We start from the raw sequence: 130,898 nt of genomic DNA, 5'->3' as shown, positions 1-130,898 counted from the left end.
ATAAAAGAGATCTGACATAACATAATCTGATACACCATATCCATATGCAAAGTTATTATGTGAGTGCCGCACTGTGAGAGGGTCAGTGCTGAGTGAGCTCCGCACTGTGGAGGGTCAGTGCTGAGGGACGCGCCGCACTGTGGGAGGGTCAGTGCTGAGGGAGCGCCGCACTGTGGAGGGTCAGTGCTGAGGGAGCGCCGCACTGTGGGAGGGTCGGTGCTGAGGGAGCGCCGCACTGTGGGAGGGTCAGTGCTGAGGGAGCGCCGCACTGTGGGAGGGTCAGTGCTGAGGGAACGCCGCACTGTGGGGGGGTCAGTGCTGAGGGAGCGCTGCACTGTGGAGGGTCAGTGCTGAGGGAGCGCCGCACTATGGGAGGGTCAGTGCTGAGGAACTCCGTACTGTGGGAGGGTCAGTGCTGAGGGAGCACCGCACTGTGGGAGGGTCAGTGCTGAGGGAGCTCCGCACTGTTTGAGGGTCATTGCTGAGGGAGCGCTGCCCTGTGGGAGGGTCAGTGCTGAGGGAGCTCCGCACTGTGGGAGGGTCAGTGCTGAGGGAGCTCCGCACTGTGGGAGGGTCAGTGCTGAGGGAGCTCCGCACTGTGGGAGGGTCAGTGCTGAGGGAGCGCCGCACTGTGGGAGGGTCAGTGCTGAGGGAGCTCCGCACTGTGGGAGGGTCAGCGCTGAGGGAGCTCCGCACTGTGGGAGGGTCAGTGCTGAGGGAGCGCCGCACTGTGGGAGGGTCAGTGCTGAGGGAGCGCCGCACTGTGGGAGGGTCAGTGCTGAGGAAGCGCCGCACTGTGGGAGGGTCAGTGCTGAGGGAGCTCCGCACTGTGGGAGGGTCGGTGCTGAGGGAGCTCCGCACTGTGGGAGGGTCGGTGCTGAGGGAGCTCCGCACTGTGGGGGGGGTCAGTGCTGAGGAAGCGCCGCACTGTGGGAGGGTCGGTGCTGAGGGAGCTCCGCACTGTGGGAGGGTCGGTGCTGAGGGAGCTCCGCACTGTGGGGGGGTCAGTGCTGAGGGAGCTCCGCACTGTGGGAGGGTCAGTGCTGAGGGAACTCCGCACTGTGGGAGGGTCAGTGCTGAGGTAGCGCCGCACTGTGGGAGGGCCAGTGCTGAGGGAGCTCCGCCCTGTGGGAGGGTCAGTGCTGAGGAGCTCCGCACTGTGGGAGGGTCAGTGCTGAGGAGCGCCGCACTGTGGGAGGGTCAGTGCTGAGTGAGCTCCGCACTGTGGGAGGGTCAGTGCTGAGGGAGCGCCGCACTGTGGGAGGGTTCAGTGCTGAGGGAGCGCCGCACTGTGGAGGGTCAGTGCTGAGGGAGCGCCGCACTGTGGGAGGGTCAGTGCTGAGGGAGCGCCGCACTGTGGGAGGGTCAGTGCTGAGGGAGCGCCGCACTGTGGGAGGGTCAGTGCTGAGGGAGCGCCGCACTGTGGGAGAGTCAGTGCTGAGGGAGCTCCGCACTGTGGGAGGGTCAGTGCTGGGGGAGCGCCGCACTGTGGAGGGGTCAGTGCTGAGGGAGCTCCGCACTGTGGGAGGGTCAGTGCTGAGGGAGCGCCGCACTGTGGGAGGGTCAGTGCTGAGGGAGCGCCGCACTGTGGGAGGGTCAGTGCTGAGGGTGCGCTGCACTATGGGAGGGTCTCAGTTCCTCTCTCTCTCTCTCTCCTTCTCTGTCTCTCTCTCTTCCCCGTTTTCTCTCGACGACCTTGTTCTGCTCAATTGTGCAACAGGTTCCAGGATCTAGCTACTGTGCGATGTCGAAACTCAAACCTGAAATGGCAGAGGAAGTGAGGGAGAGGGAGCGATGCAAATGCAAAGATATTTACGCAACTCATGTCAAAAGTAAAGCTGGACACTGGTTGTAATGTCCAAAATCAGAGAGTGAGAGCGAGGGGGGAGTGGGATTAGACTGGGTGGGATATTAAAGGGTGTGGGGAGTGAGGGGGGGAGTGGGATAAGACTGGGTGGGATATTAAAGGGTGTGGGGAGTGAGGGGGATTAGACTGGGTGGGATATTAAAGGGTGTGGGGAGTGAGTGGGAGAGTGGGATAATACTGGGTGGGATATTAAAGGGTGTGGGGAGTGAGGGGAGAGTGGGATAAGACTGGGTGGGATATTAAAGGGTGTGGAGAGTGAGGGGGAGAGTGGGATTAGACTGGGTGGGATATTAAAGGGTGCGGAGATTGAGGGGGAGAGTGGGATTAGACTGGGTGGGATATTAAAGGGTGCGGGGAGTGAGGGGGATTAGACTGGGTGGGATATTAAAGGGTGTGGGGAGTGAGGGGGATTAGACTGGGTGGGATATTAAAGGGTGTGGGGAGTGAGTGGGAGAGTGGGATTAGACTGGGTGGGATATTAAAGGGTGCGGGGAGTGAGGGGGCGATAGCGATGCGGATAGCGATGAGGACTGTCTGAGGATCCAGCAGGATTTAGATTGTCTGGAGACTTGGGCGGAGAGATGGCAGATGGAGTTTAACCTGGACAAATGTGAGGTAATGCATTTTGGAAGGGCTAATGCAGGTAGGGAATATACAGTGAATGGTAGAACCCTCAAGAGTATTGAAAGTCAAAGAGATCTAGGAGTACAGGTCCACAGATCACTGAAAGGGGCTACACAGGTGGAGAAGGTAGTCAAGAAGGCATACGGCATGCTTGCCTTCATTGGCCGGGGCATTGAGTATAAGAATTGGCAAGTCATGTTGCAGCTGTATAGAACCTTAGTTAGGCCACACTTGGAGTATAGTGTTCAATTCTGGTCGCCACACTACCAGAAGGATGTGGAGGCTTTAGAGAGGGTGCAGAAGAGATTTACCAGAATGTTGCCTGGTATGGAGGGCATAAGCTATGAGGAGCGATTGAATAAACTAGGTTTGTTCTCACTGGAACGAAGGAGGTTGAGGGGCGACCTGATAGAGGTATACAAAATTATGAGGGGCATAGACAGAGTGGATAGTCAGAGGCTTTTCCCCAGGGTAGAGGGGTCAATTACTAGGGGGCATAGGTTTAAGGTGAGAGGGGCAAAGTTTAGAGTAGATGTACGAGGCAAGTTTTTTACGCAGAGGGTAGTGGGTGCATGGAACGCACTACCGGAGGAGGTAGTGGAGGCAGGGACGATAGGGACATTTAAGGGGCATCTTGACAAATATATGAATAGGATGGGAATAGAAGGATACGGACCCAGGAAGTGTAGAAGATTGTAGTTTAGTCGGGCAGTATGGTCGGCACGGGCTTGGAGGGCCGAAGGGCCTGTTCCTGTGCTGTACATTTCTTTGTTCTTTGTTCTTTGTTCTTTGGGTGCGGGGAGTGAGGGGAGAGTGGGATTAGACTGGGTGGGATATTAAAGGGTGCGGGGAGTGAGGGGGTGAGTGGGATTAGACTGGGTGGGATATTAAAGGGTGCGGGGAGTGAGGGGGATTAGACTGGGTGGGATATTAAAGGGTGCGGGGAGTGAGGGGGATTAGACTGGGTGGGATATTAAAGGGTGCGGGGAGTGAGGGGGTGAGTGGGATTAGACTGGGTGGGATATTAAACGGTGCGGGGAGTGAGGGGGATTAGACTGGGTGGGATATTAAAGGGTGCGGGGAGTGAGGGAGAGAGTGGGATTAGACTGGGTGGGATATTAAAGGGTGCGGGGAGTGAGGGGAGAGTGGGATTAGACTGGGTGGGATATTAAAGGGTGCGGGGAGTGAGGGGGATTAGACTGGGTGGGATATTAAAGGGTGCGGGGAGTGAGGGGGTGAGTGGGATTAGACTGGGTGGGATATTAAACGGTGCGGGGAGTGAGGGGGATTAGACTGGGTGGGATATTAAAGGGTGCGGGGAGTGAGGGAGAGAGTGGGATTAGACTGGGTGGGATATTAAAGGGTGCGGGGAGTGAGGGGAGAGTGGGATTAGACTGGGTGGGATATTAAAGGCTGTGGGGAGTGAGGGGGAGAGTGGGATTAGACTGGGTGGGATATTAAAGGGTGTGGGGAGTGAGGGGGATTAGACTGGGTGGGATATTAAAGGGTGAGGGGAGTGAGGGGGAAGAGCGGGATTAGACTGGGTGGGATATTAAAGGGTGTGGGGAGTGAGGGGGAGAGTGGGATTAGACTGGGTGGGATATTAAAGGGTGTGGGGAGTGAGGGGGATTAGACTGGGTGGGATATTAAAGGGTGCGGGGAGTGAGGGGGCGAGTGGGATTAGACTGGGAGGGATATTAAAGGGTGCAGGGAGTGAGGGGAGAGTGGGATAAGACTGGGTGGGATATTAAAGGGTGTGGAGAGTGAGGGGGAGAGTGTGATTAGACTGGGTGGGATATTAAATGGTGAGGGGGAGAGTGGGATTAGACTGGGTGGGATATTAAAGGGTGCGGGGAGTGAGGGGGAGAGTGAGATTAGACTGGGTGGGATATTAGATGGTGAGGGGAGTGAGTGGGATTAGACTGGGTGGGATATTAAAGGGTGAGGGGAGTGAGGGGGAGACTGGGATTAGACTGGGTGGGATATTAAAGGGTGTGGGGAGTGAGGGGGATTAGACTGGGTGGGATATTAAAGGGTGTGGGGAGTGAGGGGGATTAGACTGGGTGGGATATTAAAGGGTGTGGGGAGTGAGGGGGAGAGTGGGATTAGACTGGGTGGGATATTAAAGGGTGTGGGGAGTGAGGGGGATTAGACTGGGTGGGATATTAAAGGGTGCGGGAGTGAGGGTGGGTTACAGGGTGGGATATTAAAGGGTGCGGGTGGGTTAGAGGGTGGGATATTAAAGCGTGTGGGGAGTGAGGGTGGGTTACAGGGTGGGATATTAAAGGCTGCGGGAGTGAGGGTGGGTTACAGGGTGGGATATTAAAGGGTGAGGGTGGGATATTAAAGGGTGCGGGGAGTAAGGGTGGGTTAGAGGGTGGGATATTAAAGGGTGCGGGGAGTGAGGGTGGGGTAGAGGGTGGGATATTATAGGGTGCGGGGAGTGAGGGTGGGATATTATAGGGTGCGGTGAGTGAGGGTGGGTTAGAGGGTGGGATATTAAAGGGTGCAGGGAGTGAGGGTGGGTTAGAGGGTGGGATATTATAGGGTGCGGGGCGTGAGGGTGGGTTAGAGGGTGGGATATTAAATGGTGCGGGGAGTGAGGGTGGGATATTAAAGGGTGCGGGGAGTGAGGGTGGGTTAGAGGGTGGGATATTATAGGGTGCGGGGCGTGAGGGTGGGTTAGAGGGTGGGATATTAAAGGGAGCGGGGAGTGAGGGTGGGTTAGAGGGTGGGATATTAAAGGGTGCGGGGAGTGAGGGTGGGTTAGAGGGTGGGGTATTAAAGGGTGCGGGGAGTGAGGGTGGGTTAGAGGGTGGGATATTAAAGGGTGCGGGGAGTGAGGGTGGGTTAGAGGGTGGGATATTAAATGGTGCGGGGAGTGAGGGTGGGATATTAAAGGGTGCGGGGAGTGAGGGTGGGTTAGAGGGTGGGATATTATAGGGTGCGGGGAGTGAGGGTGGGATATTAAAGGGTGCGCGGAGTGAGGGTGAGATATTAAAGGGTGAGGGTGGGATATTAAAGGGTGCGGGGAGTGTGGGTGGGATATTAAAGGGTGCGGGGAGTGAGGGTGGGATATTAAAGGGAGCGGGGAGTGAGGGTGGGTTAGAGGGTGGGATATTAAAGGGTGCGGGGAGTGAGGGTGGGTTAGAGGGTGGGGTATTAAAGGGTGCGGGGAGTGAGGGTGGGTTAGAGGGTGGGATATTAAAGGGTGCGGGGAGTGAGGGAGGGTTAGAGGGTGGGATATTAAAGGGTGCGGGGAGTGAGGGTGGGGTAGAGGGTGGGATATTAAAGGGTGCGGGGAGTGAGGGTGGGTTAGAGGGTGGGATATTAAAGGGTGCAGGGAGTGAGGGTTGGTTAGAGGGTGGGGTATTAAAGGGTGCGGGGAGTGAGGGTGGGGTATTAAAGGGAGCGGGGAGTGAGGGTGGGTTAGAGGGTGGGGTATTAAAGGGTGCGGGGAGTGAGGGTGGGGTATTAAAGGGAGCGGGGAGTGAGGGTGGGTTAGAGGGTGGGATATTAAAGGGTGTGTGGAGTGAGGGTGGGATATTAAAGGGTGCGGGGAGTGAGGGTGGGATATTAAAGGGTAAGGGTGGGTTAGAGGGTGGGATATTATAGGGTGCGGGGAGTGAGGGTGGGATATTAAAGGGAGCGGGGAGTGAGGGTGGGGTATTAAAGGGAGCGGGGAGTGAGGGTGGGATATTAAAGGGTGCGGGGAGTGAGGGTGGGTTAGAGGGTGGGATATTAAAGGGAGCGGGGAGTGAGGGTGGGATATTAAAGGGAGCGGGGAGTGAGGGTGGGGTAGAGGGTGGGATATTAAAGGGTGCGGGGAGTGAGGGTGGGGTATTAAAGGGAGCGGGGAGTGAGGGTGGGATATTAAAGGGTGCGGGGAGTGAGGGTGGGTTAGAGGGTGGGTTATTAAAGGGTGCGGGGAGTGAGGGTGGGATATTAAAGGGAGCGGGGAGTGAGGGTGGGTTAGAGGGTGGGATATTAAAGGGTGCGGGGAGTGAGGGTGGGTTAGAGGGTGGGGTATTAAAGGGAGCGGGGAGTGAGGGTGGGATATTAAAGGGAGCGGGGAGTGAGGGTGGGTTAGAGGGTGGGGTATTAAAGGGAGCGGGGAGTGAGGGTGGGATATTAAAGGGTGCGGGGAGTGAGGGTGGGATATTAAAGGGTGCGGGGAGTGAGGGTGGGTTAGAGGGTGGGATATTAAAGGGTGCGGGGAGTGAGGGTGGGTTAGAGGGTGGGATATTAAAGGGTGCGGGGAGTGAGGGTGGGTTAGAGGGTGGGATATTATAGGGTGCGGGGAGTGAGGGTGGGATATTAAAGGGTGCGGGGAGTGAGGGTGGGATATTAAAGGGTGCGGGGAGTGAGGGTGGGATATTAAAGGGTGCGGGGAGTGAGGGTGGGATATTAAAGGGTGCGGGGAGTGAGGGTGGGTTAGAGGGTGGGGTATTAAAGGGAGCGGGGAGTGAGGGTGGGATATTAAAGGGAGCGGGGAGTGAGGGTGGGTTAGAGGGTGGGGTATTAAAGGGAGCGGGGAGTGAGGGTGGGATATTAAAGGGAGCGGGGAGTGAGGGTGGGTTAGAGGGTGGGTTATTAAAGGGTGCGGGGAGTGAGGGTGGGTTAGAGGGTGGGGTATTAAAGGGTGCGGGGAGTGAGGGTGGGATATTAAAGGGAGCGGGGAGTGAGGGTGGGATATTAAAGGGTGCGGGGAGTGAGGGTGGGTTAGAGGGTGGGATATTAAAGGGTGCGGGGAGTGAGGGTGGGTTAGAGGGTGGGATATTAAAGGGTGCGGGGAGTGAGGGTGGGTTAGAGGGTGGGATATTAAAGGGTGCGGGGAGTGAGGGTGGGTTAGAGGGTGGGATATTATAGGGTGCGGGGAGTGAGGGTGGGATATTAAAGGGAGCGGGGAGTGAGGGTGGGATATTAAAGGGTGCGGGGAGTGAGGGTGGGATATTAAAGGGAGCGGGGAGTGAGGGTGGGTTAGAGGGTGGGGTATTAAAGGGAGCGGGGAGTGAGGGTGGGATATTAAAGGGTGCGGGGAGTGAGGGTGGGTTAGAGGGTGGGGTATTAAAGGGAGCGGGGAGTGAGGGTGGGTCAGAGGGTGGGATATTAAAGGGTGCGGGGAGTGAGGGTGGGTTAGAGGGTGGGATATTATAGGGTGCGGGGAGTGAGGGTGGGTTAGAGGGTGGGATATTAAAGGGTGCGGGGAGTGAGGGTGGGTTAGAGGGTGGGATATTATAGGGTGCAGGGAGTGAGGGTGGGTTAGAGGGTGGGATATTAAAGGGTGCGGGGAGTGAGGGTGGGATATTAAAGGGTGCGGGGAGTGAGGGTGGGATATTAAAGGGTGCGGGGAGTGAGGGTGGGATATTAAAGGGTGCGGGGAGTGAGGGTGGGATATTAAAGGGAGCGGGGAGTGAGGGTGGGTTAGAGGGTGGGATATTATAGGGTGCAGGGAGTGAGGGTGGGTTAGAGGGTGGGATATTAAAGGGTGCGGGGAGTGAGGGTGGGTTAGAGGGTGGGATATTATAGGGTGCGGGGAGTGAGGGTGGGTTAGAGGGTGGGATATTATAGGGTGCGGGGAGTGAGGGTGGGATATTAAAGGGTGCGGGGAGTGAGGGTGGGATATTAAACGGTGCGGGGTGTGAGGGTGGGATATTAAAGGGTGCGGGGAGTGAGGGTGGGTTAGAGGGTGGGATATTATAGGGTGCGGGGAGTGAGGGTGGGTTAGAGGGTGGGATATTATAGGGTGGGATATTAAAGGGTGCGGGGAGTGAGGGTGGGTTAGAGGGTGGGATATTATTGGGTGCGGGGAGTGAGGGTGGGTTAGAGAGTGGGATATTAAAGGGTGCGGGGAGTGAGGGTGGGTTAGAGGGTGGGATATTAAAGGGTGCGGGGAGTGAGGGTGGGGTAAAGGGTGGGATATTAAAGGGTGCGGGGAGTGAGGGTGGGATATTAAAGGGTGCGGGGAGTGAGGGTGGGATATTAAAGGGTGCGGGGAGTGAGGGTGGGATATTAAAGGGTGCGGGGAGTGAGGGTGGGATATTAAAGGGTGCGGGGAGTGAGGGTGGGGTAGAGGGTGGGATATTAAAGGGTGCGGGGAGTGAGGGTGGGATATTAAAGGGTGCGGGGAGTGAGGGTGGGTTAGAGGGTGGAATATTAAAGGGTGCGGGGAGTGAGGGTGGGTTAGAGTGTGGGATATTAAAGGGTGCGGGGAGTGAGGGTTGGTTAGAGGGTGGGATATTAAAGGGCGCGGGGAGTGAGGGTGGGTTAGAGGGTGGGATATTAAAGGGTGCGGGGAGTGAGGGTGGGTTAGAGGGTGGGATACTATAGGGTGCGGGGCGTGAGGGTGGGTTAGAGGGTGGGATATTAAAGGGTGCGGGGAGTGAGGGTGGGTTAGAGGGTGGGATACTATAGGGTGCGGGGCGTGAGGGTGGGTTAGAGGGTGGGATATTAAAGGGTGCGGGGAGTGAGGGTGGGATATTAAAGGGTGCGGGGAGTGAGGGTGGGTTAGAGTGTGGGATATTAAAGGGTGCGGGGAGTGAGGGTTGGTTAGAGGGTGGGATATTAAAGGGCGCGGGGAGTGAGGGTGGGTTAGAGGGTGGGATACTCTAGGGTGCGGGGCGTGAGGGTGGGTTAGAGGGTGGGATATTAAAGGGTGCGGGGAGTGAGGGTGGGGTAGAGGGTGGGATATTAAAGGGTGCGGGGAGTGAGGGTGGGGTAGAGGGTGGGGTATTAAAGGGTGCGGGGTGTGAGGGTGGGGTAGAGGGTGGGATATTAAAGGGAGCGGGGAGTGAGGGTGGGTTAGAGGGTGGGATATTAAAGGGAGCGGGGAGTGAGGGTGGGTTAGAGGGTGGGGTATTAAAGGGAGCGGGGAGTGAGGGTGGGATATTAAAGGGTGCGGGGAGTGAGGGTGGGTTAGAGGGTGGGGTATTAAAGGGAGCGGGGAGTGAGGGTGGGATATTAAAGGGTGCGGGGAGTGAGGGTGGGTTAGAGGGTGGGATATTAAAGGGTGCGGGGAGTGAGGGTGGGTTAGAGGGTGGGATATTAAAGGGAGCGGGGAGTGAGGGTGGGTTAGAGGGTGGGGTATTAAAGGGAGCGGGGAGTGAGGGTGGGATATTAAAGGGTGCGGGGAGTGAGGGTGGGTTAGAGGGTGGGGTATTAAAGGGAGCGGGGAGTGAGGGTGGGATATTAAAGGGTGCGGGGAGTGAGGGTGTGGTAGAGGGTGGGATATTAAAGGGTGCGGGGAGTGAGGGTGGGATATTAAAGGGTGCGGGGAGTGAGGGTGGGTTAGAGGGTGGGGTATTAAAGGGAGCGGGGAGTGAGGGTGGGTTAGAGTGTGGGATATTAAAAGGAGCGGGGAGTGAGGGTGGGTTAGAGAGTGGGATATTAAAGGGTGCGGGGCGTGAGGGTGGGTTAGAGGGTGGGATATTATAGGGTGCGGGGAGTGAGGGTGGGTTAGAGGGTGGGATATTAAAGGGTGCGGGGAGTGAGGGTGGGATATTAAAGGGTGCGGGGAGTGAGGGTGGGATATTAAAGGGTGCGGGGAGTGAGGGTGGGTTAGAGGGTGGGATATTAAAGGGTGCGGGGAGTGAGGGTGGGGTAAAGGGTGGGATATTAAAGGGTGCGGGGAGTGAGGGTGGGATATTAAAGGGTGCGGGGAGTGAGGGTGGGATATTAAAGGGTGCGGGGAGTGAGGGTGGGATATTAAAGGGTGCGGGGAGTGAGGGTGGGATATTAAAGGGTGCGGGGAGTGAGGGTGGGATATTAAAGGGTGCGGGGAGTGAGGGTGGGATATTAAAGGGTGCGGGGAGTGTGGGTGGGATATTAAAGGGTGCGGGGAGTGAGGGTGGGATATTAAAGGGTGCGGGGAGTGAGGGTGGGTTAGAGGGTGGGGTATTAAAGGGTGCGGGGAGTGAGGGTGGGTTAGAGGGTGGAATATTAAAGGGTGCGGGGAGTGAGGGTGGGTTAGAGGGTGGGATATTAAAGGGTGCGGGGAGTGAGGGTGGGGTAGAGGGTGGGATATTAAAGGGTGCGGGGAGTGAGGGTGGGTTAGAGTGTGGGATATTAAAGGGTGCGGGGAGTGAGGGTGGGTTAGAGGGTGGGATATTAAAGGGTGCGGGGAGTGAGGGTGGGGTAGAGGGTGGGATATTAAAGGGCGCGGGGAGTGAGGGTGGGTTAGAGGGTGGGATACTATAGGGTGCGGGGCGTGAGGGTGGGTTAGAGGGTGGGATATTAAAGGGTGCGGGGAGTGAGGGTGGGGTAGAGGGTGGGGTATTAAAGGGTGCGGGGAGTGAGGGTGGGTTAGAGGGTGGGATATTAAAGGGTGCGGGGCGTGAGGGTGGGTTAGAGGGTGGGATATTAAAGGGTGCGGGGAGTGAGGGTGGGGTAGAGGGTGGGGTATTAAAGGGTGCGGGGAGTGAGGGTGGGTTAGAGGGTGGGGTATTAAAGGGAGCGGGGAGTGAGGGTGGGATATTAAAGGGTGCGGGGAGTGAGGGTGGGATACTATAGGGTGCGGGGAGTGAGGGTGGGTTAAAGGGTGGGATATTAAAGGGTGCGGGGAGTGAGGGTGGGATATTAAAGGGTGCGGGGAGTGAGGGTGGGTTTGAGGGTGGGATATTAATGGATGCGGGGAGTGAGGGTGGGTTAGAGGGTGGGATATTAAAGGGTGCGGGGAGTGAGGGTGGGATATTAAAGGGTGCGGGGAGTGAGGGTGGGAAATTAAAGGGTGCGGGGAGTGAGGGTGGGTTAGAGGGTGCGGGGAGTGAGGGTGGGGTAGAGGGTGGGATTTTAAAGGGTGCGGGGAGTGAGCGTGGGATATTAAAGGGAGCGGGGATTGAGGGTGGGATATTAAAGGGGATATTAAAGGGTGCGGGGAGTGAGGGTGGGGTAGAGGGTGCGGGGAGTGAGGGTGGGGTAGAGGGTGGGGTATTAAAGGGAGCGGGGAGTGAGGGTGGGATATTAAAGGGTGCGGGGAGTGAGGGTGTGATATTAAAGGGTGCGGGGAGTGAGGGTGGGGTAGAGGGTGCGGGGAGTGAGGGTGGGGTAGAGGGTGCGGGGAGTGAGGGTGGGGTAGAGGGTGCGGGGAGTGAGGGTGGGGTAGAGGGTGCGGGGAGTGAGGGTGGGGTAGAGGGTGCGGGGAGTGAGGGTGGGATATTAGAGGGTGCGGGGAGTGAGGGTGGGGTAGAGGGTGCGGGGAGTGAGGGTGGGGTAGAGGGTGCGGGGAGTGAGGGTGGGGTAGAGGGTGCGGGGAGTGAGGGTGGGGTAGAGGGTGCGGGGAGTGAGGGTGGGGTAGAGGGTGCGGGGAGTGAGGGTGGGGTAGAGGGTGCGGGGAGTGAGGGTGGGGTAGAGGGTGCGGGGAGTGTGGGTGGGGTAGAGGGTGCGGGGAGTGAGGGTGGGGTAGAGGGTGCGGGGAGTGAGGGTGGGGTAGAGGGTGCGGGGAGTGAGGGTGGGGTATTAAGGCGAACCTCCAATCAGTTGAAAGCAGGGCCAGTGGTGATGTTCCGCTTCCTGAGCTGTGTCTCAAGACCAGGGACTTCCTTCCTGTCCCCAGACGGTTGCGATCCTGGCCGCCCCGAGTGTGGACGATGAGCTTCTTCCACGCCATGTGCGCAGGGGAGGAGGGGGCGCCGAACCGCACCGCCGGCCCGGAGGGCAACATGAGCTGCGACCCCTCGCTGAGCGGGTACCGTTACTTCGGGGCCCTGCTGGGGCTGTTGGTGACGGCGGGCGGCGGGGCAGGGAACCTGCTGACGGTGCTCGCCTTCGCGGCGGACGCCCGGCTCCGGACCAGGTTCAACCTCCTCATCCTCAACCTGACGCTGGCCGACCTGGTGTACTGCGCCGGCCTCCAGCCGCTGACCGTCCAGACGTACCTGCGCATGGGCTGGGCGCACGGGCCGCGTGGCTGCCGCCTGTTCGGGCTGCTGCTCTTCGCCTCCAACCTGATCTCCATCCTCAACCTGGTCAACATCGCCGTGGCCCGGTACGTGCTGGTCAGCGACCCCCGCCGCTTCGACCGGACGTACGGAGGGCGGGCCCTGCCCCTCTTCCTGCTGGGACCCTGGCTCCTCTCGCTGGCCGTCCTGGCCCCCTTCTGGTGCGTCTTCCGGTTCCTGCCGCCCGTCTGCACCTGCAGCTTCCACCGCACGGCCGGGCGGCCCTACACCACCGTCCTGCACGCGGCCAGCTTCGGCCTGGGCCTGGGCTCCATCGGCGTCTGCTACCTGCTGATCCACCGCAAGATGCGGGCGGCGGCCCGGGCCGTCCGCCGCCACGCCGCCCGGGGGGGGGGCCCCGCCGCCCCCGTCCTCGTCGGAGGGGGCCGGGTCCGCGGAGCTTTCGGCCGGCGGCCCCGAGGCGGAGAGCGGCGCCACGGCGTCGGAGGGGGGCACCGGCGGGGGGCGGCTCAGGCGGGCCGCCACGAGGTGGCGGGGGCGCCGGGGGAGGAGGGGGAGCGGGTCGGGGGAGGCCGAGTTCCGCCGCGTCACCGCCATGTGCTTCGCCATGTTCCTGGTCTACCTGGGCAGCTACCTGCCCTTCTGCCTGGCGCACCTGGCCGGCCGCCGGGTCCCCAGCGTGCTCCAGACCCTGGCCGGCAACCTCACCTGGTTGAACAGCTGCCTCAACCCCCTGCTCTACGCCGCCATGAACCGCCAGTTCCGTGCCGCCTACGGGGCCCTGCTGAGGTGGCCCGGGGGCACTCCCCGCGCCAGGAGCGTCGTCCGGAGGTAGGCCCCCCCCGATGGCGAGGCCCCCCCCCCCCTCTATGGCGGCTAGGGGCGTTTCAAACTAACCACACAATGCGGTGTTAATGTGACTCCCCTTGTGACGATAATAAAGATGATTATTATTATATATGTCGGAGTGTCACAGTGAGGTGTGTGCGGTATATCAGTGTTACAGTGAGGGGTGTGGGGTATATCAGTGTTACAGTGAGGGGTGTGGGTTATATCAGTGTTACAGTGAGGGGTGTGGGGTATATCAGTGTTACAGTGAGGGGTGTGGGGTATATCAGTGTTACAGTGAGGGGTGTGGGGTATATCAGTGTTACAGTGAGGGGTGAGGGATATATCAGTGTTACAGTGAGGGGTGAGGGGTATATCAGTGTTACAGTGAGGGGTGTGGGGTATATCAGTGTTACAGTGAGGGGTGTGGGATATATCAGAGTGTTACAGTGAGGGGTGTGGGGTATATCAGTGTTACAGTGAGGGGTGTGGGGTATATCAGTGTTACAGTGAGGGGTGTGGGGTATATCAGTGTTACAGTGAGGGGTGTGGGATATATCACTGTTACAGTGAGGGGTGTGGGGTATATCAGAGTGTTACAGTGAGGGGTGTGGGGTATATCAGAGTGTTACAGTGAGGGGTGTGGGGTATATCAGAGTGTTACAGTGAGGGGTGTGGGGTATATCAGAGTGTTACAGTGAGGGGTGTGGGGTATATCAGTGTTACAGTGAGGGGTGTGGGGTATATCAGAGTGTTACAGTGAGGGGTGTGGGATATATCAGTGTTACAGTGAGGGGTGTGGGGTATATCAGTGTTACAGTGAGGGGTGTGGGGTATATCAGTGTTACAGTGAGGGGTGTGGGATATATCACTGTTACAGTGAGGGGTGTGGGGTATATCAGTGTTACAGTGAGGGGTGTGGGGTATATCAGTGTTACAGTGAGGGGTGTGGGTTATATCAGTGTTACAGTGAGGGGTGTGGGGTATATCAGTGTTACAGTGAGGGGTGTGGGGTATATCAGTGTTACAGTGAGGGGTGTGGGGTATATCAGTGTTACAGTGAGGGGTGAGGGATATATCAGTGTTACAGTGAGGGGTGAGGGGTATATCAGTGTTACAGTGAGGGGTGTGGGGTATATCAGTGTTACAGTGAGGGGTGTGGGATATATCAGAGTGTTACAGTGAGGGGTGTGGGGTATATCAGTGTTACAGTGAGGGGTGTGGGGTATATCAGTGTTACAGTGAGGGGTGTGGGGTATATCAGTGTTACAGTGAGGGGTGTTGGGTATATCAGTGTTACAGTGAGGGGTGAGGGATATATCAGTGTTACAGTGAGGGGTGTTGGGTATATCAGAGTGTTACAGTGAGGGGTGAGGGATATATCAGTGTTACAGTGAGGGGTGTTGGGTATATCAGTGTTACAGTGAGGGGTGTGGGGTATATCAGTGTTACAGTGAGGGGTGGGGGGTATATCAGTGTTACAGTGAGGGGTGTGGGGTATATCAGAGTGTTACAGTGAGGGGTGTGGGGTATATCAGTGTTACAGTGAGGGGTGTGGGATATATCAGTGTTACAGTTAGGGGTGTGGGATATATCAGTGTTACAGTGAGGGGTGTGGGATATATCAGTGTTACAGTGAGGGGTGTGGGATATATCAGAGTGTTACAGTGAGGGGTGTGGGGTATATCAGTGTTACAGTGAGGGGTGTGGGGTATATCAGTGTTACAGTGAGGGGTGTGGGATATATCAGTGTTACAGTGAGGGGTGTGGGGTATATCAGAGTGTTACAGTGAGGGGTGTGGGGTATATCAGAGTGTTACTGTGAGGGGTGTGGGGTATATCAGTGTTACAGTGAGGGGTGTGGGGTATATCAATGTTACAGTGAGGGGTGTGGGGTATATCAGTGTTACAGTGAGGGGTGTGGGATATATCAGTGTTACAGTGAGGGGTGCGGGGTATATCAGAGTGTTACAGTGAGGGGTGTAGGGAATATCAGTGTTACAGTGAGGGGTGTGGGGTATATCAGTGTTACAGTGAGGGGTGTGGGGTATATCAGTGTTACAGTGAGGGGTGTGGGGTATATCAGTGTTACAGTGAGGGGTGTGGGGTATATCAGTGTTACAGTGAGGGGTGTGGGGTATATCAGAGTGTTACAGTGAGGGGTGTGGGGTATATCAGTGTTACAGTGAGGGGTGTGGGATATATCAGTGTTACAGTGAGGGGTGTGGGGTATATCAGTGTTACAGTGAGGGGTGTGGGGTATATCAGTGTTACAGTGAGGGGTGTGGGGTATATCAGTGTTACAGTGAGGGGTGTGGGGTATATCAGTGTTACAGTGAGGGGCGTGGGGGTATGTCAGTGTTACAGTGAGGGGTGCGGGATATATCAGTGTTACGGTGAGGGGTGTGGTTATATCAGAGTGTTACAGTGAGGGGTGTGGGGTATATCAGTGTTACAGTGAGGGGTGTGGGGTGTATCAGTGTTACAGTGAGGGGTGTGGGGTATATCAGTGTTACAGTGAGGGGTGTGGGGTATATCAGTGTTACAGTGAGGGGTGTGGGATATATCTGAGTGTTACAGTGAGGGGTGTGGGGTATATCAGTGTTACAGTGAGGGGTGTGGGGTATATCAGTGTTACAGTGAGGGGTGTGGGGTATATCAGTGTTACAGTGAGGTGTGGGGGGTATATCAGAGTGTTACAGTAAGGGGTGTGGGGTATATCAGTGTTACAGTGAGCGGTGTGGGGTATATCAGAGTTACAGTGAGGGGTGTGGGGTATATCAGTGTTACAGTGAGGGGTGTGGGATATATCAGTGTTACAGTTAGGGGTGTGGGATATATCAGTGTTACAGTGAGGGGTGTGGGATATATCAGTGTTACAGTGAGGGGTGTGGGATATATCAGAGTGTTACAGTGAGGGGTGTGGGGTATATCAGTGTTACAGTGAGGGGTGTGGGGTATATCAGTGTTACACTGAGGGGTGTGGGATATATCAGTGTTACAGTGAGGGGTGTGGGGTATATCAGAGTGTTACAGTGAGGGGTGTGGGGTATATCAGAGTGTTACTGTGAGGGGTGTGGGGTATATCAGTGTTACAGTGAGGGGTGTGGGGTATATCAATGTTACAGTGAGGGGTGTGGGGTATATCAGTGTTACAGTGAGGAGTGTGGGATATATCAGTGTTACAGTGAGGGGTGCGGGGTATATCAGAGTGTTACAGTGAGGGGTGTAGGGAATATCAGTGTTACAGTGAGGGGTGTGGGGTATATCAGTGTTACAGTGAGGGGTGTGGGGTATATCAGTGTTACAGTGAGGGGTGTGGGGTATATCAGTGTTACAGTGAGGGGTGTGGGGTATATCAGTGTTACAGTGAGGGGTGTGGGGTATATCAGAGTGTTACAGTGAGGGGTGTGGGGTATATCAGTGTTACAGTGAGGGGTGTGGGATATATCAGTGTTACAGTGAGGGGTGTGGGGTATATCAGTGTTACAGTGAGGGGTGTGGGGTATATCAGTGTTACAGTGAGGGGTGTGGGGTATATCAGTGTTACAGTGAGGGGTGTGGGGTATATCAGTGTTACAGTGAGGGGCGTGGGGGTATGTCAGTGTTACAGTGAGGGGTGCGGGATATATCAGTGTTACGGTGAGGGGTGTGGGGTATATCAGAGTGTTACAGTGAGGGGTGTGGGGTATATCAGTGTTACAGTGAGGGGTGTGGGGTGTATCAGTGTTACAGTGAGGGGTGTGGGGTATATCAGTGTTACAGTGAGGGGTGTGGGGTATATCAGTGTTACAGTGAGGGGTGTGGGATATATCTGAGTGTTACAGTGAGGGGTGTGGGGTATATCAGTGTTACAGTGAGGGGTGTGGGGTATATCAGTGTTACAGTGAGGGGTGTGGGGTATATCAGTGTTACAGTGAGGTGTGGGGGGTATATCAGAGTGTTACAGTAAGGGGTGTGGGGTATATCAGTGTTACAGTGAGCGGTGTGGGGTATATCAGAGTTACAGTGAGGGGTGTGGGGTATATCAGTGTTACAGTGAGGGGTGTGGGGTATATCAGTGTTACAGTGAGGGGTGTGGGATATATCAGTGTTACAGTGAGGGGTGTGGGGTATATCAGTGTTACAGTGAGCAGTGTGGGGTATATCAGAGTTACAGTGAGGGGTGTGGGGTATATCTGTGTTACAGTGAGGGGTGTGGGGTATATCAGTGTTACAGTGAGGGGTGTGGGGTATATCAGTGTTACAGTGAGGGGTGTGGGATATATCAGTGTTACAGTGAGGGGTGTGGGATATATCAGTGTTACAGTGTGGGGTGTGGGGTATGTCAGTGTGTTACAGTGAGGGGTGTGGGGTATATCAGTGTTACAGTGAGGGGTGTGGGGTATATCAGTGTTACAGTGAGGGCTGTGGGATATATCAGTGTTACAGTGAGGGGTGTGGGGTATATCAGAGTGTTACAGTGAGGGGTGTGGGATATATCAGTGTTACAGTGAGGGGTGTGGGGTATATCAGTGTTACAGTGAGGGGTGTGGGGTATATCAGTGTTACAGTGAGGGGTGTGGGGTATATCAGTGTTACAGTGATCGGTGTTGGGTATATCAGTGTTACAGTGAGGGGTGAGGGATATATCAGTGTTACAGTGAGGGGTGTTGGGTATATCAGAGTGTTACAGTGAGGGGTGAGGGATATATCAGTGTTACAGTGAGGGGTGTTGGGTATATCAGTGTTACAGTGAGGGGTGTGGGGTATATCAGTGTTACAGTGAGGGGTGGGGGGTATATCAGTGTTACAGTGAGGGGTGTGGGGTATATCAGAGTGTTACAGTGAGGGGTGTGGGGTATATCAGTGTTACAGTGAGGGGTGTGGGATATATCAGTGTTACAGTGAGGGGTGTGGGATATATCAGAGTGTTACAGTGAGGGGTGTGGGGTATATCAGTGTTACAGTGAGGGGTGTGGGGTATATCAGTGTTACAGTGAGGGGTGTGGGATATATCAGTGTTACAGTGAGGGGTGTGGGATATATCAGTGTTACAGTGAGGGGTGTGGGGTATATCAGAGTGTTACAGTGAGGGGTGTGGGGTATATCAGAGTGTTACTGTGAGGGGTGTGGGGTATATCAGTGTTACAGTGAGGGGTGTGGGGTATATCAATGTTACAGTGAGGGGTGTGGGGTATATCAGTGTTACAGTGAGGGGTGTGGGATATATCAGTGTTACAGTGAGGGGTGTGGGGTATATCAGTGTTACAGTGAGGGGTGTGGGATATATCAGTGTTACAGTGAGGGGTGCGGGGTATATCAGAGTGTTACAGTGAGGGGTGTGGGGAATATCAGTGTTACAGTGAGGGGTGTGGGGTATATCAGTGTTACAGTGAGGGGTGTGGGGTATATCAGTGTTACAGTGAGGGGTGTGGGGTATATCAGTGTTACAGTGAGGGGTGTGGGGTATATCAGTGTTACAGTGAGGGGTGTGGGGTATATCAGAGTGTTACAGTGAGGGGTGTGGGGTATATCAGTGTTACAGTGAGGGGTGTGGGATATATCAGTGTTACAGTGAGGGGTGTGGGGTATATCAGTGTTACAGTGAGGGGTGTGGGGTATATCAGTGTTACAGTGAGGGGTGTGGGGTATATCAGTGTTACAGTGAGGGTGTGGGGTATATCAGTGTTACAGTGAGGGGTGTGGGGGTATGTCAGTGTTACAGTGAGGGGTGCGGGATATATCAGTGTTACGGTGAGGGGTGTGGGGTATATCAGAGTGTTACAGTGAGGGGTGTGGGGTATATCAGTGTTACAGTGAGGGGTGTGGGGTGTATCAGTGTTACAGTGAGGGGTGTGGGGTATATCAGTGTTACAGTGAGGGGTGTGGGGTATATCAGTGTTACAGTGAGGGGTGTGGGATATATCTGAGTGTTACAGTGAGGGGTGTGGGGTATATCAGTGTTACAGTGAGGGGTGTGGGATATATCTGAGTGTTACAGTGAGGGGTGTGGGGTATATCAGTGTTACAGTGAGGGGTGTGGGGTATATCAGTGTTACAGTGAGGGGTGTGGGGTATATCAGTGTTACAGTGAGGGGTGTGGGGGTATATCAGTGTTACAGTGAGGGGTGTGGGGTATATCAGTGTTACAGTGAGGGGTGTGGGGTATATCAGAGTGTTACAGTGAGGGGTGTGGGGTTTATCAGTGTTACAGTGAGGGGTGTGGGGTTTATCAGTGTTACAGTGAGGGGTGTGGGGTTTATCAGTGTTACAGTGAGGGGTGTGGGATATATCAGTGTTACAGTGAGGGGTGTGGGGTATATCAGTGTTACAGTGAGGGGTGTGGGGTATATCAGTGTTACAGTGAGGGGTGTGGGATATGTCAGTGTTACAGTGAGGGGTGTGGGGTATATCAGTGTGTTACAGTGAGGGGTGTGGGGTATATCCGAGTGTTACAGTGAGGGGTGTGGGATATATCAGTGTTATAGTGAGGGGTGTGCGATATATCAGTGTTACAGTGAGGGGTGTGGAGTATATCAGAGTTACAGTGAGGGGTGTGGGGTATATCAGTGTTACAGTGAGGGGTGTGGGGTATATCAGTGTTACAGTGAGGGGTGTGGGATATATCAGTGTTACAGTGAGGGGTGTGGGGTATATCAGTGTTACAGTGAGGGGTGTGGGATATATCAGTGTTACAGTAAGGGGTGTGGGGTATATCAGTGTTACAGTGAGCGGTGTGGGGTATATCAGAGTTACAGTGAGGGGTGTGGGGTATATCAGTGTTACAGTGAGGGGTGTGGGGTATATCAGTGTTACAGTGAGGGGTGTGGGATATATCAGTGTTACAGTGAGGGGTGTGGGGTATATCAGTGTTACAGTGAGCGGTGTGGGGTATATCAGAGTTACAGTGAGGGGTGTGGGGTATATCTGTGTTACAGTGAGGGGTGTGGGGTATATCAGTGTTACAGTGAGGGGTGTGGGATACATCAGTGTTACAGTGAGGGGTGTGGGATATATCAGTGTTACAGTGAGGGGTGTGGGATATATCAGTGTTACAGTGTGGGGTGTGGGGTATATCAGTGTGTTACAGTGAGGGGTGTGGGGTATATCAGTGTTACAGTGAGGGGTGTGGGGTATATCAGTGTTATAGTGAGGGCTGTGGGATATATCAGTGTTACAGTGAGGGGTGTGGGGTATATCAGAGTGTTACAGTGAGGGGTGTGGGATATATCAGTGTTACAGTGAGGGGTGTGGGGTATATCAGTGTTACAGTGAGGGGTGTGGGGTATATCAGAGTGTTACAGTGAGGGGTGTGGGATATATCAGTGTTACAGTGAGGGGTGTGGGGTATATCAGTGTTACAGTGAGGGGTGTGGGGTATATCAGTGTTACAGTGAGGGGTGTGGGGTATATTAGAGTTACAGTGAGGGGTGTGGGATATATCAGAGTGTTACAGTGAGGAGTGTGGGATATATCAGAGTGTTACAGTGAGGGGTGTGGGATATATCAGTGTTACAGTGAGGGGTGTGGGGTTTATCAGTGTTACAGTGAGGGGTGTGGGGTTTATCAGTGTTACAGTGAGGGGTGTGGGGTATATCAGTGTTACAGTGAGGGGTGTGGGGGTATATCAGTGTTACAGTGAGGGGTGTGGGGTATATCAGTGTTACAGTGAGGGGTGTGGGGTATATCAGAGTGTTACAGTGAGGGGTGTGGGGTTTATCAGTGTTACAGTGAGGGGTGTGGGGTTTATCAGTGTTACAGTGAGGGGTGTGGGATATATCAGTGTTACAGTGAGGGGTGTGGGGTATATCAGTGTTACAGTGCGGGGTGTGGGGTATATCAGAGTGTTACAGTGAGGGGTGTGGGGTATATCAGAGTGTTACAGTGAGGGGTGTGGGGTATATCAGTGTTACAGTGAGGGGTGTGGGGTATATCAGAGTGTTACAGTGAGGGGTGTGGGATATATCAGTGTTACAGTGAGGGGTGTGGGGTATATCAGTGTTACAGTGAGGGGTGTGGGATATATCAGTGTCACAGTGAGGGGTGTGGGGTATATCAGTGTTACAGTGAGGGGTGTGGGGTATATCAGAGTGTTACAGTGAGGGGTGTGGGGTATATCAGTGTTACAGTGAGGGGTGTGGGATATATCAGTGTCACAGTGAGGGGTGTGGGGTATATCAGTGTTACAGTGAGGGGTGTGGGGTATATCAGAGTGTTACAGTGAGGGGTGTGGGGTATATCAGTGTTACAGTGAGGGGTGTGGGGTATATCAGAGTGTTACAGTGAGGGGTGTGGGATATATCAGTGTCACAGTGAGGGGTGTGGGGTATATCAGTGTTACAGTGAGGGGTGTGGGGTATATCAGTGTTACAGTGAGGGGTGTGGGGTATATCAGTGTTACAGTGAGGGGTGTGGGATATATCAGTGTTACAGTGAGGGGTGTGGGGTATATCAGTTTTACAGTGAGGGGTGTGGGGTATATCAGTGTGTTACAGTGAGGGGTGTGGGGTATATCCGAGTGTTACAGTGAGGGGTGTGGGATATATCAGTGTTATAGTGAGGGGTGTGGGATATATCAGTGTTACAGTGAGGGGTGTGGGGTATATCAGAGTTACAGTCAGGGGTGTGGGGTATATCAGTGTTACAGTGAGGGGTGTGGGGTATATCAGTGTTACAGTGAGGGGTGTGGAACATATCAGAGTGTTACAGTGAGGGGTGTGGGGTATATCAGTGTTACAGTGAGGGGCGTGGGGTATATCAGTGTTACAGTGAGGGGTGTGGGGTATATCAGTGTTACAGTGAGGGGTGTGGGGTATATCAGTGTGTTACAGTGAGGGGTGTGGGGTATATCAGAGTGTTACAGTGAGGGGTGTGGGGTATATCAGTGTTACAGTGAGGGGTGTGGGGTATATCAGTGTGTTACAGTGAGGTGTGTGGGGTATATCAGAGTGTTACAGTGAGGGGTGTGGGGTATATCAGAGTGTTACAGTGAGGGGTGTGGGGTATATCAGAGTGTTACAGTGAGGGGTGTGGGATATATCAGTGTTACAGTGAGGGGTGTGGGGTATATCAGAGTGTTACAGTGAGGGGCGTGGGGTATATCAGTGTTACAGTGAGGGGTGTGGGGTATATCAGTGTTACAGTGAGGGGTGTGGGGTATATCAGTGTGTTACAGTGAGGGGTGTGGGGTATATCAGAGTGTTACAGTGAGGGGTGTGGGGTATATCAGTGTTACAGTGAGGGGTGTGGGGTATATCAGTGTGTTACAGTGAGGTGTGTGGGGTATATCAGAGTGTTACAGTGAGGGGTGTGGGGTATATCAGAGTGTTACAGTGAGGGGTGTGGGGTATATCAGAGTGTTACAGTGAGGGGTGTGGGATATATCAGTGTTACAGTGAGAGGTGTGGGGTATATCAGTGTTACAGTGAGGGGTGCGGGATTTATCGGAGTGTTACAGTGAGGGGTGTGGGATATATCAGAGTGTTACAGTGAGAGGTGTGGGGTATATCAGTGTTATAGTGAGGTGTGTGGGGTATATCAGTGTTACAGTGAGGGGTGTGGGGTATATCAGTGTTTCAGTGAGGGGTGTGGGGTATATCAGTGTTACAGTGAGGGGTGTGGGGTATATCAGTGTTACAGTGAGGGGTGTGGGGTATATCAGAGTGTTACAGTGAGGTGTGGGGTATATCAGTGTTACAGTGAGGAGTGGGGGGTATATCAGTGTTACAGTGAGGGGTGTGATGTATATCAGTGTTACAGTGAGGGGTGTGGGGTATATCAGTGTTACACTGAGGGGTGTGGGGTATATCAGTGTTACAGTGAGGGGTGTGGGGTATATCAGAGTGTTACAGTGAGGGGTGTGGGGTATATCAGTGTTACAGTGAGGGGTGTGGGGTATATCAGAGTGTTACAGTGAGGGGTGTGGGGTATATCAGAGTGTTACAGTGAGGGGTGTGGGGTATATCAGTGTTACAGTGAGGGGTGTTGGGATATAACAGAGTGTTACAGTGAGGGGTGTGGGGTATATCAGTGTTACAGTGAGGGGTGTGGGGTATATCAGTGTTACAGTGAGGGGTGTGGGGTATATCAGTGTTACAGTGAGGGGTGTGGGGTATATCAGTGTTACAGTGAGGGGTGGGGGGTATATCAGAGTGTTACAGTGACGGGTGTGGGGTATATCAGTGTTACAGTGAGGGGTGTGGGGTATATCAGTGTTACAGTGAGGGGTGTGGGGTATATCAGTGTTACAGTGAGGGGTGTGGGGTATATCAGTGTTACAGTGAGGGGTGTGGGGTATATCAGAGTGTTACAGTGAGGGGTGTGGGGTATATCAGTGTTACAGTGAGGGGTGTGGGGTATATCAGTGTTACAGTGAGGGGTGTGGGGTATATCAGTGTTACAGTGAGGGGTGTGGGGTATATCAGTGTTACAGTGAGGGGTGTGGGGTATATCAGAGTGTTACAGTGAGGGGTGTGGGGTATATCAGTGTTACAGTGAGGGGTGTGGGGTATATCAGTGTTACACTGAGGGGTGTGGGGTATATCAGTGTTACAGTGAGGGGTGTGGGGTATATCAGTGTTACAGTGAGGGGTGTGGGGTATATCAGTGTTACAGTGAGGGGTGTGGGATATATCAGTGTTACAGTGAGGGGTGTGGGGTATATCAGTGTTACAGTGAGGGGTGTGGTGTATATCAGAGTGTTACAGTGAGGGGTGTGGGGTATATCAGTGTTACAGTGAGGGGTGTGGGGTATATCAGTGTTACAGTGAGGGGTGTGGGGTATATCAGTGTTACAGTGAGGGGTGTGGGATATATCAGTGTTACAGTGAGGGGTGTGGGGTATATCAGTGTTACAGTGCGGGGTGTGGGGTATATCAGAGTGTTACAGTGAGGGGTGTGGGGTATATCAGTGTTACAGTGAGGGGTGTGGGGTATATCAGTGTTACAGTGAGGGGTGTGGGATATATCAGTGTTACAGTGAGGGATGTGGGGTATATCAGTGTTACAGTGAGGGGTGTGGTGTATATCAGAGTGTTACAGTGAGGGGTGTGGGGTATATCAGTGTTACAGTGAGGGGTGTGGGGTATATCAGTGTTACAGTGAGGGGTGTGGGGTATATCAGAGTGTTACAGTGAGGGGTGTGGGGTATATCAGAGAGTGTTACAGTGAGGGGTGTGGGGTATATCAGTGTTACAGTGAGGGGTGTGGGGTATATCAGTGTTACAGTGAGGGGTGTGGGGTATATCAGTGTTACAGTGAGGGGTGTGGGGTATATCAGAGTGTTACAGTGAGGGGTGTGGGGTATATCAGTGTTACAGTGAGGGGTGTGGGGTATATCAGAGTGTTACAGTGAGGGGTGTGGGGTATATCAGAGTGTTACAGTGAGGGGTGTGGGGTATATCAGTGTTACAGTGAGGGGTGTTGGGATATAACAGAGTGTTACAGTGAGGGGTGTGGGGTATATCAGTGTTACAGTGAGGGGTGTGGGGTATATCAGTGTTACAGTGAGGGGTGTGGGGTATATCAGTGTTACAGTGAGGGGTGTGGGGTATATCAGTGTTACAGTGAGGGGTGGGGGGTATATCAGAGTGTTACAGTGACGGGTGTGGGGTATATCAGTGTTACAGTGAGGGGTGTGGGGTATATCAGTGTTACAGTGAGGGGTGTGGGGTATATCAGTGTTACAGTGAGGGGTGTGGGGTATATCAGTGTTACAGTGAGGGGTGTGGGGTATATCAGAGTGTTACAGTGAGGGGTGTGGGGTATATCAGTGTTACAGTGAGGGGTGTGGGGTATATCAGTGTTACAGTGAGGGGTGTGGGGTATATCAGTGTTACAGTGAGGGGTGTGGGGTATATCAGTGTTACAGTGAGGGGTGTGGGGTATATCAGAGTGTTACAGTGAGGGGTGTGGGGTATATCAGTGTTACAGTGAGGGGTGTGGGGTATATCAGTGTTACACTGAGGGGTGTGGGGTATATCAGTGTTACAGTGAGGGGTGTGGGGTATATCAGTGTTACAGTGAGGGGTGTGGGGTATATCAGTGTTACAGTGAGGGGTGTGGGATATATCAGTGTTACAGTGAGGGGTGTGGGGTATATCAGTGTTACAGTGAGGGGTGTGGTGTATATCAGAGTGTTACAGTGAGGGGTGTGGGGTATATCAGTGTTACAGTGAGGGGTGTGGGGTATATCAGTGTTACAGTGAGGGGTGTGGGGTATATCAGTGTTACAGTGAGGGGTGTGGGATATATCAGTGTTACAGTGAGGGGTGTGGGGTATATCAGTGTTACAGTGCGGGGTGTGGGGTATATCAGAGTGTTACAGTGAGGGGTGTGGGGTATATCAGTGTTACAGTGAGGGGTGTGGGGTATATCAGTGTTACAGTGAGGGGTGTGGGATATATCAGTGTTACAGTGAGGGATGTGGGGTATATCAGTGTTACAGTGAGGGGTGTGGTGTATATCAGAGTGTTACAGTGAGGGGTGTGGGGTATATCAGTGTTACAGTGAGGGGTGTGGGGTATATCAGTGTTACAGTGAGGGGTGTGGGGTATATCAGAGTGTTACAGTGAGGGGTGTGGGGTATATCAGAGAGTGTTACAGTGAGGGGTGTGGGGTATATCAGTGTTACAGTGAGGGGTGTGGGGTATATCAGTGTTACAGTGAGGGGTGTGGGGTATATCAGTGTTACAGTGAGGGGTGTGGGGTATATCAGTGTTACAGTGAGGGGTGTGGGGTATATCAGAGTGTTACAGTGAGGGGTGTGGGGTATATCAGAGTGTTACAGTGAGGGGTGTGGGGTATATCAGTGTTACAGTGAGGGGTGTGGGATATATCAGTGTTACAGTGAGGGGTGTGGGGTATATCAGAGTGTTACAGTGAGGGGTGTGGGGTATATCAGTGTTACAGTGAGGGGTGTGGGGTATATCAGTGTTACAGTGAGGGGTGTGGGGTATATCAGTGTTACAGTGAGGGGTGTGGGGTATATCAGTGTTACAGTGAGGGGTGTGGGGTATATCAGTGTTACAGTGAGGGGTGTGGGGTATATCAGTGTTACAGTGAGGGGTGTGGGGTATATCAGTGTTACAGTGAGGGGTGTGGGGTATATCAGTGTTACAGTGAGGGATGTGGGGTATATCAGTGTTACAGTGAGGGGTGTGGGGTATATCAGTGTTACAGTGAGGGGTGTGGGATATATCAGTGTTACAGTGAGGGGTGTGGGGTATATCAGAGTTACAGTGAGTGGTGTGGGGTATATCAGTGTCACAGTGAGGGGTGTGGGGTATATCAGAGTGTTACTGTGAGGGGTGTGGGGTATATCAGTGTTACAGAGAGGGGTGTGGGGTATATCAGTGTTACAGTGAGGGGTGTGGGGTATATCAGTGTTACAGTGAGGGGTGTGGGATATATCAGTGTTACAGTGAGGGGTGTGGGGTATATCAGAGTTACAGTGAGGGGTGTGGGATATATCAGTGTTACAGTGAGGGGTGTGAGGTATATCAGTGTTACAGTGAGGGGTGGGGTATATCAGTGTTACAGTGAGGGGTGTGGGGTATATCAGTGTTACAGTGAGGGGTGTGGGGTATATCAGTGTTACAGTGAGGGGTGTGGGGTATATCAGTGTTACAGTGAGGGGTGTGGGATATATCAGTGTTACAGTGAGGGGTGTGGGGTATATCAGTGTTACAGTGATGGGTGTGGGTATATCAGAGTTACAGTTAGGGGTGTGGGGTATATCAGTGTTACAGTGAGCGGTGTGGGATATATCAGTGTTACAGTGAGGGGTGTGGGGTATATCAGTGTTACAGTGAGGGGTGTGGGGTATATCAGAGTGTTACAGTGAGGGGTGTGGGATATATCAGTGTTACAGTGAGCGGTGTGGGATATATCAGTGTTACAGTGAGGGGTGTGGGGTATATCAGTGTTACAGTGAGGGGTGTGGGGTATATCAGTGTTACAGTGAGGGGTGTGGGGTATATCAGAGTGTTACAGTGAGGGGTGGGGGGTATATCAGAGTGTTACAGTGAGGGGTGTGGGGTATATCAGTGTTACAGTGAGGGGTGTGGGATATATCAGAGTGTTACAGTGAGGGGAGGGGTATATCAGTGTTACAGTGAGGGGTGTGGGATATATCAGTGTTACAGTGAGGGGTGTGGGGTATATCAGTGTTACAGTGAGGGGTGTGGGGTATATCAGAGTTACAGTGAGGGGTGTGGGGTATATCAGAGTGTTACAGTGAGGGGTGTGGGATATATCAGTGTTACAGTGAGGGGTGTGGGGTATATCAGTGTTACAGTGAGGGGTGTGGGGTATATCAGTGTTACAGTGAGGGGTGTGGGGTATATCAGTGTTACAGTGAGGGGTGTCGGGTATATCAGTGTTACAGTGAGGGGTGTGGGGTATATCAGTGTTACAGGGAGGGGTGTGGGGTATATCAGTGTTACAGTAAGGGGTGTGGGATATATCAGTGTTACAGTGAGGGGTGTGGGGTATATCAGAGTGTTACAGTGAGGGGTGTGGGATATATCAGTGTTACAGTGAGGGGTGTGGGATATATCAGTGTTACAGTGAGGGGTGTGGGGTATATCAGTGTTACAGTGAGGGGTGTGGGGTATATCAGAGTGTTACTGTGAGGGGTATGGGGTATATCAGTGTTACAGTGAGGGGTGTGGGGTATATCAGTGTTACAGTGAGGGGTGTGGGGTATATCAGTGTTACAGTGAGGGGTGTGGGGTATATCAGTGTTACAGTGAGGGGTGTGGGGTATATCAGAGTGTTACAGTGAGGGGTGTGGGGTATATCCGAGTGTTACAGTGAGGGGTGTGGGATATATCAGTGTTGCAGTGAGGGGTGTGGGGTATATCAGAGTGTTACAGTGAGGGGTGTTGGGTATTTCAGAGTTTTACAGTGAGGGGTGTGGGGTATATCAGAGTATTACAGTGAGGGGTGTGGGATATATCAGAGTGTTACAGTGAGGGGTGTGGGATATATCAGTGTTACAGTGAGGGGTGTGGGGTATATCAGAGTGTTACAGTGAGGGGTGTTGGGTATTTCAGAGTGTTACAGTGAGGGGTGTGGGGTATATCAGTGTTACAGTGAGGGGTGTGGGGTATATCAGAGTGTTACAGTGAGGGGTGTGGGTATATCAGTCTTACAGTGAGGGGTGTGAGGTATATCAGTGTTACAGTGAGGCGTGTGGGGTATATCAGAGTGTTACAGTGAGGGGTGTGGGGTATATCAGAGTGTTACAGTGAGGGGTGAGGGGTATATCAGAGTGTTACAGTGAGGGGTGTGGGGTATGTCAGTGTTACAGTGAAGGGTGTGGGGTATATCAGTTACAGTGAGGGGTGTGGGGTATATCAGTGTTGCAGTGAGGGGTGTGGGATATATCAGTGTTACTGTGAGGGGTGTGGGGTATATCAGTGTTACAGTGAGGGGTGTGGGATATATCAGTGTTACAGTGAGGGGTGTGGGATATATCAGAGTGTTACGGTGAGGGGTGTGGGGTATATCAGAGTGTTACCGTGAGGGGTGTGGGATATATCAGAGTGTTACGGTGAGGGGTGTGGGGTATATCAGAGTGTTACAGTGAGGGGTGTGGGATATATCAGTGTTACAGTGAGGGGTGTGGGATATATCAGTGTTACTGTGAGGGGTGTGGGGTATATCAGTGTTACAGTGAGGGGTGTGGGATATATCAGTGTTACAGTGAGGGGTGTGGGATATATCAGTGTTACTGTGAGGGGTGTGGGGTATATCAGTGTTACAGTGAGGGGTGTGGGGTATGTCAGTGTCACAGTGAGGGGTGTGGGATATATCAGTGTTACAGTGAGGGGTGTGGGTATATCAGAGTGTTACAGTGAGGGGTGTGGGGTATATCAGAGTGTTACAGTGAGGGGTGTGGGATATATCAGAGTGTTACAGTGAGGGTTGTAGGGTATATCAGTGTTACAGTGAGGGGTGTGGGATATATCAGTGTTCCAGTGAGGGGTGTGGGATATATCAGTGTTACAGTGAGGGGTGTGGGGTATATCAGAGTGTTACAGTGAGGGGTGTGGGGTATATCAGTGTTACAGTGAGGGGTGTGGGATATATCAGTGTTACAGAGAGGGGTGTGGGGTATATCAGAGTTACAGTGAGGGGTGTGACGTAAATCAGTGTTACAGTGAGGGGTGTGGGATATATCAGAGTGTTACAGTGAGGGGTGTGGGGTATATCAGTGTTACAGTGAGGGGTGTGGGGTATATCAGAGTGTTACAGTGAGGGTGTGGGGTATATCAGAGTGTAACAGTGAGGGGTGTGGGGTATATCAGTGTTACAGTGAGGGGTGTGGGGTATATCAGTGTTACAGTGAGGGGTGTGGGATATATCAGTGTTGCAGTGAGGGTGTGGGGTATATCAGAGTGTTACAGTGAGGGGTGTGGGGTATATCAGTGTTACAGTGCGGGGTGTGGGGTATATCAGTGTTACAGTGAGGGGTGTGGGGTATATCAGAGTGTTACAGTGAGGGGTGTGGGGTATATCAGTGTTACAGTGAGAGGTGTGGGGTATATCAGTGTTACAGTGAGGGGTGTGGGATATATCAGTGTTACAGTGAGGGGTGGGGTATATCAGTGTTACAGTGAGGGGTGTGGGGTATATCAGTGTTACAGTGAGGGGTGTGGGGTATATCAGTGTTACAGTGAGGGGTGTGGGATATATCAGTGTTACAGTGAGGGGTGTGGGGTATATCAGTGTTACAGTGAGGGGTGTGGGGTATATCAGTGTTACAGTGAGGGGTGTGGGGTATATCAGTGTTACAGTGAGGGGTGTGGGGAATATCAGTGTTACAGTGAGGGGTGTGGGATATATCAGTGTTACAGTGAGGGTTGTGGGGTATATCAGAGTGTTACAGTGAGGGGTGTGGGGTATATCAGTGTTACAGTGAGGGGTGTGGGATATATCAGTGTTACAGTGAGGGGTGTGGGGTATATCAGAGTGTTACAGTGAGGGGTGTGGGGTATATCAGTGTTACAGTGAGGGGTGTGGGGTATATCAGTGTTACAGTGAGGGGTGTGGGATATATCAGTGTTACAGTGAGGGGTGTGGGGTATATCAGAGTGTTACAGTGAGGGGTGTGGGGTATATCAGTGTTACAGTGAGGGGTGTGGGATATATCAGTGTTACAGTGAGGGGTGTGGGATATATCAGTGTTACAGTGAGGGGTGTGGGGTATATCAGAGTGTTACAGTGAGGGGTGTGGGATATATCAGTGTTACAGTGAGGGGTGTGGGGTATATCAGTGTTACAGTGAGGGGTGTGGGGTATATCAGAGTGTTACAGTGAGGGGTGTGGGGTATATCAGTGTTACAGTGAGGGGTGTGGGGTATATCAGAGTGTTACAGTGAGGGGTGTGGGATATATCAGTGTTACAGTGAGGGGTGTGGGGTATATCAGAGTGTTACAGTGAGGGGTGTGGGGTATATCAGAGTGTTACAGTGAGGGGTGTGGGGTATATCAGAGTGTTACAGTGAGGGGTGTGGGGTATATCAGAGTGTTACAGTGAGGGGTGTGGGGTATATCAGTGTTACAGTGAGGGGTGTGGGGTATATCAGAGTGTTACAGTGAGGGGTGTGGGATATATCAGAGTGTTACAGTGAGGGGTGTGGGGTATATCAGTGTTACAGTGAGGGGTGTGGGGTATATCAGTGTTACAGTGAGGGGTGTGGGGTATATCAGTGTTACAGTGAGGGGTGTGGGGTATATCAGGCCCCCCGAAGGGCCTGTTCCTGTGCTGTATGTTTATTTGTTATTTGTTTTGTTCTTTTGAGAGCAAGAGAGAGAGAGCGAGCGCAAGAGAGAGAGAGAGCGCAAGAGAGAGAGCGCAAGAGAGAGAGAGCGCAAGAGAGAGAGAGCGCAAGAGAGAGAGAGCACAAGAGAGAGAGAGCGCAAGAGAGAGAGAGTGCAAGAGAGAGAGAGCGCAAGAGAGAGAGAGAGAGAGCGCAAGAAAGAGAGAGTGCAAGAGAGAGAGAGTGCAAGAGAGAGAGAGTGCAAGCGAGAGAGAGTGCAAGAGAGGGAGAGTGCAAGAGAGAGAGTGCAAGAGAGAGAGAGAGTGCAAGAGAGAGAGAGAGTGCAAGAGAGAGAGAGCGGAAGAGAGAGAGCGCGCAAGAGAGAGAGAACGCAAGTGAGAGAGAGCGCAAGAGAGAGAGTGCAAGAGAGAGAGTGCAAGAGAGAGAGAGAGTGCAAGAGAGAGAGAGAGTGCAAGAGAGAGAGAGCGGAAGAGAGAGAGCGCGCAAGAGAGAGAGAACGCAAGTGAGAGAGAGCGCAAGAGAGAGAGATCGCAAGAGAGAGAACGCAAGAGAGAGCGCAAGAGAGAGAGGACGCAAGAGAGAGAGGACGCAAGAGAGAGAGAGCGCAAGAGAGAGAGCGCGCAAGAGAGAGAGCGCGCAAGAGAGAGAGCGCGCAAGAGAGAGAGCGCGCAAGAGAGAGAGAGCGCAAGAGAGAGAGAGAGAGAGTGCAAGAGAGAGAGAGTGCAAGAGAGAGAGAGTGCAAGAGAGAGAACGCAAGAGAGAGCGCAAGAGAGAGAGAGCGCAAGAGAGAGAGAACGCAAGAGAGAGAGCGCGCAAGAGAGTGAGCGCGCAAGAGAGAAAGCGCGCAAGAGAGAGAGAGCGCAAGAGAGAGAGAGAGAGAGCACAAGAGAGAGCGCAAGAGTGAGAGAGCGCACAAGAGAGAGAGAGCGCACAAGAGCTAGAGAGCGCAAGAGAGAGAGAGAGAGAGAGCGCAAGAGAGAGAGAGTGCAAGAGAGAGAGAGCGAAAGAGAGAGAGAGCGCAAGAGAGAGAGAGCGCACAAGAGAGAGAGAGAGAGCGCACAAGAGGGAGAGAGCGCGAGCGCAAGAAAGAGAGAGTGCAAGAGAGAGAGCATGCGCAAGAGAGAGAGCGCAAGAGAGAGAGAGCGCAAGAGAGAGAGAGCGCAAGAGAGAGAGAGCGCAAGAGAGAGAGAGCGCAAGAGAGAGAGAGCGCAAGAGAGAGAGAGCGCAAGAGAGGGAGCGCAAGAGAGAGAGAGCGCAAGAGAGAGAGAGTGCAAGAGAGAGAGAGCGCAAGAGAGAGAGCGCAAGAGAAAGAGCGCAAGAGAGAGAGCGCAAGAGAGAGAGCGCAAGAGAGAGAGAGCGCAAGCGAGAGAGAGCACAAGCGAGAGAGAGCACAAGCGAGAGAGAGCGCAAGAGAGAGAGAGAGCGCAAGAGAGAGAAAGCGCAAGAGAGAGAGAGAGCGCAAGAGAGAGAGAGCGCAAGAGAGAGAGAGCGCAAGAGAGAGAGAGCGCAAGCGAGAGAGAGAGCGCAAGAGAGAGAGAGAGCGCAAGAGAGAGAGAGAGCGCAAGAGAGAGAGAGAGCGCAAGAGAGAGAGAGAGCGCAAGAGAGAGAGAGCGCAAGAGAGAGGAGAGCACAAGAGAGAGCGCAAGAGTGAAAGAGCACACGAGAGAGAGAGAGCGCAATAGAGAGAGAGAGCGCAAGAGAGAGAGAGCGCACAAGAGAGAGCGCAAGAGAGAGAGAGCGCAAGAGAGAGAGTGCGCAAGAGAGAGAGAGCGCAAGAGAGAGAGTGCGCAAAAGAGAGAGAGCGCAAGAGAGAGAGAGCGCAAGAGAGAGAGAGCACAAGAGAGAGAGAGAGAGCGCAAGAGAGAGAGAGCGCAAAAGAGAGAGAGAGCGCAAGAGAGAGAGAGCGCAAGAGAGAGAGAGCACAAGAGAGAGAGAGAGAGCGCAAGAAAGAGAGAGTGCAAGAGAGAGAGCATGCGCAAGAGAGGTAGAGCGCAAGAGAGAGAGAGCGCAAGAGAGAGTGCAAGAGAGAGAGAGTGCAAGAGAGAGAGCGCAAGAGAGAGAGAGAGAGCGCAAGAAAGAGAGAGCGCAAGAGAGAGTGCAAGAGAGAGAGAGTGCAAGAGAGAGAGACAGTGCAAGAGAGAGAGACAGTGCAAGAGAGAGAGAGCGCAAGAGAGAGAGAGCGCAAGAGAGAGAGAGCGCAAGAGAGAGAGAGAGCGCAAGAGAGAGCGCAAGAGAGAGAGGACGCAAGAGAGAGAGAGCGCAAGAGAGAGAGCGCAAGAGAGAGAGAGCGCAAGAGAGAGAGAGCGCAAGAGAGAGAGAGCGCAAGAGAGAGAGAGCGCAAGAGAGAGAGAGCGCAAGAGAGAGAGAGCCCAAGAGAGAGAGAGCGCAAGAGAGAGAGAGCGCAAGAGAGAGAGAGCGCAAGAGAGAGAGAGCGCAAGAGAGAGAGAGCGCACGAGAGAGAGAGCGCAAGAGAGAGAGAGCGCAAGAGAGAGAGAGCGCAAGAGAGAGAGAGCGCAAGAGAGAGAGAGGGCAATAGAGAGAGCGCAAGAGAGAGAGCGCAAGAGAGAGAGAACGCAAGAGAGAGAGAACGCAAGAGAGAGAGAGCGCAAGAGAGAGAGAGCGCAAGAGAGAGAGAGCGCAAGAGAGAGAGAGCGCAAGAGACAGAGAGCGCAAGAGAGAGCGCAAGAGAGAGAGAGCGCAAGGGAGAGAGAGCGTAAGAGAGAGAGTGCGCAAGAGAGAGAGTGCGCAAGAGAGAGAGTGCGCAAGAGAGAGAGTGCGCAAGAGAGAGAGTGCGCAAGAGAGAGAGTGCGCAAGAGAGAGCGCACAAGAGTGAGAGAGCGCACAAGAGTGAGAGAGCGCACAAGAGAGAGAGAGCGCAAGAGAGAGAGAGCGCAAGAGAGAGCGAGAGAGCGCAAGAGCGAGAGAGCGCAAGAGAGAGAGAGCGCAAGAGAGAGAGAGCGCAAGAGAGAGAGAGCGAAAGAGAGAGAGAGCGTAAGAGAGAGAGAGCGTAAGAGAGAGAGAGAGCGCAAGAGAGAGAGCGCAAGAAAGAGAGAGTGCAAGAGAGAGAGCATGCGCAAGAGAGGGAGAGCGCAAGAGAGAGAGAGCGCAAGAGAGAGAGAGCGCAAGAGAGAGAGAGCGCAAGAGAGAGAGAGCGCAAGAGAGAGAGAGAGCAAGAGAGAGAGAGAGAGCGCAAGAGAGAGAGAGCGCAAGAGAGAGAGCGCAAGAGAGAGAGAGCGCAAGAGAGAGAGAGCGCAAGAGAGAGAGAGCGCAAGAGAGAGAGAGCGCAAGAGAGAGAGAGCGCAAGAGAGAGAGAGCGCGAGAGGGAGAGCGCAAGAGAGAGAGAGCGCAAGAGAGAGAGAGCGCAAGAGAGAGAGAGCGCAAGAGAGAGAGAGCGCAAGAGAGAGAGAGAGAGCGCAAGAGAGAGCGCAAGAGTGAGAGCGCACAAGAGAGAGAGCGCAAGAGAGAGAGAGCGCAAGAGAGAGAGAGCGCAAGAGAGAGAGAGCGCAAGAGAGAGAGAGCGCAAGAGAGAGAGAGCGCAAGAGAGAGAGAGCGCGCAAGAGAGAGAGAGAGCGCTCAAGAGAGACTGAGCGCTCAAGAGAGAGAGAGAGAGCGCAAGAAAGTGAGAGTGCAAGAGAGAGCGCAAGAGAGAGAGAGTTCAAGAGAGAGAGAGTGCAAGAGAGAGAGAGTGCAAGAGAGAGAGAGTGCAAGAGAGAGAGAGTGCATGAGAGAGAGAGTGCATGAGAGAGAGAGTGCATGAGAGAGAGAGTACAAGAGAGAGAGAGTGCAAGAGAGAGAGTGCAATAGAGAGAGAGTGCAAGAGAGAGAGAGTGCAAGAGAGAGAGAGTGCGAGAGAGAGAGAGAGCGCAAGAAAGAGAGAATGCAAGAGAGAGAGAGTGCAAGAGAGAGAGAGTTCAAGCGAGAGAGAGTGCAAGAGAGGGAGAGTGCAAGAGAGGGAGAGCCCAAGAGAGAGAGAGCGCAAGAGAGAGCGCAAGAGATAGAGAGTTCAAGAGAGAGAGAGTGCAAGAGAGAGAGAGTGCATGAGAGAGAGAGTGCATGAGAGAGAGAGTGCATGAGAGAGAGAGTGCAAGAGAGAGAGACAGTGCAAGAGAGAGAGAGCGCAAGAGAGAGAGAGCGCTAGAGAGAGAGAGCGCAAGAGAGAGAGAGAGCGCAAGAGAGAGCGCAAGAGAGAGAGGACGCAAGAGAGAGAGAGCGCAAGAGAGAGAGCGCAAGAGAGAGAGAGCGCAAGAGAGAGAGAGCGCAAGAGAGAGAGAGCGCAAGAGAGAGAGAGCGCAAGAGAGAGAGAGCGCAAGAGAGAGAGAGCGCAAGAGAGAGAGAGCCCAAGAGAGAGAGAGCGCAAGAGAGAGAGAGCGCAAGAGAGAGAGAGCGCAAGAGAGAGAGAGCGCAAGAGAGAGAGAGCGCAAGAGAGAGAGAGCGCAAGAGAGAGAGCGCGCAAGAGAGAGAGAGAGCGCAAGAGAGAGAGAGGGCAATAGAGAGAGTGCAAGAGAGAGAGCGCAAGAGAGAGAGAACGCAAGAGAGAGAGAACGCAAGAGAGAGAGAGCGCAAGAGAGAGAGAGCGCAAGAGAGAGAGAGCGCAAGAGAGAGAGAGCGCAAGAGACAGAGAGCGCAAGAGAGAGCGCAAGAGAGAGAGAGCGCAAGGGAGAGAGTGCGCAAGAGAGAGAGTGCGCAAGAGAGAGAGTGCGCAAGAGAGAGAGTGCGCAAGAGAGAGAGTGCGCAAGAGAGAGAGTGCGCAAGAGAGAGAGTGCGCAAGAGAGAGCGCACAAGAGTGAGAGAGCGCACAAGAGAGAGAGAGCGCACAAGAGAGAGAGAGCGCAAGAGAGAGAGAGCGCAAGAGGGAGCGAGAGAGCGCAAGAGCGAGAGAGCGCAAGAGAAAGAGAGCGCAAGAGAGAGAGAGCGCAAGAGAGAGAGAGCGAAAGAGAGAGAGAGCGTAAGAGAGAGAGAGCGTAAGAGAGAGAGAGAGCGCAAGAGAGAGAGCGCAAGAAAGAGAGAGTGCAAGAGAGAGAGCATGCGCAAGAGAGGGAGAGCGCAAGAGAGAGAGAGCGCAAGAGAGAGAGCGCAAGAGAGAGAGAGCGCAAGAGAGAGAGAGCGCAAGAGAGAGAGAGCGCAAGAGAGAGAGAGCGCAAGAGAGAGAGAGAGCAAGAGAGAGAGAGAGAGCGCAAGAGAGAGAGAGCGCAAGAGAGAGAGCGCAAGAGAGAGAGAGCGCAAGAGAGAGAGAGCGCAAGAGAGAGAGAGCGCAAGAGAGAGAGAGCGCAAGAGAGAGAGAGCGCAAGAGAGAGAGAGCGCAAGAGAGAGAGAGCGCAAGAGAGAGTGAGCGCAAGAGAGAGAGAGCGCGAGAGGGAGAGCGCAAGAGAGAGAGAGCGCAAGAGAGAGAGAGCGCAAGAGAGAGAGAGCGCAAAAGAGAGAGAGCGCAAGAGAGAGAGAGAGAGCGCAAGAGAGAGCGCAAGAGTGAGAGCGCACAAGAGAGAGAGCGCAAGAGAGAGAGAGCGCAAGAGAGAGAGAGCGCAAGAGAGAGAGAGCGCAAGAGAGAGAGAGCGCAAAAGAGAGAGAGCGCAAGAGAGAGAGAGAGAGCGCAAGAGAGAGCGCAAGAGTGAGAGCGCACAAGAGAGAGAGCGCAAGAGAGAGAGAGCGCAAGAGAGAGAGAGCGCAAGAGAGACAGAGCGCAAGAGAGAGAGAGCGCAAGAGAGAGAGAGCACGCAAGAGAGAGAGAGAGCGCTCAAGAGAGACTGAGCGCTCAAGAGAGAGAGAGAGAGCGCAAGAAAGAGAGAGTGCAAGAGAGAGCGCAAGAGAGAGAGAGTTCAAGAGAGAGAGAGTGCAAGAGAGAGAGAGTGCAAGAGAGAGAGAGTGCAAGAGAGAGAGAGTGCATGAGAGAGAGAGTGCATGAGAGAGAGAGTGCATGAGAGAGAGAGTACAAGAGAGAGAGAGTGCAAGAGAGAGAGTGCAAGAGAGAGAGAGTGCAAGAGAGAGAGAGTGCAAGAGAGAGAGAGTGCAAGAGAGAGAGAGTGCGAGAGAGAGAGAGAGCGCAAGAAAGAGAGAATGCAAGAGAGAGAGAGTGCAAGAGAGAGAGAGTTCAAGCGAGAGAGAGTGCAAGAGAGAGAGAGTGCAAGAGAGAGAGAGTGCGAGAGAGAGAGAGAGCGCAAGAAAGAGAGAATGCAAGAGAGAGAGAGTGCAAGAGAGAGAGAGTTCAAGCGAGAGAGAGTGCAAGAGAGGGAGAGTGCAAGAGAGGGAGAGCCCAAGAGAGAGAGAGCGCAAGAGAGAGCGCAAGAGATAGAGAGTTCAAGAGAGAGAGAGTGCAAGAGAGAGAGAGTGCATGAGAGAGAGAGTGCATGAGAGAGAGAGTGCATGAGAGAGAGAGTGCAAGAGAGAGAGACAGTGCAAGAGAGAGAGAGCGCAAGAGAGAGAGAGCGCTAGAGAGAGAGAGCGCAAGAGAGAGAGAGAGCGCAAGAGAGAGCGCAAGAGAGAGAGGACGCAAGAGAGAGAGAGCGCAAGAGAGAGAGCGCAAGAGAGAGAGAGCGCAAGAGAGAGAGAGCGCAAGAGAGAGAGAGCGCAAGAGAGAGAGAGCGCAAGAGAGAGAGAGCGCAAGAGAGAGAGAGCGCAAGAGAGAGAGAGCCCAAGAGAGAGAGAGCGCAAGAGAGAGAGAGCGCAAGAGAGAGAGAGCGCAAGAGAGAGAGAGCGCAAGAGAGAGAGAGCGCAAGAGAGAGAGAGCGCAAGAGAGAGAGCGCGCAAGAGAGAGAGAGAGCGCAAGAGAGAGAGAGGGCAATAGAGAGAGCGCAAGAGAGAGAGCGCAAGAGAGAGAGAACGCAAGAGAGAGAGAACGCAAGAGAGAGAGAGCGCAAGAGAGAGAGAGCGCAAGAGAGAGAGAGCGCAAGAGAGAGAGAGCGCAAGAGACAGAGAGCGCAAGAGAGAGCGCAAGAGAGAGAGAGCGCAAGGGAGAGAGTGCGCAAGAGAGAGAGTGCGCAAGAGAGAGAGTGCGCAAGAGAGAGAGTGCGCAAGAGAGAGAGTGCGCAAGAGAGAGAGTGCGCAAGAGAGAGAGTGCGCAAGAGAGAGCGCACAAGAGTGAGAGAGCGCACAAGAGAGAGAGAGCGCACAAGAGAGAGAGAGCGCAAGAGAGAGAGAGCGCAAGAGGGAGCGAGAGAGCGCAAGAGCGAGAGAGCGCAAGAGAAAGAGAGCGCAAGAGAGAGAGAGCGCAAGAGAGAGAGAGCGAAAGAGAGAGAGAGCGTAAGAGAGAGAGAGCGTAAGAGAGAGAGAGAGCGCAAGAGAGAGAGCGCAAGAAAGAGAGAGTGCAAGAGAGAGAGCATGCGCAAGAGAGGGAGAGCGCAAGAGAGAGAGAGCGCAAGAGAGAGAGCGCAAGAGAGAGAGAGCGCAAGAGAGAGAGAGCGCAAGAGAGAGAGAGCGCAAGAGAGAGAGAGCGCAAGAGAGAGAGAGAGCAAGAGAGAGAGAGAGAGCGCAAGAGAGAGAGAGCGCAAGAGAGAGAGCGCAAGAGAGAGAGAGCGCAAGAGAGAGAGAGCGCAAGAGAGAGAGAGCGCAAGAGAGAGAGAGCGCAAGAGAGAGAGAGCGCAAGAGAGAGAGAGCGCAAGAGAGAGAGAGCGCAAGAGAGAGTGAGCGCAAGAGAGAGAGAGCGCGAGAGGGAGAGCGCAAGAGAGAGAGAGCGCAAGAGAGAGAGAGCGCAAGAGAGAGAGAGCGCAAAAGAGAGAGAGCGCAAGAGAGAGAGAGAGAGCGCAAGAGAGAGCGCAAGAGTGAGAGCGCACAAGAGAGAGAGCGCAAGAGAGAGAGAGCGCAAGAGAGAGAGAGCGCAAGAGAGAGAGAGCGCAAGAGAGAGAGAGCGCAAAAGAGAGAGAGCGCAAGAGAGAGAGAGAGAGCGCAAGAGAGAGCGCAAGAGTGAGAGCGCACAAGAGAGAGAGCGCAAGAGAGAGAGAGCGCAAGAGAGAGAGAGCGCAAGAGAGACAGAGCGCAAGAGAGAGAGAGCGCAAGAGAGAGAGAGCACGCAAGAGAGAGAGAGAGCGCTCAAGAGAGACTGAGCGCTCAAGAGAGAGAGAGAGAGCGCAAGAAAGAGAGAGTGCAAGAGAGAGCGCAAGAGAGAGAGAGTTCAAGAGAGAGAGAGTGCAAGAGAGAGAGAGTGCAAGAGAGAGAGAGTGCAAGAGAGAGAGAGTGCATGAGAGAGAGAGTGCATGAGAGAGAGAGTGCATGAGAGAGAGAGTACAAGAGAGAGAGAGTGCAAGAGAGAGAGTGCAAGAGAGAGAGAGTGCAAGAGAGAGAGAGTGCAAGAGAGAGAGAGTGCAAGAGAGAGAGAGTGCGAGAGAGAGAGAGAGCGCAAGAAAGAGAGAATGCAAGAGAGAGAGAGTGCAAGAGAGAGAGAGTTCAAGCGAGAGAGAGTGCAAGAGAGGGAGAGTGCAAGAGAGGGAGAGCCCAAGAGAGAGAGAGCGCAAGAGAGAGCGCAAGAGAGAGAGAGTTCAAGAGAGAGAGAGTGCAAGAGAGAGAGAGTGCATGAGAGAGAGAGTGCATGAGAGAGAGAGTGCAAGAGAGAGAGAGTGCAAGAGAGAGAGAGCGCAAGAGAGAGAGAGCGCAAGAGAGAGAGAGCGCAAGAGAGACAGAGAGCGCAAGAGAGAGCGCAAGAGAGAGAGGACGCAAGAGAGAGAGAGCGCAAGAGAGAGAGCGCAAGAGAGAGAGAGCGCAAGAGAGAGAGAGCGCAAGAGAGAGAGAGCGCAAGAGAGAGAGAGCGCAAGAGAGAGAGAGCGCAAGAGAGAGAGAGCGCAAGAGAGAGAGAGCGCAAGAGATAGAGAGCGCAAGAGAGAGAGAGCCCAAGAGAGAGAGAGCGCAAGAGAGAGAGAGCGCAAGAGAGAGAGAGCGCAAGAGAGAGAGAGCGCAAGAGAGAGAGAGCGCAAGAGAGAGAGAGCGCAAGATAGAGAGAGCGCAAGAGAGAGAGAGCGCAAGAGACAGAGAGCGCAAGAGAGAGCGCAAGAGAGAGAGAGCGCAAGGGAGAGAGAGCGTAAGAGAGAGAGTGCGCAAGAGAGAGAGTGCGCAAGAGAGAGAGTGCGCAAGAGAGAGAGTGCGCAAGAGAGAGAGAGTGCGCAAGAGAGAGAGTGCGCAAGAGAGAGCGCACAAGAGTGAGAGAGCGCACAAGAGAGAGAGAGCGCACAAGAGAGAGAGAGCGCAAGAGAGAGAGAGCGCAAGAGAGAGCGAGAGAGCGCAAGAGCAAGAGAGCGCAAGAGAGAGAGAGCGCAAGAGAGAGAGAGCGCAAGAGAGAGAGAGCGAAAGAGAGAGAGAGCGTAAGAGAGAGAGAGCGTAAGAGAGAGAGAGAGCGCAAGAGAGAGAGCGCAAGAAAGAGAGAGTGCAAGAGAGAGAGCATGCGCAAGAGAGGGAGAGCGCAAGAGAGAGAGAGCGCAAGAGAGAGAGAGCGCAAGAGAGAGAGAGCGCAAGAGAGAGAGAGCGCAAGAGAGAGAGAGCGCAAGAGAGAGAGAGAGAGCAAGAGAGAGAGAGAGAGCGCAAGAGAGAGAGAGCGCAAGAGAGAGAGCGCAAGAGAGAGAGAGCGCAAGGGAGAGAGAGCGCAAGAGAGAGAGAGCGCAAGAGAGAGAGAGCGCAAGAGAGAGAGAGCGCAAGAGAGAGAGAGCGCAAGAGAGAGAGAGCGCAAGAGAGAGAGAGCGCGAGAGGGAGAGCGCAAGAGAGAGAGAGCGCAAGAGAGAGAGAGCGCAAGAGAGAGAGAGCGCAAGAGCGAGAGAGCGCAAGAGAGAGAGAGCGCAAGAGAGAGAGAGCGCAAGAGAGAGAGAGCGAAAGAGAGAGAGAGCGTAAGAGAGAGAGAGCGTAAGAGAGAGAGAGAGCGCAAGAGAGAGAGCGCAAGAAAGAGAGAGTGCAAGAGAGAGAGCATGCGCAAGAGAGGGAGAGCGCAAGAGAGAGAGAGCGCAAGAGAGAGAGAGCGCAAGAGAGAGAGAGCGCAAGAGAGAGAGAGCGCAAGAGAGAAAGAGCGCAAGAGAGAGAGAGAGCAAGAGAGAGAGAGAGAGCGCAAGAGAGAGAGAGCGCAAGAGAGAGAGCGCAAGAGAGAGAGAGCGCAAGAGAGAGAGAGCGCAAGAGAGACAGAGCGCAAGAGAGAGAGAGCGCAAGAGAGAGAGAGCGCAAGAGAGAGATAGCGCAAGAGAGAGAGTGCGCAAGAGAGAGAGAGCGCGAGAGGGAGAGCGCAAGAGAGAGAGAGCGCAAGAGAGAGAGAGCGCAAGAGAGAGAGAGCGCAAGAGAGAGAGAGCGCAAGAGAGAGAGAGCGCAAGAGAGAGAGAGAGAGCGCAAGAGAGAGCGCAAGAGTGAGAGCGCACAAGAGAGAGAGCGCAAGAGAGAGAGAGCGCAAGAGAGAGAGAGCGCAAGAGAGAGAGAGCGCAAGAGAGAGAGAGCGCAAGAGAGAGAGAGCGCAAGAGAGAGAGAGCGCGCAAGAGAGAGAGAGAGCGCTCAAGAGAGACTGAGCGCTCAAGAGAGAGAGAGAGAGCGCAAGAAAGAGAGAGTGCAAGAGAGAGCGCAAGAGAGAGAGAGTTCAAGAGAGAGAGAGTGCAAGAGAGAGAGAGTGCAAGAGAGAGAGAGTGCAAGAGAGAGAGAGTGCATGAGAGAGAGAGTGCATGAGAGAGAGAGTGCATGAGAGAGAGAGTACAAGAGAGAGAGAGTGCAAGAGAGAGAGTGCAAGAGAGAGAGAGTGCAAGAGAGAGAGAGTGCAAGAGAGAGAGAGTGCGAGAGAGAGAGAGAGCGCAAGAAAGAGAGAATGCAAGAGAGAGAGAGTGCAAGAGAGAGAGAGTTCAAGCGAGAGAGAGTGCAAGAGAGGGAGAGTGCAAGAGAGGGAGAGCCCAAGAGAGAGAGAGCGCAAGAGAGAGCGCAAGAGAGAGAGAGTTCAAGAGAGAGAGAGTGCAAGAGAGAGAGAGTGCATGAGAGAGAGAGTGCATGAGAGAGAGAGTGCATGAGAGAGAGAGTGCAAGAGAGAGAGACAGTGCAAGAGAGAGAGAGCGCAAGAGAGAGAGAGCGCAAGAGAGAGAGAGCGCAAGAGAGAGAGAGAGCGCAAGAGAGAGCGCAAGAGAGAGAGGACGCAAGAGAGAGAGAGCGCAAGAGAGAGAGCGCAAGAGAGAGAGAGCGCAAGAGAGAGAGAGCGCAAGAGAGAGAGAGCGCAAGAGAGAGAGAGCGCAAGAGAGAGAGAGCGCAAGAGATAGAGAGCGCAAGAGAGAGAGAGCCCAAGAGAGAGAGAGCGCAAGAGAGAGAGAGCGCAAGAGAGGGAGAGCGCAAGAGAGAGAGAGCGCAAGAGAGAGAGAGCGCAAGAGAGAGAGAGCGCAAGAGAGAGAGAGCGCAAGAGAGAGAGAGCGCAAGAGAGAGAGAGCGCAAGAGAGAGAGAGCGCAATAGAGAGAGCGCGCAAGAGAGAGAGAGAGCGCAAGAGAGAGAGAGGGCAATAGAGAGAGCGCAAGAGAGAGAGCGCAAGAGAGAGAGAACGCAAGAGAGAGAGAACGCAAGAGAGAGAGAGCGCAAGAGAGAGAGAGCGCAAGAGAGAGAGAGCGCAAGAGAGAGAGAGCGCAAGAGACAGAGAGCGCAAGAGAGAGCGCAAGAGAGAGAGAGCGCAAGGGAGAGAGTGCGCAAGAGAGAGAGTGCGCAAGAGAGAGAGTGCGCAAGAGAGAGAGTGCGCAAGAGAGAGAGTGCGCAAGAGAGAGAGTGCGCAAGAGAGAGAGTGCGCAAGAGAGAGAGTGCGCAAGAGAGAGCGCACAAGAGTGAGAGAGCGCACAAGAGAGAGAGAGCGCACAAGAGAGAGAGAGCGCAAGAGAGAGAGAGCGCAAGAGGGAGCGAGAGAGCGCAAGAGCGAGAGAGCGCAAGAGAGAGAGAGCGCAAGAGAGAGAGAGCGCAAGAGAGAGAGAGCGAAAGAGAGAGAGAGCGTAAGAGAGAGAGAGCGTAAGAGAGAGAGAGAGCGCAAGAGAGAGAGCGCAAGAAAGAGAGAGTGCAAGAGAGAGAGCATGCGCAAGAGAGGGAGAGCGCAAGAGAGAGAGAGCGCAAGAGAGAGAGCGCAAGAGAGAGAGAGCGCAAGAGAGAGAGAGCGCAAGAGAGAGAGAGCGCAAGAGAGAGAGAGCGCAAGAGAGAGAGAGCGCAAGAGAGAGAGAGAGCAAGAGAGAGAGAGAGAGCGCAAGAGAGAGAGAGCGCAAGAGAGAGAGCGCAAGAGAGAGAGAGCGCAAGAGAGAGAGAGCGCAAGAGAGAGAGAGCGCAAGAGAGAGAGAGCGCAAGAGAGAGAGCGCGCAAGAGAGAGAGAGCGCAAGAGAGAGAGAGCGCAAGAGAGAGAGAGCGCGAGAGGGAGAGCGCAAGAGAGAGAGAGCGCAAGAGAGAGAGAGCGCAAGAGAGAGAGAGCGCAAAAGAGAGAGAGCGCAAGAGAGAGAGAGAGAGCGCAAGAGAGAGCGCAAGAGTGAGAGCGCACAAGAGAGAGAGCGCAAGAGAGAGAGAGCGCAAGAGAGAGAGAGCGCAAGAGAGAGAGAGCGCAAGAGAGAGAGAGCGCAAGAGAGGGAGAGCACGCAAGAGAGAGAGAGAGCGCTCAAGAGAGACTGAGCGCTCAAGAGAGAGAGAGAGAGCGCAAGAAAGAGAGAGTGCAAGAGAGAGCGCAAGAGAGAGAGAGTTCAAGAGAGAGAGAGTGCAAGAGAGAGAGAGTGCAAGAGAGAGAGAGTGCAAGAGAGAGAGAGTGCATGAGAGAGAGAGTGCATGAGAGAGAGAGTGCATGAGAGAGAGAGTACAAGAGAGAGAGAGTGCAAGAGAGAGAGTGCAAGAGAGAGAGAGTGCAAGAGAGAGAGAGTGCAAGAGAGAGAGAGTGCAAGAGAGAGAGAGTGCGAGAGAGAGAGAGAGCGCAAGAAAGAGAGAATGCAAGAGAGAGAGAGTGCAAGAGAGAGAGAGTTCAAGCGAGAGAGAGTGCAAGAGAGGGAGAGTGCAAGAGAGGGAGAGCCCAAGAGAGAGAGAGCGCAAGAGAGAGCGCAAGAGAGAGAGAGTTCAAGAGAGAGAGAGTGCAAGAGAGAGAGAGTGCATGAGAGAGAGAGTGCATGAGAGAGAGAGTGCATGAGAGAGAGAGTGCAAGAGAGAGAGAGTGCAAGAGAGAGAGAGCGCAAGAGAGAGAGAGCGCAAGAGAGAGAGAGCGCAAGAGAGAGAGAGAGCGCAAGAGAGAGCGCAAGAGAGAGAGGACGCAAGAGAGAGAGAGCGCAAGAGAGAGAGCGCAAGAGAGAGAGAGAGCGCAAGAGAGAGAGAGCGCAAGAGAGAGAGAGCGCAAGAGAGAGAGAGCGCAAGAGAGAGAGAGCGCAAGAGAGAGAGAGCGCAAGAGAGAGAGAGCGCAAGAGATAGAGAGCGCAAGAGAGAGAGAGCCCAAGAGAGAGAGAGCGCAAGAGAGAGAGAGCGCAAGAGAGAGAGAGCGCAAGAGAGAGAGAGCGCAAGAGAGAGAGAGCGCAAGAGAGAGAGAGCGCAAGAGAGAGAGAGCGCAAGAGAGAGAGAGCGCAAGAGACAGAGAGCGCAAGAGAGAGCGCAAGAGAGAGAGAGCGCAAGGGAGAGAGAGCGTAAGAGAGAGAGTGCGCAAGAGAGAGAGTGCGCAAGAGAGACAGTGCGCAAGAGAGAGAGTGCGCAAGAGAGAGAGTGCGCAAGAGAGAGAGTGCGCAAGAGAGAGCGCACAAGAGTGAGAGAGCGCACAAGAGAGAGAGAGCGCACAAGAGAGAGAGAGCGCAAGAGAGAGAGAGCGCAAGAGAGAGCGAGAGAGCGCAAGAGCAAGAGAGCGCAAGAGAGAGAGAGCGCAAGAGAGAGAGAGCGCAAGAGAGAGAGAGCGAAAGAGAGAGAGAGCGTAAGAGAGAGAGAGCGTAAGAGAGAGAGAGAGCGCAAGAGAGAGAGCGCAAGAAAGAGAGAGTGCAAGAGAGAGAGCATGCGCAAGAGAGGGAGAGCGCAAGAGAGAGAGAGCGCAAGAGAGAGAGAGCGCAAGAGAGAGAGAGCGCAAGAGAGAGAGAGCGCAAGAGAGAGAGAGCGCAAGAGAGAGAGAGCGCAAGAGAGAGAGAGAGAGCAAGAGAGAGAGAGAGAGCGCAAGAGAGAGAGAGCGCAAGAGAGAGAGCGCAAGAGAGAGAGAGCGCAAGGGAGAGAGAGCGCAAGAGAGAGAGAGCGCAAGAGAGAGAGAGCGCAAGAGAGAGAGAGCGCAAGAGAGAGAGAGAGCGCAAGAGAGAGAGAGCGCAAGAGAGAGAGAGCGCGAGAGGGAGAGCGCAAGAGAGAGAGAGCGCAAGAGAGAGAGAGCGCAAGAGAGAGAGAGCGCAAGAGAGAGAGAGCGCAAGAGAGAGAGAGCGCAAGAGAGAGAGAGAGTGCGCAAGAGAGAGCGCAAGAGTGAGAGCGCACAAGAGAGAGAGCGCAAGAGAGAGAGAGCGCAAGAGAGAGAGAGCGCAAGAGAGAGAGAGCGCAAGAGAGAGAGAGCGCAAGAGAGAGAGAGCGCAAGAGAGAGAGAGCGCAAGAGAGAGAGAGCGCAAGAGAGAGAGAGGGCAATAGAGAGAGCGCAAGAGAGAGAGAGCAAGAGAGATAGAACGCAAGAGAGAGAGAACGCAAGAGAGAGAGAGCGCAAGAGAGAGAGAGCGCAAGAGAGAGAGAGCGCAAGAGAGAGAGAGCGCAAGAGACAGAGAGCGCAAGAGAGAGCGCAAGAGAGAGAGAGCGCAAGGGAGAGAGAGCGTAAGAGAGAGAGTGCGCAAGAGAGAGAGTGCGCAAGAGAGAGAGTGCGCAAGAGAGAGAGTGCGCAAGAGAGAGCGCACAAGAGTGAGAGAGCGCACAACAGAGAGAGAGCGCACAAGAGAGAGAGAGCGCAAGAGAGAGAGAGCGCAAGAGAGAGCGAGAGAGCGCAAGAGCGAGAGAGCGCAAGAGAGAGAGAACGCAAGAGAGAGAGAGCGCAAGAGAGAGAGAGCGAAAGAGAGAGAGAGCGTAAGAGAGAGAGAGCGTAAGAGAGAGAGAGAGCGCAAGAGAGAGAGCGCAAGAAAGAGAGAGTGCAAGAGAGAGAGCATGCGCAAGAGAGGGAGAGCGCAAGAGAGAGAGAGCGCAAGAGAGAGAGAGCGCAAGAGAGAGAGAGCGCAAGAGAGAGAGAGCGCAAGAGAGAGAGAGCGCAAGAGAGAGAGAGAGCAAGAGAGAGAGAGAGCGCAAGAGAGAGAGAGCGCAAGAGAGAGAGCGCAAGAGAGAGAGAGCGCAAGAGAGAGAGAGCGCAAGAGAGAGAGAGCGCAAGAGAGAGAGAGCGCAAGAGAGAGAGCGCAAGAGAGAGAGAGCGCAAGAGAGAGAGAGCGCGAGAGGGAGAGCGCAAGAGAGAGAGAGCGCAAGAGAGAGAGAGTGCAAGAGAGAGCGCAAGAGAGAGAGAGTTCAAGAGAGAGAGAGTGCAAGAGAGAGAGTGCAAGAGAGAGAGAGTGCAAGAGAGAGAGAGTGCAAGAGAGAGAGAGTGCATGAGAGAGAGAGTGCATGAGAGAGAGAGTGCATGAGAGAGAGAGTACAAGAGAGAGAGAGTGCAAGAGAGAGAGCGCAAGAGAGAGAGAGTGCAAGAGAGAGAGAGTGCAAGAGAGAGAGAGTGCAAGAGAGAGAGAGTGCAAGAGAGAGAGAGTGCGAGAGAGAGAGAGAGCGCAAGAAAGAGAGAATGCAAGAGAGAGAGAGTGCAAGAGAGAGAGAGTTCAAGCGAGAGAGAGTGCAAGAGAGGGAGAGTGCAAGAGAGGGAGAGCCCAAGAGAGAGAGAGCGCAAGAGAGAGCGCAAGAGAGAGAGAGTTCAAGAGAGAGAGAGTGCAAGAGAGAGAGAGTGCATGAGAGAGAGAGTGCATGAGAGAGAGAGTGCAAGAGAGAGAGAGTACAAGAGAGAGAGAGTGCAAGAGAGAGAGAGTGCAAGAGAGAGAGAGTGCAAGAGAGAGAGTGCAAGAGAGAGAGAGTGCAAGAGAGAGAGAGTGCAAGAGAGAGAGAGTGCAAGAGAGAGAGAGTGCAAGAGAGAGAGAGTGCAAGAGAGAGAGAGTGCAAGAGAGAGAGAGTGCAAGAGAGAGAGAGTGCAAGAGCGAGAGAGCGCAAGAGAGAGAGAGAGAGCGCAAGAAAGAGAGAGTGCACGAGAGAGAGAGTTCAAGCGAGAGAGAGTGCAAGAGAGGGAGAGTGCAAGAGAGAGAGTGCAAGAGAGAGAGAGAGTGCAAGAGAGAGAGCGGAAGAGAGAGAGCGCGCAAGAGAGAGAGAACGCAAGTGAGAGAGAGCGCAAGAGAGAGAGAGCGCAAGAGAGAGAGAGCACAAGAGAGAGAGAGCGCAAGAGAGAGAGCGCGCAAGAGAGAGAGAGCGCAAGAGAGAGAGAGCGCAAGAGAGAGAGAGCGCAAGAGAGAGAGAGCGCAAGAGAGAGAGAGCGCAAGAGAGAGAGAGCGCAAGAGAGAGAGAGCGCAAGAGAGAGAGAGCGCAAGAGAGAGAGAGCGCAAGAGAGAGAGAGAGAGCGCAAGAGAGAACGCAAGAGTGAGAGCGCACAAGAGAGAGAGCGCAAGAGAGAGAGAGCGCAAGAGAGAGAGAGCGCAAGAGAGAGAGAGCGCAAGAGAGAGAGAGCGCAAGAGAGAGAGAGCGCAAGCGAGAGAGAGAGCGCAAGAGAGAGAGAGAGCGCAAGAGAGAGAGAGAGCGCAAGAGAGAGAGAGAGCGCTAGAGAGAGGAGAGCACAAGAGAGAGCGCAAGAGTGAGAGAGCGCACAAGAGAGAGAGAGAGCGCAATAGAGAGAGAGAGCGCAAGAGAGAGAGAGCGCACAAGAGAGAGCGCAAGAGAGAGAGAGCGCAAGAGAGAGAGTGCGCAAGAGAGAGAGAGCGCAAGAGAGAGAGAGCGCAAAAGAGAGAGAAAGCGCAAGAGAGAGAGAGCGCAAGAGAGAGAGAGCACAAGAGAGAGAGAGAGATCGCAAGAAAGAGAGAGTGCAAGAGAGAGAGCATGCGCAAGAGAGGTAGAGCGCAAGAGAGAGAGAGCGCAAGAGAGAGTGCAAGAGAGAGAGAGTGCAAGAGAGAGAGCGCAAGAGAGAGAGAGAGAGCGCAAGAAAGAGAGAGCGCAAGAGAGAGTGCAAGAGAGAGAGAGTGCAAGAGAGAGTGCTAGAGAGAGAGACAGTGCAAGAGAGAGAGACAGTGCAAGAGAGAGAGACAGTGCAAGAGAGAGAGAGCGCAAGAGAGAGAGAGCGCAAGAGAGAGAGAGCGCAAGAGAGAGAGAGCGCAAGAGAGAGAGAGCGCAAGAGACAGAGAGCGCAAGAGACAGAGAGCGCAAGAGAGAGAGAGCGCAAGGGAGAGAGTGCGCAAGAGAGAGAGTGCGCAAGAGAGAGAGTGCGCAAGAGAGAGAGTGCGCAAGAGAGAGAGTGCGCAAGAGAGAGAGTGCGCAAGAGAGAGAGTGCGCAAGAGAGAGAGTGCGCAAGAGAGAGCGCACAAGAGTGAGAGAGCGCACAAGAGAGAGAGAGCGCACAAGAGAGAGAGAGCGCAAGAGAGAGAGAGCGCAAGAGGGAGCGAGAGAGCGCAAGAGCGAGAGAGCGCAAGAGAGAGAGAGCGCAAGAGAGAGAGAGCGCAAGAGAGAGAGAGCGAAAGAGAGAGAGAGCGTAAGAGAGAGAGAGCGTAAGAGAGAGAGAGAGCGCAAGAGAGAGAGCGCAAGAAAGAGAGAGTGCAAGAGAGAGAGCATGCGCAAGAGAGGGAGAGCGCAAGAGAGAGAGAGCGCAAGAGAGAGAGCGCAAGAGAGAGAGAGCGCAAGAGAGAGAGAGCGCAAGAGAGAGAGAGCGCAAGAGAGAGAGAGCGCAAGAGAGAGAGAGCGCAAGAGAGAGAGAGAGCAAGAGAGAGAGAGAGAGCGCAAGAGAGAGAGAGCGCAAGAGAGAGAGCGCAAGAGAGAGAGAGCGCAAGAGAGAGAGAGCGCAAGAGAGAGAGAGCGCAAGAGAGAGAGAGCGCAAGAGAGAGAGCGCGCAAGAGAGAGAGAGCGCAAGAGAGAGAGAGCGCAAGAGAGAGAGAGCGCGAGAGGGAGAGCGCAAGAGAGAGAGAGCGCAAGAGAGAGAGAGCGCAAGAGAGAGAGAGCGCAAAAGAGAGAGAGCGCAAGAGAGAGAGAGAGAGCGCAAGAGAGAGCGCAAGAGTGAGAGCGCACAAGAGAGAGAGCGCAAGAGAGAGAGAGCGCAAGAGAGAGAGAGCGCAAGAGAGAGAGAGCGCAAGAGAGAGAGAGCGCAAGAGAGGGAGAGCACGCAAGAGAGAGAGAGAGCGCTCAAGAGAGACTGAGCGCTCAAGAGAGAGAGAGAGAGCGCAAGAAAGAGAGAGTGCAAGAGAGAGCGCAAGAGAGAGAGAGTTCAAGAGAGAGAGAGTGCAAGAGAGAGAGAGTGCAAGAGAGAGAGAGTGCAAGAGAGAGAGAGTGCATGAGAGAGAGAGTGCATGAGAGAGAGAGTGCATGAGAGAGAGAGTACAAGAGAGAGAGAGTGCAAGAGAGAGAGTGCAAGAGAGAGAGAGTGCAAGAGAGAGAGAGTGCAAGAGAGAGAGAGTGCAAGAGAGAGAGAGTGCGAGAGAGAGAGAGAGCGCAAGAAAGAGAGAATGCAAGAGAGAGAGAGTGCAAGAGAGAGAGAGTTCAAGCGAGAGAGAGTGCAAGAGAGGGAGAGTGCAAGAGAGGGAGAGCCCAAGAGAGAGAGAGCGCAAGAGAGAGCGCAAGAGAGAGAGAGTTCAAGAGAGAGAGAGTGCAAGAGAGAGAGAGTGCATGAGAGAGAGAGTGCATGAGAGAGAGAGTGCATGAGAGAGAGAGTGCAAGAGAGAGAGAGTGCAAGAGAGAGAGAGCGCAAGAGAGAGAGAGCGCAAGAGAGAGAGAGCGCAAGAGAGAGAGAGAGCGCAAGAGAGAGCGCAAGAGAGAGAGGACGCAAGAGAGAGAGAGCGCAAGAGAGAGAGCGCAAGAGAGAGAGAGCGCAAGAGAGAGAGAGCGCAAGAGAGAGAGAGCGCAAGAGAGAGAGAGCGCAAGAGAGAGAGAGCGCAAGAGAGAGAGAGCGCAAGAGAGAGAGAGCGCAAGAGATAGAGAGCGCAAGAGAGAGAGAGCCCAAGAGAGAGAGAGCGCAAGAGAGAGAGAGCGCAAGAGAGAGAGAGCGCAAGAGAGAGAGAGCGCAAGAGAGAGAGAGCGCAAGAGAGAGAGAGCGCAAGAGAGAGAGAGCGCAAGAGAGAGAGAGCGCAAGAGACAGAGAGCGCAAGAGAGAGCGCAAGAGAGAGAGAGCGCAAGGGAGAGAGAGCGTAAGAGAGAGAGTGCGCAAGAGAGAGAGTGCGCAAGAGAGACAGTGCGCAAGAGAGAGAGTGCGCAAGAGAGAGAGTGCGCAAGAGAGAGAGTGCGCAAGAGAGAGCGCACAAGAGTGAGAGAGCGCACAAGAGAGAGAGAGCGCACAAGAGAGAGAGAGCGCAAGAGAGAGAGAGCGCAAGAGAGAGCGAGAGAGCGCAAGAGCAAGAGAGCGCAAGAGAGAGAGAGCGCAAGAGAGAGAGAGCGCAAGAGAGAGAGAGCGAAAGAGAGAGAGAGCGTAAGAGAGAGAGAGCGTAAGAGAGAGAGAGAGCGCAAGAGAGATAGCGCAAGAAAGAGAGAGTGCAAGAGAGAGAGCATGCGCAAGAGAGGGAGAGCGCAAGAGAGAGAGAGCGCAAGAGAGAGAGAGCGCAAGAGAGAGAGAGCGCAAGAGAGAGAGAGCGCAAGAGAGAGAGAGCGCAAGAGAGAGAGAGCGCAAGAGAGAGAGAGAGAGCAAGAGAGAGAGAGAGAGCGCAAGAGAGAGAGAGCGCAAGAGAGAGAGCGCAAGAGAGAGAGAGCGCAAGGGAGAGAGAGCGCAAGAGAGAGAGAGCGCAAGAGAGAGAGAGCGCAAGAGAGAGAGAGCGCAAGAGAGAGAGAGAGCGCAAGAGAGAGAGAGCGCAAGAGAGAGAGAGCGCGAGAGGGAGAGCGCAAGAGAGAGAGAGCGCAAGAGAGAGAGAGCGCAAGAGAGAGAGAGCGCAAGAGAGAGAGAGCGCAAGAGAGAGAGAGCGCAAGAGAGAGAGAGAGTGCGCAAGAGAGAGCGCAAGAGTGAGAGCGCACAAGAGAGAGAGCGCAAGAGAGAGAGAGCGCAAGAGAGAGAGAGCGCAAGAGAGAGAGAGCGCAAGAGAGAGAGAGCGCAAGAGAGAGAGAGCGCAAGAGAGAGAGAGCGCAAGAGAGAGAGAGTGCAAGAGAGGGAGAGCCCAAGAGAGAGAGAGCGCAAGAGAGAGCGCAAGAGAGAGAGAGTGCAAGAGAGAGAGAGTGCAAGAGAGAGAGAGTGCATGAGAGAGAGAGTGCATGAGAGAGAGAGTGCAAGAGAGAGAGAGTACAAGAGAGAGAGAGTGCAAGAGAGAGAGAGTGCAAGAGAGAGAGAGTGCAAGAGAGAGAGTGCAAGAGAGAGAGAGTGCAAGAGAGAGAGAGTGCAAGAGAGAGAGAGTGCAAGAGAGAGAGAGTGCAAGAGAGAGAGAGTGCAAGAGAGAGAGAGTGCAAGAGAGAGAGAGTGCAAGAGAGAGAGAGTGCAAGAGAGAGAGAGTGCAAGAGCGAGAGAGCGCAAGAGAGAGAGAGAGAGCGCAAGAAAGAGAGAGTGCACGAGAGAGAGAGTTCAAGCGAGAGAGAGTGCAAGAGAGGGAGAGTGCAAGAGAGAGAGTGCAAGAGAGAGAGAGAGTGCAAGAGAGAGAGCGGAAGAGAGAGAGCGCGCAAGAGAGAGAGAACGCAAGTGAGAGAGAGCGCAAGAGAGAGAGAGCGCAAGAGAGAGAGAGCACAAGAGAGAGAGAGCGCAAGAGAGAGAGCGCGCAAGAGAGAGAGAGCGCAAGAGAGAGAGAGCGCAAGAGAGAGAGAGCGCAAGAGAGAGAGAGCGCAAGAGAGAGAGAGCGCAAGAGAGAGAGAGCGCAAGAGAGAGAGAGCGCAAGAGAGAGAGAGCGCAAGAGAGAGAGAGCGCAAGAGAGAGAGAGAGAGCGCAAGAGAGAGCGCAAGAGTGAGAGCGCACAAGAGAGAGAGCGCAAGAGAGAGAGAGCGCAAGAGAGAGAGAGCGCAAGAGAGAGAGAGCGCAAGAGAGAGAGAGCGCAAGAGAGAGAGAGCGCAAGAGAGAGAGAGCGCAAGAGAGAGAGAGCGCAAGAGAGAGAGAGGGCAATAGAGAGAGCGCAAGAGAGAGAGAGCAAGAGAGATAGAACGCAAGAGAGAGAGAACGCAAGAGAGAGAGAGCGCAAGAGAGAGAGAGCGCAAGAGAGAGAGAGCGCAAGAGAGAGAGAGCGCAAGAGACAGAGAGCGCAAGAGAGAGCGCAAGAGAGAGAGAGCGCAAGGGAGAGAGAGCGTAAGAGAGAGAGTGCGCAAGAGAGAGAGTGCGCAAGAGAGAGAGTGCGCAAGAGAGAGAGTGCGCAAGAGAGAGCGCACAAGAGTGAGAGAGCGCACAACAGAGAGAGAGCGCACAAGAGAGAGAGAGCGCAAGAGAGAGAGAGCGCAAGAGAGAGCGAGAGAGCGCAAGAGCGAGAGAGCGCAAGAGAGAGAGAACGCAAGAGAGAGAGAGCGCAAGAGAGAGAGAGCGAAAGAGAGAGAGAGCGTAAGAGAGAGAGAGCGTAAGAGAGAGAGAGAGCGCAAGAGAGAGAGCGCAAGAAAGAGAGAGTGCAAGAGAGAGAGCATGCGCAAGAGAGGGAGAGCGCAAGAGAGAGAGAGCGCAAGAGAGAGAGAGCGCAAGAGAGAGAGAGCGCAAGAGAGAGAGAGCGCAAGAGAGAGAGAGCGCAAGAGAGAGAGAGAGCAAGAGAGAGAGAGAGCGCAAGAGAGAGAGAGCGCAAGAGAGAGAGCGCAAGAGAGAGAGAGCGCAAGAGAGAGAGAGCGCAAGAGAGAGAGAGCGCAAGAGAGAGAGAGCGCAAGAGAGAGAGCGCAAGAGAGAGAGAGCGCAAGAGAGAGAGAGCGCGAGAGGGAGAGCGCAAGAGAGAGAGAGCGCAAGAGAGAGAGAGTGCAAGAGAGAGCGCAAGAGAGAGAGAGTTCAAGAGAGAGAGAGTGCAAGAGAGAGAGTGCAAGAGAGAGAGAGTGCAAGAGAGAGAGAGTGCAAGAGAGAGAGAGTGCATGAGAGAGAGAGTGCATGAGAGAGAGAGTGCATGAGAGAGAGAGTACAAGAGAGAGAGAGTGCAAGAGAGAGAGCGCAAGAGAGAGAGAGTGCAAGAGAGAGAGAGTGCAAGAGAGAGAGAGTGCAAGAGAGAGAGAGTGCAAGAGAGAGAGAGTGCGAGAGAGAGAGAGAGCGCAAGAAAGAGAGAATGCAAGAGAGAGAGAGTGCAAGAGAGAGAGAGTTCAAGCGAGAGAGAGTGCAAGAGAGGGAGAGTGCAAGAGAGGGAGAGCCCAAGAGAGAGAGAGCGCAAGAGAGAGCGCAAGAGAGAGAGAGTTCAAGAGAGAGAGAGTGCAAGAGAGAGAGAGTGCATGAGAGAGAGAGTGCATGAGAGAGAGAGTGCAAGAGAGAGAGAGTACAAGAGAGAGAGAGTGCAAGAGAGAGAGAGTGCAAGAGAGAGAGAGTGCAAGAGAGAGAGTGCAAGAGAGAGAGAGTGCAAGAGAGAGAGAGTGCAAGAGAGAGAGAGTGCAAGAGAGAGAGAGTGCAAGAGAGAGAGAGTGCAAGAGAGAGAGAGTGCAAGAGAGAGAGAGTGCAAGAGAGAGAGAGTGCAAGAGCGAGAGAGCGCAAGAGAGAGAGAGAGAGCGCAAGAAAGAGAGAGTGCACGAGAGAGAGAGTTCAAGCGAGAGAGAGTGCAAGAGAGGGAGAGTGCAAGAGAGAGAGTGCAAGAGAGAGAGAGAGTGCAAGAGAGAGAGCGGAAGAGAGAGAGCGCGCAAGAGAGAGAGAACGCAAGTGAGAGAGAGCGCAAGAGAGAGAGAGCGCAAGAGAGAGAGAGCACAAGAGAGAGAGAGCGCAAGAGAGAGAGCGCGCAAGAGAGAGAGAGCGCAAGAGAGAGAGAGCGCAAGAGAGAGAGAGCGCAAGAGAGAGAGAGCGCAAGAGAGAGAGAGCGCAAGAGAGAGAGAGCGCAAGAGAGAGAGAGCGCAAGAGAGAGAGAGCGCAAGAGAGAGAGAGCGCAAGAGAGAGAGAGAGAGCGCAAGAGAGAACGCAAGAGTGAGAGCGCACAAGAGAGAGAGCGCAAGAGAGAGAGAGCGCAAGAGAGAGAGAGCGCAAGAGAGAGAGAGCGCAAGAGAGAGAGAGCGCAAGAGAGAGAGAGCGCAAGCGAGAGAGAGAGCGCAAGAGAGAGAGAGAGCGCAAGAGAGAGAGAGAGCGCAAGAGAGAGAGAGAGCGCAAGAGAGAGGAGAGCACAAGAGAGAGCGCAAGAGTGAGAGAGCGCACAAGAGAGAGAGAGAGCGCAATAGAGAGAGAGAGCGCAAGAGAGAGAGAGCGCACAAGAGAGAGCGCAAGAGAGAGAGAGCGCAAGAGAGAGAGTGCGCAAGAGAGAGAGAGCGCAAGAGAGAGAGAGCGCAAAAGAGAGAGAAAGCGCAAGAGAGAGAGAGCGCAAGAGAGAGAGAGCACAAGAGAGAGAGAGAGATCGCAAGAAAGAGAGAGTGCAAGAGAGAGAGCATGCGCAAGAGAGGTAGAGCGCAAGAGAGAGAGAGCGCAAGAGAGAGTGCAAGAGAGAGAGAGTGCAAGAGAGAGAGCGCAAGAGAGAGAGAGAGAGCGCAAGAAAGAGAGAGCGCAAGAGAGAGTGCAAGAGAGAGAGAGTGCAAGAGAGAGTGCTAGAGAGAGAGACAGTGCAAGAGAGAGAGACAGTGCAAGAGAGAGAGACAGTGCAAGAGAGAGAGAGCGCAAGAGAGAGAGAGCGCAAGAGAGAGAGAGCGCAAGAGAGAGAGAGCGCAAGAGAGAGAGAGCGCAAGAGACAGAGAGCGCAAGAGACAGAGAGCGCAAGAGAGAGAGAGCGCAAGGGAGAGAGTGCGCAAGAGAGAGAGTGCGCAAGAGAGAGAGTGCGCAAGAGAGAGAGTGCGCAAGAGAGAGAGTGCGCAAGAGAGAGAGTGCGCAAGAGAGAGAGTGCGCAAGAGAGAGAGTGCGCAAGAGAGAGCGCACAAGAGTGAGAGAGCGCACAAGAGAGAGAGAGCGCACAAGAGAGAGAGAGCGCAAGAGAGAGAGAGCGCAAGAGGGAGCGAGAGAGCGCAAGAGCGAGAGAGCGCAAGAGAGAGAGAGCGCAAGAGAGAGAGAGCGCAAGAGAGAGAGAGCGAAAGAGAGAGAGAGCGTAAGAGAGAGAGAGCGTAAGAGAGAGAGAGAGCGCAAGAGAGAGAGCGCAAGAAAGAGAGAGTGCAAGAGAGAGAGCATGCGCAAGAGAGGGAGAGCGCAAGAGAGAGAGAGCGCAAGAGAGAGAGCGCAAGAGAGAGAGAGCGCAAGAGAGAGAGAGCGCAAGAGAGAGAGAGCGCAAGAGAGAGAGAGCGCAAGAGAGAGAGAGCGCAAGAGAGAGAGAGAGCAAGAGAGAGAGAGAGAGCGCAAGAGAGAGAGAGCGCAAGAGAGAGAGCGCAAGAGAGAGAGAGCGCAAGAGAGAGAGAGCGCAAGAGAGAGAGAGCGCAAGAGAGAGAGAGCGCAAGAGAGAGAGCGCGCAAGAGAGAGAGAGCGCAAGAGAGAGAGAGCGCAAGAGAGAGAGAGCGCGAGAGGGAGAGCGCAAGAGAGAGAGAGCGCAAGAGAGAGAGAGCGCAAGAGAGAGAGAGCGCAAAAGAGAGAGAGCGCAAGAGAGAGAGAGAGAGCGCAAGAGAGAGCGCAAGAGTGAGAGCGCACAAGAGAGAGAGCGCAAGAGAGAGAGAGCGCAAGAGAGAGAGAGCGCAAGAGAGAGAGAGCGCAAGAGAGAGAGAGCGCAAGAGAGGGAGAGCACGCAAGAGAGAGAGAGAGCGCTCAAGAGAGACTGAGCGCTCAAGAGAGAGAGAGAGAGCGCAAGAAAGAGAGAGTGCAAGAGAGAGCGCAAGAGAGAGAGAGTTCAAGAGAGAGAGAGTGCAAGAGAGAGAGAGTGCAAGAGAGAGAGAGTGCAAGAGAGAGAGAGTGCATGAGAGAGAGAGTGCATGAGAGAGAGAGTGCATGAGAGAGAGAGTACAAGAGAGAGAGAGTGCAAGAGAGAGAGTGCAAGAGAGAGAGAGTGCAAGAGAGAGAGAGTGCAAGAGAGAGAGAGTGCAAGAGAGAGAGAGTGCGAGAGAGAGAGAGAGCGCAAGAAAGAGAGAATGCAAGAGAGAGAGAGTGCAAGAGAGAGAGAGTTCAAGCGAGAGAGAGTGCAAGAGAGGGAGAGTGCAAGAGAGGGAGAGCCCAAGAGAGAGAGAGCGCAAGAGAGAGCGCAAGAGAGAGAGAGTTCAAGAGAGAGAGAGTGCAAGAGAGAGAGAGTGCATGAGAGAGAGAGTGCATGAGAGAGAGAGTGCATGAGAGAGAGAGTGCAAGAGAGAGAGAGTGCAAGAGAGAGAGAGCGCAAGAGAGAGAGAGCGCAAGAGAGAGAGAGCGCAAGAGAGAGAGAGAGCGCAAGAGAGAGAGAGAGAGCGCAAGAAAGAGAGAGTGCAAGAGAGAGAGAGTGCAAGAGAGAGAGAGTGCAAGAGAGAGAGTGCAAGAGAGAGAGAGTGCAAGAGAGAGAGAGTGCAAGAGAGAGAGAGTGCAAGAGAGAGAGAGTGCAAGAGAGAGAGAGTGCAAGAGAGAGAGAGTGCAAGAGAGAGAGAGTGCAAGAGAGAGAGAGTGCAAGAGCGAGAGAGCGCAAGAGAGAGAGAGAGAGCGCAAGAAAGAGAGAGTGCACGAGAGAGAGAGTTCAAGCGAGAGAGAGTGCAAGAGAGGGAGAGTGCAAGAGAGAGAGTGCAAGAGAGAGAGAGAGTGCAAGAGAGAGAGCGGAAGAGAGAGAGCGCGCAAGAGAGAGAGAACGCAAGTGAGAGAGAGCGCAAGAGAGAGAGAGCGCAAGAGAGAGAGAGCACAAGAGAGAGAGAGCGCAAGAGAGAGAGCGCGCAAGAGAGAGAGAGCGCAAGAGAGAGAGAGCGCAAGAGAGAGAGAGCGCAAGAGAGAGAGAGCGCAAGAGAGAGAGAGCGCAAGAGAGAGAGCGCAAGAGAGAGAGAGCGCAAGAGAGAGAGAGCGCAAGAGAGAGAGAGCGCAAGAGAGAGAGAGCGCAAGAGAGAGAGAGCGCAAGAGAGAGAGAGAGCAAGAGAGAGAGAGAGAGCGCAAGAGAGAGAGAGCGCAAGAGAGAGAGCGCAAGAGAGAGAGAGCGCAAGAGAGAGAGAGCGCAAGAGAGAGAGAGCGCAAGAGAGAGAGAGCGCAAGAGAGAGAGCGCGCAAGAGAGAGAGAGCGCAAGAGAGAGAGAGCGCAAGAGAGAGAGAGCGCGAGAGGGAGAGCGCAAGAGAGAGAGAGCGCAAGAGAGAGAGAGCGCAAGAGAGAGAGAGCGCAAAAGAGAGAGAGCGCAAGAGAGAGAGAGAGAGCGCAAGAGAGAGCGCAAGAGTGAGAGCGCACAAGAGAGAGAGCGCAAGAGAGAGAGAGCGCAAGAGAGAGAGAGCGCAAGAGAGAGAGAGCGCAAGAGAGAGAGAGCGCAAGAGAGGGAGAGCACGCAAGAGAGAGAGAGAGCGCTCAAGAGAGACTGAGCGCTCAAGAGAGAGAGAGAGAGCGCAAGAAAGAGAGAGTGCAAGAGAGAGCGCAAGAGAGAGAGAGTTCAAGAGAGAGAGAGTGCAAGAGAGAGAGAGTGCAAGAGAGAGAGAGTGCAAGAGAGAGAGAGTGCATGAGAGAGAGAGTGCATGAGAGAGAGAGTGCATGAGAGAGAGAGTACAAGAGAGAGAGAGTGCAAGAGAGAGAGTGCAAGAGAGAGAGAGTGCAAGAGAGAGAGAGTGCAAGAGAGAGAGAGTGCAAGAGAGAGAGAGTGCGAGAGAGAGAGAGAGCGCAAGAAAGAGAGAATGCAAGAGAGAGAGAGTGCAAGAGAGAGAGAGTTCAAGCGAGAGAGAGTGCAAGAGAGGGAGAGTGCAAGAGAGGGAGAGCCCAAGAGAGAGAGAGCGCAAGAGAGAGCGCAAGAGAGAGAGAGTTCAAGAGAGAGAGAGTGCAAGAGAGAGAGAGTGCATGAGAGAGAGAGTGCATGAGAGAGAGAGTGCATGAGAGAGAGAGTGCAAGAGAGAGAGAGTGCAAGAGAGAGAGAGCGCAAGAGAGAGAGAGCGCAAGAGAGAGAGAGCGCAAGAGAGAGAGAGAGCGCAAGAGAGAGCGCAAGAGAGAGAGGACGCAAGAGAGAGAGAGCGCAAGAGAGAGAGCGCAAGAGAGAGAGAGCGCAAGAGAGAGAGAGCGCAAGAGAGAGAGAGCGCAAGAGAGAGAGAGCGCAAGAGAGAGAGAGCGCAAGAGAGAGAGAGCGCAAGAGAGAGAGAGCGCAAGAGATAGAGAGCGCAAGAGAGAGAGAGCCCAAGAGAGAGAGAGCGCAAGAGAGAGAGAGCGCAAGAGAGAGAGAGCGCAAGAGAGAGAGAGCGCAAGAGAGAGAGAGCGCAAGAGAGAGAGAGCGCAAGAGAGAGAGAGCGCAAGAGAGAGAGAGCGCAAGAGACAGAGAGCGCAAGAGAGAGCGCAAGAGAGAGAGAGCGCAAGGGAGAGAGAGCGTAAGAGAGAGAGTGCGCAAGAGAGAGAGTGCGCAAGAGAGACAGTGCGCAAGAGAGAGAGTGCGCAAGAGAGAGAGTGCGCAAGAGAGAGAGTGCGCAAGAGAGAGCGCACAAGAGTGAGAGAGCGCACAAGAGAGAGAGAGCGCACAAGAGAGAGAGAGCGCAAGAGAGAGAGAGCGCAAGAGAGAGCGAGAGAGCGCAAGAGCAAGAGAGCGCAAGAGAGAGAGAGCGCAAGAGAGAGAGAGCGCAAGAGAGAGAGAGCGAAAGAGAGAGAGAGCGTAAGAGAGAGAGAGCGTAAGAGAGAGAGAGAGCGCAAGAGAGATAGCGCAAGAAAGAGAGAGTGCAAGAGAGAGAGCATGCGCAAGAGAGGGAGAGCGCAAGAGAGAGAGAGCGCAAGAGAGAGAGAGCGCAAGAGAGAGAGAGCGCAAGAGAGAGAGAGCGCAAGAGAGAGAGAGCGCAAGAGAGAGAGAGCGCAAGAGAGAGAGAGAGAGCGCAAGAGAGAGAGAGCGCAAGAGAGAGAGCGCAAGAGAGAGAGAGCGCAAGGGAGAGAGAGCGCAAGAGAGAGAGAGCGCAAGAGAGAGAGAGCGCAAGAGAGAGAGAGCGCAAGAGAGAGAGAGAGCGCAAGAGAGAGAGAGCGCAAGAGAGAGAGAGCGCGAGAGGGAGAGCGCAAGAGAGAGAGAGCGCAAGAGAGAGAGAGCGCAAGAGAGAGAGAGCGCAAGAGAGAGAGAGCGCAAGAGAGAGAGAGCGCAAGAGAGAGAGAGAGTGCGCAAGAGAGAGCGCAAGAGTGAGAGCGCACAAGAGAGAGAGCGCAAGAGAGAGAGAGCGCAAGAGAGAGAGAGCGCAAGAGAGAGAGAGCGCAAGAGAGAGAGAGCGCAAGAGAGAGAGAGCGCAAGAGAGAGAGAGCGCAAGAGAGAGAGAGTGCAAGAGAGGGAGAGCCCAAGAGAGAGAGAGCGCAAGAGAGAGCGCAAGAGAGAGAGAGTGCAAGAGAGAGAGAGTGCAAGAGAGAGAGAGTGCATGAGAGAGAGAGTGCATGAGAGAGAGAGTGCAAGAGAGAGAGAGTACAAGAGAGAGAGAGTGCAAGAGAGAGAGAGTGCAAGAGAGAGAGAGTGCAAGAGAGAGAGTGCAAGAGAGAGAGAGTGCAAGAGAGAGAGAGTGCAAGAGAGAGAGAGTGCAAGAGAGAGAGAGTGCAAGAGAGAGAGAGTGCAAGAGAGAGAGAGTGCAAGAGAGAGAGAGTGCAAGAGAGAGAGAGTGCAAGAGAGAGAGAGTGCAAGAGCGAGAGAGCGCAAGAGAGAGAGAGAGAGCGCAAGAAAGAGAGAGTGCACGAGAGAGAGAGTTCAAGCGAGAGAGAGTGCAAGAGAGGGAGAGTGCAAGAGAGAGAGTGCAAGAGAGAGAGAGAGTGCAAGAGAGAGAGCGGAAGAGAGAGAGCGCGCAAGAGAGAGAGAACGCAAGTGAGAGAGAGCGCAAGAGAGAGAGAGCGCAAGAGAGAGAGAGCACAAGAGAGAGAGAGCGCAAGAGAGAGAGCGCGCAAGAGAGAGAGAGCGCAAGAGAGAGAGAGCGCAAGAGAAAGAGAGCGCAAGAGAGAGAGAGCGCAAGAGAGAGAGAGCGCAAGAGAGAGAGAGCGCAAGAGAGAGAGAGCGCAAGAGAGAGAGAGCGCAAGAGAGAGAGAGCGCAAGAGAGAGAGAGAGAGCGCAAGAGAGAGCGCAAGAGTGAGAGCGCACAAGAGAGAGAGCGCAAGAGAGAGAGAGCGCAAGAGAGAGAGAGCGCAAGAGAGAGAGAGCGCAAGAGAGAGAGAGCGCAAGAGAGAGAGAGCGCAAGCGAGAGAGAGAGCGCAAGAGAGAGAGAGAGCGCAAGAGAGAGAGAGAGCGCAAGAGAGAGAGAGAGCGCAAGAGAGAGGAGAGCACAAGAGAGAGCGCAAGAGTGAGAGAGCGCACAAGAGAGAGAGAGAGCGCAATAGAGAGAGAGAGCGCAAGAGAGAGAGAGCGCACAAGAGAGAGCGCAAGAGAGAGAGAGCGCAAGAGAGAGAGTGCGCAAGAGAGAGAGAGCGCAAGAGAGAGAGAGCGCAAAAGAGAGAGAAAGCGCAAGAGAGAGAGAGCGCAAGAGAGAGAGAGCACAAGAGAGAGAGAGAGATCGCAAGAAAGAGAGAGTGCAAGAGAGAGAGCATGCGCAAGAGAGGTAGAGCGCAAGAGAGAGAGAGCGCAAGAGAGAGTGCAAGAGAGAGAGAGTGCAAGAGAGAGAGCGCAAGAGAGAGAGAGAGAGCGCAAGAAAGAGAGAGCGCAAGAGAGAGTGCAAGAGAGAGAGAGTGCAAGAGAGAGTGCTAGAGAGAGAGACAGTGCAAGAGAGAGAGACAGTGCAAGAGAGAGAGACAGTGCAAGAGAGAGAGAGCGCAAGAGAGAGAGAGCGCAAGAGAGAGAGAGCGCAAGAGAGAGAGAGCGCAAGAGAGAGAGAGCGCAAGAGACAGAGAGCGCAAGAGACAGAGAGCGCAAGAGAGAGAGAGCGCAAGGGAGAGAGTGCGCAAGAGAGAGAGTGCGCAAGAGAGAGAGTGCGCAAGAGAGAGAGTGCGCAAGAGAGAGAGTGCGCAAGAGAGAGAGTGCGCAAGAGAGAGAGTGCGCAAGAGAGAGAGTGCGCAAGAGAGAGCGCACAAGAGTGAGAGAGCGCACAAGAGAGAGAGAGCGCACAAGAGAGAGAGAGCGCAAGAGAGAGAGAGCGCAAGAGGGAGCGAGAGAGCGCAAGAGCGAGAGAGCGCAAGAGAGAGAGAGCGCAAGAGAGAGAGAGCGCAAGAGAGAGAGAGCGAAAGAGAGAGAGAGCGTAAGAGAGAGAGAGCGTAAGAGAGAGAGAGAGCGCAAGAGAGAGAGCGCAAGAAAGAGAGAGTGCAAGAGAGAGAGCATGCGCAAGAGAGGGAGAGCGCAAGAGAGAGAGAGCGCAAGAGAGAGAGCGCAAGAGAGAGAGAGCGCAAGAGAGAGAGAGCGCAAGAGAGAGAGAGCGCAAGAGAGAGAGAGCGCAAGAGAGAGAGAGCGCAAGAGAGAGAGAGAGCAAGAGAGAGAGAGAGAGCGCAAGAGAGAGAGAGCGCAAGAGAGAGAGCGCAAGAGAGAGAGAGCGCAAGAGAGAGAGAGCGCAAGAGAGAGAGAGCGCAAGAGAGAGAGAGCGCAAGAGAGAGAGCGCGCAAGAGAGAGAGAGCGCAAGAGAGAGAGAGCGCAAGAGAGAGAGAGCGCGAGAGGGAGAGCGCAAGAGAGAGAGAGCGCAAGAGAGAGAGAGCGCAAGAGAGAGAGAGCGCAAAAGAGAGAGAGCGCAAGAGAGAGAGAGAGAGCGCAAGAGAGAGCGCAAGAGTGAGAGCGCACAAGAGAGAGAGCGCAAGAGAGAGAGAGCGCAAGAGAGAGAGAGCGCAAGAGAGAGAGAGCGCAAGAGAGAGAGAGCGCAAGAGAGGGAGAGCACGCAAGAGAGAGAGAGAGCGCTCAAGAGAGACTGAGCGCTCAAGAGAGAGAGAGAGAGCGCAAGAAAGAGAGAGTGCAAGAGAGAGCGCAAGAGAGAGAGAGTTCAAGAGAGAGAGAGTGCAAGAGAGAGAGAGTGCAAGAGAGAGAGAGTGCAAGAGAGAGAGAGTGCATGAGAGAGAGAGTGCATGAGAGAGAGAGTGCATGAGAGAGAGAGTACAAGAGAGAGAGAGTGCAAGAGAGAGAGTGCAAGAGAGAGAGAGTGCAAGAGAGAGAGAGTGCAAGAGAGAGAGAGTGCAAGAGAGAGAGAGTGCGAGAGAGAGAGAGAGCGCAAGAAAGAGAGAATGCAAGAGAGAGAGAGTGCAAGAGAGAGAGAGTTCAAGCGAGAGAGAGTGCAAGAGAGGGAGAGTGCAAGAGAGGGAGAGCCCAAGAGAGAGAGAGCGCAAGAGAGAGCGCAAGAGAGAGAGAGTTCAAGAGAGAGAGAGTGCAAGAGAGAGAGAGTGCATGAGAGAGAGAGTGCATGAGAGAGAGAGTGCATGAGAGAGAGAGTGCAAGAGAGAGAGAGTGCAAGAGAGAGAGAGCGCAAGAGAGAGAGAGCGCAAGAGAGAGAGAGCGCAAGAGAGAGAGAGAGCGCAAGAGAGAGCGCAAGAGAGAGAGGACGCAAGAGAGAGAGAGCGCAAGAGAGAGAGCGCAAGAGAGAGAGAGCGCAAGAGAGAGAGAGCGCAAGAGAGAGAGCACGCAAGAGAGAGAGAGCGCAAGAGAGAGAGAGCGCAAGAGAGAGAGAGCGCAAGAGAGAGAGAGCGCAAGAGATAGAGAGCGCAAGAGAGAGAGAGCCCAAGAGAGAGAGAGCGCAAGAGAGAGAGAGCGCAAGAGAGAGAGAGCGCAAGAGAGAGAGAGCGCAAGAGAGAGAGAGCGCAAGAGAGAGAGAGCGCAAGAGAGAGAGAGCGCAAGAGAGAGAGAGCGCAAGAGACAGAGAGCGCAAGAGAGAGCGCAAGAGAGAGAGAGCGCAAGGGAGAGAGAGCGTAAGAGAGAGAGTGCGCAAGAGAGAGAGTGCGCAAGAGAGACAGTGCGCAAGAGAGAGAGTGCGCAAGAGAGAGAGTGCGCAAGAGAGAGAGTGCGCAAGAGAGAGCGCACAAGAGTGAGAGAGCGCACAAGAGAGAGAGAGCGCACAAGAGAGAGAGAGCGCAAGAGAGAGAGAGCGCAAGAGAGAGCGAGAGAGCGCAAGAGCAAGAGAGCGCAAGAGAGAGAGAGCGCAAGAGAGAGAGAGCGCAAGAGAGAGAGAGCGAAAGAGAGAGAGAGCGTAAGAGAGAGAGAGCGTAAGAGAGAGAGAGAGCGCAAGAGAGATAGCGCAAGAAAGAGAGAGTGCAAGAGAGAGAGCATGCGCAAGAGAGGGAGAGCGCAAGAGAGAGAGAGCGCAAGAGAGAGAGAGCGCAAGAGAGAGAGAGCGCAAGAGAGAGAGAGCGCAAGAGAGAGAGAGCGCAAGAGAGAGAGAGCGCAAGAGAGAGAGAGAGAGCAAGAGAGAGAGAGAGAGCGCAAGAGAGAGAGAGCGCAAGAGAGAGAGCGCAAGAGAGAGAGAGCGCAAGGGAGAGAGAGCGCAAGAGAGAGAGAGCGCAAGAGAGAGAGAGCGCAAGAGAGAGAGAGCGCAAGAGAGAGAGAGAGCGCAAGAGAGAGAGAGCGCAAGAGAGAGAGAGCGCGAGAGGGAGAGCGCAAGAGAGAGAGAGCGCAAGAGAGAGAGAGCGCAAGAGAGAGAGAGCGCAAGAGAGAGAGAGCGCAAGAGAGAGAGAGCGCAAGAGAGAGAGAGAGTGCGCAAGAGAGAGCGCAAGAGTGAGAGCGCACAAGAGAGAGAGCGCAAGAGAGAGAGAGCGCAAGAGAGAGAGAGCGCAAGAGAGAGAGAGCGCAAGAGAGAGAGAGCGCAAGAGAGAGAGAGCGCAAGAGAGAGAGAGCGCAAGAGAGAGAGAGCGCAAGAGAGAGAGAGGGCAATAGAGAGAGCGCAAGAGAGAGAGAGCAAGAGAGATAGAACGCAAGAGAGAGAGAATGCAAGAGAGAGAGAGCGCAAGAGAGAGAGAGCGCAAGAGAGAGAGAGCGCAAGAGAGAGAGAGCGCAAGAGACAGAGAGCGCAAGAGAGAGCGCAAGAGAGAGAGAGCGCAAGGGAGAGAGAGCGTAAGAGAGAGAGTGCGCAAGAGAGAGAGTGCGCAAGAGAGAGAGTGCGCCAAAGAGAGAGTGCGCAAGAGAGAGCGCACAAGAGTGAGAGAGCGCACAACAGAGAGAGAGCGCACAAGAGAGAGAGAGCGCAAGAGAGAGAGAGCGCAAGAGAGAGCGAGAGAGCGCAAGAGCGAGAGAGCGCAAGAGAGAGAGAACGCAAGAGAGAGAGAGCGCAAGAGAGAGAGAGCGAAAGAGAGAGAGAGCGTAAGAGAGAGAGAGCGTAAGAGAGAGAGAGAGCGCAAGAGAGAGAGCGCAAGAAAGAGAGAGTGCAAGAGAGAGAGCATGCGCAAGAGAGGGAGAGCGCAAGAGAGAGAGAGCGCAAGAGAGAGAGAGCGCAAGAGAGAGAGAGCGCAAGAGAGAGAGAGCGCAAGAGAGAGAGAGCGCAAGAGAGAGAGAGAGCAAGAGAGAGAGAGAGCGCAAGAGAGAGAGAGCGCAAGAGAGAGAGCGCAAGAGAGAGAGAGCGCAAGAGAGAGAGAGCGCAAGAGAGAGAGAGCGCAAGAGAGAGAGAGCGCAAGAGAGAGAGCGCAAGAGAGAGAGAGCGCAAGAGAGAGAGAGCGCGAGAGGGAGAGCGCAAGAGAGAGAGAGCGCAAGAGAGAGAGAGTGCAAGAGAGAGCGCAAGAGAGAGAGAGTTCAAGAGAGAGAGAGTGCAAGAGAGAGAGTGCAAGAGAGAGAGAGTGCAAGAGAGAGAGAGTGCAAGAGAGAGAGAGTGCATGAGAGAGAGAGTGCATGAGAGAGAGAGTGCATGAGAGAGAGAGTACAAGAGAGAGAGAGTGCAAGAGAGAGAGCGCAAGAGAGAGAGAGTGCAAGAGAGAGAGAGTGCAAGAGAGAGAGAGTGCAAGAGAGAGAGAGTGCAAGAGAGAGAGAGTGCGAGAGAGAGAGAGAGCGCAAGAAAGAGAGAATGCAAGAGAGAGAGAGTGCAAGAGAGAGAGAGTTCAAGCGAGAGAGAGTGCAAGAGAGGGAGAGTGCAAGAGAGGGAGAGCCCAAGAGAGAGAGAGCGCAAGAGAGAGCGCAAGAGAGAGAGAGTTCAAGAGAGAGAGAGTGCAAGAGAGAGAGAGTGCATGAGAGAGAGAGTGCATGAGAGAGAGAGTGCAAGAGAGAGAGAGTACAAGAGAGAGAGAGTGCAAGAGAGAGAGAGTGCAAGAGAGAGAGAGTGCAAGAGAGATAGTGCAAGAGAGAGAGAGTGCAAGAGAGAGAGAGTGCAAGAGAGAGAGAGTGCAAGAGAGAGAGAGTGCAAGAGAGAGAGAGTGCAAGAGAGAGAGAGTGCAAGAGAGAGAGAGTGCAAGAGAGAGAGAGTGCAAGAGAGAGAGAGTGCAAGAGCGAGAGAGCGCAAGAGAGAGAGAGAGAGCGCAAGAAAGAGAGAGTGCACGAGAGAGAGAGTTCAAGCGAGAGAGAGTGCAAGAGAGGGAGAGTGCAAGAGAGAGAGTGCAAGAGAGAGAGAGAGTGCAAGAGAGAGAGCGGAAGAGAGAGAGCGCGCAAGAGAGAGAGAACGCAAGTGAGAGAGAGCGCAAGAGAGAGAGAGCGCAAGAGAGAGAGAGCACAAGAGAGAGAGAGCGCAAGAGAGAGAGCGCGCAAGAGAGAGAGAGCGCAAGAGAGAGAGAGCGCAAGAGAGAGAGAGCGCAAGAGAGAGAGAGCGCAAGAGAGAGAGAGCGCAAGAGAGAGAGAGCGCAAGAGAGAGAGAGCGCAAGAGAGAGAGAGCGCAAGAGAGAGAGAGCGCAAGAGAGAGAGAGCGCAAGAGAGAGAGAGAGAGCGCAAGAGAGAGCGCAAGAGTGAGAGCGCACAAGAGAGAGAGCGCAAGAGAGCGAGAGCGCAAGAGAGAGAGAGCGCAAGAGAGAGAGAGCGCAAGAGAGAGAGAGCGCAAGAGAGAGAGAGCGCAAGAGAGAGAGAGCGCAAGAGAGAGAGAGCGCAAGCGAGAGAGAGAGCGCAAGAGAGAGAGAGAGCGCAAGAGAGAGAGAGAGCGCAAGAGAGAGAGAGAGCGCAAGAGAGAGGAGAGCACAAGAGAGAGCGCAAGAGTGAGAGAGCGCACAAGAGAGAGAGAGAGCGCAATAGAGAGAGAGAGCGCAAGAGAGAGAGAGCGCACAAGAGAGAGCGCAAGAGAGAGAGAGCGCAAGAGAGAGAGTGCGCAAGAGAGAGAGAGCGCAAGAGAGAGAGAGCGCAAAAGAGAGAGAAAGCGCAAGAGAGAGAGAGCGCAAGAGAGAGAGAGCACAAGAGAGAGAGAGAGATCGCAAGAAAGAGAGAGTGCAAGAGAGAGAGCATGCGCAAGAGAGGTAGAGCGCAAGAGAGAGAGAGCGCAAGAGAGAGTGCAAGAGAGAGAGAGTGCAAGAGAGAGAGCGCAAGAGAGAGAGAGAGAGCGCAAGAAAGAGAGAGCGCAAGAGAGAGTGCAAGAGAGAGAGAGTGCAAGAGAGAGTGCTAGAGAGAGAGACAGTGCAAGAGAGAGAGACAGTGCAAGAGAGAGAGACAGTGCAAGAGAGAGAGAGCGCAAGAGAGAGAGAGCGCAAGAGAGAGAGAGCGCAAGAGAGAGAGAGAGCGCAAGAGAGAGCGCAAGAGAGAGAGGACGCAAGAGAGAGAGCGCAAGAGAGAGAGCGCAAGAGAGAGAGAGCGCAAGAGAGAGAGAGCGCAAGAGAGAGAGAGCGCAAGAGAGAGAGAGCGCAAGAGAGAGAGCGCAAGAGATAGAGAGCGCAAGAGAGAGAGAGCCCAAGAGAGAGAGAGCGCAAGAGAGAGAGAGCGCAAGAGAGAGAGAGCGCAAGAGAGAGAGAGCGCAAGAGAGAGAGAGCGCAAGAGAGAGAGAGCGCAAGAGAGAGAGAGCGCAAGAGAGAGAGAGCGCAAGAGAGAGAGAGCGCAAGAGAGAGAGAGGGCAATAGAGAGAGCGCAAGAGAGAGAGCGCAAGAGAGAGAGAGCGCAAGAGAGAGAGAACGCAAGAGAGAGAGAACGCAAGAGAGAGAGAGAGAGAGCGCAAGAGAGAGAGAGCGCAAGAGAGAGAGAGCGCAAGAGACAGAGAGCGCAAGAGAGAGCGCAAGAGAGAGAGAGCGCAAGGGAGAGAGAGCGTAAGAGAGAGAGTGCGCAAGAGAGAGAGTGCGCAAGAGAGAGAGTGCGCAAGAGAGAGAGTGCGCAAGAGAGAGAGTGCGCAAGAGAGAGAGTGCGCAAGAGAGAGAGTGCGCAAGAGAGAGAGTGCGCAAGAGAGAGAGTGCGCAAGAGAGAGCGCACAAGAGTGAGAGAGCGCACAAGAGAGAGAGCGCACAAGAGAGAGAGCGCAAGAGAGAGCGAGAGAGCGCAAGAGCGAGAGAGCGCAAGAGAGAGAGAGCGCAAGAGAGAGAGAGCGCAAGAGAGAGAGAGCGCAAGAGAGAGAGAGCGTAAGAGAGAGAGAGCGTAAGAGAGAGAGAGAGCGCAAGAGAGAGCGCAAGAAAGAGAGAGCACAAGAGAGAGAGAGAGAGCGCAAGAAAGAGAGAGTGCAAGAGAGAGAGCATGCGCAAGAGAGGTAGAGCGCAAGAGAGAGAGAGCGCAAGAGAGAGAGAGAGAGCGCAAGAAAGAGAGAGCGCAAGAGAGAGTGCAAGACAGAGAGAGTGCAAGAGAGAGAGCGCAAGAGAGAGAGAGAGAGCGCAAGAAAGAGAGAGCGCAAGAGAGAGTGCAAGAGAGAGAGAGTGCAAGAGAGAGTGCTAGAGAGAGAGACAGTGCAAGAGAGAGAGACAGTGCAAGAGAGAGAGACAGTGCAAGAGAGAGAGAGCGCAAGAGAGAGAGAGCGCAAGAGAGAGAGAGCGCAAGAGTGAGAGAGAGCGCAAGAGAGAGCGCAAGAGAGAGAGGACGCAAGAGAGAGAGCGCAAGAGAGAGAGCGCAAGAGAGAGAGAGCGCAAGAGAGAGAGAGCGCAAGGGAGAGAGAGCGCAAGAGAGAGAGCGCAAGAGATAGAGAGCGCAAGAGAGAGAGAGCCCAAGAGAGAGAGAGCGCAAGAGAGAGAGAGCGCAAGAGAGAGAGAGCGCAAGAGAGAGAGAGCGCAAGAGAGAGAGAGAGCGCAAGAGAGAGAGAGCGCAAGAGAGAGAGAGCGCAAGAGAGAGAGAGCGCAAGAGAGAGAGAGCGCAAGAGAGAGAGAGCGCAAGAGAGAGAGAGCGCAAGAGAGAGAGAGGGCAATAGAGAGAGCGCAAGAGAGAGAGCGCAAGAGAGAGAGAACGCAAGAGAGAGAGAACGCAAGAGAGAGAGAGCGCAAGAGAGAGAGAACGCAAGTGAGAGAGAGCGCAAGAGAGAGAGAGCGCAAGAGAGAGAGAGCACAAGAGAGAGAGAGTGCAAGAGAGAGAGAGTGCAAGAGAGAGAGAGTGCAAGAGAGAGAGTGCAAGAGAGAGAGAGTGCAAGAGAGAGAGAGTGCAAGAGAGAGAGAGTGCAAGAGAGAGAGAGTGCAAGAGAGAGAGAGTGCAAGAGAGAGAGAGCGCAAGAGAGAGAGAGAGAGCGCAAGAAAGAGAGAGTGCACGAGAGAGAGAGTTCAAGCGAGAGAGAGTGCAAGAGAGGGAGAGTGCAAGAGAGAGAGTGCAAGAGAGAGAGAGAGTGCAAGAGAGAGAGCGGAAGAGAGAGAGCGCGCAAGAGAGAGAGAACGCAAGTGAGAGAGAGCGCAAGAGAGAGAGAGCGCAAGAGAGAGAGAGCACAAGAGAGAGAGAGCGCAAGAGAGAGAGCGCGCAAGAGAGAGAGAGCGCAAGAGAGAGAGAGCGCAAGAGAGAGAGAGCGCAAGAGAGAGAGAGCGCAAGAGAGAGAGAGCGCAAGAGAGAGAGAGCGCAAGAGAGAGAGAGCGCAAGAGAGAGAGAGCGCAAGAGAGAGAGAGCGCAAGAGAGAGAGAGCGCAAGAGAGAGAGAGAGAGCGCAAGAGAGAGCGCAAGAGTGAGAGCGCACAAGAGAGAGAGCGCAAGAGAGAGAGAGCGCAAGAGAGAGAGAGCGCAAGAGAGAGAGAGCGCACGAGAGAGAGAGCGCACGAGAGAGAGAGCGCAAGAGAGAGAGAGCGCAAGGGAGAGCGAGAGAGCGCAAGAGCGAGAGAGCGCAAGAGAGAGAGAGCGCAAGAGAGAGAGAGCGCAAGAGAGAGAGAGCGTAAGAGAGAGAGAGCGTAAGAGAGAGAGTGCGCAAGAGAGAGAGTGCGCAAGAGAGAGAGTGCGCAAGAGAGAGAGTGCGCAAGAGAGAGCGCACAAGAGTGAGAGAGCGCACGAGAGAGAGAGCGCACGAGAGAGAGAGCGCAAGAGAGAGAGAGCGCAAGGGAGAGCGAGAGAGCGCAAGAGCGAGAGAGCGCAAGAGAGAGAGAGCGCAAGAGAGAGAGAGCGCAAGAGAGAGAGAGCGTAAGAGAGAGAGAGCGTAAGAGAGAGAGAGAGCGCAAGAGAGAGAGCGCAAGAAAGAGAGAGTGCAAGAGAGAGAGCATGCGCAAGAGAGGGAGAGCGCAAGAGAGAGAGAGCGCAAGAGAGAGAGAGCGCAAGAGAGAGAGAGCGCAAGAGAGAGAGAGCGCAAGAGAGAGAGAGCGCAAGAGAGAGAGAGAGCAAGAGAGAGAGAGAGAGCGCAAGAGAGAGAGAGCGCAAGAGAGAGAGCGCTAGAGAGAGAGAGCGCAAGAGAGAGAGAGCGCAAGAGAGAGAGAGCGCAAGAGAGAGAGAGCGCAAGAGAGAGAGAGCGCAAGAGAGAGAGAGCGCAAGAGAGAGAGCGCAAGAGAGAGAGAGCGCAAGAGAGAGAGAGCGCGAGAGGGAGAGCGCAAGAGAGAGAGAGCGCAAGAGAGAGAGAATGCAAGAGAGAGAGAGCGCAAGAGAGAGAGAGCGCAAGAGAGAGAGAGAGAGCGCAAGAGAGAGCGCAAGAGTGAGAGCGCACAAGAGAGAGAGCGCGAGAGAGAGAGAGCGCAAGAGAGAGAGAGCGCAAGAGAGAGAGAGCGCAAGAGAGAGAGAGCGCAAGAGAGAGAGAGCGCGCAAGAGAGAGAGAGAGCGCTCAAGAGAGACTGAGCGCTCAAGAGAGAGAGAGCGCAAGAAAGAGAGAGTGCAAGAGAGAGCGCAAGAGAGAGAGAGTTCAAGAGAGAGAGAGTGCAAGAGAGAGAGAGTGCAAGAGAGAGAGAGTGCAAGAGAGAGAGAGTGCATGAGAGAGAGAGTGCATGAGAGAGAGAGTGCATGAGAGAGAGAGTACAAGAGAGAGAGAGTGCAAGAGAGAGAGAGTGCAAGAGAGAGAGAGTGCAAGAGAGAGTGAGTGCAAGAGAGAGAGAGTGCGAGAGAGAGAGAGAGCGCAAGAAAGAGAGAATGCAAGAGAGAGAGAGTGCAAGAGAGAGAGAGTTCAAGCGAGAGAGAGTGCAAGAGAGGAAGAGTGCAAGAGAGGGAGAGCCCAAGAGAGAGAGAGCGCAAGAGAGAGCGCAAGAGAGAGAGAGTTCAAGAGAGAGAGAGTGCAAGAGAGAGAGAGTGCATGAGAGAGAGAGTGCATGAGAGAGAGAGTGCAAGAGAGAGAGAGTACAAGAGAGACAGAGTGCAAGAGAGAGAGAGTGCAAGAGAGATAGAGTGCAAGAGAGAGAGTGCAAGAGAGAGAGAGTGCAAGAGAGAGAGAGTGCAAGAGAGAGAGAGTGCAAGAGAGAGAGAGTGCAAGAGAGAGAGAGTGCAAGAGAGAGAGAGTGCAAGAGAGAGAGAGTGCAAGAGAGAGAGAGCGCAAGAGAGAGAGAGAGAGCGCAAGAAAGAGAGAGTGCACGAGAGAGAGAGTTCAAGCGAGAGAGAGTGCAAGAGAGGGAGAGTGCAAGAGAGAGAGAGTACAAGAGAGAGAGAGTGCAAGAGAGAGAGAGAGTGCAAGAGAGAGAGCGGAAGAGAGAGAGCGCGCAAGAGAGAGAGAACGCAAGTGAGAGAGAGCGCAAGAGAGAGAGAGCGCAAGAGAGAGAGAGCACAAGAGAGAGAGAGCGCAAGAGAGAGAGCACGCAAGAGAGAGAGAGCGCAAGAGAGAGAGAGCGCAAGAGAGAGAGAGCGCAAGAGAGAGAGAGCGCAAGAGAGAGAGAGCGCAAGAGAGAGAGAGCGCAAGAGAGAGAGAGCGCAAGAGAGAGAGAGCGCAAGAGAGAGAGAGCGCAAGAGAGAGAGAGAGAGCGCAAGAGAGAGCGCAAGAGTGAGAGCGCACAAGAGAGAGAGCGCAAGAGAGAGAGAGCGCAAGAGAGAGAGAGCGCAAGAGAGAGAGAGCGCACGAGAGAGAGAGCGCACGAGAGAGAGAGCGCAAGAGAGAGAGAGCGCAAGGGAGAGCGAGAGAGCGCAAGAGCGAGAGAGCGCAAGAGAGAGAGAGCGCAAGAGAGAGAGAGCGCAAGAGAGAGAGAGCGTAAGAGAGAGAGAGCGTAAGAGAGAGAGAGAGCGCAAGAGAGAGAGCGCAAGAAAGAGAGAGCGCAAGAGAGAGAGAGCGCAAGAGAGAGAGAGCGCAAGAGAGAGAGAGCGCAAGAGAGAGAGAGCGCAAGAGAGAGAGCGCAAGAGAGAGAGAGCGCAAGAGAGAGAGAGCGCGAGAGGGAGAGCGCAAGAGAGAGAGAGCGCAAGAGAGAGAGAATGCAAGAGAGAGAGAGCGCAAGAGAGAGAGAGCGCAAGAGAGAGAGAGAGAGCGCAAGAGAGAGCGCAAGAGTGAGAGCGCACAAGAGAGAGAGCGCGAGAGAGAGAGAGCGCAAGAGAGAGAGAGCGCAAGAGAGAGAGAGCGCAAGAGAGAGAGAGCGCAAGAGAGAGAGAGCGCGCAAGAGAGAGAGAGAGCGCTCAAGAGAGACTGAGCGCTCAAGAGAGAGAGAGAGAGCGCAAGAAAGAGAGAGTGCAAGAGAGAGCGCAAGAGAGAGAGAGTTCAAGAGAGAGAGAGTGCAAGAGAGAGAGAGTGCAAGAGAGAGAGAGTGCATGAGAGAGAGAGTGCATGAGAGAGAGAGTGCATGAGAGAGAGAGTACAAGAGAGAGAGAGTGCAAGAGAGAGAGTGCAAGAGAGAGAGAGTGCAAGAGAGAGTGAGTGCAAGAGAGAGAGAGTGCGAGAGAGAGAGAGAGCGCAAGAAAGAGAGAATGCAAGAGAGAGAGAGTGCAAGAGAGAGAGAGTTCAAGCGAGAGAGTGCAAGAGAGGAAGAGTGCAAGAGAGGGAGAGCCCAAGAGAGAGAGAGCGCAAGAGAGAGCGCAAGAGAGAGAGAGTTCAAGAGAGAGAGAGTGCAAGAGAGAGAGAGTGCATGAGAGAGAGAGTGCATGAGAGAGAGAGTGCAAGAGAGAGAGAGTACAAGAGAGAGAGAGTGCAAGAGAGAGAGAGTGCAAGAGAGAGAGAGTGCAAGAGAGAGAGTGCAAGAGAGAGAGAGTGCAAGAGAGAGAGAGTGCAAGAGAGAGAGAGAGAGCGCAAGAGAGAGCGCAAGAGTGAGAGCGCACAAGAGAGAGAGCGCAAGAGAGAGAGAGCGCAAGAGAGAGAGAGCGCAAGAGAGAGAGAGCGCAAGAGAGAGAGAGCGCAAGAGAGAGAGAGCGCAAGAGAGAGAGAGCGCAAGAGAGAGAGAGCGCAAGCGAGAGAGAGAGCGCAAGAGAGAGAGAGAGCGCAAGAGAGAGAGAGAGCGCAAGAGAGAGAGAGAGCGCAAGAGAGAGGAGAGCACAAGAGAGAGCGCAAGAGTGAGAGAGCGCACAAGAGAGAGAGAGAGCGCAATAGAGAGAGAGAGCGCATGAGAGAGAGAGCGCACAAGAGAGAGCGCAAGAGAGAGAGAGCGCAAGAGAGAGAGTGCGCAAGAGAGAGAGAGCGCAAGAGAGAGAGAGCGCATAAGAGAGAGAAAGCGCAAGAGAGAGAGAGCGCAAGAGAGAGAGAGCACAAGAGAGAGAGAGAGATCGCAAGAAAGAGAGAGTGCAAGAGAGAGAGCATGCGCAAGAGAGGTAGAGCGCAAGAGAGAGAGAGCGCAAGAGAGAGTGCAAGAGAGAGAGAGTGCAAGAGAGAGAGCGCAAGAGAGAGAGAGAGAGCGCAAGAAAGAGAGAGTGCAAGAGAGAGTGCAAGAGAGAGAGAGTGCAAGAGAGAGTGCTAGAGAGAGAGACAGTGCAAGAGAGAGAGACAGTGCAAGAGAGAGAGACAGTGCAAGAGAGAGAGAGCGCAAGAGAGAGAGAGCGCAAGAGAGAGAGAGCGCAAGAGAGAGAGAGAGCGCAAGAGAGAGCGCAAGAGAGAGAGGACGCAAGAGAGAGAGCGCAAGAGAGAGAGCGCAAGAGAGAGAGAGCGCAAGAGAGAGAGAGCGCAAGAGAGAGAGAGCGCAAGAGAGAGAGAGCGCAAGAGAGAGAGCGCAAGAGATAGAGAGCGCAAGAGAGAGAGAGCCCAAGAGAGAGAGAGCGCAAGAGAGAGAGAGCGCAAGAGAGAGAGAGCGCAAGAGAGAGAGAGCGCAAGAGAGAGAGAGCGCAAGAGAGAGAGAGCGCAAGAGAGAGAGAGCGCAATAGAGAGAGAGCGCAAGAGAGAGAGAGGGCAATAGAGAGAGCGCAAGAGAGAGAGCGCAAGAGAGAGAGAGCGCAAGAGAGAGAGAACGCAAGAGAGAGAGAACGCAAGAGAGAGAGAGCGCAAGAGAGAGAGAGCGCAAGAGAGAGAGAGCGCAAGAGAGAGAGAGCGCAAGAGACAGAGAGCGCAAGAGAGAGCGCAAGAGAGAGAGAGCGCAAGGGAGAGAGAGCGTAAGAGAGAGAGTGCGCAAGAGAGAGAGTGCGCAAGAGAGAGAGTGCGCAAGAGAGAGAGTGCGCAAGAGAGAGAGTGCGCAAGAGAGAGAGTGCGCAAGAGAGAGAGTGCGCAAGAGAGAGCGCACAAGAGTGAGAGAGCGCACAAGAGAGAGAGCGCACAAGAGAGAGAGCGCAAGAGAGAGCGAGAGAGCGCAAGAGCGAGAGAGCGCAAGAGAGAGAGAGCGCAAGAGAGAGAGAGCGCAAGAGAGAGAGAGCGCAAGAGAGAGAGAGCGTAAGAGAGAGAGAGCGTAAGAGAGAGAGAGAGCGCAAGAGAGAGCGCAAGAAAGAGAGAGCACAAGAGAGAGAGAGAGAGCGCAAGAAAGAGAGAGTGCAAGAGAGAGAGCATGCGCAAGAGAGGTAGAGCGCAAGAGAGAGAGAGCGCAAGAGAGAGAGAGAGAGCGCAAGAAAGAGAGAGCGCAAGAGAGAGTGCAAGAGAGAGAGAGTGCAAGAGAGAGAGCGCAAGAGAGAGAGAGAGAGCGCAAGAAAGAGAGAGCGCAAGAGAGAGTGCAAGAGAGAGAGAGTGCAAGAGAGAGTGCTAGAGAGAGAGACAGTGCTAGAGAGAGAGACAGTGCAAGAGAGAGAGACAGTGCAAGAGAGAGAGAGCGCAAGAGAGAGAGAGCGCAAGAGAGAGAGAGCGCAAGAGAGAGAGAGAGCGCAAGAGAGAGCGCAAGAGAGAGAGGACGCAAGAGAGAGAGCGCAAGAGAGAGAGCGCAAGAGAGAGAGAGCGCAAGAGAGAGAGAGCGCAAGAGAGAGAGAGCGCAAGAGAGAGAGCGCAAGAGATAGAGAGCGCAAGAGAGAGAGAGCCCAAGAGAGAGAGAGCGCAAGAGAGAGAGAGCGCAAGAGAGAGAGAGCGCAAGAGAGAGAGAGCGCAAGAGAGAGAGAGAGCGCAAGAGAGAGAGAGCGCAAGAGAGAGAGAGCGCAAGAGAGAGAGAGCGCAAGAGAGAGAGAGCGCAAGAGAGAGAGAGCGCAAGAGAGAGAGAGCGCAAGAGAGAGAGAGCGCAAGAGAGAGAGAGGGCAATAGAGAGAGCGCAAGAGAGAGAGCGCAAGAGAGAGAGAACGCAAGAGAGAGAGAACGCAAGTGAGAGAGAGCGCAAGAGAGAGAGAGCGCAAGAGAGAGAGAGCGCAAGAGAGAGAGAGAGCGCAAGAGACAGAGAGCGCAAGAGAGAGCGCAAGAGAGAGAGAGCGCAAGGGAGAGAGAGCGTAAGAGAGAGAGTGCGCAAGAGAGAGAGTGCGCAAGAGAGAGAGTGCGCAAGAGAGAGAGTGCGCAAGAGAGAGCGCACAAGAGTGAGAGAGCGCACGAGAGAGAGAGCGCACGAGAGAGAGAGCGCAAGGGAGAGAGAGCGCAAGGGAGAGCGAGAGAGCGCAAGAGCGAGAGAGCGCAAGAGCGAGAGAGCGCAAGAGAGAGAGAGCGCAAGAGAGAGAGAGCGTAAGAGAGAGAGAGCGTAAGAGAGAGAGAGAGCGCAAGAGAGAGAGCGCAAGAAAGAGAGAGCGCAAGAGAGAGAGAGCGCAAGAGAGAGAGAGCGCAAGAGAGAGAGAGCGCAAGAGAGAGAGAGAGCAAGAGAGAGAGAGAGAGCGCAAGAGAGAGAGAGCGCAAGAGAGAGAGCGCTAGAGAGAGAGAGCGCAAGAGAGAGAGAGCGCAAGAGAGAGAGAGCGCAAGAGAGAGAGAGCGCAAGAGAGAGAGAGCGCAAGAGAGAGAGAGCGCAAGAGAGAGAGCGTAAGAGAGAGAGAGCGCAAGAGAGAGAGAGCGCGAGAGGGAGAGCGCAAGAGAGAGAGAGCGCAAGAGAGAGAGAATGCAAGAGAGAGCGCAAGAGAGAGAGAGCGCAAGAGAGAGAGAGAGAGCGCAAGAGAGAGCGCAAGAGTGAGAGCGCACAAGAGAGAGAGCGCGAGAGAGAGAGAGCGCAAGAGAGAGAGAGCGCAAGAGAGAGAGAGCGCAAGAGAGAGAGAGCGCGCAAGAGAGAGAGAGCGCGCAAGAGAGAGAGAGAGCGCTCAAGAGAGACTGAGCGCTCAAGAGAGAGAGAGAGAGCGCAAGAAAGAGAGAGTGCAAGAGAGAGCGCAAGAGAGAGAGAGTTCAAGAGAGAGAGAGTGCAAGAGAGAGAGAGTGCAAGAGAGAGAGAGTGCAAGAGAGAGAGAGTGCATGAGAGAGAGAGTGCATGAGAGAGAGAGTGCATGAGAGAGAGAGTACAAGAGAGAGAGAGTGCAAGAGAGAGAGAGTGCAAGAGAGAGAGAGTGCAAGAGAGAGTGAGTGCAAGAGAGAGAGAGTGCGAGAGAGAGAGAGCGCGCAAGAAAGAGAGAATGCAAGAGAGAGAGAGTGCAAGAGAGAGAGAGTTCAAGCGAGAGAGAGTGCAAGAGAGGAAGAGTGCAAGAGAGGGAGAGCCCAAGAGAGAGAGAGCGCAAGAGAGAATGCAAGAGAGAGAGAGTGCAAGAGAGAGAGAGTTCAAGCGAGAGAGAGTGCAAGAGAGGAAGAGTGCAAGAGAGGGAGAGCCCAAGAGAGAGAGAGCGCAAGAGAGAGCGCAAGAGAGAGAGAGTTCAAGAGAGAGAGAGTGCAAGAGAGAGAGAGTGCATGAGAGAGAGAGTGCATGAGAGAGAGAGTGCAAGAGAGAGAGAGTACAAGAGAGAGAGAGTGCAAGAGAGGGAGAGCCCAAGAGAGAGAGAGCGCAAGAGAGAGCGCAAGAGAGAGAGAGTTCAAGAGAGAGAGAGTGCAAGAGAGAGAGAGTGCATGAGAGAGAGAGTGCATGAGAGAGAGAGTGCAAGAGAGAGAGAGTACAAGAGAGAGAGAGTGCAAGAGAGAGAGAGTGCAAGAGAGAGAGAGTGCAAGAGAGAGAGAGTGCAAGAGAGAGAGAGTGCAAGAGAGAGAGAGTGCAAGAGAGAGAGAGTGCAAGAGAGAGAGAGTGCAAGAGAGACAGAGTGCAAGAGAGAGAGTGCAAGAGAGAGAGTGCAAGAGAGAGAGAGTGCAAGAGAGAGATAGTGCAAGAGAGAGAGAGTGCAAGAGAGAGAGAGTGCAAGAGAGAGAGAGTGCGAGAGAGAGAGAGAGCGCAAGAAAGAGAGAATGCAAGAGAGAGAGAGTGCAAGAGAGAGAGAGTTCAAGCGAGAGAGAGTGCAAGAGAGGGAGAGTGCAAGAGAGGGAGAGCCCAAGAGAGAGAGAGCGCAAGAGAGATCGCAAGAGAGAGAGAGTTCAAGAGAGAGAGAGTGCAAGAGAGAGAGAGCGCAAGAGAGAGAGAGCGCAAGAGAGAGAGAGCGCAAGAGAGAGAGAGCGCAAGAGAGAGAGAGCGCAAGAGAGAGAGAGCGCAAGAGAGAGAGAGAGAGCGCAAGAGAGAGAGAGCGCAAGAGAGAGAGCGCAAGAGAGAGAGAGCGCAAGAGAGAGAGAGCGCAAGAGAGAGAGCGCAAGAGAGAGAGAGCGCAAGAGAGAGAGAGCGCAAGAGAGAGAGAGCGCAAGAGAGAGAGCGCAAGAGAGAGAGAGCGCGAGAGGGAGAGCGCAAGAGAGAGAGAGCGCAAGAGAGAGAGAGTGCAAGAGAGAGAGAGCGCAAGAGAGAGAGAGCGCAAGAGAGAGAGAGAGAGCGCAAGAGAGAGCGCAAGAGTGAGAGCGCACAAGAGAGAGAGCGCAAGAGAGAGAGAGCGCAAGAGAGAGAGAGCGCAAGAGAGAGAGAGCGCAAGAGAGAGAGAGCGCAAGAGAGAGAGAGCGCGCAAGAGAGAGAGAGAGCGCTCAAGAGAGACTGAGCGCTCAAGAGAGAGAGAGAGAGCGCAAGAAAGAGAGAGTGCAAGAGAGAGCGCAAGAGAGAGAGAGTTCAAGAGAGAGAGAGTGCAAGAGAGAGAGAGTGCAAGAGAGAGAGAGTGCAAGAGAGAGAGAGTGCATGAGAGAGAGAGTGCATGAGAGAGAGAGTGTATGAGAGAGAGAGTACAAGAGAGAGAGAGTGCAAGAGAGAGAGTGCAAGAGAGAGAGAGTGCAAGAGAGAGAGAGTGCAAGAGAGAGAGAGTGCGAGAGAGAGCGCAAGAAAGAGAGAATGCAAGAGAGAGAGAGTGCAAGAGAGAGAGAGTTCAAGCGAGAGAGAGTGCAAGAGAGGGAGAGTGCAAGAGAGGGAGAGCCCAAGAGAGAGAGAGCGCAAGAGAGAGCGCAAGAGAGAGAGAGTTCAGGAGAGAGAGAGTGCAAGAGAGAGAGAGTGCATGAGAGAGAGAGTGCATGAGAGAGAGAGTGCATGAGAGAGAGAGTGCAAGAGAGAGAGAGTACAAGAGAGAGAGAGTGCAAGAGAGAGAGAGTGCAAGAGAGAGAGAGTGCAAGAGAGAGAGAGTGCAAGAGAGAGAGAGTGCAAGAGAGAGAGAGCGCAAGAGAGAGAGAGAGAGCGCAAGAAAGAGAGAGTGCACGAGAGAGAGAGTTCAAGCGAGAGAGAGTGCAAGAGAGGGAGAGTGCAAGAGAGAGAGTGCAAGAGAGTGAGAGAGTGCAAGAGAGAGAGCGGAAGAGAGAGAGCGCGCAAGAGAGAGAGAACGCAAGTGAGAGAGAGCGCAAGAGAGAGAGAGCGCAAGAGAGAGAGAGCGCAAGAGAGAGAGAGCGCAAGAGAGAGAGCGCGCAAGAGAGAGAGAGCGCAAGAGAGAGAGAGCGCAAGAGAGAGAGAGCGCAAGAGAGAGAGAGCGCAAGAGAGAGAGAGCGCAAGAGAGAGAGAGCGCGAGAGGGAGAGCGCAAGAGAGAGAGAGCGCAAAAGAGAGAGAGCGCAAGAGAGAGAGAGCGCAAGAGAGAGAGAGCGCAAGAGAGAGAGAGCGCAAGAGAGAGAGAGAGAGCGCAAGAGAGAGCGCAAGAGAGAGCGCAAGAGTGAGAGCGCACAAGAGAGAGAGCGCAAGAGAGAGAGAGCGTAAGAGAGAGAGAGCGCAAGAGAGAGAGAGCGCAAGAGAGAGAGAGCGCGCAAGAGAGAGAGAGAGCGCTCAAGAGAGACTGAGCGCTCAAGAGAGAGAGAGAGAGCGCAAGAAAGAGAGAGTGCAAGAGAGAGCGCAAGAGAGAGAGAGTTCAAGAGAGAGAGAGTGCAAGAGAGAGAGAGTGCAAGAGAGAGAGAGTGCAAGAGAGAGAGAGTGCAAGAGAGAGAGAGTGCATGAGAGAGAGAGTGCATGAGAGAGAGAGTGCATGAGAGAGAGAGTGCAAGAGAGAGAGAGTGCGAGAGAGAGAGAGAGCGCAAGAAAGAGAGGATGCAAGAGAGAGAGAGTGCAAGAGAGAGAGAGTTCAAGCGAGAGAGAGTGCAAGAGAGGGAGAGTGCAAGAGAGGGAGAGCCCAAGAGAGAGAGAGCGCAAGAGAGAGCGCAAGAGAGAGAGAGTTCAAGAGAGAGAGAGTGCAAGAGAGAGAGAGTGCATGAGAGAGAGAGTGCATGAGAGAGAGAGTGCAAGAGAGAGAGAGTGCAAGAGAGAGAGAGTGCAAGAGAGAGAGAGTGCAAGAGAGAGAGAGTGCAAGAGAGAGAGAGTGCAAGAGAGAGAGAGTGCAAGAGAGAGAGAGTGCAAGAGAGAGAGAGGGCAATAGAGAGAGAGCGCAAGAGAGGGAGAGCCCAAGAGAGAGAGAGCGCAAGAGAGAGAGAGTTCAAGAGAGAGAGAGTGCAAGAGAGAGAGAGTGCATGAGAGAGAGAGTGCATGAGAGAGAGAGTGCATGAGAGAGAGTACAAGAGAGAGAGAGTGCAAGAGAGAGAGTGCAAGAGAGAGAGAGTACAAGAGAGAGAGAGTGCAAGAGAGAGAGAGTGCAAGAGAGAGAGAGTGCAAGAGAGAGAGAGTGCGAGAGAGAGAGAGTGCGAGAGAGAGAGAGAGCGCAAGAAAGAGAGAATGCAAGAGAGAGAGAGTGCAAGAGAGAGTTCAAGCGAGAGAGAGTGCAAGAGAGGGAGAGTGCAAGAGAGGGAGAGCGCAAGAGAGAGAGAGCGCAAGAGAGAGAGAGCGTAAGAGAGAGAGAGCACACAAGAGAGAGAGAGCGCAAGAAAGAGAGAGTGCAAGAGAGAGAGCATGCGCAAGAGAGGGAGAGCGCAAGAGAGAGAGAGCGCAAGAGAGAGAGAGCGCAAGAGAGAGAGAGAGCAAGAGAGAGAGAGCGCAAGAGAGAGAGCGCAAGAGAGAGAGAGCGCAAGAGAGAGAGAGCGCAAGAGAGAGAGAGCGCAAGAGAGAGAGCGCAAGAGAGAGAGCGCAAGAGAGAGAGCGCAAGAGAGAGAGAGCGCAAGAGAGAGAGAGCGCAAGAGAGAGAGAGCGCAAGAGAGAGAGAGCGCAAGAGAGAGAGAGCGCGAGAGGGAGAGTGCAAGAGAGAGAGAGCGCAAGAGAGAGAGAGCGCAAGAGAGAGAGAGCGCAAGAGAGAGAGAGCGCAAGAGAGAGAGAGAGCGCAAGAGAGAGCGCAAGAGTTAGAGCGCACAAGAGAGAGAGCGCAAGAGAGAGAGCGCGCAAGAGAGAGAGAGCGCAAGAGAGAGAGAGCGCAAGAGAGAGAGAGCGCAAGAGAGAGAGAGCGCAAGAGAGAGAGAGCGCAAGAGAGAGAGAGCGCGAGAGGGAGAGCGCAAGAGAGAGAGAGCGCAAAAGAGAGAGAGCGCAAGAGAGAGAGAGCGCAAGAGAGAGAGAGCGCAAGAGAGAGAGAGCGCAAGAGAGAGAGAGAGAGCGCAAGAGAGAGCGCAAGAGAGAGCGCAAGAGTGAGAGCGCACAAGAGAGAGAGCGCAAGAGAGAGAGAGCGTAAGAGAGAGAGAGCGCAAGAGAGAGAGAGCGCAAGAGAGAGAGAGCGCGCAAGAGAGAGAGAGAGCGCTCAAGAGAGACTGAGCGCTCAAGAGAGAGAGAGAGAGCGCAAGAAAGAGAGAGTGCAAGAGAGAGCGCAAGAGAGAGAGAGTTCAAGAGAGAGAGAGTGCAAGAGAGAGAGAGTGCAAGAGAGAGAGAGTGCAAGAGAGAGAGAGTGCAAGAGAGAGAGAGTGCATGAGAGAGAGAGTGCATGAGAGAGAGAGTGCATGAGAGAGAGAGTGCAAGAGAGAGAGAGTGCGAGAGAGAGAGAGAGCGCAAGAAAGAGAGGATGCAAGAGAGAGAGAGTGCAAGAGAGAGAGAGTTCAAGCGAGAGAGAGTGCAAGAGAGGGAGAGTGCAAGAGAGGGAGAGCCCAAGAGAGAGAGAGCGCAAGAGAGAGCGCAAGAGAGAGAGAGTTCAAGAGAGAGAGAGTGCAAGAGAGAGAGAGTGCATGAGAGAGAGAGTGCATGAGAGAGAGAGTGCAAGAGAGAGAGAGTGCAAGAGAGAGAGAGTGCAAGAGAGAGAGAGTGCAAGAGAGAGAGAGTGCAAGAGAGAGAGAGTGCAAGAGAGAGAGAGTGCAAGAGAGAGAGAGTGCAAGAGAGAGAGAGGGCAATAGAGAGAGAGCGCAAGAGAGGGAGAGCCCAAGAGAGAGAGAGCGCAAGAGAGAGAGAGTTCAAGAGAGAGAGAGTGCAAGAGAGAGAGAGTGCATGAGAGAGAGAGTGCATGAGAGAGAGAGTGCATGAGAGAGAGTACAAGAGAGAGAGAGTGCAAGAGAGAGAGTGCAAGAGAGAGAGAGTACAAGAGAGAGAGAGTGCAAGAGAGAGAGAGTGCAAGAGAGAGAGAGTGCAAGAGAGAGAGAGTGCGAGAGAGAGAGAGTGCGAGAGAGAGAGAGAGCGCAAGAAAGAGAGAATGCAAGAGAGAGAGAGTGCAAGAGAGAGTTCAAGCGAGAGAGAGTGCAAGAGAGGGAGAGTGCAAGAGAGGGAGAGCGCAAGAGAGAGAGAGCGCAAGAGAGAGAGAGCGTAAGAGAGAGAGAGCACACAAGAGAGAGAGAGCGCAAGAAAGAGAGAGTGCAAGAGAGAGAGCATGCGCAAGAGAGGGAGAGCGCAAGAGAGAGAGAGCGCAAGAGAGAGAGAGCGCAAGAGAGAGAGAGAGCAAGAGAGAGAGAGCGCAAGAGAGAGAGCGCAAGAGAGAGAGAGCGCAAGAGAGAGAGAGCGCAAGAGAGAGAGAGCGCAAGAGAGAGAGCGCAAGAGAGAGAGCGCAAGAGAGAGAGCGCAAGAGAGAGAGAGCGCAAGAGAGAGAGAGCGCAAGAGAGAGAGAGCGCAAGAGAGAGAGAGCGCAAGAGAGAGAGAGCGCGAGAGGGAGAGTGCAAGAGAGAGAGAGCGCAAGAGAGAGAGAGCGCAAGAGAGAGAGAGCGCAAGAGAGAGAGAGCGCAAGAGAGAGAGAGAGCGCAAGAGAGAGCGCAAGAGTTAGAGCGCACAAGAGAGAGAGCGCAAGAGAGAGAGAGCGCAAGAGAGAGAGAGCACAAGAGAGAGAGAGAGAGCGAGAGAGAGAGAGCGCGAGAGAGAGAGCGCAAGAGAGAGAGAGAGAGCGCGAGAGAGAGAGCGCGAGAGAGAGAGCACGAGAGAGAGAGCGCAAGAGAGAGAGAGCGACAGAGAGAGAGAGCGACAGAGAGAGAGAGCGCAAGAGAGAGAGAGCGCAAGAGAGAGAGAGCGCAAGAGAGGGAGCGCAAGAGAGAGAGCGTGCAAGAGAGAGAGAGCGCAAGAGAGAGAGAGCGCAAGAGAGAGAGAGCGCAAGAGAGAGAGCGCAAGAGAGAGCGCAAGAGAGAGAGCGCAAGAGAGAGAGCGCAAGAGAGAGAGAGCGCAAGCGAGAGAGAGCGCAAGCGAGAGAGAGCGCAAGCGAGAGAGAGCGCAAGAGAGAGAGAGCGCAAGAGAGAGAGAGAGCGCAAGAGAGAGAGAGCGCAAGAGAGAGAGAGAGCGCAAGACAGAGAGAGCGCAAGAGAGAGAGAGCGCAAGAGAGAGAGAGCGCAAGCGAGAGAGAGAGCGCAAGCGAGAGAGAGAGCGCAAGAGAGAGAGAGAGCGCAAGAGAGAGAGAGAGCGCAAGAGAGAGAGAGAGCGCAAGAGAGAGAGAGCGCAAGAGAGAGGAGAGCACAAGAGAGAGCGCAAGAGTGAGAGAGCGCACAAGAGAGAGAGAGCGCAAGAGAGAGAGAGCGCACAAGAGAGAGCGCAAGAGGGAGAGAGCGCAAGAGAGAGAGTGCGCAAGAGATAGAGAGCGCAAGAGAGAGAGAGCGCAAAAGAGGGAGAGAGCGCAAGAGAGAGAGCGCAAGAGAGAGAGAGCACAAGAGAGAGAGAGAGAGCGCAAGAAAGAGAGAGTGCAAGAGAGAGAGCATGCGCAAGAGAGGTAGAGCGCAAGAGAGAGAGAGCGCAAGAGAGAGTGCGAGAGAGAGAGAGTGCAAGAGAGAGAGCGCAAGAGAGAGAGAGAGAGCGCAAGAAAGAGAGAGCGCAAGAGAGAGTGCAAGAGAGAGAGAGTGCAAGAGAGAGTGCAAGAGAGAGAGACAGTGCAAGAGAGAGAGACAGTGCAAGAGAGAGAGAGCGCAAGAGAGAGAGAGCGCAAGAGAGAGAGAGCGCAAGAGAGAGAGAGAGCGCAAGAGAGAGCGCAAGAGAGAGAGGACGCAAGAGAGAGAGAGCGCAAGAGAGAGAGCGCAAGAGAGAGAGCGCAAGAGAGAGAGAGCGCAAGAGAGAGAGAGCGCAAGAGAGAGAGAGCGCAAGAGAGAGAGAGCGCAAGAGATAGATAGCGCAAGAGAGAGAGAGCCCAAGAGAGAGAGAGCGCAAGAGAGAGAGAGCGCAAGATGAGAGAGCGCAAGAGAGAGAGAGCGCAAGAGAGAGAGAGGGCAATAGAGAGAGAGCGCAAGAGAGAGAGCGCAAGAGAGAGAGCGCAAGAGAGAGAGCGCAAGAGAGAGAGAACGCAAGAGAGAGAGAACGCAAGAGAGAGAGAGCGCAAGAGAGAGAGAGCGCAAGAGAGAGAGAGCGCAAGAGACAGAGAGCGCAAGAGAGAGCGCAAGAGAGAGAGAGCGCAAGGGAGAGAGAGCGTAAGAGAGAGAGTGCGCAAGCGAGAGAGTGCGCAAGAGAGAGAGTGCGCAAGAGAGAGAGTGCGCAAGAGAGAGAGTGCGCAAGAGAGAGCGCACAAGAGTGAGAGAGCGCACAAGAGAGAGAGAGCGCACAAGAGAGAGAGAGCGCAAGAGAGAGAGAGAGAGCGCAAGAGAGAGCGAGAGAGCGCAAGAGCGAGAGAGCGCAAGAGAGAGAGAGCGCAAGAGAGAGAGAGAGCAAGAGAGAGAGAGAGCGCAAGAGAGAGAGAGCGCAAGAGAGAGAGAGCGCAAGAGAGAGAGAGCGCAAGAGAGAGAGAGCGCAAGAGAGAGAGAGCGCAAGAGAGAGAGAGCGCAAGAGAGACAGAGCGCAAGAGAGAGAGAGCGCGAGAGGGAGAGCGCAAGAGAGAGAGCGCAAGAGAGAGAGAGCGCAAGAGAGAGAGAGCGCAAGAGAGAGAGAGCGCAAGAGAGAGAGAGCGCAAGAGAGAGAGAGAGAGCGCAAGAGAGAGCGCAAGAGTGAGAGCGCACAAGAGAGAGAGCGCAAGAGAGAGAGAGCGCAAGAGAGAGAGAGCGCAAGAGAGAGAGAGCGCAAGAGAGAGAGAGCGCAAGAGAGAGAGAGCGCGCAAGAGAGAGAGAGAGCGCTCAAGAGAGACTGAGCGCTCAAGAGAGAGAGAGAGAGCGCAAGAAAGAGAGAGTGCAAGAGAGAGCGCAAGAGAGAGAGAGTTCAAGAGAGAGAGAGTGCAAGAGAGAGAGAGCGCAAGAGAGAGAGAGTGCATGAGAGAGAGAGTGCATGAGAGAGAGAGTGCATGAGAGAGAGAGTGCATGAGAGAGAGAGTGCATGAGAGAGAGAGTACAAGAGAGAGAGAGTGCAAGAGAGAGAGTGCAAGAGAGAGAGAGTGCATGAGAGAGAGAGTGCAAGAGAGAGAGAGTGCAAGAGAGAGAGAGTGCAAGAGAGAGAGAGTGCAAGAGAGAGAGAGTGCGAGAGAGAGAGAGTGCGAGAGAGAGAGAGAGCGCAAGAAAGAGAGAATGCAAGAGAGAGAGAGTGCAAGAGAGAGTTCAAGCGAGAGAGAGTGCAAGAGAGGGAGAGTGCAAGAGAGGGAGAGCCCAAGAGAGAGAGAGCGCAAGAGAGAGAGAGCGCAAGAGAGAGAGAGCGCAAGAGAGAGAGCGCAAGAGAGAGAGCGCAAGAGAGAGAGCGCAAGAGAGAGAGAGCGCAAGCGAGAGAGAGCGCAAGCGAGAGAGAGCGCAAGCGAGAGAGAGCGCAAGAGAGAGAGAGAGCGCAAGAGAGAGAGAGCGCAAGAGAGAGAGAGGGCGCAAGACAGAGAGAGCGCCAGAGAGAGAGAGCGCAAGAGAGAGAGAGCGCAAGCGAGAGAGAGAGCGCAAGAGAGAGAGAGAGCGCAAGAGAGAGAGAGAGCGCAAGAGAGAGAGAGCGCAAGAGAGAGGAGAGCACAAGAGAGAGCGCAAGAGTGAGAGAGCGCACAAGAGAGAGAGAGAGCGCAAGAGAGAGAGAGAGCGCAAGAGAGAGAGAGCGCACAAGAGAGAGCGCAAGAGGGAGAGAGCGCAAGAGAGAGAGTGCGCAAGAGAGAGAGAGCGCAAGAGAGAGAGATTGCAAAAGAGAGAGAGAGCGCAAGAGAGAGAGAGCGCAAGAGAGAGAGAGCACAAGAGAGAGAGAGAGAGCGCAAGAAAGAGAGAGTGCAAGAGAGAGAGCATGCGCAAGAGAGGTAGAGCGCAAGAGAGAGAGAGCGCAAGAGAGAGTGCAAGAGAGAGAGAGTGCAAGAGAGAGAGCGCAAGAGAGAGAGAGAGCGCAAGAAAGAGAGAGCGCAAGAGAGAGTGCAAGAGAGAGAGAGTGCAAGAGAGAGTGCAAGAGAGAGAGACAGTGCAAGAGAGAGAGACAGTGCAAGAGAGAGAGAGCGCAAGAGAGAGAGCGCAAGAGAGAGAGAGCGCAAGAGAGAGAGAGAGCGCAAGAGAGAGCGCAAGAGAGAGAGGACGCAAGAGAGAGAGAGCGCAAGAGAGAGAGAGCGCAAGAGAGAGAGAGCGCAAGAGAGAGAGAGAGCGCAAGAGAGGACGCAAGAGAGAGAGCGCAAGAGAGAGAGAGCGCAAGAGAGAGAGAGCGCAAGAGAGAGAGAGCGCAAGAGAGAGAGAGCGCAAGAGATAGAGAGCGCAAGAGAGAGAGAGCCCAAGAGAGAGCGCACAAGAGTGAGAGAGCGCACAAGAGAGAGAGAGCGCACAAGAGAGAGAGAGCGCAAGAGAGAGAGAGAGAGCGCAAGAGAGAGCGAGAGAGCGCAAGAGCAAGAGAGCGCAAGAGCGAGAGAGCGCAAGAGAGAGAGAGCGCAAGAGAGAGAGAGCGCAAGAGAGAGAGAGCGCAAGAGAGAGAGAGCGGAAGAGAGAGAGAGCGTAAGAGAGAGAGAGAGCGCAAGAGAGAGAGCGCAAGAAAGAGAGAGTGCAAGAGAGAGAGCATGCGCAAGAGAGGGAGAGCGCAAGAGAGAGAGAGCGCAAGAGAGAGAGAGCGCAAGAGAGAGAGAGCGCAAGAGAGAGAGAGCGCAAGAGAGAGAGAGAGCAAGAGAGAGAGAGAGAGCGCAAGAGAGAGAGAGCGCAAGAGAGAGAGAGCGCAAGAGAGAGAGAGCGCAAGAGAGAGAGAGCGCAAGAGAGAGAGAGCGCAAGAGAGAGAGAGAGCAAGAGAGAGAGAGCGCAAGAGAGAGAGCGCAAGAGAGAGAGAGCGCAAGAGAGAGAGAGCGCAAGAGAGAGAGAGCGCAAGAGAGAGAGCGCAAGAGAGAGAGAGCGCAAGAGAGAGAGCGCAAGAGAGAGAGAGCGCAAGAGAGAGAGAGCGCAAGAGAGAGAGAGCGCAAGAGAGAGAGAGCGCAAGAGAGAGAGAGCGCGAGAGGGAGAGTGCAAGAGAGAGAGAGCGCAAGAGAGAGAGAGCGCAAGAGAGAGAGAGCGCAAGAGAGAGAGAGCGCAAGAGAGAGAGAGAGCGCAAGAGAGAGCGCAAGAGTTAGAGCGCACAAGAGAGAGAGCGCAAGAGAGAGAGAGCGCAAGAGAGAGAGAGCACAAGAGAGAGAGAGAGAGCGAGAGAGAGAGAGCGCGAGAGAGAGAGCGCAAGAGAGAGAGAGAGAGCGCGAGAGAGAGAGCGCGAGAGAGAGAGAGCACGAGAGAGAGAGCGCAAGAGAGAGAGAGCGACAGAGAGAGAGAGCGACAGAGAGAGAGAGCGCAAGAGAGAGAGAGCGCAAGAGAGAGAGAGCGCAAGAGAGGGAGCGCAAGAGAGAGAGCGTGCAAGAGAGAGAGAGCGCAAGAGAGAGAGAGCGCAAGAGAGAGAGAGCGCAAGAGAGAGAGCGCAAGAGAGAGCGCAAGAGAGAGAGCGCAAGAGAGAGAGCGCAAGAGAGAGAGAGCGCAAGCGAGAGAGAGCGCAAGCGAGAGAGAGCGCAAGCGAGAGAGAGCGCAAGAGAGAGAGAGCGCACGAGATAGAGAGAGCGCAAGAGAGAGAGAGCGCAAGAGAGAGAGAGAGCGCAAGACAGAGAGAGCGCAAGAGAGAGAGAGCGCAAGAGAGAGAGAGCGCAAGCGAGAGAGAGAGCGCAAGCGAGAGAGAGAGCGCAAGAGAGAGAGAGAGCGCAAGAGAGAGAGAGAGCGCAAGAGAGAGAGAGAGCGCAAGAGAGAGAGAGCGCAAGAGAGAGGAGAGCACAAGAGAGAGCGCAAGAGTGAGAGAGCGCACAAGAGAGAGAGAGCGCAAGAGAGAGAGAGAGCGCAAGAGAGAGAGAGCGCACAAGAGAGAGCGCAAGAGGGAGAGAGCGCAAGAGAGAGAGTGCGCAAGAGATAGAGAGCGCAAGAGAGAGAGAGCGCAAAAGAGGGAGAGAGCGCAAGAGAGAGAGCGCAAGAGAGAGAGAGCACAAGAGAGAGAGAGAGAGCGCAAGAAAGAGAGAGTGCAAGAGAGAGAGCATGCGCAAGAGAGGTAGAGCGCAAGAGAGAGAGAGCGCAAGAGAGAGTGCGAGAGAGAGAGAGTGCAAGAGAGAGAGCGCAAGAGAGAGAGAGAGAGCGCAAGAAAGAGAGAGCGCAAGAGAGAGTGCAAGAGAGAGAGAGTGCAAGAGAGAGTGCAAGAGAGAGAGACAGTGCAAGAGAGAGAGACAGTGCAAGAGAGAGAGAGCGCAAGAGAGAGAGAGCGCAAGAGAGAGAGAGCGCAAGAGAGAGAGAGAGCGCAAGAGAGAGCGCAAGAGAGAGAGGACGCAAGAGAGAGAGAGCGCAAGAGAGAGAGCGCAAGAGAGAGAGCGCAAGAGAGAGAGAGCGCAAGAGAGAGAGAGCGCAAGAGAGAGAGAGCGCAAGAGAGAGAGAGCGCAAGAGATAGAGAGCGCAAGAGAGAGAGAGCCCAAGAGAGAGAGAGCGCAAGAGAGAGAGAGCGCAAGAGAGAGAGAGCGCAAGAGAGAGAGAGCGCAAGAGAGAGAGAGGGCAATAGAGAGAGAGCGCAAGAGAGAGAGCGCAAGAGAGAGAGCGCAAGAGAGAGAGCGCAAGAGAGAGAGAATGCAAGAGAGAGAGAACGCAAGAGAGAGAGAGCGCAAGAGAGAGAGAGCGCAAGAGAGAGAGAGCGCAAGAGACAGAGAGCGCAAGAGAGAGCGCAAGAGAGAGAGAGCGCAAGGGAGAGAGAGCGTAAGAGAGAGAGTGCGCAAGCGAGAGAGTGCGCAAGAGAGAGAGTGCGCAAGAGAGAGAGTGCGCAAGAGAGAGAGTGCGCAAGAGAGAGCGCACAAGAGTGAGAGAGCGCACAAGAGAGAGAGAGCGCACAAGAGAGAGAGAGCGCAAGAGAGAGAGAGAGAGCGCAAGAGAGAGCGAGAGAGCGCAAGAGCGAGAGAGCGCAAGAGAGAGAGAGCGCAAGAGAGAGAGAGAGCAAGAGAGAGAGAGAGCGCAAGAGAGAGAGAGCGCAAGAGAGAGAGAGCGCAAGAGAGAGAGAGCGCAAGAGAGAGAGAGCGCAAGAGAGAGAGAGCGCAAGAGAGAGAGAGCGCAAGAGAGAGAGAGCGCACGAGAGAGAGAGCGCGAGAGGGAGAGCGCAAGAGAGAGAGAGCGCAAGAGAGAGAGAGCGCAAGAGAGAGAGAGCGCAAGAGAGAGAGAGCGCAAGAGAGAGAGAGCGCAAGAGAGAGAGAGAGAGCGCAAGAGAGAGCGCAAGAGTGAGAGCGCACAAGAGAGAGAGCGCAAGAGAGAGAGAGCGCAAGAGAGAGAGAGCGCAAGAGAGAGAGAGCGCAAGAGAGAGAGAGCGCAAGAGAGAGAGAGCGCGCAAGAGAGAGAGAGAGCGCTCAAGAGAGACTGAGCGCTCAAGAGAGAGAGAGAGAGCGCAAGAAAGAGAGAGTGCAAGAGAGAGCGCAAGAGAGAGAGAGTTCAAGAGAGAGAGAGTGCATGAGAGAGAGAGTGCATGAGAGAGAGAGTGCATGAGAGAGAGAGTGCATGAGAGAGAGAGTACAAGAGAGAGAGAGTGCAAGAGAGAGAGCGCAAGAGAGAGAGAGTTCAAGAGAGAGAGAGTGCAAGAGAGAGAGAGTGCAAGAGAGAGAGAGTGCAAGAGAGAGAGAGTGCAAGAGAGAGAGAGTGCGAGAGAGAGAGAGAGCGCAAGAAAGAGAGAATGCAAGAGAGAGAGAGTGCAAGAGAGAGAGAGTTCAAGCGAGAGAGAGTGCAAGAGAGGGAGAGTGCAAGAGAGGGAGAGCCCAAGAGAGAGAGAGCGCAAGAGAGAGAGAGCGCAAGAGAGAGAGAGCGCAAGAGAGAGAGCGCAAGAGAGAGAGCGCAAGAGAGAGAGCGCAAGAGAGAGAGAGCGCAAGAGAGAGAGAGCGCAAGCGAGAGAGAGCGCAAGCGAGAGAGAGCGCAAGAGAGAGAGAGAGCGCAAGAGAGAGAGAGCGCAAGAGAGAGAGAGAGCGCAAGACAGAGAGAGCGCAAGAGAGAGAGAGCGCAAGAGAGAGAGAGCGCAAGCGAGAGAGAGAGCGCAAGAGAGAGAGAGAGCGCAAGAGAGAGAGAGAGCGCAAGAGAGAGAGAGAGCGCAAGAGAGAGAGAGAGCGCAAGAGAGAGAGAGCGCAAGAGAGAGGAGAGCACAAGAGAGAGCGCAAGAGTGAGAGAGCGCACAAGAGAGAGAGAGAGCGCAAGAGAGAGAGAGAGCGCAAGAGAGAGAGAGCGCACAAGAGAGAGCGCAAGAGGGAGAGAGCGCAAGAGAGAGAGTGCGCAAGAGAGAGAGAGCGCAAGAGAGAGAGAGCGCAAAAGAGAGAGAGAGCGCAAGAGAGAGAGAGCGCAAGAGAGAGAGAGCACAAGAGAGAGAGAGAGAGCGCAAGAAAGAGAGAGTGCAAGAGAGAGAGCATGCGCAAGAGAGGTAGAGCGCAAGAGAGAGAGAGCGCAAGAGAGAGTGCAAGAGAGAGAGAGTGCAAGAGAGAGAGCGCAAGAGAGAGAGAGAGAGCGCAAGAAAGAGAGAGCGCAAGAGAGAGTGCAAGAGAGAGAGAGTGCAAGAGAGAGTGCAAGAGAGAGAGACAGTGCAAGAGAGAGAGACAGTGCAAGAGAGAGAGAGCGCGAGAGAGAGAGCGCAAGAGAGACAGAGCGCAAGAGAGAGAGAGAGCGCAAGAGAGAGCGCAAGAGAGAGAGGAAGCAAGAGAGAGAGAGCGCAAGAGAGAGAGAGCGCAAGAGAGAGAGAGCGCAAGAGAGAGAGAGCGCAAGAGAGAGAGAGCGCAAGAGAGAGAGAGCGCAAGAGATAGAGAGCGCAAGAGAGAGAGAGCCCAAGAGAGAGAGAGCGCAAGAGAGAGAGAGCGCAAGAGAGAGAGAGCGCAAGAGAGAGAGAGCGCAAGAGAGAGAGAGCGCAAGAGAGAGAGAGGGCAATAGAGAGAGAGCGCAAGAGAGAGAGCGCAAGAGAGAGAGCGCAAGAGAGAGAGCGCAAGAGAGAGAGAACGCAAGAGAGAGAGAACGCAAGAGAGAGAGAGCGCAAGAGAGAGAGAGCGCAAGAGAGAGAGAGCGCAAGAGACAGAGAGCGCAAGAGAGAGCGTAAGAGAGAGAGAGCGCAAGAGAGAGAGAGCGCAAGAGAGAGAGAGCGCAAGAGAGAGAGAGCGCAAGAGAGAGAGAGCGCACGAGAGAGAGAGCGCGAGAGGGAGAGCGCAAGAGAGAGAGAGCGCAAGAGAGAGAGAGCGCAAGAGAGAGAGAGCGCAAGAGAGAGAGAGCGCAAGAGAGAGAGAGCGCAAGAGAGAGAGAGAGAGCGCAAGAGAGAGCGCAAGAGTGAGAGCGCACAAGAGAGAGAGCGCAAGAGAGAGAGAGCGCAAGAGAGAGAGAGCGCAAGAGAGAGAGAGCGCAAGAGAGAGAGAGCGCAAGAGAGAGAGAGCGCGCAAGAGAGAGAGAGAGCGCTCAAGAGAGACTGAGCGCTCAAGAGAGAGAGAGAGAGCGCAACAAAGAGAGAGTGCAAGAGAGAGCGCAAGAGAGAGAGAGTTCAAGAGAGAGAGAGTGCAAGAGAGAGAGAATGCAAGAGAGAGAGAGTGCAAGAGAGAGAGAGTGCATGAGAGAGAGAGTGCATGAGAGAGAGAGTGCATGAGAGAGAGAGTGCATGAGAGAGAGAGTACAAGAGAGAGAGAGTGCAAGAGAGAGAGCGCAAGAGAGAGAGAGTTCAAGAGAGAGAGAGTGCAAGAGAGAGAGAGTGCAAGAGAGAGAGAGTGCAAGAGAGAGAGAGTGCAAGAGAGAGAGAGTGCGAGAGAGAGAGAGAGCGCAAGAAAGAGAGAATGCAAGAGAGAGAGAGTGCAAGAGAGAGAGAGTTCAAGCGAGAGAGAGTGCAAGAGAGGGAGACTGCAAGAGAGGGAGAGCCCAAGAGAGAGAGAGCGCAAGAGAGAGAGAGCGCAAGAGAGAGAGAGCGCAAGAGAGAGAGCGCAAGAGAGAGAGCGCAAGAGAGAGAGCGCAAGAGAGAGAGAGCGCAAGCGAGAGAGAGCGCAAGCGAGAGAGAGAGCGCAAGACAGAGAGAGCGCAAGAGAGAGAGAGCGCAAGAGAGAGAGAGCGCAAGCGAGAGAGAGAGCGCAAGAGAGAGAGAGAGCGCAAGAGAGAGAGAGAGCGCAAGAGAGAGAGAGAGCGCAAGAGAGAGAGAGAGCGCAAGAGAGAGAGAGCGCAAGAGAGAGAGAGCGCAAGAGAGAGGAGAGCACAAGAGAGAGCGCAAGAGTGAGAGAGCGCACAAGAGAGAGAGAGAGCGCAAGAGAGAGAGAGAGCGCAAGAGAGAGAGAGCGCACAAGAGAGAGCGCAAGAGGGAGAGAGCGCAAGAGAGAGAGTGCGCAAGAGAGAGAGAGCGCAAGAGAGAGAGAGCGCAAAAGAGAGAGAGAGCGCAAGAGAGAGAGAGCGCAAGAGAGAGAGAGCACAAGAGAGAGAGAGAGAGCGCAAGAAAGAGAGAGTGCAAGAGAGAGAGCATGCGCAAGAGAGGTAGAGCGCAAGAGAGAGAGAGCGCAAGAGAGAGTGCAAGAGAGAGAGAGTGCAAGAGAGAGAGCGCAAGAGAGAGAGAGAGAGCGCAAGAAAGAGAGAGCGCAAGAGAGAGTGCAAGAGAGAGAGAGTGCAAGAGAGAGTGCAAGAGAGAGAGACAGTGCAAGAGAGAGAGACAGTGCAAGAGAGAGAGAGCGCGAGAGAGAGAGCGCAAGAGAGACAGAGCGCAAGAGAGAGAGAGAGCGCAAGAGAGAGAGAGCGCAAGAGAGAGAGAGAGCGCAAGACAGAGAGAGCGCAAGAGAGAGAGAGCGCAAGAGAGAGAGAGCGCAAGCGAGAGAGAGAGCGCAAGAGAGAGAGAGAGCGCAAGAGAGAGAGAGAGCGCAAGAGAGAGAGAGAGCGCAAGAGAGAGAGAGAGCGCAAGAGAGAGAGAGCGCAAGAGAGAGAGAGCGCAAGAGAGAGGAGAGCACAAGAGAGAGCGCAAGAGTGAGAGAGCGCACAAGAGAGAGAGAGAGCGCAAGAGAGAGAGAGAGCGCAAGAGAGAGAGAGCGCACAAGAGAGAGCGCAAGAGGGAGAGAGCGCAAGAGAGAGAGTGCGCAAGAGAGAGAGAGCGCAAGAGAGAGAGAGCGCAAAAGAGAGAGAGAGCGCAAGAGAGAGAGAGCGCAAGAGAGAGAGAGCACAAGAGAGAGAGAGAGAGCGCAAGAAAGAGAGAGTGCAAGAGAGAGAGCATGCGCAAGAGAGGTAGAGCGCAAGAGAGAGAGAGCGCAAGAGAGAGTGCAAGAGAGAGAGAGTGCAAGAGAGAGAGCGCAAGAGAGAGAGAGAGAGCGCAAGAAAGAGAGAGCGCAAGAGAGAGTGCAAGAGAGAGAGAGTGCAAGAGAGAGTGCAAGAGAGAGAGACAGTGCAAGAGAGAGAGACAGTGCAAGAGAGAGAGAGCGCGAGAGAGAGAGCGCAAGAGAGACAGAGCGCAAGAGAGAGAGAGAGCGCAAGAGAGAGCGCAAGAGAGAGAGGAAGCAAGAGAGAGAGAGCGCAAGAGAGAGAGAGCGCAAGAGAAAGAGAGCGCAAGAGAGAGAGAGCGCAAGAGAGAGAGAGCGCAAGAGAGAGAGAGCGCAAGAGATAGAGAGCGCAAGAGAGAGAGAGCCCAAGAGAGAGAGAGCGCAAGAGAGAGAGAGCGCAAGAGAGAGAGAGCGCAAGAGAGAGAGAGCGCAAGAGAGAGAGAGCGCAAGAGAGAGAGAGGGCAATAGAGAGAGAGCGCAAGAGAGAGAGCGCAAGAGAGAGAGCGCAAGAGAGAGAGCGCAAGAGAGAGAGAACGCAAGAGAGAGAGAACGCAAGAGAGAGAGAGCGCAAGAGAGAGAGAGCGCAAGAGAGAGAGAGCGCAAGAGACAGAGAGCGCAAGAGAGAGCGCAAGAGAGAGAGAGCGCAAGGGAGAGAGAGCGTAAGAGAGAGAGTGCGCAAGCGAGAGAGTGCGCAAGCGAGAGAGTGCGCAAGAGAGAGAGTGCGCAAGAGAGAGAGTGCGCAAGAGAGAGAGTGCGCAAGAGAGAGAGTGCGCAAGAGAGAGCGCACAAGAGTGAGAGAGCGCACAAGAGAGAGAGAGCGCACAAGAGAGAGAGAGCGCAAGAGAGAGAGAGAGAGCGCAAGAGAGAGCGCAAGAGCGAGAGAGCGCAAGAGAGAGAGAGCGCAAGAGAGAGAGAGCGCAAGAGAGAGAGCGCAAGAGAGAGAGAGCGCGAGAGGGAGAGCGCAAGAGAGAGAGAGCGCAAGAGAGAGAGAGCGCAAGAGAGAGAGAGCGCAAGAGAGAGAGAGCGCAAGAGAGAGAGAGCGCAAGAGAGAGAGAGCGCAAGAGAGAGCGCAAGAGTGAGAGCGCACAAGAGAGAGAGCGCAAGAGAGAGAGAGCGCAAGAGAGAGAGAGCGCAAGAGAGAGAGAGCGCAAGAGAGAGAGAGCGCAAGAGAGAGAGAGCGCGCAAGAGAGAGAGAGAGCGCTCAAGAGAGACTGAGCGCTCAAGAGAGAGAGAGAGAGCGCAAGAAAGAGAGAGTGCAAGAGAGAGCGCAAGAGAGAGAGAGTTCAAGAGAGAGAGAGTGCAAGAGAGAGAGAGTGCAAGAGAGAGAGAGTGCAAGAGAGAGAGAGTGCATGAGAGAGAGAGTGCATGAGAGAGAGAGTGCATGAGAGAGAGAGTGCATGAGAGAGAGAGTGCATGAGAGAGAGAGTACAAGAGAGAGAGAGTGCAAGAGAGAGAGTGCAAGAGAGAGAGAGTGCAAGAGAGAGAGAGTGCAAGAGAGAGAAAGTGCAAGAGAGAGAGAGTGCGAGAGAGAGAGAGAGCGCAAGAAAGAGAGAATGCAAGAGAGAGAGAGTGCAAGAGAGAGTTCAAGCGAGAGAGAGTGCAAGAGAGGGAGAGTGCAAGAGAGGGAGAGCCCAAGAGAGAGAGAGCGCAAGAGAGAGAGAGCGCAAGAGAGAGAGAGCGCAAGAGAGAGAGCGCAAGAGAGAGAGCGCAAGAGAGAGAGCGCAAGAGAGAGAGAGCGCAAGCGAGAGAGAGCGCAAGCGAGAGAGAGCGCAAGCGAGAGAGAGCGCAAGAGAGAGAGGGAGCGCAAGAGAGAGAGAGCGCAAGAGAGAGAGAGAGCACAAGACAGAGAGAGCGCAAGACAGAGAGAGCGCAAGAGAGAGAGAGCGCAAGCGAGAGAGAGAGCGCAAGAGAGAGAGAGAGCGCAAGAGAGAGAGAGAGCGCAAGAGAGAGAGAGAGCGCAAGAGAGAGAGAGCGCAAGAGAGAGGAGAGCACAAGAGAGAGCGCAAGAGTGAGAGAGCGCACAAGAGAGAGAGAGAGCGCAAGAGAGAGAGAGAGCGCAAGAGAGAGAGAGCGCACAAGAGAGAGCGCAAGAGGGAGAGAGCGCAAGAGAGAGAGTGCGCAAGAGAGAGAGAGCGCAAGAGAGAGAGATTGCAAAAGAGAGAGAGAGCGCAAGAGAGAGAGAGCGCAAGAGAGAGAGAGCACAAGAGAGAGAGAGAGAGCGCAAGAAAGAGAGAGTGCAAGAGAGAGAGCATGCGCAAGAGAGGTAGAGCGCAAGAGAGAGAGAGCGCAAGAGAGAGTGCAAGAGAGAGAGAGTGCAAGAGAGAGAGCGCAAGAGAGAGAGAGAGCGCAAGAGAGAGAGAGAGCAAGAGAGAGAGAGAGAGCGCAAGAGAGAGAGAGCGCAAGAGAGAGAGAGCGCAAGAGAGAGAGAGCGCAAGAGAGAGAGAGAGCAAGAGAGAGAGAGAGAGCGCAAGAGAGAGAGAGCGCAAGAGAGAGAGAGCGCAAGAGAGAGAGAGCGCAAGAGAGAGAGAGCGCAAGAGAGAGAGAGCGCAAGAGAGAGAGAGCGCGAGAGGGAGAGCGCAAGAGAGAGAGAGCGCAAGAGAGAGAGAGCGCAAGAGAGAGAGAGCGCAAGAGAGAGAGAGCGCAAGAGAGAGAGAGAGAGCGCAAGAGAGAGCGCAAGAGTGAGAGCGCACAAGAGAGAGAGCGCAAGAGAGAGAGAGCGCAAGAGAGAGAGAGCGCAAGAGAGAGAGAGCGCAAGAGAGAGAGAGCGCGCAAGAGAGAGAGAGAGCGCTCAAGAGAGACTGAGCGCTCAAGAGAGAGAGAGAGAGCGCAAGAAAGAGAGAGTGCAAGAGAGAGCGCAAGAGAGAGAGAGTTCAAGAGAGAGAGAGTGCAAGAGAGAGAGAATGCAAGAGAGAGAGAGTGCAAGAGAGAGAGAGTGCATGAGAGAGAGAGTGCATGAGAGAGAGAGTGCATGAGAGAGAGAGTGCATGAGAGAGAGAGTACAAGAGAGAGAGAGTGCAAGAGAGAGAGTGCAAGAGAGAGAGAGTGCAAGAGAGAGAGAGTGCAAGCAAGAGAGAGAGAGTGCAAGAGAGAGAGAGTGCAAGAGAGAGAGAGTGCGAGAGAGAGAGAGAGCGCAAGAAAGAGAGAATGCAAGAGAGAGAGAGTGCAAGAGAGAGAGAGCCCAAGAGAGAGAGAGCGCAAGAGAGAGAGAGCGCAAGAGAGAGAGAGCGCAAGAGAGAGAGCGCAAGAGAGAGAGCGCAAGAGAGAGAGCGCAAGAGAGAGAGAGCGCAAGCGAGAGAGAGCGCAAGCGAGAGAGAGCGCAAGCGAGAGAGAGCGCAAGAGAGAGAGAGAGCGCAAGAGAGAGAGAGCGCAAGAGAGAGAGAGAGCGCAAGACAGAGAGAGCGCAAGACAGAGAGAGCGCAAGAGAGAGAGAGCGCAAGCGAGAGAGAGAGCGCAAGAGAGAGAGAGAGCGCAAGAGAGAGAGAGAGCGCAAGAGAGAGAGAGAGCGCAAGAGAGAGAGAGCGCAAGAGAGAGGAGAGCACAAGAGAGAGCGCAAGAGTGAGAGAGCGCACAAGAGAGAGAGAGAGCGCAAGAGAGAGAGAGAGCGCAAGAGAGAGAGAGCGCACAAGAGAGAGCGCAAGAGGGAGAGAGCGCAAGAGAGAGAGTGCGCAAGAGAGAGAGAGCGCAAGAGAGAGAGATTGCAAAAGAGAGAGAGAGCGCAAGAGAGAGAGAGCGCAAGAGAGAGAGAGCACAAGAGAGAGAGAGAGAGCGCAAGAAAGAGAGAGTGCAAGAGAGAGAGCATGCGCAAGAGAGGTAGAGCGCAAGAGAGAGAGAGCGCAAGAGAGAGTGCAAGAGAGAGAGAGTGCAAGAGAGAGAGCGCAAGAGAGAGAGAGAGCGCAAGAGAGAGAGAGAGCAAGAGAGAGAGAGAGAGCGCAAGAGAGAGAGAGCGCAAGAGAGAGAGAGCGCAAGAGAGAGAGAGCGCAAGAGAGAGAGAGAGCAAGAGAGAGAGAGAGAGCGCAAGAGAGAGAGAGCGCAAGAGAGAGAGAGCGCAAGAGAGAGAGAGCGCAAGAGAGAGAGAGCGCAAGAGAGAGAGAGCGCAAGAGAGAGAGAGCGCGAGAGGGAGAGCGCAAGAGAGAGAGAGCGCAAGAGAGAGAGAGCGCAAGAGAGAGAGAGCGCAAGAGAGAGAGAGCGCAAGAGAGAGAGAGAGAGCGCAAGAGAGAGCGCAAGAGTGAGAGCGCACAAGAGAGAGAGCGCAAGAGAGAGAGAGCGCAAGAGAGAGAGAGCGCAAGAGAGAGAGAGCGCAAGAGAGAGAGAGCGCGCAAGAGAGAGAGAGAGCGCTCAAGAGAGACTGAGCGCTCAAGAGAGAGAGAGAGAGCGCAAGAAAGAGAGAGTGCAAGAGAGAGCGCAAGAGAGAGAGAGTTCAAGAGAGAGAGAGTGCAAGAGAGAGAGAATGCAAGAGAGAGAGAGTGCAAGAGAGAGAGAGTGCATGAGAGAGAGAGTGCATGAGAGAGAGAGTGCATGAGAGAGAGAGTGCATGAGAGAGAGAGTACAAGAGAGAGAGAGTGCAAGAGAGAGAGTGCAAGAGAGAGAGAGTGCAAGAGAGAGAGAGTGCAAGAGAGAGAGAGTGCAAGAGAGAGAGAGTGCAAGAGAGAGAGAGTGCGAGAGAGAGAGAGAGCGCAAGGAAGAGAGAATGCAAGAGAGAGAGAGTGCAAGAGAGAGAGAGTTCAAGCGAGAGAGAGTGCAAGAGAGGGAGAGTGCAAGAGAGGGAGAGCGCAAGAGAGAGAGAGCGCAAGAGAGAGAGAGCGCAAGAGAGAGAGAGCGCAAGAGAGAGAGCGCAAGAGAGAGAGCGCAAGAGAGAGAGCGCAAGAGAGAGAGAGCGCAAGCGAGAGAGAGCGCAAGCGAGAGAGAGCGCAAGAGAGAGAGAGAGCGCAAGAGAGAGAGAGCGCAAGAGAGAGAGAGAGCGCAAGACAGAGAGAGCGCAAGAGAGAGAGAGCGCAAGAGAGAGAGAGCGCAAGCGAGAGAGAGAGCGCAAGAGAGAGAGAGAGCGCAAGAGAGAGAGAGAGCGCAAGAGAGAGAGAGAGCGCAAGAGAGAGAGAGCGCAAGAGAGAGGAGAGCACAAGAGAGAGAGCAAGAGTGAGAGAGCGCACAAGAGAGAGAGAGAGCGCAAGAGAGAGAGAGAGCGCAAGAGAGAGAGAGCGCACAAGAGAGAGCGCAAGAGGGAGAGAGCGCAAGAGAGAGAGTGCGCAAGAGAGAGAGAGCGCAAGAGAGAGAGAGCACAAAAGAGAGAGAGAGCGCAAGAGAGAGAGAGCGCAAGAGAGAGAGAGCACAAGAGAGAGAGAGAGAGCGCAAGAAAGAGAGAGTGCAAGAGAGAGAGCATGCGCAAGAGAGGTAGAGCGCAAGAGAGAGAGAGTGCAAGAGAGAGAGAGTGCAAGAGAGAGAGCGCAAGAGAGAGAGAGAGAGCGCAAGAAAGAGAGAGCGCAAGAGAGAGTGCAAGAGAGAGAGAGTGCAAGAGAGAGTGCAAGAGAGAGAGACAGTGCAAGAGAGAGAGACAGTGCAAGAGAGAGAGAGCGCGAGAGAGAGAGCGCAAGAGAGACAGAGCGCAAGAGAGAGAGAGAGCGCAAGAGAGAGCGCAAGAGAGAGAGGAAGCAAGAGAGAGAGAGCACAAGAGAGAGAGCGCAAGAGAGAGAGAGCGCAAGAGAGAGAGAGCGCAAGAGAGAGAGAGCGCAAGAGAGAGAGAGCGCAAGAGAGAGAGAGCGCAAGAGATAGAGAGCGCAAGAGAGAGAGAGCCCAAGAGAGAGAGAGCGCAAGAGAGAGAGAGCGCAAGAGAGAGAGAGCGCAAGAGAGAGAGAGCGCAAGAGAGAGAGAGCGCAAGAGAGAGAGAGGGCAATAGAGAGAGAGCGCAAGAGAGAGAGCGCAAGAGAGAGAGCGCAAGAGAGAGAGCGCAAGAGAGAGAGAACGCAAGAGAGAGAGAACGCAAGAGAGAGAGAGCGCAAGAGAGAGAGAGCGCAAGAGAGAGAGAGCGCAAGAGACAGAGAGCGCAAGAGAGAGCGCAAGAGAGAGAGAGCGCAAGGGAGAGAGAGCGTAAGAGAGAGAGTGCGCAAGCGAGAGAGTGCGCAAGCGAGAGAGTGCGCAAGAGAGAGAGTGCGCAAGAGAGAGAGTGCGCAAGAGAGAGAGTGCGCAAGAGAGAGAGTGCGCAAGAGAGAGCGCACAAGAGTGAGAGAGCGCACAAGAGAGAGAGAGCGCACAAGAGAGAGAGAGCGCAAGAGAGAGAGAGAGAGCGCAAGAGAGAGCGCAAGAGCGAGAGAGCGCAAGAGAGAGAGAGCGCAAGAGAGAGAGAGCGCAAGAGAGAGAGAGCGCAAGAGAGAGAGATCGTAAGAGAGAGAGAGCGTAAGAGAGAGAGAGAGTGCAAGAGAGAGAGCGCAAGAAAGAGAGAGTGCAAGAGAGAGAGCATGCGCAAGAGAGAGAGAGCGCAAGAGAGAGAGAGCGCAAGAGAGAGAGAGCGCAATAGAGAGAGAGCGCAAGAGAGAGAGAGCGCAAGAGAGAGAGAGAGCAAGAGAGAGAGAGAGAGCGCAAGAGAGAGAGAGCGCAAGAGAGAGAGAGCGCAAGAGAGAGAGAGCGCAAGAGAGAGAGAGCGCAAGAGAGAGAGAGCGCAAGAGAGAGAGAGCGCAAGAGAGAGAGAGCGCAAGAGAGAGAGAGCGCGAGAGGGAGAGCGCAAGAGAGAGAGAGCGCAAGAGAGAGAGAGCGCAAGAGAGAGAGAGCGCAAGAGAGAGAGAGCGCAAGAGAGAGAGAGCGCAAGAGAGAGAGAGCGCAAGAGAGAGAGAGAGAGCGCAAGAGAGAGCGCAAGAGTGAGAGCGCACAAGAGAGAGAGCGCAAGAGAGAGAGAGCGCAAGAGAGAGAGAGCGCAAGAGAGAGAGAGCGCAAGAGAGAGAGAGCGCAAGAGAGAGAGAGCGCGCAAGAGAGAGAGAGAGCGCTCAAGAGAGACTGAGCGCTCAAGAGAGAGAGAGAGAGCGCAAGAAAGAGAGAGTGCAAGAGAGAGCGCAAGAGAGACAGAGTTCAAGAGAGAGAGAGTGCAAGAGAGAGAGAGTGCAAGAGAGAGAGAGTGCATGAGAGAGAGAGTGCATGAGAGAGAGAGTGCATGATAGAGAGAGTGCATGAGAGAGAGAGTACAAGAGATAGAGAGTGCAAGAGAGAGAGTGCAAGAGAGAGAGAGTGCAAGAGAGAGAGAGTGCAAGAGAGAGAGAGTGCAAGAGAGAGAGAGTGCAAGAGAGAGAGAGTGCGAGAGAGAGAGAGAGCGCAAGAAAGAGAGAATGCAAGAGAGAGAGAGTGCAAGAGAGAGAGAGTTCAAGCGAGAGAGAGTGCAAGAGAGGGAGAGTGCAAGAGAGGGAGAGCCCAAGAGAGAGAGAGCGCAAGAGAGAGCGCAAGAGAGAGAGAGTTCAAGAGAGAGAGAGTGCAAGAGAGAGAGAGTACAAGAGAGGGAGAGTACAAGAGAGAGAGAGTGCAAGAGAGAGAGAGTGCAAGAGAGAGAGAGTGCAAGAGAGAGAGAGTGCAAGAGAGAGAGAGTGCAAGAGAGAGAGAGTGCAAGAGAGAGAGAGTGCAAGAGAGAGAGAGTGCAAGAGAGAGAGAGTGCAAGAGAGAGAGAGTGCAAGAGAGAGAGAGTGCAAGAGAGAGAGAGTGCAAGAGAGAGAGAGTGCAAGAGAGAGAGAGTGCAAGAGAGAGAGAGTGCAAGAGAGAGAGAGCGCAAGAGAGAGAGTGCAAGAGAGAGAGAAAGTGCAAGAGAGAGAGCGGAAGAGAGAGAGCGCGCAAGAGAGAGAGAACGCAAGTGAGAGAGAGTGCAAGAGAGAGAGAGCGCAAGAGAGAGAGAGCGCAAGAGAGAGAGAGCGCAAGAGAGAGAGCGCGCAAGAGAGAGAGCGCGCAAGAGAGAGAGCGCGCAAGAGAGAGAGAGCGCAAGAGAGAGAGAGCGCAAGAGAGAGAGCGCAAGAGAGAGAGAGCGCAAGAAAGAGAGTGCGTAAGAGAGAGAGAGCGCAAGAGAGAGAGCGCGCAAGAGAGAGAGAGAGCACAAGAGAGAGCGCACAAGAGAGAGAGCGCACAAGAGCTAGAGAGTGCAAGAGAGAGAGAGAGCGCAAGAGAGAGAGAGCGCAAGAGAGAGAGCGAAAGAGAGAGAGAGCGCAAGAGAGAGAGAGCGCACAAGAGAGAGAGCGCACAAGAGAGAGAGCGCACAAGAGGGAGAGAGCGCGAGCGCAAGAAAGAGAGAGTGCAAGAGAGAGAGAGCGCAAGAGAGAGAGAGCGCAAGAGAGAGAGAGCGCAAGAGAGAGAGAGCGCAAGAGAGGGAGAGCGCAAGAGAGAGAGAGCGCAAGAGAGAGAGAGCGCAAGAGAGAGAGAGCGCAAGAGAGAGAGAGCGCAAGAGAGAGAGAGCGCAAGAGAGAGAGAGCGCAAGAGAGAGAGAGCGCAAGAGAGAGAGAGCGCAAGAGAGAGAGAGCGCAAGAGAGAGAGAGCGCAAGAGAGAGAGAGCGCAAGTGAGAGAGAGCGCACAAGAGAGAGAGCGCAAGAGAGAGAGAGAGCGCACAAGAGAGAGAGCGCAAGAGAGAGAGAGAGCGCAAGAGAGAGAGCGCAAGAGAGAGAGAGCGCAAGAGAGACGGGAGCACAAGAGAGAGCGCAAGAGTGAGAGAGCGCACAAGCGAGAGCGCAAGAGAGAGAGCGCAAGAGAGAGAGAGCGCAAGAGAGAGAGAGCGCAAGAGAGAGAGAGCGCAAGAGAGAGAGAGCGCAAAAGAGAGAGAGAGCGCAAGAGAGAGAGAGCGCAAGAGATAGAGAGCACAAGAGAGAGAGCGCAAGAAAGAGAGAGTGCAACAGAGAGAGCATGCGCAAGAGAGGTAGAGCGCAAGAGAGAGAGAGTGCAAGAGAGAGAGCGCAAGAGAGAGAGAGAGAGCGCAAGAAAGAGAGCGCAAGAGAGAGTGCAAGAGAGAGAGAGTGCAAGAGAGAGTGCAAGAGAGAGAGAGAGTGCAAGAGAGAGAGAGAGAGTGCAAGAGAGAGAGAGCGCAAGAGAGAGAGCGCAAGAGAGAGAGAGCGCAAGAGAGAGAGCAAGAGAGAGAGAGAGCAAGAGAGAGAGAGAGCAAGAGAGAGAGAGCGCAAGAGAGAGAGAGCGCAAGAGAGAGAGAGCGCAAGCGAGAGAGAGAGCGCAAGAGAGAGAGAGAGCGCAAGAGAGAAAGAGAGCGCAAGAGAGAGAGAGAGCGCAAGAGAGAGAGAGCGCAAGAGAGAGAGAGCGCAAAAGAGAGAGAGAGCGCAAGAGAGAGAGAACGCAAGAGAGAGAGAGCACAAGAGAGAGAGAGAGAGCGCAAGAAAGAGAGAGTGCAAGAGAGAGAGCATGCGCAAGAGAGGTAGAGCGCAAGAGAGAGAGAGCGCAAGAGAGAGTGCAAGAGAGAGAGAGTGCAAGAGAGAGAGCGCAAGAGAGAGAGAGAGAGCGCAAGAAAGAGAGAGCGCAAGAGAGAGTGCAAGAGAGAGAGAGTGCAAGAGAGAGTGCAAGAGAGAGAGACAGTGCAAGAGAGAGAGACAGTGCAAGAGAGAGAGAGCGCAAGAGATAGAGAGCGCAAGAGAGAGAGAGCGCAAGAGAGAGAGAGAGCGCAAGAGAGAGCGCAAGAGAGAGAGGACGCAAGAGAGAGAGAGCGCAAGAGAGAGAGCGCAAGAGAGAGAGAGCGCAAGAGAGAGAGAGCGCAAGAGAGAGAGAGCGCAAGAGAGAGAGAGCGCAAGAGAGAGAGAGCCCAAGAGAGAGAGAGCGCAAGAGAGAGAGAGCGCAAGAGAGAGAGAGCGCAAGAGAGAGAGAGCGCCAGAGAGAGAGAGGGCAATAGAGAGAGAGCGCAAGAGAGAGAGCGCAAGAGAGAGAGCGCAAGAGAGAGAGCGCAAGAGAGAGAGAGCGCAAGAGAGAGAGAACGCAAGAGAGAGAGAACGCAAGAGAGAGAGAGCGCAAGAGAGAGAGAGCGCAAGAGAGAGAGAGCGCAAGAGACAGAGAGCGCAAGAGACAGAGAGCGCAAGAGAGAGCGCAAGAGAGAGAGAGCGCAAGGGAGAGAGAGCGTAAGAGAGAGAGTGCGCAAGCGAGAGAGTGCGCAAGAGAGAGAGTGCGCAAGAGAGAGAGTGCGCAAGAGAGAGAGTGCGCAAGAGAGAGAGTGCGCAAGAGAGAGCGCACAAGAGAGAGAGAGCGCACAAGAGAGAGAGAGCGCACAAGAGAGAGAGAGCGCACAAGAGAGAGAGAGCGCACAAGAGAGAGAGAGCGCAAGAGAGAGAGAGAGCGCAAGAGAGAGCGAGAGAGCGCAAGAGCGAGAGAGCGCAAGAGAGAGAGAGCGCAAGAGAGAGAGAGCGCAAGAGAGAGAGAGCGCAAGAGAGAGAGAGCGCAAGAGAGAGAGAGCGCAAGAGAGAGAGAGCGCAAGAGAGAGAGAGCGTAAGAGAGAGAGAGCGCAAGAGAGAGAGCGCAAGAAAGAGAGAGTGCAAGAGAGAGAGCATGCGCAAGAGAGGGAGAGCGCAAGAGAGAGAGCGCGCAAGAGAGAGAGAGCGCAATAGAGAGAGAGCGCAAGAGAGAGAGAGCGCAAGAGAGAGAGAGAGAAAGAGAGAGAGAGAGAGCGCAAGAGAGAGAGAGCGCAAGAGAGAGAGAGCGCAAGAGAGAGAGAGCGCAAGAGAGAGAGAGCGCAAGAGAGAGAGAGCGCAAGAGAGAGAGAGCGCAAGAGAGAGAGAGCGCAAGAGAGAGAGAGCGCAAGAGAGAGAGAGCGCAAGAGAGAGAGAGCGCGAGAGGGAGAGCGCAAGAGAGAGAGAGCGCAAGAGAGAGAGAGCGCAAGAGAGAGAGAGCGCAAGAGAGAGAGAGCGCAAGAGAGAGAGAGCGCAAGAGAGAGAGAGAGAGCGCAAGAGAGAGCGCAAGAGTGAGAGCGCACAAGAGAGAGAGCGCAAGAGAGAGAGAGCGCAAGAGAGAGAGAGCACAAGAGAGAGAGAGCGCAAGAGAGAGAGAGCGCGCAAGAGAGAGAGAGAGCGCTCAAGAGAGACTGAGCGCTCATGAGAGAGAGAGAGAGCGCAAGAAAGAGAGAGTGCAAGAGAGAGCGCAAGAGAGAGAGAGTTCAAGAGAGAGAGAGTTCAAGAGAGAGAGAGTGCAAGAGAGAGAGAGTGCAAGAGAGAGAGAGTGCATGAGAGAGAGAGTGCATGAGAGAGAGAGTGCATGAGAGAGAGAGTGCATGAGAGAGAGAGTACAAGAGAGAGAGAGTGCAAGAGAGAGAGTGCAAGAGAGAGAGAGTGCAAGAGAGAGAGAGTGCAAGAGAGAGAGAGTGCAAGAGAGAGAGAGTGCGAGAGAGAGAGAGAGCGCAAGAAAGAGAGAATGCAAGAGAGAGAGAGTGCAAGAGAGAGAGAGTTCAAGCGAGAGAGAGTGCAAGAGAGGGAGAGTGCAAGAGAGGGAGAGCCCAAGAGAGAGAGAGCGCAAGAGAGAGTTCAAGAGAGAGAGACTGCAAGAGAGAGAGAGTACAAGAGAGAGAGAGTACAAGAGAGAGAGAGTGCAAGAGAGAGAGAGTGCAAGAGAGAGAGAGTGCAAGAGAGAGAGAGTGCAAGAGAGAGAGAGTGCAAGAGAGAGAGAGTGCAAGAGAGAGAGAGTGCAAGAGAGAGAGAGTGCATGAGAGAGAGAGTGCAAGAGAGAGAGAGTGCAAGAGAGAGAGAGTGCAAGAGAGAGAGTGCAAGAGAGAGAGAGTGCTAGAGAGAGAGAGTGCAAGAGAGAGAGAGTGCAAGAGAGAGAGAGTGCAAGAGAGAGAGAGCGCAAGAGAGAGAGAGAGAGCGCAAGAAAGAGAGAGTGCAAGAGAGAGAGAGCGCAAGAGAGAGAGAGAGAGCGCAAGAAAGAGAGAGTGCACGAGAGAGAGAGTGCAAGAGAGGGAGAGTGCAAGAGAGAGAGTGCAACAGAGAGAGAGAGTGGAAGAGAGAGAGCGCGCAAGAGAGAGAGAACGCAAGTGAGAGAGAGCGCAAGAGAGAGAGAGCGCAAGAGAGAGAGAGCGCAAGAGAGAGAGAGCACAAGAGAGAGAGCGCGCAAGAGAGAGAGCGCGCAAGAGAGAGAGAGCGCAAGAGAGAGAGAGCGCAAGAGAGAGAGAGCGCAAGAGAGAGAGTGCAAGAGAGAGAGAGCACAAGAGAGAGAGCGCGCAAGAGAGAGAGAGAGCACAAGAGAGAGCGCAAGAGTGAGAGAGCGCACAAGAGAGAGAGAGCGCACAAGAGCTAGAGAGTGCAAGAGAGCGAGAGAGCGCAAGAGAGAGAGAGCGCAAGAGAGAGTGCAAAAGAGAGAGAGAGCGCAAGAGAGAGAGAGCGCACAAGAGAGAGAGCGCACAAGAGAGAGAGCGCACAAGAGGGAGAGAGCGCGAGCGCAAGAAAGAGAGAGTGCAAGAGAGAGAGCATGCGCAAGAGAGGGAGAGCGCAAGAGAGAGAGAGCGCAAGAGAGAGAGAGCGCAAGAGAGAGAGAGCGCAAGAGAGAGAGAGCGCAAGAGAGAGAGAGCGCAAGAGAGAGAGGGCGCAAGAGAGAGAGAGCGCAAGAGAGAGAGAGCGCAAGAGAGAGAGAGCGCAAGAGAGAGAGAGCGCAAGAGAGAGAGAGCGCAAGAGAGAGAGAGCGCAAGACAGAGAGAGCGCAAGAGAGAGAGAGCGCAAGAGAGTGAGAGAGCGCACAAGAGAGAGCGCACAAGAGAGAGCGCACAAGAGAGAGCGCAAGAGAGAGAGCGCAAGAGAGAGAGAGCGCAAGAGAGAGAGAGCGCAAAAGAGATAGAGAGCGCAAGAGAGAGAGAGCGCAAGATAGAGTGCAAGAGAGAGAGCGCAAGAGAGAGAGAGAGAGCGCAAGAAAGAGAGCGCAAGAGAGAGTGCAAGAGAGAGAGAGTGCAAGAGAGAGTGCAAGAGAGAGAGAGAGTGCAAGAGAGAGAGAGAGAGTGCAAGAGAGAGAGAGCGCAAGAGAGAGAGCGCAAGAGAGAGAGCGCAAGAGAGAGAGAGCGCAAGAGAGAGAGAGCGCAAGAGAGAGAGAGCGCAAGAGAGAGAGAGCACAAGAGAGAGAGAGCGCAAGAGAGAGAGAGCGCAACAGAGAGCGCTAAGAGAGAGAGGACGCAAGAGAGAGAGCGCAAGAGAGAGAGAACGCAAGAGAGGGAGCGCAAGAGAGAGAGCGCGCAAGAGAGAGAGAGAGCGCAAGAGAGAGAGGGCGCAAGAGAGAGAGAGCGCAAGAGAGATAGAGCGCAAGAGAGAGAGAGCGCAAGAGAGAGAGAGCGCAATAGAGAGAGAGCGCAAGAGAGAGAGAGCGCAAGAGAGAGAGAGCGCAAGAGAGAGAGAGCGCAAGAGAGAGAGAGCGCAAGAGAGAGAGAGCGCAAGAGAGAGAGAGCGCAAGAGAGAGAGGGCAATAGAGAGAGAGCGCAAGAGAGAGAGAGCGCAAGAGAGAGAGAGCGCAAGAGAGAGAGAGCGCAAGAGAGAGAGAGCGCAAGAGAGAGAGAGCGCAAGAGAGAGAGAGCGCAAGAGAGAGAGCGCAAGAGAGAGAGAACGCAAGAGAGAGAGCGCAAGAGAGAGAGAGCGCAAGAGACAGAGAGCGCAAGAGAGAGCGCAAGGGAGAGAGAGCGCAAGGGAGAGAGAGCGCAAGGGAGAGAGAGCGTAAGGGAGAGAGATCGCAAGAGAGAGAGATCGCAAGAGAGAGAGATCGCAAGAGAGAGAGAGCGCAAGAGAGAGAGAGCGTAAGAGAGAGCGCACAAGAGAGAGAGAGCGCAAGAGAGAGCGCACAAGAGTGAGAGAGCGCAAGAGAGAGAGCGCAAGAGAGAGAGCGCAAGAGAGAGAGAGAGCGCGAGAGAGAGAGAGAGCGCAAGAGAGAGAGAGCGCAAGAGAGAGAGAGCGCAAGAGAGAGAGAGCGCAAGAGAGAGAGAGCGCAAGAGAGAGAGAGCGCAAGAGAGAGAGAGCGCAAGAGAGAGAGCGCAAGAGAGAGAGAGCGCAAGAGAGAGAGAGCGCAAGAGAGAGAGAGCGCAAGAGAGAGAGAGCACAAGAGAGAGAGAGCGCAAGAGAGAGAGCGCAAGAGAGAGAGAGCGCAAGAGAGAGAGAGCTCAAGAGAGAGAGAGCGCAAGAGGGAGAGTGCAAGAGAGAGAGAGCGCAAGAGAGAGAGAGCGCAAGAGAGAGAGAGCGCAAGAGAGAGAGAGAGCGCAAGAGAGAGAGAGAGAGCAAGAGAGAGCGCAAGATTTAGAGCGCACAAGAGAGAGAGCGCAAGAGAGAGAGCGCAAGAGAGAGAGAGCGCAAGAGAGAGAGAGCGCAAAAGAGATAGAGAGCGCAAGAGAGAGAGAGCGCAAGAGAGAGAGAGCGCAAAAGAGATAGAGAGCGCAAGAGAGAGAGAGCGCAAGATAGAGTGCAAGAGAGAGAGCGCAAGAGAGAGAGAGAGAGCGCAAGAAAGAGAGCGCAAGAGAGAGTGCAAGAGAGAGAGAGTGCAAGAGAGAGTGCAAGAGAGAGAGAGAGTGCAAGAGAGAGAGAGAGAGTGCAAGAGAGAGAGAGCGCAAGAGAGAGAGCGCAAGAGAGAGAGCGCAAGAGAGAGAGAGCGCAAGAGAGAGAGAGCGCAAGAGAGAGAGAGCGCAAGAGAGAGAGAGCACAAGAGAGAGAGAGCGCAAGAGAGAGAGAGCGCAACAGAGAGCGCTAAGAGAGAGAGGACGCAAGAGAGAGAGCGCAAGAGAGAGAGAACGCAAGAGAGGGAGCGCAAGAGAGAGAGCGCGCAAGAGAGAGAGAGAGCGCAAGAGAGAGAGGGCGCAAGAGAGAGAGAGCGCAAGAGAGATAGAGCGCAAGAGAGAGAGAGCGCAAGAGAGAGAGAGCGCAATAGAGAGAGAGCGCAAGAGAGAGAGAGCGCAAGAGAGAGAGAGCGCAAGAGAGAGAGAGCGCAAGAGAGAGAGAGCGCAAGAGAGAGAGAGCGCAAGAGAGAGAGAGCGCAAGAGAGAGAGGGCAATAGAGAGAGAGCGCAAGAGAGAGAGAGCGCAAGAGAGAGAGAGCGCAAGAGAGAGAGAGCGCAAGAGAGAGAGAGCGCAAGAGAGAGAGAGCGCAAGAGAGAGAGAGCGCAAGAGAGAGAGCGCAAGAGAGAGAGAACGCAAGAGAGAGAGCGCAAGAGAGAGAGAGCGCAAGAGACAGAGAGCGCAAGAGAGAGCGCAAGGGAGAGAGAGCGCAAGGGAGAGAGAGCGCAAGGGAGAGAGAGCGTAAGGGAGAGAGATCGCAAGAGAGAGAGATCGCAAGAGAGAGAGATCGCAAGAGAGAGAGAGCGCAAGAGAGAGAGAGCGTAAGAGAGAGCGCACAAGAGAGAGAGAGCGCAAGAGAGAGCGCACAAGAGTGAGAGAGCGCAAGAGAGAGAGCGCAAGAGAGAGAGCGCAAGAGAGAGAGAGAGCGCGAGAGAGAGAGAGAGCGCAAGAGAGAGAGAGCGCAAGAGAGAGAGAGCGCAAGAGAGAGAGAGCGCAAGAGAGAGAGAGCGCAAGAGAGAGAGAGCGCAAGAGAGAGAGAGCGCAAGAGAGAGAGCGCAAGAGAGAGAGAGCGCAAGAGAGAGAGAGCGCAAGAGAGAGAGAGCGCAAGAGAGAGAGAGCACAAGAGAGAGAGAGCGCAAGAGAGAGAGCGCAAGAGAGAGAGAGCGCAAGAGAGAGAGAGCTCAAGAGAGAGAGAGCGCAAGAGGGAGAGTGCAAGAGAGAGAGAGCGCAAGAGAGAGAGAGCGCAAGAGAGAGAGAGCGCAAGAGAGAGAGAGAGCGCAAGAGAGAGAGAGAGAGCAAGAGAGAGCGCAAGATTTAGAGCGCACAAGAGAGAGAGCGCAAGAGAGAGAGAGCGCAAGAGAGAGAGAGCACAAGAGAGAGAGAGAGAGCGCGAGAGAGAGAGCGCGAGAGAGAGAGCGCAAGAGAGAGAGAGAGAGCGCGAGAGAGAGAGCGCGAGAGAGAGAGCGCAAGAGAGAGAGAGCGACAGAGAGAGAGAGCGACAGAGAGAGAGAGCGCAAGAGAGAGAGAGCGCACGAGAGAGAGAGAGAGCAAGAGAGAGAGAGAAAGCGCAAGAAAGAGAGAGAGAGCGCAAGAGAGAGAGCATGCGCAAGAGAGGGAGAGCGCAAGAGAGAGAGAGCGCAAGAGAGAGTGCAAGAGAGAGAGAGTGCAAGAGAGTGAGAGTGCAAGAGAGAGAGAGTGCAAGAGAGAGAGAGTGCAAGAGAGAGAGAGTGCAAGAGAGAGAGAGCGCAAGAGAGTGAGAGCGCAAGAGAGAGAGCATGCGCAAGAGAGGGAGAGCGCAAGAGAGAGTGCAAGAGAGAGAGAGCGCAAGAGAGAGAGAGTGCAAGAGAGAGAGAGTGCAAGAGAGAGAGAGTGCAAGAGAGAGAGAGCGCAAGAGAGAGAGAGCGCAAGGGAGAGAGAGCGCAAGAGAGAGAGAGCGCAAGAGAGAGAGAGCGCGCAAGAGAGAAAGAGAGAGAGCGCGCTAGAGAGAGAGAGAGAGCGCAAGAGAGAGAGAGAGAGCGCAAGAGAGAGAGAGAGAGAGTGCAAGATAGAGAGCATGCGCAAGAGAGGGAGAGCGCAAGACTGAGAAAGAGCAAGAGAGAGAGAGTGCAAGAGAGAGAGAGTGCAAGAGAGAGAGAGTGCAAGAGAGAGAGAGTGCAAGAGAGAGAGAGTGCAAGAGAGAGAGAGTGCAAGAGAGAGAGAGTGCAAGAGAGAGAGAGTGCAAGAGAGAGAGAGTGCAAGAGAGAGAGAGTGCAAGAGAGAGAGTGCAAGAGAGAGAGAGTGCAAGAGAGAGAGAGTGCTAGAGAGAGAGAGTGCTAGAGAGAGAGAGTGCAAGAGAGAGAGTGTGCAAGACAGAGAGTGTGCAAGAGAGAGAGCGCAAGAGAGAGAGCGCAAGAGAGAGAGCGCAAGAGAGAGAAAGCGCAAGAGAGAGAGAGCGCAAGAGAGAGAGAGCGCAAGAGAGAGAGTGCGCAAGAGAGAGAGCGCAAGAGAGAGAGGGCGCAAGAGAGAGAGCGCAAGAGAGAGAGCAAGAGAGAGAGAGAGCAAGAGAGAGAGAGAGCAAGAGAGAGAGAGCGGAAGAGAGAGAGAGCGCAAGAGAGAGAGAGCGCAAGAGAGAGAGAGCGCAAGAGAGAGAGCGCAAGAGAGAGAGAGCGCAAGAGAGAGAGAGCGCAAGAGAGAGAGAGAGCACGAGAGGGAGAGTGCAAGAGAGAGAGAGCGCAAGAGAGAGAGAGCGCAAGAGAGAGAGAGCGCAAGAGAGAGAGAGCGCAAGAGAGAGAGAGCGCAAGAGAGAGAGAGAGCGCAAGAGAGAGCGCAAGAGTTAGAGCGCACAAGAGAGAGAGCGCACAAGAGAGAGAGTGCAAGAGAGAGAGAGCGCAAGAGAGAGAGAGCACTAGAGAGAGAGAGAGAGCGCGAGAGAGAGAGCGCGAGAGAGAGAGCGCAAGAGAGAGAGAGAGATCGCGAGAGAGAGCGCGAGAGAGAGAGCGCAAGAGAGAGAGAGCGACAGAGAGAGAGAGCGACAGAGAGAGAGAGCGCAAGAGAGAGAGAGCGCACGAGAGAGAGAGAGAGCAAGAGAGAGAGAGAAAGCGCAAGAAAGAGAGAGAGAGCGCAAGAGAGAGAGCATGCGCAAGAGAGGGAGAGCGCAAGAGAGAGAGAGCGCAGGAGAGAGTGCAAGAGAGAGAGAGTGCAAGAGAGAGAGAGTGCAAGAGAGAGAGAGCGCAAGAGAGTGAGAGCGCAAGAGAGAGAGCATGCGCAAGAGAGGGAGAGCGCAATAGAGAGAGAGCGCAAGAGAGAGTGCAAGAGAGAGAGAGTGCAAGAGAGAGAGAGTGCAAGAGAGAGAGAGTGCAAGAGAGAGAGAGTGCAAGAGAGAGAGAGTGCAAGAGAGAGAGAGTGCAAGAGAGAGAGAGTGCAAGAGAGAGAGAGTGCAAGAGACAGAGAGAGCGCAAGAGAGAGAGAGCGCATGAGAGAGAGAGCGCAAGAGAGAGAGAGCGCAAGAGAGAGCACAAGAGAGAGAGAGCGCAAGAGAGAGAGAGCGCAAGAGAGAGAGAGCGCAAGAGAGAGAGAGCGCAAGAGAGAGAGAGCGCAAGAGAGAGAGAGCGCAAGAGAGAGAGAGCGGAAGAGAGAGAGAGCGCAAGAGAGAGAGCGCAAGAGAGAGAGAGCGCAAGAGAGAGAGAGCGCAAGAGAGAGAGAGCGCAAGAGAGAGAGAGCGCGCAAGAGAGAAAGAGAGAGAGCGCGCAAGAGAGAAAGAGAGAGAGCGCGCAAGAGAGAAAGAGAGAGAGCGCGCAAGAGAGAGAGAGAGAGCGCAAGAGAGAGAGAGAGAGAGTGCAAGATAGAGAGCATGCGCAAGAGAGGGAGAGCGCAAGACTGAGAAAGAGCAAGAGAGAGAGAGTGCAAGAGAGAGAGAGTGCAAGAGAGAGAGAGTGCAAGAGAGAGAGAGTGCAAGAGAGAGAGAGTGCAAGAGAGAGAGAGTGCAAGAGAGAGAGAGTGCAAGAGAGAGAGAGTGCAAGAGAGATAGAGTGCAAGAGAGAGAGAGTGCTAGAGAGAGAGAGTGCAAGAGAGAGAGTGTGCAAGAGAGAGAGCGCAAGAGAGAGAGCGCAAGAGAGAGAGCGCAAGAGAGAGAGCGCGCAAGAGAGAGAGCGCGCAAGAGAGAGAGAGCGCAAGAGAGAGAGAGCGCAAGAGAGAGAGAGCGCAAGAGAGAGAGAGCGCAAGAGAGAGAGAGCGCAAGAGAGAGAGGGCGCAAGAGAGAGAGGGCGCAAGAGAGAGAGCGCAAGAGAGAGAGCAGGAGAGAGAGAGAGCAAGAGAGAGAGAGTGCAAGAGAGAGAGAGTGCAAGAGAGAGAGAGCGCAAGAGAGAGAGAGCGCAAGAGAGAGAGAGCGCAAGAGAGAGAGAGCGAAAGAGAGAGCATGCGCAAGAGAGGGAGAGCGCAAGAGAGGGAGAGCGCAAGTGAGAGAGAGAGCAAGAGAGAGAGAGCAATAGAGATTGAGTGCAAGAGAGAGAGAGAGCATGAGAGAGAGAGCAAGAGAGAGAGAGAGCAAAAGACAGTGAGTGCAAGAGAGAAAGAGCGCAAGAGAGAGAGAGAGCGCAAGAGAGAGAGCGCGCAAGAGAGAGAGCACAAGAGAGAGAGAACGCACAAGAGAGGGAGAGCGCAAGAGTGAGAGAGCGCAAGAGAGAGAGAGCGCAAGAGAGAGAGAGCGCAAGAGAGAGAGAGAGCGCAAGAGAGAGAGAGCGCAAGAGAGAGAGAGCGTAAGAGAGAGAAAGCGCAAGAGACAGAGAGCGCAAGAGAGAGAGAGCGCAAGAGAGAGAGAGCGTAAGAGAGAGAGAGCGCAAGGGAGAGAGAGTGCAAGAGAGAGAGAGTGCTAGAGAGAGAGAGTGCAAGAGAGAGAGTGTGCAAGAGAGAGAGCGCAAGAGAGAGAGCGCAAGAGAGAGAGCGCAAGAGAGAGAGCGCAAGAGAGAGAGAGCGCAAGAGAGAGAGAGCGCAAGAGAGAGAGAGCGCAAGAGAGAGAGAGCGCAAGAGAGAGAGAGCGCAAGAGAGAGAGAGCGCAAGAGAGAGAGAGCGCAAGAGAGAGAGAGCGCAAGAGAGAGAGAGCGCAAGAGAGAGAGGGCGCAAGAGAGAGAGCGCAAGAGAGAGAGCGCGAGAGAGAGAGAGCAAGAGAGAGAGAGAGCAAGAGAGAGAGAGTGCAAGAGAGAGAGAGTGCAAGAGAGAGAGAGCGCAAGAGAGAGAGAGCGCAAGAGAGAGAGAGCGCAAGAGAGAGGGAGCGAAAGAGAGAGCATGCGCAAGAGAGGGAGAGCGCAAGAGAGAGAGAGAGCAAGAGAGAGAGAGCAATAGAGATTGAGTGCAAGAGAGAGAGAGAGCATGAGAGAGAGAGCAAGAGATAGAGAGCGCACAAGAGAGAGAGAGCGCAAGAGAGAGAGCGCAAGAGAGAGAGAGAGAGCGCAAGAGAGGGAGAGCGCAAGAGAGAGAGAGCGCAAGAGAGAGAGAGCGAAAGAGAGAGAGAGCGTAAGAGAGAGAGAGCGCAAGAGAGAGAGCGCAAGAAAGAGAGTGCAAGAGAGAGAGCATGCGCAAGAGAGGGAGAGCGCAAGAGAGAGAGAGCGCGAGAGAGAGAGCGCAAGAGAGAGAGAGCGCAAGAGAGAGAGCGCAAGAGAGAGAGAGCGCAAGAGAGAGAGAGCGCAAGAGAGAGAGAGCGCAAGAGAGAGAGAGCGCAAGAGAGAGAGAGCGCAAGAGAGAGAGAGCGCAAGAGAGAGAGAGCGCAAGAGAGAGAGCGCAAGAGAGAGAGCGCGCAAGAGAGAGAGAGAGAGCGCAAGAGAGAGAGAGCGCAAGAGAGAGAGAGCGCAAGAGAGAGAGAGCACGAGAGGGAGAGTGCAAGAGAGAGAGAGCGCAAGAGATAGAGAGCGCAAGAGAGAGTGAGCGCAAGAGAGAGAGAGCGCAAGAGTGAGAGCGCACAAGAGAGAGAGAGCGCAAGAGAGAGAGCGCAAGAGAGAGAGAGCGACAGATAGAGAGAGCGCAAGAGAGAGAGAGCGCAAGAGAGAGAGAGCGCACGAGAGAGAGAGAGAGCAAGAGAGAGAGAGAAAGCGCAAGAAAGAGAGAGAGAGAGAGCGCAAGAGAGAGAGCATGCGCAAGAGAGGGAGAGCGCAAGAGAGAGAGAGCACAAGAGAGAGTGCAAGAGAGAGAGAGTGCAAGAGAGAGAGAGCGCAAGAGTGTGAGAGCGCAACAGAGTGAGAGCGCAAGAGAGAGAGCATGCGCAAGAGAGAGTGCAAGAGAGAGAGAGTGCAAGAGAGAGAGAGTGCAAGAGAGAGTGAGCGCAAGAGAGAGCGCAAGAGAGAGCGCAAGAGAGAGCACAAGAGAGCGAGAGCGCAAGAGAGAGCACAAGAGAGAGACATCGCAAGAGAGAGAGAGCGCAAGAGAGAGAGAGCGCACAAGAGAGAGAGAGAGCGCGCAAGAGAGAGAGAAAGAGAGCGCAAGAGAGAGAGAGAGAGAGTGCAAGAGAGAGAGCATGCGCAAGAGAGGGAGAGCGCAAGTGAGAGAAAGCGCAAGAGAGAGAGAGCGCAAGAGAGAGAAGTGCAAGAGAGAGAGAGTGCAAGAGAGAGAGAGTGCAAGAGAGAGAGCGCAAGAGAGAGAGCGCAAGAGAGAGAGCACAAGAGAGAGAGCACAAGAGAGAGAGCGCAAGAGAGAGAGAGCGCAAGAGAGAGAGAGCGCAAGAGAGAGAGAGCGCAAGAGAGAGAGAGCGCAAGAGAGAGAGAGCGCAAGAGAGAGAGAGCGCAAGAGAGAGAGAGCGCAAGAGAGAGAGAGCGCAAGAGAGAGAGAGCGCAAGAGAGAGAGAGCGCAAGAGAGAGAGAGCGCAAGAGAGAGAGAGCGCAAGAGAGAGAGCACAAGAGAGAGAGAGCGCAAGAGAGAGAGAGCGTAAGAGAGAGAGGGCGCAAGAGAGAGAGAGCGCAAGAGAGAGAGAGCGCAAGAGAGAGAGAGCGCAAGAGAGAGAGAGCGCAAGAGAGAGAGTGCAAGAGAGAGCATGCGCAAGAGAGTGAGAGCGCAAGAGAGAGAGAGCGCAAGAGAGAGTGCAAGAGAGAGAGAGTGCAAGAGAGAGAGAGCGCAACAGAGTGAGAGCGCAACAGAGTGAGAGCGCAAGAGAGAGAGCATGCGCAAGAGAGAGTGCAAGAGAGAGAGAGTGCAAGAGAGAGAGAGTGCAAGAGAGAGTGAGCGCAAGAGAGAGCGCAAGAGAGAGCACAAGAGAGCGAGAGCGCAAGAGAGAGCACAAGAGAGAGACAGCGCAAGAGAGAGAGAGCGCAAGAGAGAGAGAGCGCGCAAGAGAGAGAGAGAGCGCGCAAGAGAGAGAGAGAGAGAGCGCAAGAGAGAGAGTGAGAGAGAGTGCAAGAGAGAGAGCATGCGCAAGAGAGGGAGAGCGCAAGTGAGAGAGAGCGCAAGAGAGAGAGAGTGCAAGAGAGAGAGAGTGCAAGAGAGAGAGAGTGCAAGAGAGAGAGAGTGCAAGAGAGAGAGCGCAAGAGAGAGAGCGCAAGAGAGAGAGAGTGCAAGAGAGAGAGAGCGCAAGAGAGAGAGAGTGCAAGAGAGAGAGAGTGCAAGAGAGAGAGAGTGCAAGAGAGAGAGAGTGCAAGAGAGAGAGCGCAAGAGAGAGAGCGCAAGAGAGAGAGCGCAAGAGAGAGAGCGCAAGAGAGAGAGAGCGTAAGAGAGAGAGCGCAAGAGAGAGAGAGCGCAAGAGAGAGAGAGCGCAAGAGAGAGAGAGCGCAAGAGAGAGAGAGCACAAGAGAGAGAGAGCGCAAGAGAGAGAGAGCGCAAGAGAGAGAGAGCGCAAGAGAGAGAGAGCGCAAGAGAGAGAGAGCGCAAGAGAGAGAGAGCGCAAGAGAGAGAGGGCGCAAGAGAGAGAGAGCGCAAGAGAGAGAGAGCGCAAGAGAGAGAGAGCGCAAGAGAGAGAGAGCGCAAGAGAGAGAGCAAGAGAGAGAGTGCAAGAGAGAGCATGCGCAAGAGAGTGAGAGCCCAAGAGAGCGAGAGCGCAAGAGAGAGAGAGCAAGAGAGATTGAGTGCAAGAGAGAGAGAGAGCATGAGAGAGAGAGCAAGAGAGAGAGAGCAAAAGACAGAGAGTGCAAGAGAGAAAGAGCGCAAGAGAGAGAGAGCGCAAGAGAGAGAGAGCGCGCAAGAGAGAGAGAGCACAAGAGAGAGAGAACGCACAAGAGAGAGAGAGCGCAAGAGAGAGAGCGCAAGAGAGAGAGCGCAAGAGAGAGAGAGCGCAAGAGAGAGAGAGTGCAAGAGAGAGCGCGAGCGAGAGAGTGCAAGAGAGAGAGAGCGCGAGCGAGAGAGAGCGCGAGCGAGAGAGAGCGCGAGGGACAGGGGGCGCGCGTGACAGGGGGCGCGAGGGATAGAGGGCGCGAGGGACAGAGGGCGCTAGGGACGGAGGGCACTAGGGACACAGGGCGTGAGGGACACGGGGCGCGAGGGACAGGGGGCACGAGGGACAGGGGGCGCGAGGGATGGGGCACGAGGGACAGGGGGCGCGAGGGACAGGGGGCGCGAGGGACGGGGGGCGCGAGGGACGGGGGCGCGAGGGACGGGGGGCGCGAGGGACGGGGGGCGCGAGGGACGGGGGGCGCGAGGGACGGGGGGCGCGAGGGACGGGGGGCGCGAGGGACGGGGGGCGCGAGGGACGGGGGGGCGCGAGGGACGGGGGCGCGAGGGACGGGGGCGCGAGGGACGGGGGGCGCGAGGGACGGGGGGCGCGAGGGACGGGGGCGCGAGGGACGGGGGGCGCGAGGGACGGGGGGCGCGAGGGACGGGGGGCGCGAGGGACGGGGGGCGCGAGGGACGGGGGGCGCGAGGGACGGGGGGCGTGAGGGACAGGGGGCGCGAGGGACAGTGAGAGGACTGTCAGCCACACAGTGTTCAGACCGATCTGGAGGCGACTCGTCCGCCTGTCCCTCGCTCCCCGTCCCTCGCTCACAACACTCATTTCAGCGATCTCGAGCTGTGAGGGCCCACGTGGAATCCCCCAGGACGAGCTCTCAACATCCGCCTCTCTTCAACAACCAACAAGGCGATGGTCCATCAGACAACCGACGTGTCGATTAGAATTTCAACGTGTATCGACATGAAATGTGGAAGGAGAATTATTACTCTGAATAGCCCAGCTCGCGTGGGCGCACAGAGACTCGCTCAACCATGAGCACACGCACACTTCCGCTCACACACACGCACACACATATGATAACACACGAGCGCACACACGCTCGCACACACGAGCACACACGCTCGCTCACACAGACACACACTTGCTCACACACAAGCACACACAAACACAATCGCTCACACACGCACTCACACAAACACACACATGCTCACACACAAGCACACACTCGCACACTCACAAACACGCTCTCACTCGAAAATACGCCGTCTGGTACAGACACACACACAACCGAAGTATGATCAAATAGAATAGAGCCGAGCAGTCCTCGGTTCCGGGGTAAAAGGAGCGATAATGGAACGGTTGAAGCGGGGCCCGGTTACCTGGTGGTCCCCATCGCCCTCCGCTGTCCGAAACAATCGACGATTCTTACACTGACGTTCAGGCAGCTCCACTGCGATGGGGTTACTGGGTTATCGAGACAGGGTGGTGCCGTGGGGCTTAAGTCGGGAGCTCTTTCCAAGGGCCGGTGCAGACTCGATGGGCCGAGTGGCCTCCCTCTGCACTGTAAATACTATGATTCTATGAAACGTGCAATCGATTGATTTCCATGCCGCACTGTGGGAGGGTCAGTGCTGAGGGAGCGCCGCACTGTGGGAGGGTCAGTGCTGAGGGAGCGCCGCACTGTGGGAGGGTCAGTGCTGAGGGAGCGCCGCACTGTGGGAGGGTCAGTGCTGAGGGAGCCCCGCACTGTGGGAGGGTCGGTGCTGAGGGAGCGCCGCACTGTGGGTGGGTCAGTGCTGAGGGAGCACCGCACTGTGGGAGGGTCGGTGCTGAGGGAGCGCCGCACTATGGGAGGGTCAGTGCTGAGGGAGCTCCGCACTGGGAGGGTCAGTACTGAGGGAGCTCCGCACTGTGGGAGGGTCAGTGCTGAGGGAGCTCCGCACTGTGGGAGGGTCGGTGCTGAGGGAGCGCCGCACTGGGAGGGTCAGTACTGAGGGAGCTCCGCACTGTGGGAGGGTCAGTGCTGAGGGAGCTCCGCACTGTGGGAGGGTCAGTGCTGAGGGAGCTCCGCACTGTGGGAGGGTCAGTGCTGAGGGAGCTCCGCACTGTGGGAGGGTCGGTGCTGAGGGAGCTCCGCGCTGTGGGAGGGTCAGTGCTGAGGGGGCGCCGAACTGTGGGAGGGTCGGTGCTGAGGGAGCGCCGCATTGTGGGAGGGTCGGTGCTGAGGGAGCGCCACACTGTGGGAGGGTCAGTGCAGAGGGAGCGCCGCACTGTGGGAGGGTCAGTGCTAAGGGAGCGCCGCACTGTGGGAGGGTCAGTGCTGAGGGAGTACCACACTGTGGGAGGGTCGGTGCTGAGGGAGCGCCGCACTGTGGGAGGGTCAGTGCTGAGGGAGCGCCGCACTGCGGGAGGGTCAGTGCTGAGGTAGTGCCGCACTGTGGGAGGGTCAGTACTGAGGGAGCTCCGCACTGTGGGAGGGTCAGTACTGAGGGAGCGCCGCACTGTGGGAGGGTCAGTGCTGAGGGAGCTCCGCACTGTGGGAGGGTCAGTGCTGAGGGAGCGCCGCACTGTGGGAGGGTCAGTGCTGAGGGAACGCCGCACTGTGGGAGGGTCAGTGCTGAGGGAGCTCCGCACTGTGGGAGGGTCAGTGCTGAGAGAGCGCCGCACTGTGGGAGGGTCAGTGCTGAGGGAGCTCCGCACTGTGGGAGGGTCAGTGCTGAGGGAGCGCCGCACTGTGGGAGGGTCAGTGCTGAGGGAGCTCCGCACTGTGGGAGGGTCGGTGCTGAGGGAGCGCCGCACTGTGGGAGGGTCAGTGCTGAGGGAGCTCCGCACTGTGGGAGGGTCAGTGCTGAGGGAGCTCCGCACTGTGGGAGGGTCAGTGCTGAGGGAGCTCCGCACTGTGGGAGGGTCAGTGCTGAGGGAGCGCCGCACTGTGGGAGGGTCAGTGCTGAGGGAGCTCCGCTCTGTGGGAGGGTCAGTGCTGAGGGAGCGCCGCACTGTGGGAGGGTCAGTGCTGAGGGAGGGTCAGTGCTGAGGGAGGGTCAGTGCTGAGGGAGCGCCGCACTGTGGGAGGGTCAGTGCTGAGGGTCAGTGCTGAGGGAGGGTCAGTGCTGAGGGAGTGCCGCACTGTGGGAGGGCATCAGTCCCGGCAAAACTGCTCTGGGAATTTCTGACGTGCCTGAACATTCCGGATAACCCCACTGCAAACACATTCCCCGTTGCTCGAGTTGGAAATGAGCTGAACGACCACCGGAGGGAGGCAGAAACCACGTTCCTGCCGGAGCAGAATTGACAATATTCCTCCAAGTGGCTTATTCACTGGCCGTGTAAACTCCGGGCTCGCTCGCTGAGCCTCACACAGTGCAGTCAGCACGGTAGCACAGTGGTTAGCACTGTTGCTTCACAGCGCCAGGGTCCCAGGTCCCGTCTCACTAAGTTGAAATAAAATATTAGGGTTGCTGACCAGGAGCCCAGCCATTGGTGGGGTCCAGTCCAGGGATCGTAATAAGATGTGCAATTAAGAGGTCGTAAAAGTAGGATCAGCAGCTTCTGGAACGGCTGCGGGGTTTCACACGAACAATAATCTGCAGGCTGTTAACTGAAGGGGCTCTCTCTCTCTCTCTCTCTCTGAGACACCTCTATGCAGCAAGAATTCCTCTGCCCCCCCAACTGCATTTAAAAGTGGGATTTTGACCCGGGATGGGTGCTGCTCGATTGGAGATGAAGGAGCGATCAGCTGAGACTATTTTTCCTTCCATTGTTAAGCATTGATTAATCGGTGATTGGTAGCAATTTCTTCTCTGCTGTTACAGTCAGGTATAATACTGTGGTGGTAATAACGTTTGTTCGAATGCATCATTCCACATTCTGTATGTGAAGCGAATCCTGGAGTGAAGTGTCCTTCAGATTTCCAAATTTACATCTGCCCCATCCTACCAAAGTGGAACACATCACCTTTTTCAGCCCACACTCGGAGCACCGTGCGCAGCCCCGGTCTCTGTGTCCCTCGCTCAGACACACACTCGGAGCACCGTGCACATTTCCGGTCTCCATTTCCCTCGGTCAGACCCACACTCAGAGCACCGTGCACACTCCCGGTCTCCGTATCCCTCGGTCAGACCCACACTCGGAGCACCGTGCACAGTCCCGGTCTCGGTGTCCCTCGGTCAGACCCACACTCGGAGCACCGTGTACAGTCCCGGTCTCGGTGTCCCTCGGTCAGACCCACACTCGGAGCACCGTGCACAGTCCCGGTCTCCATATCCCTTGGTCAGACCCACACTCGGAGCACGGTGCACAGTCCCGGTCTCCGTGTCCCTCGGACAGACCCACACTCGGAGCACCGTGCACAGTCCCATCCTCCGTATCCCTCGGTTAGACCCACACTCGGAGCACCGTGCACAGTCCCGGTCTCCCTATCCCTCGATTAGACCCACACTGGGAGCACCGTGCACAGTCCCAGTCTCCGTGTCCCTCGGTCAGACCCACACTCGGAGCACCGTGCACAGTCCCGGTCTCCGTGTCCCTCGGTCAAACCCACACTCGGAGCACCGTGCACAGTCCCGGTCTCCGTGTCCCTCAGTCAGACCCACACTCGGAGCACCGTGCACAGTCCCGGGCTCCGTGACCCTCGGTCAGACCCGCACTCGAAGCACCGTGCACAGTCGCGGTCTCCGTATCCCTCGATTAGACCCACACTCGGAGCACCGTGCACAGTCCCGGTCTCCGTGTCCCTCGGTCAGACCCACACTCGGAGCACCGTGGACAGTCCCGGTCACCGTGTCCCTCGGTCAGACCCACACTCGGAGCACCGTGCACAGTCACGGTCTCCGTGTCCCTCAGTCAGACCCACACTCGGAACACCGTGCACAGTCCCGGTCTCCGTGTCCCTCAGTCAGACCCACACTCGGAGCACCGTGCACAGTCCCGGTCTCCGTGTCCCTCGGTGAGACCCACACTCGGAGCACCGTGCACAGTCCCGGTCTCCGTGTCCCTCGGTCAGACCCACACTCGGAGCACCGTGCACAGTCCCGGTCTCCGTATCCCTCGGTTAGACCCACACTCGGAGCACCGTGCACAGTCCCGGTCTCCGTATCCCTCGGTCAGACCCACACTCGGAGCACCGTGCACAGTCCAGGTCTCCGTAAACTTAGACCCGCATTCGGAGCACCGTGCACAGTCCAGGTCACCGTATGCCTCGGTCAGACCCACACTCGGAGCACCGTGCGCAGTCCTGGTCTCCGTATCCCTCGGTCAGACCCACACTCGAGCACCGTGCACAGTCCCGATCTCCGTGTCCCTCAGTCAGACCGACACTCGGAGCACCGTGCACAGTCCTGGTCTCCGTATCCCTCGGTTAGACCCACACTCGGAGCACCGTGCACAGTCCAGGTCTCCGTAAACTTAGACCCGCATTCGGAGCACCGTGCACAGTCCTGGTCTCCGTATCCCTCGGTCAGACCCACACTCGGAGCACCGTGCACTGTCCCGGTCTCCGTGTCCCTCGGTCAGACCCACACACTGAGCACCGTGCGCAGTGCCGGTCTCCGTGTCCCTCGGTCAGTCCCACACTCGGAGCACCGTGCACAGTCCCGGTCTCCGAATCCCTCGGTTAGACGCAAACTCGGAGCACGGTGCACAGTTCCAGCCTCCGTGTCCCTCGGTCAGACTCACACTCGGAGCACTGTGCACAGTCCCGGTCTCTGTATCCCTCGGTCAGACCCAAACTCGGAGCACCGTGCACAGTCCCGGTATCCGTATCCCTCGGTCAGACCCACACTCGGAGCACCGTGCGCAGTCCCGGTATCCGTGTCCATCGGTCAGAACTACACTCGGAGCACCATGCACAGTCCCGGGCTCCGTGTCACTCGGTCAGACCCACACTCGGAGCACCATGCACAGTCCCGGTCTCCGTGCCCCTCGGTCAGACCCACACTCGGAGCACTGTGCACAGTCCCGGTCTCCCTCTCCCTCGGTCAGACCCACACTCGGAGCACCGTGCACAGTCCCGGTCTCCGTGTCCCTCGGTTAGACCCACACTCGGAGCACCGTGCACAGTCCCGGTCTCCGTGTCCCTCGGTCAGACCCACACTCGGAGCACCGTGCACAGTCCCGATCTCCATATCCCTTGGTCAGACCCACACTCGGAGCACCGTGCACAGTCCCGGTCTCCGTGTCCCTCGGTCAGACCCAGTCTCGGAGCACCGTGCACAGTCCCGGTCTCCGTATCCCTTGGTTAGACCCACACACGGAGCACCGTGCACAGTCCCGTCCTCCGTATCCCTCGGTTACACCCACACTCGGAGCACCGTGCACAGTCCCGGTCTCCATGTCCCTCAGTCAGACCTACACTCACAGCACCGTGCACAGTCCCGGTCTCCCTATCCCTCGATTAGACCCACACTGGGAGCACGGTGCACAGTCCCGGTCTCCGTGTCCCTCGGTCAGACTCACACTCGGAGCACCGTGCACAGTCCCGGTCTCCGTGACCCTCGGTCAGACCCACACTCGGAGCACCGTGCACAGTCCCGGTCTCCGTGTCCCTCGGTCAGACCCACACACGGAGCACCGTGCACAGTCCCGGTCTCCGTGTCCCTCGGTCAGACCCACACTCGGAGCACCGTGCACAGTCCCAGTCTCCGTGTCCCTCGGTCAGACCCACACTCGGAGCACCGTGCACAGTCCCGGTCTCCGTAACCCTCGGTCAGACCCACACTCGGAGCACCGTGTACAGTCCCGGTCTCCGTGTCCCTCGGTCAGACCCACACTCGGAGCACCGTGCACAGTCCCAGTCTCCGTGTACCTCGGTCAGACCCACACTCGGAGCACCGTGCACAGTTCCGGTCTCGTAACCCTTGCTTAGACCCACACTCGGAGCACCGTGCACAGTCCCGGTCTCCGTATCCCTCGGTCAGACCCACACTCGGAGCACCGTGCACAGTCGCGGTCTCCATATCCCTTGGTCAGACCCACACTCGGAGCACGGTGCACAGTCCCGGTCTCCGTGTCCCTCGGACAGACCCACACTCGGAGCACCGTGCACAGTCCCATCCTCCGTATCCCTCGGTTAGACCCACACTCGGAGCACCGTGCACAGTCCCGGTCTCCCTATCCCTCGATTAGACCCACACTGGGAGCACCGTGCACAGTCCCAGTCTCCGTGTCCCTCGGTCAGACCCACACTCGGAGCACCGTGCACAGTCCCGGTCTCCGTGTCCCTCGGTCAAACCCACACTCGGAGCACCGTGCACAGTCCCGGTCTCCGTGTCCCTCAGTCAGACCCACACTCGGAGCACCGTGCACAGTCCCGGGCTCCGTGACCCTCGGTCAGACCCGCACTCGAAGCACCGTGCACAGTCGCGGTCTCCGTATCCCTCGATTAGACCCACACTCGGAGCACCGTGCACAGTCCCGGTCTCCGTGTCCCTCGGTCAGACCCACACTCGGAGCACCGTGGACAGTCCCGGTCACCGTGTCCCTCGGTCAGACCCACACTCGGAGCACCGTGCACAGTCACGGTCTCCGTGTCCCTCAGTCAGACCCACACTCGGAACACCGTGCACAGTCCCGGTCTCCGTGTCCCTCAGTCAGACCCACACTCGGAGCACCGTGCACAGTCCCGGTCTCCGTGTCCCTCGGTGAGACCCACACTCGGAGCACCGTGCACAGTCCCGGTCTCCGTGTCCCTCGGTCAGACCCACACTCGGAGCACCGTGCACAGTCCCGGTCTCCGTATCCCTCGGTTAGACCCACACTCGGAGCACCGTGCACAGTCCCGGTCTCCGTATCCCTCGGTCAGACCCACACTCGGAGCACCGTGCACAGTCCAGGTCTCCGTAAACTTAGACCCGCATTCGGAGCACCGTGCACAGTCCAGGTCACCGTATGCCTCGGTCAGACCCACACTCGGAGCACCGTGCGCAGTCCTGGTCTCCGTATCCCTCGGTCAGACCCACACTCGAGCACCGTGCACAGTCCCGATCTCCGTGTCCCTCAGTCAGACCGACACTCGGAGCACCGTGCACAGTCCTGGTCTCCGTATCCCTCGGTTAGACCCACACTCGGAGCACCGTGCACAGTCCAGGTCTCCGTAAACTTAGACCCGCATTCGGAGCACCGTGCACAGTCCTGGTCTCCGTATCCCTCGGTCAGACCCACACTCGGAGCACCGTGCACTGTCCCGGTCTCCGTGTCCCTCGGTCAGACCCACACACTGAGCACCGTGCGCAGTGCCGGTCTCCGTGTCCCTCGGTCAGTCCCACACTCGGAGCACCGTGCACAGTCCCGGTCTCCGAATCCCTCGGTTAGACGCAAACTCGGAGCACGGTGCACAGTTCCGGCCTCCGTGTCCCTCGGTCAGACTCACACTCGGAGCACTGTGCACAGTCCCGGTCTCTGTATCCCTCGGTCAGACCCAAACTCGGAGCACCGTGCACAGTCCCGGTATCCGTATCCCTCGGTCAGACCCACACTCGGAGCACCGTGCGCAGTCCCGGTATCCGTGTCCATCGGTCAGAACTACACTCGGAGCACCATGCACAGTCCCGGGCTCCGTGTCACTCGGTCAGACCCACACTCGGAGCACCATGCACAGTCCCGGTCTCCGTGCCCCTCGGTCAGACCCACACTCGGAGCACTGTGCACAGTCCCGGTCTCCCTCTCCCTCGGTCAGACCCACACTCGGAGCACCGTGCACAGTCCCGGTCACCGTGTCCCTCGGTTAGACCCACACTCGGAGCACCGTGCACAGTCCCGGTCTCCGTGTCCCTCGGTCAGACCCACACTCGGAGCACCGTGCACAGTCCCGATCTCCATATCCCTTGGTCAGACCCACACTCGGAGCACCGTGCACAGTCCCGGTCTCCGTGTCCCTCGGTCAGACCCAGTCTCGGAGCACCGTGCACAGTCCCGGTCTCCGTATCCCTTGGTTAGACCCACACACGGAGCACCGTGCACAGTCCCGTCCTCCGTATCCCTCGGTTACACCCACACTCGGAGCACCGTGCACAGTCCCGGTCTCCATGTCCCTCAGTCAGACCTACACTCACAGCACCGTGCACAGTCCCGGTCTCCCTATCCCTCGATTAGACCCACACTGGGAGCACGGTGCACAGTCCCGGTCTCCGTGTCCCTCGGTCAGACTCACACTCGGAGCACCGTGCACAGTCCCGGTCTCCGTGACCCTCGGTCAGACCCACACTCGGAGCACCGTGCACAGTCCCGGTCTCCGTGTCCCTCGGTCAGACCCACACACGGAGCACCGTGCACAGTCCCGGTCTCCGTGTCCCTCGGTCAGACCCACACTCGGAGCACCGTGCACAGTCCCAGTCTCCGTGTCCCTCGGTCAGACCCACACTCGGAGCACCGTGCACAGTCCCGGTCTCCGTAACCCTCGGTCAGACCCACACTCGGAGCACCGTGTACAGTCCCGGTCTCCATGTCCCTCGGTCAGACCCACACTCGGAGCACCGTGCACAGTCCCAGTCTCCGTGTACCTCGGTCAGACCCACACTCGGAGCACCGTGCACAGTTCCGGTCTCGTAACCCTTGCTTAGACCCACACTCGGAGCACCGTGCACAGTCCCGGTCTCCGTATCCCTCGGTCAGACCCACACTCGGAGCACCGTGCACAGTCGCGGTCTCCGTATCCCTCGGTCAGACCCATACTCGGAGCACGGTGCACAGTCCCGGTCTCCGTGTCCCTCGGTCAGACCCACACTCGGAGCACCGTGCACAGTCCCGGTCTCCGTATCCCTTGGTCAGAGCCACACTCGGAGCACGGTGCACAGTTCCGGCCTCCGTGTCCCTCGGTCAGACTCACACTCGGAGCACTGTGCACAGTCCCGGTCTCTGTATCCCTCGGTCAGACCCAAACTCGGAGCACCGTGCACAGTCCCGGTATCCGTATCCCTCGGTCAGACCCACACTCGGAGCACCGTGCACAGTCCCGGGCTCCGTGTCACTCGGTCAGACCCACACTCGGAGCACCATGCATAGTCCCGGTCTCCGTGCCCCTCGGTCAGACCCACACTCGGAGCACTGTGCACAGTCCTGGTCACCGTGTCCCTCGGTCAGACCCACACTCGGAGCACCATGCGCAGTCCCGGTCTCCGTGTCCCTCGGTCAGACCCAGTCTCGGAGCACCGTGCACAGTCCCGGTCTCCGTATCCCTTGGTTAGACCCACACACGGAGCACCGTGCACAGTCCCGTCCTCCGTATCCCTCGGTTACACCCACACTCGGAGCACCGTGCACAGTCCCGGTCTCCATGTCCCTCAGTCAGACCTACACTCACAGCACCGTGCACAGTCCCGGTCTCCCTATCCCTCGATTAGACCCACACTGGGAGCACGGTGCACAGTCCCGGTCTCCGTGTCCCTCGGTCAGACTCACACTCGGAGCACCGTGCACAGTCCCGGTCTCCGTGACCCTCGGTCAGACCCACACTCGGAGCACCGTGCACAGTCCCGGTCTCCGTGTCCCTCGGTCAGACCCACACACGGAGCACCGTGCACAGTCCCGGTCTCCGTGTCCCTCGGTCAGACCCACACTCGGAGCACCGTGCACAGTCCCAGTCTCCGTGTCCCTCGGTCAGACCCACACTCGGAGCACCGTGCACAGTCCCGGTCTCCGTAACCCTCGGTCAGACCCACACTCGGAGCACCGTGTACAGTCCCGGTCTCCGTGTCCCTCGGTCAGACCCACACTCGGAGCACCGTGCACAGTCCCAGTCTCCGTGTACCTCGGTCAGACCCACACTCGGAGCACCGTGCACAGTTCCGGTCTCGTAACCCTTGCTTAGACCCACACTCGGAGCACCGTGCACAGTCCCGGTCTCCGTATCCCTCGGTCAGACCCACACTCGGAGCACCGTGCACAGTCGCGGTCTCCGTATCCCTCGGTCAGACCCATACTCGGAGCACGGTGCACAGTCCCGGTCTCCGTGTCCCTCGGTCAGACCCAAACTCGGAGCACCGTGCACAGTCCCGGTATCCGTATCCCTCGGTCAGACCCACACTCGGAGCACCGTGCACAGTCCCGGGCTCCGTGTCACTCGGTCAGACCCACACTCGGAGCACCATGCATAGTCCCGGTCTGCGTGCCCCTCGGTCAGACCCACACTCGGAGCACTGTGCACAGTCCTGGTCACCGTGTCCCTCGGTCAGACCCACACTCGGAGCACCGTGCACAGTCCCGGTCTCCGTGTCCCTCGGTCAGACCCACACTCGGAGCACCGTGCGCAGTCCCGGTCTCCGTGTCCCTCGGTTAGACCCACACTCGGAGCACCGTGCACAGTCCCGGTCTCCCTCTCCCTCGGTCAGACCCACACTCGGAGCACCGTGCACAGTCCCGGTCTCCGCGTCCCTCGGTTAGACCCACACTCGGAGCACCGTGCACAGTCCCGGTCTCCGTGTCCCTCGGTCAGACCCACACTCTGAGCACCGTGCACAGTCCCGGTCTCCGTATCCCTCGGTCAGACCCACGCTCGGAGCACCGTGCACAGTCCCCGTCTCCGCGTCCCTCGATTAGACCCACACTCGGAGCACCGTGCACAGTGCCGGTCTCCGTGTCCCTTGGTCAGACCCACACTCGGAGCACCTTGCGCAGTCCCGGTCTCCGTGTCCCACGGTTAGACCCACACTCGGAGCACCGTGCACAGTCCCGGTCTCCGTATCCCTTGGTCAGAGCCACACTCGGAGCACCGTGCACAGTCCCGGTCTCCGTGTCCCTCGGTCAGACCCAGTCTCGGAGCACCGTGCACAGTCCCGGTCTCCGTATCCCTTGGTTAGACCCACACACGGAGCAACGTGCACAGTCCCGTCCTCCGTATCCCTCGGTTACACCCACACTCGGAGCACCGTGCACAGTCGCGGTCTCCGTATCCCTCGGTCAGACCCATACTCGGAGCACCGTGCACAGTCCCGGTCTCCGTGTCCCTCGGTCAGACCCACACTCGGAGCACCGGGCACAGTCCCGGTCTCCGTATCCCTTGGTCAGAGCCACACTCGGAGCACGGTGCACAGTTCCGGCCTCCGTGTCCCTCGGTCAGACTCACACTCGGAGCACTGTGCACAGTCCCGGTCTCTGTATCCCTCGGTCAGACCCAAACTCGGAGCACCGTGCACAGTCCCGGTATCCGTATCCCTCGGTCAGACCCACACTCGGAGCACCGTGCACAGTCCCGGTATCCGTGTCCATCGGTCAGACCCACACTCGGAGCACCGTGCACAGTCCCGGGCTCCGTGTCACTCGGTCAGACCCACACTCGGAGCACCATGCACAGTCCCGGTCTCCGTGTCCCTCGGTCAGACACACACTCGGAGCACCGTGCACAGTCCCGGTCTCCGTGACCCTCGGTCAGACCCACACTCGGAGCACCGTGCACAGTCCCGGTCTCCGTGTCCCTCGGTCAGACCCACACACGGAGCACCGTGCACAGTCCCGGTCTCCGTGTCCCTCGGTCAGACCCACACTCGGAGCACCGTGCACAGTCCCGGTCTCCGTGTCCCTCGGTCAGACCCAAACTCGGAGCACCGTGCACAGTCCCGGTCTCCGTATCCCTCGGTCAGACCCACACTCGGAGCACCGTGTACAGTCCCGGTCTCCGTGTCCCTCGGTCAGACCCACACTCGGAGCACCGTGCACAGTCCCAGTCTCCGTGTCCCTCGGTCGGACCCACACTCGGAGCACCGTGCACAGTTCCGGTCTCGTAACCCTTGCTTAGACCCACACTCGGAGCATCGTGCACAGTCCCGGTCTCCGTATCCCTCGGTCAGACCCACACTCGGAGCACCGTGCACAGTCCCGGTCTCCGTATCCCACGGTCAGACCCATACTCGGAGCACCGTGCACAGTCCCGGTCTCCGTGTCCCTCGGTCAGACCCACACTCGGAGCACCGTGCACAGTCCCGGTCTCCGTGTCACTCGGTCAGACCCACACTCGGAGCACCGTGCACAGTCCCGGTCTCCGTATACCTTGGTCAGAGCCACACTCGGAGCACCGTGCACAGTCCCGGTCTCCGTATCTCTCGGTCAGACCCACACTCGGAGCACCGTGCAGTGTCCCGGTCTCCGTGTACCTCGGTCAGACCCACACTCGGAGCACCATGCACAGTCCCGGTCTCCGTGTCCCTCAGTCAGACCCACACTCGGAGCACTGTGCACAGTCCCGATCTACATATCCCTTGGTCAGACCCACACTCGGAGCACCGTGCACAGTCCCGGTCTCCGTATCCCTCGGTCAGACCCACGCTCGGAGCACCGTGCACAGTCCCGGTCTCCGTGTCCCTTGGTCAGACCCACACTCGGAGCATCGTGCGCAGTCCCGGTCTCCGTGTCCCACGATTAGACCCACACTCGGAGCACCATGCACAGTCCCGGTCTCCATATTCCTTGGTCAGACCCACACTCGGAGCATGGTGCACAGTCCCGGTCTCCGTGTCCCTCGGACAGACCCAAACTCGGAGCAACGTGCACAGTCCCGGTCTCCGTATCCCTTGGTTAGACCCACACACGGAGCACCGTGCACAGTCCCATCCTCCGTATCCCTCGGTTAGACCCACACTCGGAGCACCGTGCACAGTCCCGGTCTCCGTGTCACTCGGTCAGACCCACACTCGGAGCACCGTGCACAGTCCCGGTCTCCGTATCCCTTGGTCAGAGCCACACTCGGAGCACCGTGCACAGTCCCGGTCTCCGTATCTCTCGGTCAGACCCACACTCGGAGCACCGTGCAGTGTCCCGGTCTCCGTGTACCTCGGTCAGACCCACACTCGGAGCACCATGCACAGTCCCGGTCTCCGTGTCCCTCAGTCAGACCCACACTCGGAGCACTGTGCACAGTCCCGATCTACATATCCCTTGGTCAGACCCACACTCGGAGCACCGTGCACAGTCCCGGTCTCCGTATCCCTCGGTCAGACCCACGCTCGGAGCACCGTGCACAGTCCCGGTCTCCGTGTCCCTTGGTCAGACCCACACTCGGAGCATCGTGCGCAGTCCCGGTCTCCGTGTCCCACGATTAGACCCACACTCGGAGCACCATGCACAGTCCCAGTCTCCGTGTCCCTCGGTCGGACCCACACTCGGAGCACCGTGCACAGTTCCGGTCTCGTAACCCTTGCTTAGACCCACACTCGGAGCATCGTGCACAGTCCCGGTCTCCGTATCCCTCGGTCAGACCCACACTCGGAGCACCGTGCACAGTCCCGGTCTCCGTATCCCACGGTCAGACCCATACTCGGAGCACCGTGCACAGTCCCGGTCTCCGTGTCCCTCGGTCAGACCCACACTCGGAGCACCGTGCACAGTCCCGGTCTCCGTGTCACTCGGTCAGACCCACACTCGGAGCACCATGCACAGTCCCGGTCTCCGTATCCCTTGGTCAGAGCCACACTCGGAGCACCGTGCACAGTCCCGGTCTCCGTATCTCTCGGTCAGACCCACACTCGGAGCACCGTGCAGTGTCCCGGTCTCCGTGTACCTCGGTCAGACCCACACTCGGAGCACCATGCACAGTCCCGGTCTCCGTGTCCCTCAGTCAGACCCACACTCGGAGCACTGTGCACAGTCCCGATCTACATATCCCTTGGTCAGACCCACACTCGGAGCACCGTGCACAGTCCCGGTCTCCGTATCCCTCGGTCAGACCCACGCTCGGAGCACCGTGCACAATCCCGGTCTCCGTGTCCCTTGGTCAGACCCACACTCGGAGCATCGTGCGCAGTCCCGGTCTCCGTGTCCCACGATTAGACCCACACTCGGAGCACCATGCACAGTCCCGGTCTCCATATTCCTTGGTCAGACCCACACTCGGAGCATGGTGCACAGTCCCGGTCTCCGTGTCCCTCGGACAGACCCAAACTCGGAGCAACGTGCACAGTCCCGGTCTCCGTATCCCTTGGTTAGACCCACACACGGAGCACCGTGCACAGTCCCATCCTCCGTATCCCTCGGTTAGACCCACACTCGGAGCACCATGCACAGTCCCGGTCTCCATGTCCCTCAGTCAGACCTACACTCAGAGCACCGTCCACAGTCCCGGTCTCCCTATCCCTCGATTAGACCCACACTGGGAGCACCGTGCACAGTCCCAGTCTCCGTGTCATTCGGTCAGACCCACACTCGGAGCACCATGCACAGTCCCAGTCTCCATGTCCCTCGGTCAGACCCACACTCGGAGCACCGTGCACAGTCCCAGTCTCCGTGTCCCTCGGTCAGACCCACACTCGGAGCACCATGCACAGTCCCAGTCTCCATGTCCCTCGGTCAGACCCACACTCGGAGCACCGTGCACAGTCCCAGTCTCCGTGTCCCTCGGTCAGACCCACACTCGGAGCACCGTGCACAGTCCCGGTCTCCGTGTCCCTTGGTCAAACCCACACTCGGAGCACCGTGCACAGTCCCGGTCTCCGTGACCCTCGGTCAGACCCGCACTCGAAGCACCGTGCACAGTCCCGGTCTCCGTATCCCTCGGTCAGACCCACACTCGGAGCACCGTGCACAGTCCCGGTCTCCGTATCCCTCGGTCAGACCCACACTCGGAGCTCCGTGCACAGTCCCGGTCTCCGTGTCCCTCGGTCAGACCCACACTCGGAGCACCGTGCACAGTCCCGGTCTCCGTGTCCCTCGGTCAGACCCACACTCGGAGCACCGTGGACAGTCCCGGTCACCGTGTCCCTCGGACAGACCCACACTCGGAGCACCGTGCACAGTCCCGGTCTCCGTGTC

At 55.4% G+C, this 130,898-nt stretch overlaps 1 protein-coding gene across 1 annotated transcript; it reads left to right on the top strand.

Moving 5' to 3' along the window:
* Positions 1 to 12,073: 12,073 nt before the first annotated feature.
* On the top strand, positions 12,074 to 112,157 carry LOC140405801 (uncharacterized; the record flags this gene model as incomplete). The annotated part of the gene is given in 11 exon segments (XM_072494232.1): positions 12,074 to 12,915; positions 71,078 to 71,821; positions 93,100 to 93,299; positions 93,503 to 93,909; positions 94,065 to 94,183; positions 98,067 to 98,207; positions 101,761 to 101,829; positions 107,097 to 107,273; positions 110,639 to 110,695; positions 111,595 to 111,645; positions 112,104 to 112,157. Coding segments are annotated over 11 exon segments (2,859 nt in total), but the record flags the coding sequence as incomplete, so codon positions are not given.
* Positions 112,158 to 130,898: the final 18,741 nt, after the last annotated feature.

This window comes from Scyliorhinus torazame, unplaced genomic scaffold (genome assembly GCF_047496885.1).
Source record: "Scyliorhinus torazame isolate Kashiwa2021f unplaced genomic scaffold, sScyTor2.1 scaffold_245, whole genome shotgun sequence".
NCBI lineage: Eukaryota > Metazoa > Chordata > Chondrichthyes > Carcharhiniformes > Scyliorhinidae > Scyliorhinus > Scyliorhinus torazame.
This window is presented reverse-complemented; position numbering and strand designations above follow the sequence as displayed.